We start from the raw sequence: 144,179 nt of genomic DNA on the forward strand, positions 1-144,179 counted from the left end.
GCATTGGTTTTTATTGGTTTTGGCTTTGAGGAATATTGTTGATCATACCAACTTGAACATCATCATTATCTTCATCATCGGTTACCTCTGCATTATTAGCTATTTCATCGTCATCACTTGATGATGACTCATAATAATTAGGAAAATCTTCATTATCAAGTGCATTCATCCTCTACACGAAAAGTAACATATTTTAAATACCAACATCATATATATATATATAATTTAATATCAAGGTGATGAACTTCTACCGTTGTTCATAGGCCTTTGTCATGGTGTGGAGAATGATCAGCTCCACCGAACTGAGAGGATTGACCAACATCCATATTTGGTACCACTGGCGAGTTTTGAGAATAGTTCCTTGTAACACCCCGTATCTTTTGTAACACCCCGTACCATTAACGCGGACCTTGAGCATGATCCTAGACCAAAAGAAACCAAAAGAAAACATGAGCCTAGACTAAGGCATCACTGCCCGACGCATCACTGCGAATCGCACGTTATGCATGCGAGTCGCGGGTGGTGTCGCATCCGGCGAGAGAAAGGGCCAAAGAAGACCATCGGGTGTGCACCACCGCGACACAAGATGCGATTCGCATGTGGTACATGCGAGTCGCGTATGATGTCGCGATGCTTTGCCGAATGACGATCCAAAATACAAAGCACTGCATGACAATTTGGTGCAACATGCGATTCGCATGTCGACATGCGACACCATGTGCGAATCGCATATGGTGTCGGGGTATTCTCGTCGGAAGTTTTCTCGGTTTTGGGCATCCTATAAATAGGTTTTCTAGGGTCCGGGACTCATTATTCAAAGACTAAACCATTGGTATTCCTTGTGGAGCTCATACAAGGTGGGATTAAACATCTCCTAGGGATTCCTTGCTTTTGGTATCTCCTCCACCCAACACTTTCTAAACCCTAACTAAACTGTTCAAGATTCAAGAATCAAGAATTTGGGGGAAACACTTTCAAAAAAAAACTCGTGTCTCTAACTCAAGTGTTGAAACAATTAAGGTATGTAGAACTTCCATCCACATGTGGGAATCTCTACGTTCTTCCCCATGCTTCGTTTCTTGATATTCATGAAATTCAAACCCTAGGGCATTAAACCCAACATATTGGTAGCCCGTAATTATGTATTTATGTATATGAATTTTGTATCCATATTCGTTATTGTATTCCTAATCTTCCATTACGGTTATTAGGAACCCCAGCTTAATCCATGAATCATGAATTATTCTCGCGTGTTCTTATCATGTTTTATGATTTTATGTAGCAAGTTACAAGCATGTTTTCAAGTCAAATTATATATCTATATATTTATGAACTATTGTTTCTACTCACGAATCAAGAACATGTTTGCAAGATTATGACAAGTTATCTCATGAAACCATATTACAAGTTATTTCGTGAAATCATGATTACAAGTTATTTACAAGTTATTTCACGAAACTCATGGGCTTCTTAGCCAACTATATCATGTTCATGTTTTGGGATTGCTTAGTTAACCGAGAAGGCTCGTATAGCTCGAAACTACGTTGCCACCGTAGGATAAGGGTTGTCGCAAGTAGCAACACCTTCATTATGCGGTTGGATCCTTACATGCTATTATTACTTAAATCTCATATCCCCCGGCAAGGTGTGAGTGTTCTCTCCGGTAGGCGCAAGTACCGGATCATGTTGTCGGTTACACTATAGCATTCCCCACGTTACAAGAAGTTTTATATACATGTATTTTCATTGAATTATCTTGTTTTCGGACTTTACTCACGTTTCATGCTCATGTTCAAGTTACATGCGGTTTCGGTTCATGTCCTATACCTACGTTGTGCCATGTTCTTCGTTTCACAGGTTTACATACTAGTACTATTCACCATGTACTAACGTCCCTTTTGCTCGGGCTCGCACTTCACGGTGCGATACCGATTTTCGAGCATACGCGCGCGTGAGGATCACCTCGATCGCCTTATCGCGAGCCCCACTCCTCTCGGGTTCCACATGGAGTCTATATATTTAGTATGCGGTATGGTAGTCCCGGCCATGTCCCGGTAGTTAGTATTCGACATGCTTTAGAGGTTTCATGAACGGCATTAGTTCACGAGTCGCTTATGCTTTCATGTTTGCGTACTATTACGTTTTCATGAATTTTCATGCTATGAGATAATTTCAAGACTTATTCCGCAAATTATATTTTCATGATTTATTTAAATTGCATCATATAGATATATTGTTTTGATGCCCATGTTGACAAGCAAGCCACGAGGTTCGCTCGGACACATGCAAGCAAGGCCCGAGTGCCGTGTTACGCCCAGGCCATGGTTCGGGGCGTGACATTCCTATAAAGATTTGAAAACTGGTTATTTACCAATTCATATAACAAACACGTGCTACTACACATAATAATACTATAAAAAATTCATATTTACCAATTTTCATTGTAAGCTTGATTAAATTGCTGGCTTAGATTTTCTAGCAAAGACTTGACCACTCAAAATGTCTCCATAAGAACTAAAGTCCCGTGTTACCATGAATAGGCCGGACTTGAGGGACTTCTTCTCGAGGTATCTTTTCAACATACATCTCAAGAACATTAATGAATACTAAATCACGATATTCTTCCGGCAATCCCAAATAATCACTCAAAGATTCATCATCGTTGATATTGTGCATGCCATAACACACTACACCGTTTGATATTGTTTGTGGATATCTCCGCGCTATTGAGATTCCAATCTCAGTGGGTGTAGTTTTCATTCTTTTGTGCATGTAACTGACTAGTGTTTCATAATTTAAAGTTGTTGGAAATTTAACATGGGATTTTGGTTTGATACTATAACGAATGGAGTAATTGTCCTCGATGATATCTCCATCCCAAAATAGTGAAACCTTAACAGTTGAAGCATTTTGAGACATTTTTTCGATGAAGTTTGATTTTTTTTTGAATGACTTGTCCTCAAACATGGAGTCGTCGAAGTGCAGATGTAGGCCACCCTGTAGATCACGAACCGGCCGCTCACCCTGTGGATCACGAACTGGTGGATGTGAAAATGAAGGCCAGGGCACATAATCTGAAAAAGGGTCCGGCGTATACAGAGGTGTCTATGAAGTCGACGACCGAGAATGAGAAGTCGATGGGATATCTGTAGTTGCCGACCGGTAAGAACTCGGCGGGATCTCTGAAGTCGACGGAGCCTCATCACCTCTCGCCCCCTTACCACCCTCGCGATCGCCACCGCACTCTCCCAAGAATCGCGACCACCTTACGCCTGTGTAGGGCACCGGAACACGCTCGTGAGGCGCTCAAAGTCATGTGCCTATCTCATACCGGTTTCGGCAAGCTCAATCATTCGTGCGCATACTCCGCCGTCTCGGGGGCCTCCGTACGGGCGAGGCTCTCATAGCGCATCGTCGAACGGTCCGTACCGCATATGTTTGCAAATATTAACAATTGCATAAATTTGTAAAAGTAGTACATAAGACGATGGTTTAAGTTTAAAACTAATAAAACTTACCGCCGTACGCTTTTGCGAGCTACATATCCGGTGCCATCCGGACGACGCCTAGTGGGTTGCCGACACGATGCGAGTGATCCGCATGTACCACTCCACGTACACACGGGATCGGAGTGTCAAGTCCACCACCGCTAGGCTCGCCATCTTCACATCCCAACTCGGACTCCGCGTCGCATACGGAGTCGCTACGCATCATCGACGCCCGCATTGTCACGACCCAACTAGGGGCCGCGACGAGTACCCGATACCTGTACCGGGCACCCCCTGTCATACGTCTTATTCTTATTACTAAGTGGGCCGTATGAACACTAGCATTTTTTTTTTCCATAACATCGCCGATAATAGCATACATATACACGAGTAGTGATAATCAATCGTGCTAACATATTACACGGCGACAAAGACAACTAGGCGTGAAACATCTAACCGTACATATCCGTCTACGAGCCTCTAAACACGATACATATAATTACAAGTAATCGACTTTCCGTGTCCAAATATATACACAAAAACAATTACTAAAATAGAAGCTCCGAACAATCGGAGCGCCTTCCAATGTACGGTACCGAAAAGCTCCTAGAGTCGAGCCCGTCAACCTGTCTACCTGCGTGGCATGAGACGCAGCCCCCAAGAAAAGGGGTCAGTACGAACAGTGTACCGAGTATGTAAGCCGTAGAAGTAATACAGCGAAGCATGTAACATATGAGCAACAACAACATGTGGGACCAAAGATCATATAACGAGATAAAAGGATAATCTGTACCTGTAAGTGCCTCTCAGGCGGATGTCATGCTTGCTTATTATATTTTTTTCAAAAACATTTCTTGTCATATACATGTGAAAATAAAACAAGTCATGTCGCCGAAATACGTCGGCTCGCCCACATGTGTCCCGCGTCCGGGCATCCCGCGTCCGGGATGGAATCACGCCACCGACTGGTGGCAATGCGTCTATAGCGCAACATGTATCCATTCCCCAAAATTTCCCCATTTTCATATACATATCATATACATGTCATGTACATATCATATAAGCAAGCATGCATAAGAACCCAAAGAAAGTCATGTGTCTATCGGGGTGACGTAAGGTCGGTAGCCCCGACTACTTTATGGAATAACCACGGTCGTTTCGTCTCACCTTGAAGGAACAATCATTATAAGGCGAGACCATCAATGAGTAGCAACACCATAAGAAAGCATAAAATAAGATTATAAAGTTCTTATGAAAGAAGTAATGGAACCCGATATGCACGTTTATCGAGACTCGGGTGACGAACATAAAAACACGGTCATCATGTACCATTGGGGTCATTCACGAAGGGTTCAAGGCATTTCAATTTCATTTCCAAAGGTTTCGGACGTTTGAACACTTCTTTCTTTAAAGCACAAGTTATGGATTCAATTCTATTGGATGAAAAATGAATAAATTTAGGTGTCGTTTCCGAGGGGTAGGACTTTTTCCGAGGGTCGGATTTCAACTCATACTAACTAGGACATGCCAAATGAAGGAGAGGTAGGCTTCACATACCTTTTACGCTTTGTTCACGTCTCCAAACTCAAGCTCCAAGTTCGCCACAATCTACAAATTGGCCATGTTTACCAAACATGATTAGTGCCTTTAGAATTGAATTCTTAAAATAATACTTGGCTACCGAAATTTCGGCGGTACCTCCCCCGTAAATATTCCATTCCTCCCGCCAACTTGGCCAATTTTTACTCAACAACAATCCGGAATTCAAACCCGCCAAACTATCAACCAACAATACCAACAAACCACTTGTATTTAATTCAACTCAATTCAATTCTTTTCAATGCAATTCAATTCAATTCCATACAATTCAATATAACTCAATACCATATAATTCACATAATATTCCAACAATACCATCAACATACTACTTACCCACATCTTCCAATTTATGCAACAACAACATTTTTTTCCTTCTTTCAAATTCAATCACAACAACCCAATTTTCATTCCTCTAAACCATTAAATCTTTATTCTAACACCATAGAACCTACCATAACAACAATTTCCATTCTAAATAAAATCAATTCATCACCTCTTTCCACTATCTTGAATTCGGCCAACACCCCTATATGCATACTTTTCATGGACTTCCATATTTTCCATACACTACAACATAAAATTAACTCACTTTTTCATGCAACACACAACACAACACAACATAACACATACACACCTACACACACACTCACGGCCACACACACTCACTTCCACAACACATGAATTTCATCCATTTTCATGCACACAACATACTCAAACATCCATAACACATAAGAATAGAATTAAACCTTACCTTTCCTCAACTCTTCACTTGACTCAAATCAACAACCTTATGAATATGAGTTCTTCTTGCCCACAAATCACTCCACTTCACTAAGAACCCTTCAAAAGATTGTTTGGCTATGAAGAAACAAGTTGGAAACTCTCTCTCTTTTTTTTTTTTTTTTTTTCGGTTTTCTCTTTTTTTTTTCACTAAGGCCGAATGGCCATTTCTTTTCTCCTCTCTCTTTCTTGCTTTCTTGCTTCTTGAAAACTCTAGGGAAAAATAAGATGACCAAGTCATCCTCTCCCATATATATACTTAGCCTCCTCCAATAACTATCAACCATATTGGCCCCCAACTTGGCTTGATTTAATTTGGCCATATATTGCAAGTGGGGTCCATGGCCAAGTGGCCCCCTTTTCTTGAAAATTCTAGCAAATTTCTTCTTTTTCATGAAAAATATTTTCCTTAGTTCCAAATTTGCCCCTAGCCTTTCTCCATATTTCCATGAGTCGTATTGCGAATTTACCTTTTTACCCCTGGCCTTTCTCAATATTCCAACTTTAACATTTCCCATAAGCAACTTGTGTCACTTGCCTCGACTTACCCGAGGGTACGAAATACGGAATGTAACACGCATGCTCGTCCCTCGCATAGTGGTCATGCTCCCAAACCGTAGCCGTGGGTATATTCTGTTAAATCAATCATTAACAAGTAATATTAGTTATGTAATCTTTTATCGAAAATTTTATTAAGGATTGTGGTGACCCATCTGTTTTACGTATTTTAAATAAATTATTAACAAGTAATATTAGTTATGTAATCTTTTATCGAAAATTATATTAAGGGTTTTCAATCCTAAGCTACCGGTTATGAATCCTAAACTAAGGATTTTCAATCCTAAAATATAAAGATTAAAAATTAATAAGTCAAATAATTAACAATTAGTTAGCATACAATTAGTATAAATAATTAATAAATGAACAATTAACTAACTAATCAAATAACGAACAAGTTATTATCATATATTTAATAAATAAACAATTAAGTAACTAATCAAAAAATTAATAAATTATTATCGTATATTTAACAAATAAACAATTAATTAACTAATGAAACAATTAAGAAATTATTAACAAATAAACAATTGGCTTAACAAAAACTAAATAAATAATTAGCCGCCTAACAATTGAAATAGCTAGTCTAACAATTAATAAATACTTAAGTCGCTAATCGAACAATTAACAAAAACTAAATAAACAAGCAATAAATAATTAACTAATTAACAATAGATAAACAAATTTAAAAAAAAAAAAAAAAAAACGAAAAAATGGGCAGTCCCAACAGTGCATACGGACTGCCCAAAAATGCACAAAAAAAAAATGCGCAAAACGGGAAATCCACCACAGTTACACAATGACCATGCTTAGGGTAATAATATATTTAGCAATGTAATAAAAAATTCGTAGTGAAATACCTAGATTGAAGGTTTTTTTGAATTTTCAAAATGACCTCTGTATTTCTATTCCAAAATCTAACCTTAGAAACTTGTTCTTCCACTTCAATATACCAAGAATATTGAGTTTTGGATTGAAAAACAACACGAAAATAGCGTTTGGGGGGGGGGGGGGGTTGGGGACCACCGAAACGAGCGTTAATGGCGGGGTTACGTGGTGGGGTTGAAAAGGGTCGGGTCGTAGTGGGGAAGGAGGGGTCGACTTTTTGTTGACCCCATTCAATCACGAAATTCGTGCGTGAAAGGCCCAAGTTGCATTTTTGCAGTTTGGTCCTTTTAGTGCGTGAAACCTACTAATGTTTTTTTTTTTTTTTTTTTTTTTTGTGCTAGTTTGGTTCAACTTTTTTTTTTTTTTTTTGTGCTACAAAAGTCGCGGACTCCCACTACTATATACCAAATAAAAGGAGGTCATAGTATATCTCAAAACTTCCAGTTTGCTTTGGTAATTTCTCTCATTTAAAGACTGGCCATTGATCATCCATATCATACGATAATATTTCAAATTCTAGCTTTGGCAAATGATGATAGAATTAAACACAGATTTCTACAGCAACTTTTTTTCACCATTTGCCAAAGCTAGAAGCTGAAATATCAATATATTGCATCATGGAGCTGAAATATTACCGGAAACAGCCTCTGTACCTTGGGAGCTAGGTAGAAGTCAGGTCTACGTACATTCTATCCTCCCCAGACCCACTCTGTGGGATTTCATTGGATATGTTGTTGTTGTTGGAGCTGAAATATGGATCATATCAAGGATTAATTAGCAGATTCTGTCACTGTGATGAGTGGTATAAATGCTCCTTTTTTCATTTTTTCTCTTAGCTAGGTGAGTGTAAATCGAGAAAATGACAAAAATAGTCCCTTATGTTTGGGGGTAGGTTCAAATGGTCCTTTTTTTTGTGGAACAAATGGTCCTTAAGTATGACTTAACATTTGGTTCTTCGTTTGCCAAAAGTTAACATTTTTAGTCCTTGTCAAATATTTAATAATTTATGTTTGTTAGATTTGACGGAATCAATGAAAAAAAAAGGGAAACCATATTTAACTGTCAGTGGTCCTTACAACAACAACATACCCAGTGAAATCCCATAGTGTGGGATCTGGGGAGGGTAAAATGTACGCAGACCTTACCTCCATCTCAGTGGTCCTTACAAGCACACATTTTGCACATAAGATAGGTGATGTACACAATTGATCTGTATTTATTATATGTCACAAATCCAACTTTTTAAGTGATCAAATTCAAAGGGGGGCCTGAAAATGAAGGTTTAAGTCATTGGAGGGGCAATTCAACCTCACAAGTCTTCTCTTATTTCACATGTCCATCAAAAAAAGAAAGGAAAAGAGACCTTATTTGTATGTGATCACGACCTCGCGAACAACAAGCTCCTTCTCCATATTGAGTTCGGAACCAATGGCAACTATAAGGGATGCTCTAAAAGCGTACAAGGGTAAAATAGCAATGTTAATAATTACTGTCAACCATAGTAGCAAGAAAAAGAATTGTCTGCGACTTTTTCCCTCTGTCCTCACATCAAACTAAGGTTTAGGCTATGTTATACGAGGTTCGTTCGACATAACATGAGGACCACCGCTGATTAGTAATTCCAATCGTGCTTCTGAACGATTTTTCATTTTTCATTTTTTTGGATAATTGTGGTGTTTGGGCCAGCTTGTGCTCACCTCGACTAATCCCATAAGATACCCGCCACCTCCCACTAACAACAAGTACCACGTAACTCTGTCCACCAAAAGCTAAGACAGATGGGAAGAAATCACCTACTAATATTTTTTGTATTTGCTGGAATTTGAACTGATACCTCATGGTTCTTAACCCACTTAATTGACCACTAGGCCACACCCTCCGGTGCACAATTTTTGATTATTATCAGAGGATTAACATAGAGATGATGATTATGCCTCTACGAGTTGAAATTTTATGAAAAGTTCGAAGTTAACTAATGACTGAATATGTCTAATGAAAGCTGTAAGAACGCTTGTTCTAGTAGTAAATAAAAGCTAACAAAAATGTCTTATGTACACCTCGACTAATGTATCAGGTACGTGCTACCTCCTATGAGCACATGCATCAGGTAACTTTGTATACCAAAACTTACACAAGTAAGAATTCACCTAGTGTCATTTCTGTGGAGAATTCGAACCTTGGTTCCCATGATACTCCCAACTCTTTTGACCGGGCCAACCCCTTGCGAGTTCTAATTTGAAGAGCACTAATATCCTTAAATCTCAACTTTATGCTATATTTACCAGTCCAAGAAGCAGGGAACAAGGGAATGGATGCGATCATGGCTCAGTGCATTGACAAGATCCCACCACCGTGAAGTTGACCTTAACAGCACCAAGTTTCGTGTAGTAACAACGCACATTTAAATAGGGAGACAGACAAAATATAAACATCTTCATACAACTTCAGAAAGTAAAAACGATAGGGGTGTTACATAATCTTAAACACTGCGATCAGATTTTTTCTTGTGCCTCTGTTTCCTTTCGTAACTATGTTGGCTGCTCTATAGTCGTCCTACGTTGGTCGCCTTGTGAAATAACGGGTTGAGCTATCAAAACTGAGGTCGTTGATGCCAAAATGTAGTTAAGTTTCGTGTAATGACAATGCAAAGTTAAATAGGGAGACAAACAAATAGTATAAACATCTTCATACAACTTTAGAAAGTAAAAACGATAGGTGTGTTACAAAATCTTAAACATTGCAATCAGATTTTTCTTGTGCCTCTTTTTCTTTTGTAACTATGTTGGCTGCTCTATAGTCACTAATAGTCGTCCTACATAGGTCGGACTTGTGAAATAACGGGTTGAGAGATCAAAACTGAAATCATCGATGCCAAAATGTAGATGCAAATCAACATCTAAGTCCTTCAAAACTGCGAAAATCAAACAGTTGGTACATTTTCTCAGTGACGACTACGATCACCATCGATCTCCACAAGAACATTCACCACCCTTAAAGTAATGGTAACGGATACGGTCCCTAATGATGATCTCTCTTTGGTATAACTTCGAGACTAGTTTCATGAAAGAATGACAGTCCTCACAAGACCTTAAGTTCTTCACTATCCTAATCACAGTTCCCGGATTAGTTTTGATAAGTCCAAACGACAATGCGAGTTTCTCACTGTGGTGGAGAAGCTGTGATGCTTTCTCGTCATTATCTATTTCAAGTAACACCTCCGAAACTTTGGGATCGTAACCTTCTCTTCTAACATTCTGTTCTAATTCATCCAATTTCGCGTATATATTATCTGCTTCAACATGTCTCGAGTCTCCAGCTGTAAATTCATGGATCAGCCCATCAATCTCAATTCTGCTAGTCCCCGGTGTCTTCACTAACCCTCTTTGATTCATCAACTCTCTCATCTTCGCTTTCTCCTTCCAATTCCCGTTGGCTGCATAGACATTCCCAAGAAGTACATAACTCCCACAATCACGAGTGTCCATTTTCAAAAGCTCAACGTCCTTCACTAAACGTTCGCTCCTTTCAACATCTCCGTGAATTTTACAACCCCATAACAACGTTCTCCATAACACAACATCCGGATCAATAGGCATCTTCTTAATAAACTGCTCGGCTTCCTCTAACTGGCCAGCACGCACAAACATGTCTACTATACATCCATAATGCTGAATCGTCGGTCTTAACTTATACTTCTTCATAGTACTCCTTAAATGATACAGCCCTTTACCAATCCAACCAGCATTCCTACAAGCCGACAAAACAGCAGTCATCGTTCTTTCATCGGGCTTTACACCACAACTCTTCATCTCCTCAAAATGTTCCATAGCCTCTTCTGATAACCCGTGACTTGCAAGACCTGATATCATCGCGGTCCAAGCATAAACATCCTTATCCATCGTCTCATTAAACACTCGTCGCGCATTATCTATGCACCCACATTTCGCGTACATGTCAATAAGCGCAGTCCCCACATTCGCCTTCATACTAAGTTCCCTCTCCTTAACAAATTCATCAACATTTTTCCCGATACTCAACGCTCCGGTATCAGCACAACCACGTAAAACCGAAACAAGAGTTGCTTCATTCGGGTCAACCCCACTCTCCATCATAACCTCAAACAACTTAATAGCTTCAATGGGTCGATTATTATCGACAAAACCATCAATAACCGAAGTCCAAGAAACAACATCTCTCTCAGGCATTTCATCAAACACCTTATAAGCATGACCCGAATCACCACAACCCGAATACATATGAATAAGTGCATTGTTCACATAACGATCCAATATAAAACCCGACTTCAAAATCAACCCATGCATCGTTTTACCTAACTTTACATCCCTTAATTTACAACAACCTTTGAGTACAAACGGGTAAGTAAACTTGTCGGGTCGGGGCACAACCGGGTCATCTTTACAATGCATGGTGAGGAAGAGTGTAATGGATCGGGTCGGGTCGGGTGAATCCGAATATGCACGGATTAGGGTGTTGTAGTAATATGAATTTGGGGTTTTAAGAGTTGTTAAGATATTGTGAGCATATGTGAGGTTACCTGAAGGTGAAAGAGCTGTGAAAGTGAAGAGTTTGCTGAGATTTTGGGTTTGGGTTTGGTTGGATTCGGGTCGACCCGATTTGAGTAAATGGGCATGGAGTTGCATGGCTTGTGACATTGTTGATATTTCCATGGTGAAATGACATTGTGAGGAAGAGAAGATGTGAGAATAGAGTATATAACTAGGCTATCTCTTGTAATTTGGCTATCCTCATAGTCCTCTAATGTCCGTAAGCTAGTTTGGTATAAGGGATAAGGATAATAATTTCGGAATTATATTTGAGATGATTTTATTTCACATTTGGTTGGGATAAAATCGTGATATAACTAATCCCGAAATTAGTTATCTCGGGATTATAGTGTTATTTTATTCCTGTGGGAGGATGAAATAACTAATCTCGGAATAACTTGTTTCAAACCAAAAGGTGGGATATCCCAGCACTAACTTTGGCATTAATTTTGTAACATATTTGGTAGAAAGTATAAATTTATCCTCCTTATACCAAACAAAGTATAAAATGAAGCTCAAACTTAAAAGATTGATATCCCACTTTATCTCATTAACCTTGGGATTATATTATCCTACCTCCTAGATGAGATAAATTTGTCCTAAGATTATAATCCTGTGATAATTTAGTTCGCGCACCAAACGATCCCTTATCCCGATATTATAATCTTGGGACTAATTTATCCCATCTAAAAGGTGGGATAAAATAATTCCAAGGTTAATGGGATAAGGTGGGATATCCCATCTTTAAATATGGCCTTCATTGTATACTTTGTTTGGTAGAAGATATAAATTTATCCTGGGATAATTTTATACCGTCTACCAAACATGGTACAAAATTAATTCCAAAGTTAGTGCTAGGACATCCACCTTATACCGTGTACCAAACTAGGATTGTTTAGCTTGCAGACTAAATTATCTCAGGATTATAGTCTTGGGATTATAACCCTTGGACTAATTTATCATACATGGAAGGTGGGATAAAATAATTTCAAGTTTAATGGAACATGTAGGATTAATTTTTGGGATTAAATTTATATTGTGTTTGATTGACGGTATAAATTTACCGTAAATCAAACACAGCATAAAGATGAATTTATACCGTCAACCAAACACACTTAATCCCGAGTTATCCACCTTATTCCGCATCCAAACGACCCTTATCTTTTCCTGATTTTTGAATTATTTTCATCATTTTGAATAGAACAAAATAAAATAAAGGCAGAATACATAGATGGTCTTTTAAATTTGTTACTCCGTCCGTCTTAATTTAAGGGTCTTACCTCTTTTTTTTGGTGTCTGTTCCAAAAGGAGTGTTTTTTTTTCTTTCTATATTTAATAGGTTGATAATTTACACATCTTATGTGACAAGTTTATAACCACAAATTTTAAATCACATTTTAGTGCTATATCTCTTTCCCTACTCGGTATGTCATAACTTAGAGCAACCTTTGAGTACAAAGGGGTAAGTAAACTTGTTGGGTGGGGGCACAACCGGGTCATCTTCTTTTTGCATAGTGAGGAAAAGGGTTATGGATCGGGTCGGGTCGGGTGAATCCAAGTAAGCACGAATTAGGGAGTTGTAAGGGTGTTCAAAATTCACCTTGAGGTTCCATGTTCAAATCCCAGTCACTACATTTTTATTTTTGGAACCCCCTCGGTGAAAATTCTAGATTCGCCACTGGTTATGGTAATATGAATTTGAGGTTTTAAGTGTGGTTAAGATATTGTGGGCATAAGTGAGGTTACCTGAAGGGGAAAGAGCTGTGATAGTGAAGAGTTTGCTGAGGTTTAGGGAATGGGTTTGATCGGTTTAGGGTCGACCCGATTTGAGTAAATGGGCTTGGAGTGGCATGGCTTGAGACATTGTTGATATTTCCATGGCGAAATGAAACTGTGAGAATAGAGTACATTACTATCTCTAGATAATTTGGTTATCCTCATAGTCCTCTAATGACCATAACACCCTAAGGGGTTGTTTGGTTCGCAGACTAAATTATTCCGGGATTATAGTCTTGTGATTTAAATTATTTGATTAATTTATTGCACCTGGGAGGTGGGATAAAATAATTCTAAGTTTTGATGGGTTAAGGTAGATATTCAGAATTAAGACTGCGATAAATTTATAATGTGTTTGGTTGACGGTATAAATTTACCGTCAATCAAAGACAGTATAAAATCAAATTTATACCGTCAACTAAACACAATATAAATTTAATTTCAGACTTAGTCTTGAGTTATTCCACCTTATCCCGCATCGAAACGACCCCTTATTGTTTCATGATTTTTGAATTTTTTCGAAAACTTTAAGTAGAATAAAATAAAATAAATGTAGATTACATAGGCAGTCCCTTAAATTTGTTAATTTTCTTTAGTTGAATACATTAACTTAATGTGTGACTTACTGAACACCAGATAATAACGTACAATAGGTAACATCGTTAGTTAACATATTTAAATGACATTTTTTGACAAACTTGAGGAGTTGTTTATATATTTTGTCAGAAGACGGTAAAAGTAAGTCTATGTAAGGAATCGACTGAGTACAAAGATAATAATGGATAATAATCATGGGATATTCTTATGATTATTTTATCTCGCGTTTGATTAAATTTTTAAAATTCTTATATAAGTTATTACTATGAATATTACTGTATTATTTATACCATATTGGTATTATTTTTACACCATATGGGATAATAATTGAAATCACTAATCATCGAGATAAAATAATAAAATGACATTAATGAAGTGAATTTTTCAAAAACATGGTCAGAAAAGTGAGAAAAATGAAGTTTTTGAAAAGAAAAATAAATTCATTTTATCATTTAGGCGAATAGATCCCCTTTGCATATTTCTGCTCCCAAAGTTCTTTAAGAAAGGCTACTTCCTATTTCATGGGCACTTATACCCTTATTAGTTTGTGTTGGTTTTCAATTTTTGTCCTCATAACAAACAACTTTTTTACGGGAATAAGTTAATATTTTCACGTCATAATATGCACAAGTTATCAATGCAAGACTTTTGCCTTTAAAGACCTTATGCCTACTAGGCATAAATCCGATTGCTAAAGAGCAAAAATTAAAGACCACACATTTGAAGGGAGATTCATGCAATTTCTTCATTTTTGCGTAATACTTAAAAAGTTACAAAATTTTGAATAGGGCCAAAACATTTTTTTTTTTTTGCACGGATTGTCCTTCAAAGGCGCTGGTCTTTAATTTTTGCCCTTCGCTTAAAAAGTGGTTGAAAATATCCCGAGGTTCTGGGTTCGAAATCACGCTCAGTAAAAAAAAAAAAAAATTGCAAGGCAAGGCTTCACAAAAAGTCTGCCTTAAGGAATTTTTTTTTTTTACTCTACTTGAATTCTACAAAAGTTAGGTCTTAGGAAATTTTGCCTGAGTAGGCCTAATTTTGCTATGAAACTCTGCCTTGTGATTTTTTTTTTTTTAATTGAGCCGAGGTTCAAACCCAAAGCCTCGGGGTATTTTAGATGAAGGGCAAAATTAAAGACCAGCAATTTGAGGGGAAAAAAATTAAAGACCACCCCCGAATAAGGGCAATTGGGCAAATTGTCCAGTGGCCAAAAATGTATAAACAACGTCCAATAACTACTTTTTGGACTTGTCTTTATGAAATAGTCACTATTATGGTATTTTTGGCCTTGTCTTTATGAAATAGTCATTGTTATGGAGTTTCAAATTTTAAAGGTAAAATTTCGTGAAAATAATGTCCTGCAATTTCACATGTAAAATTTGAAACTCCATGATGGCTATTTTTCAATTAAAGAAATTGAAACGTGTCTATTTGTGAATTTTACCCACCAAAGAAGTGCTATGCCCACACCATTTCTACCCACTTCTTATCACGGCCCGTTACATTTGTGACCACCTCAAAGTCATTTTTTTGCGCTGATTGCCCTTCTTTTGGGTTGGTCTTTAAATTTTCCCAAATATTTGTCAAGAAGAAATTATGTCAAATATTCTTTGGTCTTTAATTTTTGCCCTTCGCATTGCAACCCTGAGCGTTCACGCAGAAATCATGAGGTTCTGGGTTCGAACCCCCGCTCAAGCATAAATTTTTAAAAAAAAAAATTGCAAGGCAAGGTTTGGGTCGCGTGTATGCCGGACCCGGCATACACTTGTTAAGGGATTACCAAAGTTATCTTTGGATCCGCATACGCGTAAGTATGCTTTCCGCATAACTTTGAAGACTAATGTCCTAACACCTCGTATCTTAGAACTCATGTTAGGCTCGTAACGTTAGAGTTTTAGAGAAAAATTTGAAAGTTTGTACGTATTACGAAAGTGGTTGACCAGCCTACTTCGGGCACCCGTAACTCATTGATTAGTTGATAATTTGAGAAAACTTAAAACATGAAAGTTGTAGCCCTTTGGAATAGCTTTCCAACGGTATCTTATGGAGCTCAAACGGAGCTCTTTGCTAAGAGTTATGCCTATTTTACTATCACTGGTCGGAGCAGAATTTTCAGATTTTGGGTTACGTTTTTAGCCTTTTCCTACTCGAATTGGGACTCCTTATTTTATAATTGTATGAAATAAAAACGTCCCTAACACTATTCTAAACCCTAAGAGACTATTCTTTTTCTCTCTACCTCCATCCCTAAAGAACCTAGACACTTCAATCTTGCAAGAAACTCATTCTTGCAATCAAGAAAAAATCAAGAAACTTTCAAGAATTTAGTTTGGCAATCTAGTTTCCTAAGGTTTCCTCCAAGGTAAATATTTTAATCAAGAACCTTTGTATTCTACAAGATTTATCATTTATAAAGACTAGAATAAATCCATCCATCCCGTTACCCTATAAAAATCAAGAGTTGTAAAAAGTTGGAGAAAACTCTAGTATTTTTCTGTTGAGTTTCATTCCGACCAGCCATATTAATTTGGTGTTTCCCGATAATCTAACCGTTGGATCAAGCCCAAATTTTAACTGAGTGTTCATAACACATAAGTCTAAAATATGAACGGTGGAGATTGGATTTGGAGGTCCGGAGAAGTACCCTTTGAGCCATGAACAGTAGCTACGAAAATCAGTGAAAATCCTCTCAAGGTTTCCAAATTCAAAGCTTTTGGAATTCTTCTTCAAAGATTCAGACTTTTCTTCAAGTTTTGGAGCGATTAAGGTATGTAGAGTTACTATCTACGTGTGGGAACATCATTGTTCTTCCCCACGCCTCATAATCCATAAATTATGACTCTTTACAAAACTAGGGTTTCTATACCATGCTCATGATAACCCTAGGTCCATGTCTATGATTATATTATGTATGAATTGTTATAATTCCATCATTGTGTTCTTAATATTTCTTTATGATTATTAAGAATCCGTCCGTAATCTATGAAAAACCCATATATCTCATTCCATGGGTTCTTACGCATGCTATGTTTATGATAAATTATGATATTTTTTTTAAGCAAAATACTAACTTTTACAAGTTTTACAAGTTATGGTTCATGAAAACCATATATACAAGCAAGTTATAATTCATGTATAAGCAAGTTATATCATGAAAACCATGTACAAGCAAGTTATGTTCATGATATACTATGGGCAGAAGTGCCACTTATTTTACATGTTCATGTTTTTGGGAGTTGCTTTAATTACCGAGAAGGCTTCGGATAGCGTGAAACTACGTAGCCACCGTAGGATGAATTAATCCACTCCGTATTCGTAGGATGATTCTCATAATAGTTTGGATCCTTTCATATTTTATTAAATCTCATGTTCCCCGGCAAGGGGGAGTGTTCCTGGCGGCGGGGACGCAAGCACCGGACCATGGATCGGTTATAAGTTATTGCTCTCCCTACTTATGATATTTTTACTCATGTTTATATATTATATATATATATATATATATATATATATATTCATATATATATGTTCATATCCGGTTTCGGTTTCACGTTCGGTTCTTCATCTTTATTCCTTTATGTCCCATGTTATTTCTTTCAGTTGTTTTACATACCAGTATATTCAATGTGCTGACGTCCTCTTTCTATTACCGGGGGCTGCATTTCACGATGCGGTATTGATTGACACACATCGAGATTTGCTCGTTAGGACATTGCTCGTATCGGCTTTTGGTGAGCCCCATCTCATTCGGGGTTGTGTCTTTACTTATTTATGTCGATTATGCATTTAAGGTATGCCGAGGGCCTTGTCCCGGTGAACGTTTAGCATGTTCGATTCGCGTGTAGGTTTCATAGACTAGTCAGTTGTCATGTTCAGTTGAGTTGGCCTTAATGGCTACATTACCATAATTCCGCATTCATAATATAATAATAATAATATTTTGACTTATGATTATTGAACTCCATGTTTTCACAATTCATGCATGTTTACTTTATATTCCGCGTCGTTCATGTCCCATGTAGACTCGAAGCAGTCATGTGGTTCGCTCGGTCACGTACGAGAAGGCACCGAGTGCCGTGTTACGCCCGTGCCATAGTTCGGGGCGTGACAAAGCTTGGTATCAGAGCCTAGGTTCAAGTGTCTTAGGGAGTCTATGAAACCGTGTCCAGTGGGGTCACTTTTATATGTGTGTGCGCGCCACACATATAAATAGTTGACCACCAAGACATCTAGGATTGTCTCACTTCTTTCAACTCTAGATCGTGCAATAGAGCTATGTTATCAGAAATCAATTGAACTCGTGCATTGTTTCCCATTCTACCGAATACGCCTTGTCTCAACGGATGAGGGAGATGTAAATCTAATCATTATCGATATGTTGCTTTCAGATGGAGTCATCAGGAATTATTCTAACTCGTGCCATGAAGCTTAGAGCAGTAAGTGACATTCTTTTTCTATCGAATTCGGACGTATCGAATGCGTAAGCGATGAAGAAGGAAATTTAAGACCAAGACTCGCCAAATGGGCTTTAATAGTGTGTTTAACAAGTTTCGGTATGTAATACCATTTTTTTTTTTGACAAGTTTCGGTATGGTAGTACATGTAGGCTATTTACCTTACATAGTAAGTTTATTTGGGTTCTTTGACCATGGAGCTATAGTATAAGGATGATATTATATATATATATATATATAGATATATATATATATATATATATATATTCCGTATGATCTATACAACTAGGTAACATGTTATGAAGTTAACCACGAGCAGATGATATTAAATTTCTAGGGATAGTTTTAGATTATTTAAGCTTATTCAAATCAGACCTAGAGAGTATGACGTTAGTAAGTTACTACAAGAAGCAAATATTACTATGAGATAAAAAGATATGACAGTTCCCTCTTAGGGTTATATTATTAAGTATTTTATCCCTGATGTGTATAGTATGGTATAATTTTGAAAGTGGGGGTCAGTTGTTCCAATTTCTCGTTTGAGACAGATGAAATTTCCCTGAGTGTGATCTATGTCTATAGTTCAGAAAGATAGTATACAATCCAAGAATAAAGTCAGATGAGGAGGAAAAGTTAGAAATAACCTTATGTTTCACTTTAGTACTCAGAGAAGAATTAGAGAATGTGATACTAGCAAGTGGTAACGAAAGCTTAGTAAGTAAGTTTGAGTAGATACGGTGAATTAGAAATTTTCGGCGAGTTAGTAGAAGTATGATTTGAGTTACTTAGTCAAGTTAATACTAGTGAGTGGGCAACCGTCTAAATACACCGAAGGCGCGTTAGAACCCAAAGGGTTTAAGTTAAATTCGAGGTATAGACATGGGTGAAAAAAAGAAAACCATCTAAGCAGTAAGAGAGCAAGCTATAGAAGAAGAGCCTTTAAGAATTATCAGAAAAGAGTTTTCCCCAAGACTGACAAAGCCAGGTTATGCCGATTATGTACATTAGAAACCCATTCATTTAAGTAATCCAATTTTCCTACTAAGTAAGACTTGCTTGAAGTAAGCTAAATAAATGAGTCGTCAGTATTTTAGAGGAAATTAGCGGAACCACTAGATGACCACTTATCGCTAACTTAAGGGATCCACGGGCTTTAGACGTCTGCTTTTGAACTAAGGGGGAGATAATATGATAAGGTGTCGATATAGATGTTGTGTTTCGTAAGTTGATAGGTGTCAGAGGATAATGTCAGAGGATCACAGTTTCATGTAGCTAAGATAAAGTGTGTGGAATTCGTCTTTTGTCATGTCGCTGAGATCACGTTTTAGGGCGAATAAAAGGTTTAAGAGTGTAACATTTCCAATTCCAGAATAATTCATGCACTATGTAGTACCAATGCCCAAACGTACTCTACACATGCCTAGCATACCTATCTTATGCCCTTGTTAAAGCTTTACACTCCATGTTTAAGATACAAAATTAAGACTCCATACGATAGTAAGCTATGCAAGGGAATGTTCTTTCATGTTTCTCACATCAGGTTGTACTCATGTCCAAGGTTAAAGACCGCATTCATGTCTCACGTATCTATCGTGCTTTTATACCCATGACCACGTTCTAGCTTCTAAGTGCTTTCCGAATATGATGTTGATTTTGATAATGATTGAGGAGAAGGTAACACAATAGTTTAAAGACTAAGAATCCTATGGAATGCCCACCGGTCCTTGAACAAGGGAAAAATGCCTTAGGTAAATGATTTATTTCAACTCCAAAGATATGCTACCTACGTTCTCACGTACTCGTGCCCACGACCGACTTCTTTGAGCATCCACATATAGAAATAGCATAACAGTGGGGTTGGTAGGTAATGATAAGAGTAAGTCAAGATGGATGTCCTACCCACGATTCTACGTAACTCATGCTTATGTTCCTCTGAGCTACTTGTTTTAAAGCGACTCGTAGCTTGGCACAAAGATGCCATTTTCTTTTCCGAAGTACCTATGCCCTGTTTAAGTTCAAGGTGACTTTCTACTTATGCCTTAGGTGCTTGACGAACGAAGCATTCATGCCTATGATCCTTTCCTTCATGAGCCTTATTTTATAATGAGGGTGTCGACTTACAGTAATAAGAGTAAACTATGTTGAACCATGTCCCATTATGTAAGTATAGCTAAGTTCCAAAAGTGATATCTTATCCATCCCTATGTCTCTAAGTACTCAAGAGTGAAGTCTACAACTTATACTCCATTTAAGTCACACTTATGTCTTATTCACACTTCAATATTCATGACCTAATGTCCAAATGTCAGGGTATGTAGCTTTAAAGTACTTATGTAAACGTCGTGTCTCTCATGCCCCATGCCATGCTACTCATGTATTCATGTCTTATGCCATATTAGTCCCATTTCCATGTATACATGTTCCATGTTATGTTCTTCAGTCTGATGTACCCATGCCACGTCTATCTTCGAAGATAAAGTGTCTGATTCGTATGAATGATCCCTTTCTCTCACTCCTTAATGATCCGCTTACAATAATAAGCAAGGTAAGCCAAGATATTCATATCTATGTTTCAGAGCGAACAAGGTAAGGTTCGAAGTAAGGTATGTTCCAAGTTCATAGTGAGATCCCTTCAGGTATTCTATGGTACTTATCTCAAAAGTATTCTACTCATATTTGATGTATCATGTCATGCCTACGCTAGAGCTTTATGAATACCTATGTTAGAATCATATTCCTAGTATATGACTCAACTCTATCTCATTCGCACGGAGTTGCACTTACATTCAGAGCCTAAGTCGTACTCTTATCTCGTATGTCTATCGTGGTAACACATGAACATCTATGATTAAGTCTCTAAGTGTTCAGATCCTACCTACGCTCAATATTCAACCCTCATATTGTAATAATCATGTTTTTGACATTCAGATCTCATGTTGATGTCCATGTTTACACGTGTTTGTATCTTATAAAAGTTTAGCACTCATGTTTTCATGCCAGCCAGTCTTCATGTATTTATGTCCCACGTCATGCTCCTCATGTCCGGTAATCATGTCATGTTCGTGCCTATTTTCCAAAGACTCATGTCATTCATGCCTATAAATTCTCTTCCAAACCCCATGTATAGTAATCATGTAATCATTCAGCCAATAATCATGTGTTCAAAGCCAGCCCAGTATTCATGTTAGCCACATTCAAGATTTAGTAATTAAGATTATGCCACATCATACGTATTAAGATACCCTGTGAGGTTTATGTTGATACTTTAGTTAGTTGATAGGCGTTTGAGAAATGTCATGAGAGTCCGAATTACGAAGGAAGTCCTGCCATAATTTTCGTAAATTCTAGAGTTAGTAGTAACTCTTAATCATTATTTATGAATCGAGGACAATGGTTTCATGATTCTAGTTCATGTAGGTGCTACTCAGTTTCATGTTCCCATGTACATGTTTATATGTAATCACGTATTCGAGTTCTCATGATCCATGACCATGTTTTCATGTAATCATGTCAAGCTCTTATGTTTCATGTCATTTTCATCACGTTCATGTATTCATGCCATGTCCGGTCCATACCTAACCAAGACCCATCATTCGAGGACGAATGATCCCAAGGGGGAGATATTGTAACACCTCGTATCTTAGAACTCATGTTAGGCTCGTAACGTTAGAGTTTTAGAGAAAAATTTGAAAGTTTGTACGTATTACGAAAGTGGTTGACCAGCCTACTTCGGGCACCCGTAACTCATTGATTAGTTGATAATTTGAGAAAACTTAAAACATGAAAGTTGTAGCCCTTTGGAATAGCTTTCCAACGGTATCTTATGGAGCTCAAACAGAGCTCTGTGCTAAGAGTTATGCCTGTTTTACTATCACTGGTCGGAGCAGAATTTTCAGATTTTGGGTTACGTTTTTAGCCTTTTCCTACTCGAATTGGGACTCCTTATTTTATTATTGTATGAAGTAAAAACGTCCCTAACACTATTCTAAACCCTAAGAGACTATTCTCTTCTCTCTACCTCCATCCCTAAAGAACCTAGACACTTCAATCTTGCAAGAAACTCATTCTTGCAATCAAGAAAAATCAAGAAACTTTTAAGAATTTGGTTTGGCAATCTAGTTTCCTAAGGTTTCCTCCAAGGTAAATATTTTAATCAAGAACCTTTGTATTCTACAAGATTTATCATTTATAAAGACTAGAATAAATCCATCCATCCCGTTACCCTATAAAAATCAAGAGTTGTAAAAAGTTGGAGAAAACTCTAGTATTTTTCTGTTGAGTTTCATTCCGACCAGCCATATTAATTTGGTGTTTCCTGATAATCTAACCGTTGGATCAAGCCCAAATTTTAACTGAGTGTTCATAACACATAAGTCTAAAATATGAACGGTGGAGATTGGATTTGGAGGTCCGGAACAGTACCCTTTGAGCCACGAACAGTAGCTACGAAAATCAGTGAAAATCCTCTCAAGGTTTCCAAATTCAAAGCTTTTGGAATTCTTCTTCAAAGATTCAGACTTTTCTTCAAGTTTTGGAGCGATTAAGGTATGTAGAGTTACTATCTACGTGTGGGAACATCATTGTTCTTCCCCACGCCTCATAATCCATAAATTATGACTCTCCATACAAAACTAGGGTTTTTACGCCATGCTCATGATAACCCTAGGTCCATGTCTATGATTATATTATGTATGAATTGTTATAATTCCATCATTGTGTTCTTAATATTTCTTTATGATTATTAAGAATCCGTCCGTAATCTATGAAAACCCATATATCTCATTCCATGGGTTCTTACATGCATGTTTTTATGATATATGATATTTTTTTTAGCAAAATACTAATTACTTTCATGCCATGACAAGTTTTAAATACAAGTTATTTCATGAAAACCATGCAAGCAAGTTATGATTCATGATAACCATGTACAAGCAAGTTATGATTCATGAAAACCATGTATTACAAGTTATTTACAATTTATTTCACGAAAATCATGGGCTTCTTAGCCAACTATATTATGTTCATTTTTTTGGGAGTTGCATGAATTACCGAGAAGGCTCAGATAGCCCGAAACTACGTAGCCACCGTAGGACAAGGATCGCTCTCATGTTCCGGATGATTCTCATAATTTTACACCGAATGGATCCTTTCATATTTTATTAAATCTCATGTTCCCAGCAAGGTATGGGGGTGTTCCCAAGCCGATCCACGGACGCAACGTGGTGATATCACATGGATTGGTTATAAATGCTCTCCCTACTTATGATATTTTTATATCATGTTATATATATATATATATATATATATATATATATATATATATGTATTCATGTTCATGTCCAGGTTTTCACTTTCGGTTCTTATCATGTTATTCCATATCCCATGTTATTTCTTTCAGTTGCTTTACATACCAGTACAATGTGCTGACGTCCCCTTTTTATTGCCCGGGGGCCTGCATTTCACGATGCAGGTATTGATTGACAGGACGACAGATTTGCTCGTTAGGACATTGCTCGTATCAGCTTTTGGTGAGCCCCATCTCATTTGGGCTTGTGTCTTTACTTCTATTTATGTCAGTTATGCATTTAAGGTATGCCGAGGGCCTTGTCCCGTGAACAGTTAGCGTATTCGTGTCGAGGTTTCATAGACTAGTCAGTTGTCATGTTCAGTTGAGTTGGCCTTAATGGCTACATTACCATAATTCCGCATTCATGATAATAATAATAATATTTTCGGACTTATGATTATTGAACTCCATGTTTTCACAATTCATGCATGTTTACTTTATATTCCGCTTTAAACATAACTAACTAGGAAAAGACTTTTTAGTTAAGACTTAACTAAAAGTTTTTGCGTGTCCGGTTACCGAGCTTGTGAAGGAATTAAAAGTTATCACTGAACCCATGAGTTTTATGTCGGGTTCGGCAAAACTTTAGTAATTCCTTAACAAGTGTATGCGGTGGGGGCATAAAAATTTAAAGAATATTTAAAAAATTTTTTGGTAATTGGGATTCGAATGCGAGTTTTAGTGAAGAGCGACAAAATTTAAAGATTTCGAAATATGAGGAATGATTTAAGACCCAAAGAAGAAGGGCAATTTGCGATGAAGAAAGCCCAATTACACATGAAGTAAAAAGAGAACCAATATTATATCATTTCTTTTGTAAAATACAAATAATAATACAGTATGGATTCACAAAGAAAACAACGCAAAATCAACTAATATAGTCTAGCTTGTCCATTGTAGTCATGTTAAATGACATATATATCACTAACACAAGGGCGAATAATATTAGTTATTTTTTTTGGGCTCCTTTCCGTTGAATCAGGCTATTTGTTCTTTCTATACTTAATTTCAATTGAAACTATTTTTTATTGCTATTCCTCTAAATGTAAATTTCACATAAGAGAAAAAGATATCGCAATGTAGAAAGTCGTATCTCCCAAAATAAAAAGGAAAAAGAAAAAGAAAAAAGAAAGAAAGAACGATAACAGTGAACATGCTACCGCGAAACCTAATAGTTTTATAATCTTGACTTTTGGAGATTGATTTATATGAAGTAGAGTTTTAGATGTGTCTTAGCTTGACTAAATACGAAATTCAAGGGAAGTAAATAAAACTTCTAAATCTTGAAGTTTTAAGCAAAAAAACTAAAAAAGGTCCAAAAATACTCCTAACGTTTGGCAAATGATTACAAATACTCTTCTTTCACCTTTTGGTCAACTCTCAACCTTTGTTTTTGATTCAAGGATACCCCTCCTTCCACCTTTTGATCCAAAAATACCGTCCCCTTTGTTTTTAGCTCAAACTAAGCCTTAAATCTAGGTTAATTTGGCTCTTTAAAATAGCCACGTGACCTATTATAACTTGCCACATTTTTAATTCATAATTAAATGAAAACTCACCCGAGCTCCTAATAATCCTGACCCGTTTCTTTTAACCCTTGAAAGAAGGGAGAAAAACATAAGTAGACAAAAATATAATAATATTTACATACTCTTAGCAGGTAAATAAAATTAACATTCCATGACAGGTTAAGAATTTTATAGTAAAATAAGTTGCTTTGTACTGCTCCCTATATTTCAGTGGGACTCTATATCCTCGATAATCAAATTCTTTTACCACATTTTCATTTTTCACACTTTTTCCATAGGTTCCAAACATTTTCTCCCTGCACAGTATTTCCATTATGTAATCTTTGGCCTTTCTGTTTTGATTTCAAGGGTTTTTTCCCCCCCCTTTCAGGGGTCAATAACATTAGCGTCATGACAAAATAAAAGATCACTTATACTATTAATTTAACATACAAAGTATTTCTCAAGAAAATATTATACCAAACATATTATATTATACCTCAATACTATTAAAATATATTTGAATTATACTATGTATAGTAACATATTATTATACATATTATACCTTTGAAAATGAAATATACTAGGTATAATGTGTATTTAAAGAGAATAAATTAAAAATACGTGTTATATATATTGTATAATAATGGTATAATGTAAATTTTGTATTTAAATTAAAACATAAATTAAAAATACATCCATTAGCGATATCCAAATTATTCATCATCACCTTACAATTATACATTTTCTTTAGAAATTTTGAGTGCGAGAATTGAAATATATGCCTCCTTTTTCTATACGTCCTAATCGAGAAAATAATGGTGGTTTATTGGTTGAAGAAGAGAGCGGTGAGGAAATTAGGAGTGTGTTAGTTAAAGAAAAGAGAAATAAGGAAAATGTGGATGAATCCATGATTTAGGGAGATCTTTTTTCTTATACATATTTTCTTGAATATGTCAAAAATGTAATAAAACTTGTTCTTTTTTAAGATATGCTAATTACGTGCTTAATTTTAAAATTGTGACCAGCGGTGTAATTTTCTCTTGAAAGAACCTATGAACTCCTTGAGAAGAAAAAATAGTTGGTGCAATTAGAAATGCTATTACAAAATAAGACAGAATTAATCAACATGCACTCTAATTTTTGTCTTTAGCCAGAACTATGATCATATATGTGGCAGAAAGAGAAGGGATGAGGTTTGGAGACCCTGTTGCGGGGTAGAGGGCAGGACAAGGCAGTTAAGGGTGTCCAATTATTATTTGGTTAAAACAGCAATTATCAACTATTCAAGTTGGCTAAAAATGATATACTACTAGTTAATTTTGCTTTTTGCTTAGTTTCTGTTACGACATTCTAAGATCTTGGTTATTCAGTTTGTTTGCAAAGTAAAATCCTATGCAAGTGATAAAAATCATAGTCAAAATTTTGAGGAAGTTTCATAAATACTAGTAAATCAGTTAAAACTTTCATAATCTACAACCAATTTCATTATTACATTTAGTACAACACTTAAGTTATGATATACGAAAAAGGAACCTATTCTCTCACTAATAAAAACGGGTAATTTGCAGAGGTTGAAAGTTGCAATTCCAGGGGGTTTTAACCTCCGCAAATTACTCATTTTTTTGTAGTGACGTACTCTTCCGAAATCAAGTTCATATTATAATAAAATCCCTAAATTTAAGCTTTTCAAATAATTATATCTTTATTAGTCATAGTAAAAGCCATTACTAAGTTAGAAAATTATCACACAAGCGGATCTAGAAAACGTAGTCATTTGTCAGGTGAAATATGAAGAATCCTTAACCCAAAAATAAAAAAAAGGTATTGTTTCATATATGAATAATATTTTTCATGTAAGATGATATATTACAATGACCACTAACAGCAATTTTGTGCTAAAAATCATATTTGGTAGTCTTTTTAAGAATGATATATTAATGGTAGATGCTTGATATAAACATATACAATACATATATAATATACAGTTACAATAATATATCGTATAAATATAGTTTATACATACAGTATAGTATACCTAACATACATATAATTAATATCACTTTTGCATCTGCACTAATAAGTATACTTATACCATATATCATCCATATATGCTCATCATATATAATTTACACTTACAATAATATATCGTATATATATAATTTATACATACAACATAGTATACTTAACATGCATATATAATTAAATAATCACTTTTGCATTTTCACTAATATACCAAATATACTATTTTAACCAAAAAAATATTAATTGTTTTTTTTATGTATGCCATATTTTCATATACCATATCTTTCCATGTACTTTTTTTAATATTAATATATTCAAATAATTTCTTTTAGTCACAAAAAAAAATAAAAATAATTGCATCAGTCATCAAGTGAAAATAAAAAAAAGAATAATAAAGAGGAGGAAACGAAAGAAAAAAAGTCTTTTTAAAACTGTTGATGGAATATGGGATTTTAAGTTGATTTTATTTTGTTTATTCGGAAAATTACATTCTGTCTCATGCCCTTTGCATAGATTTTCAGGGGAATGATTTTGAAAGAAAGAGAAAGTAAAAAGTGGATATGCATTAATGGTCGTAACTCCTAAAATTAAGTAGTATTGATATATTAGGAATGTAAAAGGTTGTATTTTTGTAATTAAAAAGGTAAAATTTCGAATAAGTTGTATTTATGTAATTTTTAGAAAGTATTTGTAATCTTTTCAATTACCATTTTAAAAAGTTGTATTTATTTGAATTTCCCTAAAATATTTGTGCATGTTACCGAAACAGATAACTGTGTATCAGTAGCGGATCCAGGATTTTACACAAGTGAGTTCAAACAATGAACATAAATTGGTTATGATAGCTAATATTGTTAGCAACGCTGAGCATTAAAATCTAAATTTGCACATGCTCTTTTATTTGTTATTTTTTTTTGTTAATAATGTAACCTAAAAATAGAGTTATTTTAAATTCCACTCTTTTATATTTAATAAAGTCGACAATTTTTTTTTACAAAGAACCTATATACATTTAATTTAAAAATTATCTAGCTATTTTAAAAAGTTTACTTCAACAAGCATTGAAAAAATTATTAGCTCTATGGAAGTAACAATTTTTTATTTTTTTAATTACCAATATTATCTACGAACAAAAGACAATGCCAAGAGTCTAAGACTAAAACTAAAAAAAAAAAATTAACTAAATTAATAATCTAACAAACTATATATAATTTCAACAAATAGAATTGCATGTTTCAGCAAAAAACTATGAAAGAGAGTACCAAAATTCAATTTATAAAGGGTTTAGTATTTTTTGGAGGTAAAATAGATTTCAGAATATTTTTATTGAATTGAGTAAGAAGATAAAATATATAAAAGCAGAAATAGAAAAAAAAAATGACAATATAAACATAACAAAAGTTACTAGCTGACAGTTCAGTACTTCATACTGACCAAAAAGCAACAAACAACGACACTTCAGGGATTCAACCTCGGGTTCTCAAGGCAACTTGAACCCACTGCTCTCGCGCTCAATCTTGTTTCTAAGTGGATTCAAATGCTTGTACACATCAGAATATATCAATAATTTCTTTATATAAAAAGTACATTTACGGACAAAGTGGTTCAATTGAACCCAGTTGGAACCACGTGGGTCCGCCCCTGAGCATTGATGCGGATAAGAAGTTTCAGTATGTCAAGTCGATTGTTCACATCAAAGAGGTATTCATCATTTCTACTCTTCGTATGTCTTGTGTTGAGTCAAGTGAATTTTCTTATTTTCATATATCGATTTTTTGTAGATTGAAAACTTCTGTATATCTCGTTATACGTTGTTCTTTGCTTGATAATGTTCTAGCTTTCTACAAAAGTTTTTCTTCCTTTGTTGTATTACAGGCTCTGTTTCTTTCGGGGTGTTAGATTATGTGTTGCTACTGCTTAATCTGAAAGAGACGTGATTTTGATAAGTGATTTCATATGTTTCTATATGAAGGCTGCAAAACTTTGTAGATGATCCAAAATGGGTCTTTTTTGAATTTTTGATTGATACATAAACTTACATAAAACTCACGCTAGTTAGTGATTTGTATTAATGGTATCCTACATAGTTATAGAGTTTTGGATTGGGCATAAGTTGGCTTATATTTGTTTTAGCTTTTTTGAGTGTTTAATCATTGGCTTGTTTAAAGTCATTTTGTGCTTAAAATAAACTCAAAAAATAATTGGACCATTTAACTTAGTTTATCTAAAGCAGCTTTATAAAAGTGAAACAACTTATAAGCCAAAAAAAATAAGTTGGACTACCCCAACTTATTTTTTTCAGCTTATAAGCTGCAAACAGCTTTAAGCTATAAGCCAATCCAAACGGGCTCATAGGGTGCCATCATGGTTAAATATAATAAAATATAGATGGAGAGTTTCAAGGTGAAACAACACAAAATACCCCTTTTAACCTAAATAATTACCCGTTCTTGCCTCTTCCATAATTAATAACATAACTACCCGTTCGGCTATAAATAATTACCCGTGTGCCACTTCTTAATTCTATGCCCAAAATGATTGATGTTCCCATTCGGTGCCAATTGTGTTGTCTTCAGGTGCTTTTGTAGCTAATTTTTTTTGTGTCTTTTTCTCATTTGCTTTTTTGTCCTTTTCTTAATTTAGTTTTTTCTCTTTTTTTTTTTTTGGTTTCTTTATTTTTATTTTTAAAGATAAAAACAAGATACAAAGATAAAAATATAAGTTAACATTTATAGATTAATAAAGGATAAAAAATAATTAGACTATAACAAGAAATAATTAAAAAAATACTAAAGTCACTAACTTATTTATTAAAATTTAAAATAATAAAAATTATATTTTAATTATTTTTCTTTTATAGATGAAAACAAAACTTATATTTAATTAATATAAAAATTAATGTATCAAAATCAAGCTTAAACTCTATTTGTTGTATTTTTTTTTATAAAATAAAGGTTTCTTTTGAAGGAATGAACCCGTCCTTTATGATACCCCAACAATATATGATATATTCTATGTGAGTATCATAAATGATTGATTTGTTTTTTTCGAACAGATAATGAACCAATCTCTCGCGATCACCCCATCATAGATATATATACCATCGAGTATCATGTGATAAAGCTCTTTTTTTGAAGAATGATATATCATGTGTGGGTCATTCATTCATGATACCCTTTTGGTATATGATGCTATGTAGCTATTATAGAGAATTGAGTTGTGTTTTTCTTGAAGGAATAAACCAACCCTCTATTCAAAAAGAGTCCTCTATGATGCTATCATGATATATAAATTTACGCAGATGGTATCATGGAGGATTGAGAAATGTCATTGAAGGAATGAAGCTGTTACACCTTGGAAAATTTTCCGTTAGCGTACAGTGAATAGACTAACGAAGTGTACGACGTATACGATGTTTTGATAAGTAAGAAATAGTATTTGATGGTCCTAATTAAGATTTCCAAAGACATTCGAGATAAGAGAAGAAAGTTGCTAAGGAAAGCAAGTCATATGTTGTGCGTCGGACAAGAATTACGAGTATCGAGTTAATGACGTTCTAATGATGCTTTGGGAAAGAGTTATAACGTCCCTTAGAATGGTAATGAGGTGTTGAACAAGTGTTAAGAAGGTTCCATAAGGATCGGAGATCAAACGAGTCGACGAGAACAAGTCTCGGTAGTCAAGCTAACATACGCTACGCATATACCGGCTATAAAAATTCACTTCGACCGTATGTCCAATCGTAGATTCAGCCCAAGATATATACTTCACCGGACCAAACATACGGTACAAGTGAAAATATACGGGCCGTATGTTGTCCGTATTTCCTGGTCGGTCCGAACTTAAATGATATAAGGGACCTCTCCTTCATTTTAATTCATTTCATCTTTCATCTCCACAACTCAAGAAGCCTCTAGAATATTCTCTACACTTCATCCACAATAACACAAAGGAAATTGATGATCAACTTCATCAAACCAACAAGAATCAAGAGTGTGAAACCCATTAAAGTCATCCAAGTCAAGAAATCCCAAGAAAGTCAACAGTGTTTTGGTGCTAGAAGAGTATTTCCACTTAAGACTTGTTTCTACGCTATCTAAGGTAAGTTTCATGGTATTTTCAAGGATGTTCAAGTATTAATAAGTTGAAACACTTGGATTGTAGAAGAGTATAGAAAATGGGTCATAAATGGGTGAATAGTGTCATTATTGAGTGGTAGTTTGGATTGAATTGTCACACCCCGACCTTACTAGGGTGTGATGGGAACCCGACCCTTATTTAGGGCCGAGCGAACCCTCAGACTCTTACCACACATAAGATCACGCCAAACTTTTTAAACCAAATAAGACAAAAATACATAGCAAAATATGTCAGAAATTTTCTTTTGCATAGCCTTCGAATCGAACAAATTGTAATCATACAAAATTTCATTACATCATATGTACCGATCGAACCACATTACACCCACGACGTCGTCCGCAAAGTCTCTAACATGACCCGTAAATCATAACGAACACACTCGACTCGCAGCCCCCCTGAGAATGAGTTTGCCATCTCTCTGGGACTTCTTCTATAATAACTCTACTGTCAATTTAGTACCAAGTGGCATGAAAACGCACTTGATGATGTGGGGTCGCATTTTTAATACGCATCGAGTATGTAAAGCCGAAATAGTGTAACAAAATCATAAACCAAATCTAAATGTGTGAATGCAACTAACAAATCCTAATCGAAATCAAACGTAAGGAGTATATTTACAGCCTTATTATGATCGAGGTGAGATTGGTATACGTAATCGTGGGTGAGTCGAAGCATGTAGTACGTATCTTATCCAGAGTATCAAAACGCTTGCCTTCAGATCATAAATAGTGCAAATCAAAAGCATCCATAGGGCACAAAAATATGTCGATGAACCATAATCGACTCGTAAGTATAAGACTATAAAGCAGCATGTAACCTTAATCGTAATCTGTAAGTACGTTTAACTATTTAACCGTAAATGCGAATCGAGGCTGTATGTATACCATTTAAATCAATCGAAGTACCGAGATATATCTACAGATCCATAATCGGAGTCGGACGCATGTATGTGTACCGGCATGAACCGAAGTCGGAGTCGTGTGCGTAACAAATTAATACTAACACAGTCATATTACACATGCCAACCTCATATATCACATCAAAATACCGGGGGGACAGACACCACAAGACCGGTCACTTATCCACGATACTCGAGGCGGACGTATACCACGGCACTCCGATACCTCGGGGGGCGGGACATATACCACGCCTCCCCGGTTACATATCATGGCATAATCACAAGACTCCTGAGGCGGACAGATACCACAAAGACTCCGGTCGCATATCGCGGTGCTCGGGGGGACATATACCACAAGACCCCGGTCGCGTGTCGTAGCACGGGGCGGACATATACCACAAGACCCCGGCCACACAAGATCATATAACCACGGTACCCGGAGGCGGATACCCACAAAGACTTCGAGTCTTATTGACATACACATAAATCATAACATCACACACATACAAATCATTTCTTAATACTCGGGAACTCAAAGAACCAAATTCGTATTCCAGTAACAAACAATCATTAGCAAAATAATCATCATATCATATACCTTTCGGAATGTTTATATCAGATTACTTATGTCAGAATACTTACATCAAGGCACTGTTATCATAATATTTATAGTAAAGTACTTTTGCCAAATATTTACATTAAATTACTTATAACTGATTTCTTATTTCGAACCGCATATCCATATCAGAATATTCACATCGAATACTTGTATCAAATATTCGTATCGGGCTACTCGTGTCGATATTTATGTCGAATATTTGTGCCGGACCATTCATATCGTAGTAGGCCTACGAATCATATCCAAATAATCTTTCTAGATCGTTTTATACTTCAAACTATGTCATAAGAATCAAGGGATAATCAAGACACTTATCGTTATTTATTGAGGGAGTATCTAAAAGTTCCCTTTAATTATTGCTCAAAACAAATTAGTAACACAATAGGAGTAGATTCGGAATTTACGGGCCCACCTCGGGTCAAGTCGAGGTGGCGTACAGAATTTTTACGAATATTAGACCCTATGGGAGCATCTGTGAAAGTTTCAAAGCAATCCGGGTTCGTTTGGGAAAGTTACGGAAGTTTAAACATTTGTCCAACAAAATGTAAGAAAATAATTCAATTATGCTGAATGAATAGTAACCAAAATTAAACTCGAATTCCGATGCACAGAACCTTTCCCGAGGCTCAGACTTCAACCTAATTTAGCTAAGACATGCCATAAGAAGGAAAGGAAGGACTTTACATACCTTTTCCGCTTTCTACACGTCTCCAAAATCAAGCCTCAAATCCGCCAAAATCTACAATTTGGTTACAATTACCAAATGTTAATCGTAAGACTTTAAGATTTCAATTTCAACCAATACTTGTCCATAACAATTGGGCAAAGATCTCCCCCATACATATGGCATCCCCGGGATTCGACTCGGCTCAAAACAACCAACAACAACCCAACAACAACGTCAATAACACTAACAATCACAACATAACACAATATAATACACAACTAGTCTTCTTGCCGACATAACGCAATGGCTTCATTCCGACTTCAAATTTTCAAATCAACACCATCATACCCATATTCCTTACTAGTAAAAGTCATTGCCATACCGTTCGGAAGCGTTTCATAACAGTTCTACAATATATATACACAAGATATACACATGATACACCAACTATACAACTTTCCACCAAAGTCATAATTCATTCAAATCTTCTAATCTTTAACATACATGTTCATAACATGCATCCATCTTCTAAGTTCATCAACGATCATTATAATTTACACCTTAACAACTTAATTGTCATAATGTCATAAAATCATAAGAAAACAACATAGGTTCCTACATTCCATTTCAATGCAAACTTACATCATTTTACCTCCATTTACATTGCAAGGATCACACTAGCACAATTAACATACTAAACAAACTTAATTCATTTCCATCCTACCAACACCATACCACACGGCCACCTCCCATATTCCCACTTCATCACATTTTAATCCATCTTTCGCTTCCACTACAAATTTCACAATAGCCACAACTATAATACAACATAAAATTCAACATAATCACACTATACACTATCGCATACGCACGGCCACTTGTACGCATTTACTTCCACCATGCAAACTTCCATATTTCTATATTTTCTTCTCATTTGCATATACTACAACGCAAACAAACCTTCATAACATAATTAGAAGGGATGAATTCTCACCTTCCTCTTCAAGTTTCTTCACTTCACCAATTCATCCAAACGACGAAACCAATGGGTTATCTTCCGAAATAATTGCACCACGTTGTGTAGGACCTTGAATTGGTATAAATACCACAAGAAAATAATTTTAGAGGCAAGATTTTGATGGGGTAAAATGGAGGGGGCTGGCCGAATGCCCCTCCTCTTGTTCTTGAAGTTTCTTCTTGCTTTCTCCTTCTTTCTCATGTCTTGAAATTTCTAGAAAATTAATGAACCTTTGCCCCTTATAAATTAATTTGTCACATGACCTTGTCACATGGCATGGATTTAAATTAAATTTTCCATGCCATGGCCGGCCACCCTTCTTGTTGGGCCAAATTTTCCATTTTTTTTTTTTTTGTCAATTTCCAAGCCCAATTTCCTTAGCCCATACTTGGTAATTCCGAAACTAATTTCCAAAATTCCAATTTTGCCCTTAGACTTTTCCAATATTTCCACATCTAAATTTTCCATAACCAACTTATGAACCAAACAAGATCAATGCATTTCATCGTTTTTTAACTTATCTCGAAAATTCCGAGATTCCCAAAGGTGAAAGATACGGGTTATAACATGAATCATGAGTATGGATATATTGTGACTATGAATACATTATAAATGACATTTAGAACATGGAATAAATATTGTATAAGAAAGAATGCGATAGTGAACCTTGATCATGATTATGGAGAGTTTGGAGTGAAATTGTGAAATGTGGGCAATGCAATTGAATGATGATTGTTAATTATGATATTATGAATGATGTTATGAATGCTTGGGGAGTTTATAAGGAATATGGAGGGAGTCGTATAAACAAAGGAAATGCTGCCCAATTTTTTCTAGCTTTAGTAGCACGTTTTTATGATTGTTTAGCTAATGTCGATACGAATTATCTTGAAGGTAGAACGTGTGCATTAAAGGAGAACAAGCAAGCGATAGATTAGTTAAACGACAAAGGTATGTGAGGCTAGTCCTTTCTTTCTAAGGCATGAATGTTATGGCATGAATTTCCTCCTTTCTCATGAATGTCCGATCTTCAAGAAAACTAAGAGTTCTTGTTCATAAATAGTCATATGAGATAAGAGATACGTTATGAGTAAGATAATGATGATGATAAGCTAAAGTCTAAAGATTCTAGAGCCATGACATGATGTTCCTATAAAGCTAATGATGCCATCTATAATTTATTGATGTTGATTATTGTATACACTCACCTTATATGCTAATTCCTTCAAGGCGAGGCGACGCTTATAAATGCTCCATAATGGAATCGGGGGTTCACGACCTTATGTCACCCCGATAAGATATAGTTGTCCATGAGTTCCATGCATGCATTATGATGAGTATATTATGATGAGCATATGATGATGAGAATACACCGCGCCTATATGGCGGGCACGTCACCGCCCAGGGTAAATATACACCATGGCCGGGGACGGACATGGCGGCACCTTCACTAGTGGGCGGTACGAGATGATACCCGGACGCGGAGGCCTGGACGTTGTGCTAATGTTATTGATTATCACACCGTACCTATATGGTCGGGCAAATTATACTTATATGCATATATGAGATGATGATGATTATGGAGAGTAAGCAAAGACGATTATTTCTTTTATGATTCGGTACGGCTTACTGTGTCGCTCCTCATTTGATGCTTCCTTATTTCATTGATGTCTTATTATTGTTTATGCCTTACATACTCAGTACAATGTTCGTATTGACGTCCTTTTCTTTGGACGCTGTGTTCATGCCCACAGGTAGACAGGAGACGGTGCATCCTTGAGCTATCGCCAGATTTTACGAGCCCTCCTTGTTCTCGGAGGTGCTATTTTGAGACAGTATTTTTGTGTACATATATTTTGGGCACGACGGGGTCCTGTCCCGTCTATATGTCTAGTACTCTAGTAGAGGCTTGTAGATGCGCAGTGTGGGTAGTATGGTCTCATAGTCTTTCATGTATATGCATGTATATATATTATTTTGATAGCCTAAGGGCTTATGTTTATAAAAGTAAATATGTTTCAAATGATAATAGTTTTCCATAAATATGAGCATAAGAATATTAATGATAGCAGATGAGAAGTAGAATGAGTGGTGCTCGGTGGTTAGCCCCGGTGTTCGCTACGGCCCTAGTCGGGTCGTGGATGTATGCTCTCCATGATACTATCTCACAGAGATTTATATACCATGATGGTATCATAAAGGACTCTCTTTGAATGACTGAAGCAGTCCTTCATGATACCATCTCTGTATATGGTATATACTCTGATGGTATCATGCAAGACTACTGACACATGTGAAGGACTCAAAAAGTCCTCCATGATACCATCATAGTATATTTTTATACCATGATACCATCATAGTATATTTTTATACCATGATGGTATCAAGCGAGATCGGGGGCGATTATGACTTCAACATCCTTCATGATACCATCTCGAGTATATGGTATATATCATGACGGTATCACGTAGGGTTGTTGAAGAGTGTCTCATTGAAGGAATATACTGCGATGGTATCATGTAGTAGTATATATCAGGATGATATGATAGAGGACTGAGTGTTGTTCTTGAAGGAATGAACTGCCAATCCTCTATGATACCTGTCAGTATATGATATACCATGTAGGTATCATAGAGGATTGAGTAATAGTTTTTGAAGGAATGAATCAACCTATACCCTGTCAGTATATGATATATACTTTTTGGACAAAATCACACTTTTTTTGGGCAAAGGTGTGGACATCACCGCAGTAGCCCTCCATGATACCATCTCAAGATATTATTATACCAAGTGATGGTATCATGGAGGATGTCAAGAGTGTTTTCGTTGATGGACTGTAGCAATCCTTCATGATACCATCTCAGTATATTTTTATACCATTGTAGTATCATGTAGGACTGGGGACTGTTTTATTCAAGGACTTTAGCAGTACTTCATGATACGATCATGGTAATACAATCTCACTATATGCTAGAATAATTATTTTTTGAGATATAGAAAAAAAAAGAATAAATTAAAAAGATAAAATATCAGTTATCCTTTTTATTGATATTAAAAAATGAAAGAAAAGGAGCCAAAAGGTGTGTAGAATTAGATTATGAAAAAGAACAGGAAATAAAGAAAAAAATAATTTTAAAAAATTGAAATTAAAAAAGGAGAAAAAGATAAATGAAAATCACAAGAAATTTAAAAATAAGAATAAATAAAAATAGCAAAAAATGTGAATGAAATTAGATTATGAAAAAAAAGAAAAAGAAAAAGAAAAAAAAAGGATAAATGAAACTAAAAAAGGAATGAGAAATAAAGAAATAAAATTAAAAAAAAAAAACAGAAAAAAGCGAAAAGAAATTAGCTAGAATTAAATATGGAATCATATTATGGTGAAAATAAAAATAAAAAATAGTATGATTTGGGAAAAAAAATAAATGAACAAGAAATTAAAAAAAATCGAAAAGAAATGAGCTAGAATTAAATATGGAATCATATTATGGTGAAAAAGAAAATAAAAAATAGTATGATTTGGTAAAAAAAAAAAAAATGAACAACAAAGGAGAAAAAAGAATTAAAAAAACGAGAAATTAAAAGAAAAGAAGAAAAGAAAGAAAAGGAGTAAAGAAATAAAACAGAAAAGAAGAAAAAGAGACAATTACCTACAAAAGTTACAATGGGTAGAAAGGGTAAATAGTTATGGGGGTATGAAAGTAAAGGGGGCATGAAAGGTAATTATTTTGTGTGTAGAGGGCATTAGTGTTCTTTCCCCTATATTTTATGATCTAAATTACGATATTGAGAGACGAGAGTCCATTAATTTGAAATCTGGGCCTAATCCTAGTCCCTAATAATGTGTACCTCTAATTAAACAACAAACTTGGAAGATGGCATGTTGGGCAATTTGCACTATTGCCCTTATTCGGGGGTGCTCTTTAATGTTTGCCCTTCGCCTAAAAATCCATGGGTTTCGGGTTCGAACCCTTGCTCAGTCAAAAATTTTAAAAAAAATTCGCAAGGCAGAATTTGCCTGTAAAACTCTACCTTAAGGCAACGCAGAGTTTGCCTTTAGGCATAAGGCAAACTCTACCTTATCCAAAACTCTGCCATGCGATATTTTTTTTTTTTTTTTTAAAATTTTTGACTGAGAGGGGTTCGAACCCGAAATCCATGAATTTTTAGGCGAAGGGCAAAAATTAAAGACCAACAATTTGAGGGGCAAAAATTAAAGACAAGTAACTTTGAAGGGAAATCCGCGCAAAAAAATGTGGTATGTTTACTCACATTCCATCAAGAAAGTTAGTGTGGCTTTACCTAGAATCAGAATTTTTCAAATCAAGATGGCTAATAAGAAATAGGCTTGCTATCAAAAAAAAAAAAAAAAAAAAAAAAAAGAAAACAAAAAAAGAAATGAGAATATGAAAAAGATCATGAATGTTGTGGTGGGCACTAACTAGTAACTACCTCTGCATTCTTAATTAGAAATTTCGGGTTCGAGTTCTGAGAATGAGATAGTCTTTGCTAAGGAACGTTTTAGCTTCAAAAATGAAATTTTCCGATACGAATTCGAAGAAATGAGGCTCAAAACCGATATCACACCAAATGAGAAACCAAAAAATATGTGGAAGCTAGGAAGGAGCAAGTGTTGTGGACTAAACTTCCAGGAAGCAACGAAACATGAAACCTAATTATTTTATAATTTTTGGTTTTTGGAGAGTCATTTATGTGATGTAGAGACGATAGAGTGTGTATATTCAATTTTATAAATTCTAAAGAGGGAAAAAATAATAAGCATGCAAGCCATAGACTAAGTAGTAGCATAGTGTATTTAATTTGCAGCTCGCGGGTCTTCTGTTTTTTTGTTATTCAAACTTGAAACATGCTTCATCTAGCATTGCTTTGCTCTTAAGAGTTTGTTTAATTATAATTAGCGTATACGCAATAAAGCTAAAACGAAAATCAACTTTTTTACATAATTACTCTACTAGCTACCTAAATCATGAGCTGTCTTGGTAGGCTTCTTCAATTCATTCTTCACCACGTGGATCATTATGTAAATCTTGCATCTCTCTTTTTTTTAAATTTATTTTTTAACTTTTATATTTCACACATGATATTCAATATTTACTTTGAGATTTCGATTATCTCAAATTTGCACCGTATTTAAAAGGGAACCTAACAAGAAGTTTTCATTTTCAAGATTTGTACTCGAGACCACTAATTTTTTTTTCTTCAAATTTGAGGAGAGTCAAGGGTCGCAAAGGTCCTGGATAAGCTATGAGTTCTTTCGGATTCAACAAATTTGATTCAAATTTTACGTGTTAATTTAATTTTATTAAATAAGTACAAATGATATAGTTTAAGACATCAAAACAATGAGTTATACTAAAATTCTGAACTCTAATCTATAATGCTCAAATATTCTCCATTTTTTGGGGGAAACGACGTAACGTCCTCGGCATACTTTGAGGTGTTTGAAGAATTCACTTTTCACTTTAGTCTTTTCAGAATAATGGCTTCTTGTGGATTAAAGATGATTATTGTTTCTCTTGGGGTCCGGAAAGAATTTCTTGATATTCTACAATGTTAAAAGTGAAGAAATTTCTTTTCTAACGATCTGAAAATAAAGGAAAAAGTACAACTTGTTGTATTTGAAGTATTCTGGAAGTTAAGAGTCCATCTTCTTGACAGCATCTCTCAACTGTGAATAAGTTTGTGTACATGGAAAGATATAGCTCGACACTTTGCATGATGGGAATGGAACTCGTGGCAGTTGGAGGTGAAACATTAGTCGTTTCATTTAGTAGGAATGAGAGGCCCCGGGTAAACCCGGAGCAAACCTTCTGAGGGAGTTGTCTCGGGTCATTAATGGAAGATTGACATTATATGACCGGTCCAAATTCGTAGCAAACGTTATACTTTAGAATTAAAGTAGCATTTATTGTCTTTTATTACTTATTATTAGAATTAATCTGCAACTCAATGTTGATGATTGCAACTATAAAAGGAGCCTAATAGCTCATTGTAAAGAGCATTGAAATACACATTCTTACACTAATTTATACAATTCAGTCCGTATAATTTGCATAGTTTTACTATTCTTTTGCTTCGGATCAACACCTGTTTATCAAAGGCTAAAGCGTGAAAGTGCTCCACCGGAGGAAAACTTATCAAAGAATTCTCTTTGAGGATCATAAAAGCCCAGGCTCAATTATTTCATTTATGCTTTATATTGACTTATTGGCTTGATTTTCTTACTTGTTATCAGCTATTTGTTCATTATTTATAACAAATCAATTCATGTATTTTTTAACCCACAAATAAATTTAACTCTACTCTTTTTAGGGTAAACAAAGTTGATGTTTTATAATAATGATATTTGAGTAAATTCGTACGTACTTAATTATTTTACTGAGTGCCTGCTATTTTTTTATTAGGTCGTATGTTGAGAAATTTTAGTCATCAAATCAAGCTTTACATTAAAAGAATGGTTTGGGCATCTCCGCACATTACAATTTAATATTTGTTTTCGTTTTTTGTGTATCTTATTTGAGCCGAGGTTTATCGGAAACAATCTCTCTATCTCTACAACACATCCTCTTCAGATCCACTTCTGAAATTACGCTGGATATGTTGTTATGTTTTTTGTGTGTTTTACATAAATATACGTGGTTTGTTTTTCGGGTAAGACAAAACGTATTAGCCCTTACAATATAAGCCAGTACATTTTACAACTAAGCAGATAGATGTGCAATCTGTTATGATTAGTGAGTAATCCAACATGACAGTTTGGTTGCATGCATATTGCATGAAATTATACTAGTTTGTCATGCGTTTTTTCATTTGTTTGTAGCTTTGAAAAATGGTGGTCCAACATAATTTGTAAATAATCCAACGGTATAGATAGGTTGAATTTAAGATGAAGCCGTACAAGTCTGTCATGACTAGCAGTCTTGCATGCCATTGTTCTAAAATGTATTTCTTTCCTCTTATTTGTTCGTAGCTTTAAAATCATGACTTATGAGTAATTCAACAGGATAACTTGATTGAAGATAACATGAAATCATGCCGGTCAATCATAATTTGTATGCGACAATGATAATCAGTTTTTATTTTGGTTGTCGGCGTCCCTTTATCGTCTCTATTGGCCAATAACAACAACAACAATAATAACATACCAAATGTAATCTTGCAGGTGGGTCTGGGAAGGGTAGAATGTACGTACACAGATCTTACTCCTGCCTCGTGGAGATAGAAAGACTGTTTCCTAAAGACCCTCGGCTCGAGTCTCTGCCAGCCAGTATAAGAATATTTTAGTCCAAAACTTTTTCACTAAACTTAAAAACCTGTGAAGTTAAATACTGACCCCAGAATATATTTTTAGTGCAAATAACTCAAACTTAGGTGGATGAAAAAAATGTCCTAACTTTTTTTCATACCATACCAAGATAAAAGTGGGATTCCGTTATCATACAGAGTAGTTTTCTAACACATTGAGTTGCCTATGGTGACAATTGTAATTCTCTTTTGGCTGCGTAATAAATTGGGCACTTTGGCTTTTGCTACTTTAACTAATAACATAATAATGATGGTGAAGATCGAATACGAATCAGTTGAATGCATTATAGTGCTAGTTCTTTTGCTTTCGTCAATTAACTACCATGACCGTTTTTCTTGAAAGTCTTGCTTTTGAAATCTTTAAGGTATTAGTCTCCTCTCTACCATAGACTACTATATTTGAAAAAAAAAAAAATCTTCTTGATCTTTCACATTTTCAAAGTAAATTACTGATTGCAAATTTCTAGAACAATCAACACACTCTTCATGTAGTGATGGCTTCAAGTCTTGCTTTTGAAATCTTTAAGGTATTAGTCTCCTCTCTACCACAGACTACTATATTTGAAAAAAAAAAAAAAAAATTCTTCTTGATCTTTCACATTTTCAAAGTAAATTACTTCTTGCAAATTTCTAGAACAATCAACACACTCTTCATGCAGTGATGGCTTAAAGTTTGGTTAGATAATTTTTTTATTCACATTACTTAAAAACACTTGTGTCACTTATTAATGTCGTACACTTGCTATTTTATGCTGGTTACATATTTTTAAAGACTGGGAAGAGATTTTGCACCATCAGGTTAAGCGCCTGATAATAGTAATCCCAATAATTTTACCTAAAAAAATAATACAATAACTGATATGCTTTAACACGATTTGTAAATGGTCGATATATATAATTAAAATAAATAAATTGCAATGGATAACTTTACTAGTTTTCAAATATTGATGAGGAAATTACCAAAGGTTGTGGTGGGTGATAAGTACCCCTCACCAATATCGTACAAGTTTTGTAAATGGTCGATATATATAATATATTTTTTTTTAAAAAAAAAAATTGCAATGGATAACTTTACTAGTTTTCAAATATTGATGAGGATATTACCAAAGGTTGTAGTGGGTGATAAGTACCCCTCCATTCTTAATCAGAAATATCGGGTTCAATGTTTGCAAATAGGTCGTCTTTGATAGGAAACAATTTATTCAATAAAGTGAGACTTCCAAATTCAGATTAATCAGACCCTAAACAGAAACCAAATGCTGGATCATGGTGTAAGCGGCCACATTGGCTAGTCATACAATGGCCATACATAAATTCTTGGACCCTATATATGTCTAGTGAATCAGCAACAGAAACGATTCATTCAACAGATTTGATTCTCTTCATCCCATTCAGACCAATTTTTGAGTACATTATTCTTTAATACTAATTTTTTTCCAGTGCATTATATTCTTGTTGTTCATGGTGGTAGGACATAGTAGCTTTGAACTGACAATTTGGGGTACATGTTTACCCTACAAAATAATAGAGAATACCCTATCTTTTGAGTACCCAAAACAAAATACTATTAGACCCCTTGTTCATCTTATATGCTATTAGTTCGCTCTAGTTGTTCTTTATCAGGCAAAGGATCAAATTTGTTCTTGAATTATATATGCGAAATGAGATAGATTTGCCATCTTTTAATAGTTGGGGTCAATTATGCCCTCGTCGTTACTTGTTAGGGTCAAATTTTCTTTTGAACTATGCGAAATGGAACAAATTTGCCCTTATTTTTAGATAGTAAAAGCTTAGAGCATCCGATGATGTCAACATGTCATGCAATTAAGATTTTTTTTTTTTAATTTTAAAAATGGAGGATAAATTTGAACCTTTCTCGTGAGACATTCGCTTTTCCGCGCGCCGCCGATGGGTTCAACTCGTTTCACAAGAAATACGAAAGTAATTATGATTAGAATCTAATGATAGGCTTAAAAGATTCATCATGACAACATGCGTTTTACCCAGGGGCGAATCTAGGTATAAAAAATGGGTCACGTGAACACATGGTCACCCAACTAAACTCGGTATATTATGTATATAATCCGTAAAATATATCTAATATTAACTAAATGAACACATGCTCAAACTAGATCAAATGGAGCACTGGCTAAGTGCTACCTTTAATCCCTTAGGGCTCGTTTGGTTAGAAAACAAGTTATCCCGGGATTTTATTCCAACCAAACGTGAGATAAGGCGGCACTAATTTTTTATCCCAAGACTATTTTTGCTTATCCATCATACCAAACGAGCCCTTAAAGTTGTGGGATAAATGCACTTTTGCATTTTTTATTTTTTTTAAAAATTTCTATGGATTCGCCCAGGTTTTACCTCAAGTTTATTTTTTGAAACATGACTAATGCCTTTTCTTTTCCTTTTCCGATTCTTTCTTTTACCTTTATGCGCTTTTATCATTACAAATCTTGCTTCTTTCTTAAACTACGCAGCTTTTTACCTTATTGTATCCCTCTATTAACTTTCCCTTTTAACTTTCTTTTTTTCTTTTGTGATATTCAGCAAAACTGTAACTTCTTTTTCAAGTCCTTGTTGTTTTGAGCTGCTATTATTATTAACTTTTTTAAAAATAAACTATAAGTAGTATTTTTGTGGCTAAATAATTATTCGCACGGGGTTTACACCAAATACTCAACTTACTATGGTTAGGTGAAATAATTACTAAAATATGCATGAATTAATTATGATTAAGTGATAGAAGTGTATGCACAAACACATTTGATGCATCTATTTGTTTGATATAAACATTAGGGGCGGTTTTTACTTTTTACCTTCATTTTTGCCTTTAGTTATTTTCTTTCGAGTAACAGGTCAAAATACCTCTAGACTATGAGAAATAGAACAATTTTACTTCTCATGTAAAATTTGTCTCGTTCCTGCCCATGTTGTTGTTGTTGTTAGCCTGTAAGGGCAAACCCGACCCTTTTTGGTCATGATAGGGGTAGGAATGAGCCACTTTTTAAACAAAGGGAAAAATTATTTAATTTCGCATAATATAAGGACGTTTCTTACTTTTATGGAACCCTGGGAGTGATATGAAAGGACTCATTTATCTAAAATTTAATAGACTCATGGGGGTTACAAAAAAATTTAATGTTCTTTCTCCTACCTGCAACAGTGCTATAAATTTATACTTACCGACATACAAAGGATCACTTATTGCAATTAAATTCTCAGTATATTAACATAATAATGAAAGAAAAAAAAATGTAAAATCTGCAGAAATATAAAAGAATATTAAAAAGGGAAAAGAAAAAGAAAAATATTCAAACTGATGGTTGGTCGACAGGAGTCTGGTTTTAATTTGTAGGACCAGTTCCACTATATCCTTAATTCTTTTCGTCCACACATTAACCTTCTTCCCACTATAAGATAAAAAATAGGTCGGTTAAAATTTAATGCATTCACAATATATTACTCCCTCATAAAAAAATTGTATTCTTCCTTTAAAAATGTACCCAAAAAAGATTGTCCCCTTTCTATATTTAGAAACAATTTAATTTTATTAGATGATTTACAACCATACAAATATCTAAGGCTTATTTTGAACCACACATTTCAAAAGTCTTCCTTTATTTCTTAAACTTTGTGCCTAGTTAAAAGAGGATAATCTTTTTGGGACGGAGGGAGTATATAATTAAGTCATTAATAAGGTCATTACAATTTTTTTTATAAATATTAGTTGATAACATAATAAAAATGATAACTTTATTTACATACTACTATCATAAGTTAAGATACATTGACAATGTAAAAAATATTTAAAATGTCAGTTGTAAAAGAAAATAAATCTTCCACCCCTTTTAAAAAGATCTTCATTTCTTTTTAAAATTTTGTAGTCAAATAATTTACATAAATTGGGACGAAAATAACGATTGCTAATATGGTAAAGATGATACTAATTACTACTGTTACGCGTTAAAATTCATGATAATGTAAAAAGAATCTAGATACAGTAGTGTAGTACTTATAACTTTTTCCTATTCTATATTCCTACATAGTTAAACTTCAAAGAGACTGACCAGGGGTCGTTTGGTGCACAGTATAAAGTGGGATATTCCATCACTAATTTAGAGATTAATTTTGTATCATATTTGATAAAAGGTATAAATTTATCCTGAGATTAATTTATACCTTCTACATAAATTTATACCTTTTACCAAACAGAGTGTAAAATGAAGTCAAATTTAATGATGGGATATTATAAGTCATACCTTCGGATTATAATTCCGGAATAATTCAGTCCGCGTACCAAATGACTAATTCAATGTCTATGAATTATATCTTAGTTTATTATCGTCAATTCCAAGTCTAGAAGAAACTGAATAAAATAGTAACTATGCTACTAAATTGCATTTTCTACATACTTCCATCTTAATTCTACTTGGTCAAACTTCATTAACAATGTTGTAATATAATACTCCAGGTCAAACTTCATTAACAATGTTTGTTGTTATATAATAGTCCCCCGTCTCAATTTATATGACACTTTTTCCTTATTAGTCAGTTCTAAAAAGAATCACACATCCTATATTCAGTAACAATTCAACTTTAAATTTACTTTTTTATCCTTAATGAATAATTTCTAGGCACACAATTTTTTATGGTTTATTTTAGATCACAAATTTTATTTCTTAAACTTCATGCACAGTCAAACACCCTCATATAAAATGAGACGGAGAGAGTATATAGTTACGAATCTCATATACTATAAATTAAAGAATCCCCTACTGTAGTAGTATCTCAGATGAACTGGCAGAGAGACTAAATTAAGGAAAAAAGAACTTCTTAGCATTCTTCCATTCTTTTCCTTTCTCCCTTCTCATGAGTTTGCAAAATTTAAGGTGAGAGAGAAAGAGAATAAAAAAACAAATTGTACTATTTAATACCTTTACATGGGCTTGTCAGAGAAATGAATTTTATAGTTTTATACTTCATTTTCCTCTGAAATTTCCCATTTAGAATAATTCCAAAACAAAAAAAGAAACTCCTTTCATTTTCTTCTAAGTTCCCATTTTTTTTTTTTCAAGAATGAGGGATTTTGCTTCTTGTTTTAGTGAATATGCAGTGCAAGTAGTATCTGAAACTACTTCTTGTTCTAGTTATTCAAACACTTCTTGTTTCCCTCAAAATTCTTCAACTCCTTCAACACAAAACAGTGTCACTAATTTGTACAAGGTCAGTTTGTCCAATAAAAAACAGTTGTTGATCACAGTTTCATGGTCCAAAACAAATGTGTCACAAAGTTTGTACATACAATTTGGTGATGACCCTTCAAATTCATTCAAACTTAGCACGAATTCGCGTACTTTCAAGAAGAAAAAAGGGAGTAAAGCATTTGAATTATTTGATCATACAAAGGTTGAAGTTTTCTGGGATTTGTGTGAAACTAGGTACAACATGTCTGGTGGTCCTGAACCAATTGATAAGTACTATGTTGTTGTCACATTTGATTCAGAAATTGGCCTAATTCTTGGTGACATTTCTGAAGAAAAAAAGTTCAAGAATTGCAACCCCATGGCCAAATTTACATTAATTTCAAGACAAGAACATTTTTCAGGCAACACCCTTTATTCAACAAAGGCACAATTTTGTGACAATGGGTCAAAACATGACATTTTGATAAGTTGTAGTGGTGAAAATGAAGGACAAAATCATCATCATCATCATCATAATCATAATCATCCAGTTTTATCAGTTTGTATTGATAAGAAGATGGTGATTAGGGTGAAGAGGCTACAATGGAATTTTAGGGGAAATCAGAGTATTTTCTTGGATGGTTTGTTTGTGGATCTTATGTGGGATGTTCATGATTGGTTCTTTAATCCAACCTCAGGTTCTGCTGTTTTCATGTTTAGGACAAGAAGTGGATTGGAGAGCAGATTGTGGCTAGAAGATAAAGACAAGTTGATGCACAAGAATCAAGATAAAGTTGAGTTCTCATTGATGATCTATGCCAGTAAGAGCACATGATTTTTCTGATTTTCTATCCGGTGTCTGGTATCTAATTTTGCGTTACCAACTAATTCGAATTCACACCTTCCCTGCAAAGATTTTCTTCTATTACTTCTGGTCCTACTGCAATTTTTAGTGGTGTAAGAGCACATAATTGAAAGGTGTTTAATTTCTTCTCTTTCATTCTTTTCCTTAGAAAATTTCTGTTGTTTTTTCCTCTTAACCCAATTTTTTTTTTTTTTTTTGGTTTAGATTTCTCATTTTAACTTGTAGAGTTCTCTGGATTTACACTTCATCTCTCATGAAAAGAAAAAAAAAGATTGTAGAAGTTAAAGGAGAAAGACTTATTATTTTGATTGATCTTGTTAGAATGAAAGCAGCTTGAAGATTTTTGAAATATTTGTTGTATATTTTGTCTGACTAATTATAAGAATCTAATGGATTGTTTTTCTTTTTATGACTATTATGAGCACTACACCCTTTTCTTGAGTTTGTTGAAGTGGATGTGCAGATAAAAAAATGATATCTTCGTACAATAATTGGTCGAATTCATTATTTATTTCTCTTAACCGGTATACATAGATTATACATTAATTATATAGATCACACATAAATTATATATATATAATAATTGGTCGAATTCATTATTTATTTCTCTTAACCGGTATACATAGATTATACATTAATTATATAGATCACACATAAATTATATATATATATATATATATATATATATATATATATATATATATATATATATAAGTCTGCATTAGGTAGGCAGTTATTTAAGTTAATTCTTCATTCAAAAAAGAAAAAAAGAAAGAAAAAGAGAAAAAAAAGGCATCTTATGCCTATAGTATAAAGATTTGAATGTAAGATTTTTGTTTGTGCTTTTGGCCTTTGGGGTGTTCTAATTGATTTGAAGTGCTATCAGCTTTAGGAAGACAAGTAGGGTTTTTAGAATCTCTTGATAATGATCTTCCTCCAAAATATTTCCTATTGTATTTTCAATTGGAAAATTACAATATTATATTTCTCCAAATAGACTTGCAAAAAGGTTCAAGGAAAAAAATAAAAATGATTTGCTTTAGATATATGCTTTTTAATTAGGTGAAAACAGAGAGTTTCTTCCCTAGCCATAAGGCAACCAAATGAGATTGCCAGATAGATCTAAACAGATTATATGTTGTCACCTTGGCTATCTTTATTTATCTCTAGGACCACTTTCCAATAGGCCCTTTTAATCAACCTGTTGTTACAGGTTACTAATTAATAGTTTTAAATAAATTCATCTACAATTATGTTTAAAATATCTAATTGTGTAAATATTTTTTATACCGTTAGCACATACGTACAACTTTAAATTCTTACTTTTTTATGCTCTTTAGGCACTTAGAACATGACTAATTCAAAGTATGCACATTTCCACACCATCTTGTCTTATGTGTTGCTGCATACAAGTAGAAAAAGGGAATGTGGGGCGGAGGTGATTATGGGTTTTGATTTTTAGAAAAATAGTTTATTGGGTTCTGAATAAATAGTTTATACATTTTAGGTAATTTTTCTAAACACAAATCAAATTTGAGCCAAAGCTATTACATTATGTTGTATCTGTAAGCAAACCTATAGCTCCGCCCTTGGGTGCGAAGGGGAAATTCGACATTGACCATATGTTGGGAAAACATTTTGATTGAAATGAACACCAATAAAACATAATTCTGGGAGACTAGGATTCAAATTCCACTAAATTTAGAAAATTATTGGGTAAGAATAAATCAGTACTCGTTCGATTAGTCGAGATAGTTACTTGACACAGTCACCAATTTTTTTTAAAAATAGTTCAAGCATACATCAAGAGATACCATGGTCAGGAGCGGATCTAGGGGCACAAGGGAGTCTTCTAAATTTTCTTCGCCGGAAAGAAATTCTTGACTCCGCCAGCGCTCATAATTACCAAAAGCAAGGTACATGGGACTGTGGGAAGGGATAGTAAGCTATGGAACAGCTTAAAAGTGTCTTGTTCTGGAAATACCATGACTATATTAAATTATGTGTACACTAGAATTTAATATGCAAAAAAAAAAAAAAAAAAAAAAAAAAAAAAAAAAAAAAAGTGGTACTGTATCCAGCAGCCCTAATAATGAAGGATCACAAGTTTTTTGTAGTTTACTCTGAACAATACTGACTATAGTTTCACTGTTGAATTAGTACACAACGACTTGAGACACAAGGAGGGGAGGTGGACCATGTCTAAAATGGGACTCTTCCTTCGTTAATTACAACTTGTAATTATACATCAGACAGTCTGTTCTTGATAAGAAAAGTTCAGCAACAATGCATTGTTTTCATGAACCCATATTCAACATTGGTACCCTGGACAACAACTGATAGACATCTCAAGTTTAAACAAGTCGAAGTCTGCTATGTGACGCCCATGACAGAGGGAAGACTGGCGAGGGTTGGTCAAAAGAGAAGAACTGGCGGGCTACTGAAAAAAAGGTGCATATGATGCCTTAGGCTAATCCCACGTTGGAATGAAAGAGGAGATGAAGAGATTTATAAGGTATAATACAAGTTCACACGATACCCGTGCTCTTGATTTAGATGATGACGTAGTTCGAGGGACAAACTGTGAGGCCTACTAGGCCAAGCGGAAAATTTGTTTGATTCAATTTTGTTCAACTTTTTTTTATTTATAAAACCAAACTAAATCTCATATTTATTTCCTTCAAATTCACATTAAATTTTCATTAAGTGAATCAACACATCAATTTATCAAAGTTGGTTCGAATCCATATTCCATTTTGTGCAATTACTATCATACCATGGGCCACCAAGACAGTTTTCTTGTGAGTCCTCTTATCTTTATGTTGTTTCACCTTCAATACTGCTGGATTAATTGTCCTGCTGAAATTTCTCATTTTCACACCATTTCATCATGTACATGCTGCCTTAGAATACTATGGGCTAATTAATAATAATTAGTTACTATCAGTTAGTAACATCAACTGCTATATTTGGATGCTGCAGTTTTTTGGACTATCAAAATCAAACAGCACTAGACAGTTAATTCCATGCATTATTGGATTGTGCCTGTGAATCCCCTAACAAAAACAACTCATCACCAGTGGTACAATAGATAGGATTCCTCTATCATTAGTTAGAGGTCTCGAGTTCGAGCTCGAGCTCTGGTAATAAAAAATATATAGGACGCATTTCCCCTTTTAATAATTAACATGCGGCATGAATCTGAATTAGTCAGGGTCCATAAACGGGTATCGGACATTGGGGTGGGGAAAATAACTTGTTCGCACCCAATACTTACATCAATTGAGATAATTAATTATGAGATTTACAAATTAAAGTTGGCATATAGATTACCTAATTATGGTTACATATCATAGCTAATTTTATAAATTTATATGCAAGATACATATCCAAAACACCAAGACATCCCCCTCTCTCCCAAGAGCAAAAATAAAAAAGAACCACCAACTCATATTAAAGAGGAGAAGGAACATAACAAAAGTGGGAGAAGAAAAGGAAAAGATGAAATTGAATTCCTAATACTAAAGACAGAAATAAAACCACCTTTGTCTTCATCAAATTGAATTCCTAATACTAAAGACAGAAATAAAACCACCTTTGTCTTCATTAAATTGAATTCCTAATATTAAAGACAGAAATAAAACCACCTTTGTCTTCATTAAATTTAATTCCTAATACTAAAGACCGAAATAAACCACATTTGTCTTCACTAAATTAAATCCTAATACTAAAGACACAAATAAAACCACCTTTGTCTTCATTAAATGATCAATCAAGAAATGATAATAACATAATGTTACAGGGACGAAAATATCGATTGCTAATATGGTAAAGATGATACTAATTACTACTGTTACATGTTAAAATTCATGATAATGTAAAAAGAATCTAGATACAGTAGTAGTACATATAACTTCTTCCTATCTATATTCCTACACAGTTAACTTCTAAGAGAGTGAAAATTCAATGTCTATGAATTGTATCTTAATTAATTGTCGTCAATCATCAATTCCAAGTCTACAAGAAACTGAATAAAATAGTAACTGTACTACTAAATTGCAATTTGTACATACTTCCATCTTAATTCTACTCGGTCAAACTTCTTTAACAATAGTGTAATATAATACTCCTTCCGTCCCAATTTATATGACACTTTTTTTTGTTTTAAGTCAGTTCAACTGTAATATAATACTCCTTCCGTCCCAATTTATATGACACTTTTTTGTTTTAAGTCAGTTCAAAAAAGAATGAGACTTTCTATATTTAGTAACAATTCAACTTAAATTTATCTTTTTACCCTTAATAAAATTTTAGCCACACAAATTTCTATGATTTGTTTATATCACAAGTTTCAAAAGTCTTCATTTATTTCTTAAGCTTCATGCGCAGTCAAACACCCTCATATAAAATGGAACGGAGAGAGTAATATAGTTATGAATCTCACCTACAACAACAACATATCCAGTGAAATCCCACAATGTGGGGTATGGGGAGGGTAAAGTGTACGCAGACCTTACCCCTATCTCAGAAGATAGGGAGGCTGTTTCCGGAAGACCCTCGGCTCAAGAGAAAACATAATAAAAGGTCAGATAAGCACAAGCAATTCAAAACAAAATGAAAATGAAACTAAAGAAAGCGAACAAGTCATGATAGAGCGATGCGAGAAAAGACGATGCTACCACGGATAAATAAGATAATTGAAGTACAAGAAACAACACATAGTAGCAAGCATCAAATGACAATAGACTACATATCAAAGCGTGACTACCCCTACTAGCCTATGCGAGTCCTCACGCAACCTCTTATATAAGGTCGTGTCCTTGGTAGTGGAGCTAGCGCCATGTCTGTCTAAGCACCTCTCTCCAATACTTCTTCGGCTGCCCTCTACCACCTCTTAGAAACTATCCATAGCTAACCTCTCACACCTCCGTCTTTGAGGCATACGTGTCTCTCCTTCTCCACATGCCCAAACCATCTCGACCTCGCTTCCCTCGTCTTGTCCCCCGCCGATGCCACTCCCGCCTTATCTCGGATATCTTCGTTCCTAATCTTATCTACTTTGGTGTGCCCGCACATCCGTATGACATTCTCGTTTTTGCAACTTTCATCTTTTGGACGTGAGAGTTCTTGACTGACCAACACTCTGCCCCGTACAACATAATCGGTCTCACAACCACTTTGTAGAACCTGCCTTTAAGTTTTGGTGGCACCTTCTTGTCACAAAGCACTCCTGAAGCGAGCTTCCATTTCATCCACCACCACCAATACGATGTGAGACATCACCGTCAATATCTCCATTTCCTTGTATGATAGACCCAAAATATTTGAAACTTCCTTTCTTTTGGATGGCCTGGGTACTAAGCGTCACTTCCACGCCAGCCTCATTGGTCACGTCACTGAACTTACACTCCATGCACTCTGTCTTGGTCCTACTCAACTTGAACCCTTTAGACTCCAGAGTTTGTCTCCAAACCTCCAGCTTAGAGTTCGCTCCATTTGCGTGTCTCGTCAATCAAGACTATATCATCCGCGAATAACATACACCATGGCACCTCACCTTGGATTTGCCGCGTCAAACAATCCATCATTAAGGCAAATAAAAATAGGCTAAGAGCTGATCTCTGGTGCAACCCTATCTCCACTGGGAAGTGCTTCGAGTCACCTCATGTCCTTACCACAGTCTTGGCTCCCTCATACATGTCCTTGATCGCCCTAATGTACGCTACAGGTACACCTCTAGCCTCCAAGCATCTCCATAAAACCTCTCTAGGCACTTTGTCGTAGGCCTTTTCTAGGTCGATGAAAACTATGTGCAAGTCCTTCTTCCTCTCCCTATAATGCTCCACCAGTCTCCTCACAAGATGAATGGCTACTGTAGTCGAGCGCCCCGACATGAATCTAAACTGGTTCTACAAATGGACACGCTTCTTCTCACCGTCATCTCCGCACCACCGCCCACACCTTCGTGGTGTGGCTTAGCGACTTGATCCTGCTTATGGTTGTTGCAACTTTGAATATCACCCTTGTTCTTGTACAAAGGAACCATCATACCCCATCTCCATTCCTCGAGCATCTTCGTTGTCTTAAAAATAACATTAAACAACCCGGTCAACCACTCCAAACACATTACCCATGCCGCTCTTCCAAAACTCCCCGGGGATCTCGTCGGGCCGGTGGCTCTTCTCTGCGCATCCTACGAACAACACCCTTAACCTCCTTCCCTTTATCTCTGCACATACCCAAAATCGCGACGCCTCTCAGAGTACTCCAAATCCCCCAACACAATGTATCTGTCACCTTTCTCGTTCAAGAGTTTATGGAAGTAGGACTGCCACCTCCGTCTAATGAGAGCTTCCTCCACCAATACTTTGCCATCCTCGTCCGTGATGCACTTTACTTGATCCTGGTCTCGTGCCTTTCTCTCCCTCGCCTTGGCTAGCCCGAACAACTTCTTATCCCCGCCTTTTTCCTCTAGTTCTGCATATAGGCGTTCAAAAGTTGCCGTTTTTGCCGCTGAAACTGCCAACTTTGCTTCCTTTCTCGCAATCTTATACCTTTCCCTATTCGCCTGCTTCTTCTCATCATCTTTGCTGTCTACCAACTTCGCGTACGCCACCTTCTTTGCTTCCACCTTCCCTTGGACTTCTCCATTCCACTACCAATCCCACCATGCCATGCCGGCGACCTCTCGGGACTCCCCGAACATCTCTAAGTTGCTTGCCTTTATGCGACTCGCCGTCTATCCCCATGCCTTTGCTCGCGTCCCCCCTACTTTCCCAAGCCCCCATAGCCATCAACTTCTCCCTCATCTCCTGGGCACTCGACAAAGTCAAACTTCCCACCTGATCCTTTGCCGATCATCCACGACCCTCCTTTTCTTCTTCCTCATAATCTCCAAATCCATCACCAAAAGCTTATGCTGGGTCGTAAGATTCTCACTCGGAATGACCTTGCAGTCTTTACAAAGACCTTCATATACTATAAATTAAAGAATCCCATACTGTAATAGTATCTCAGATGAACTGGCAGAGAGACCAAATTAAGGAAATAGAGAATTTCTCAGCATTCTTCCAGTCTTTTCCTTTCTCCCTTCTCATAAGTTGCACAATTTAAGGTGAGGGAGAAAGAGAATAAAAAAAAAAATACTTTCTCCTTTTCATTTTATGTGAACTTATTTCCTTTTAGTCCGTGTAAAAGAAAATGATATCTTTCCATGTTCAAAAACGATTTATCTTTGTGCAATGACTTCTAGCCACATAAAATATATGTGACTCATTTTACATCACTAGTTTAATTTTTTTTAAACTACGTGCCCAATTAAATAGGTTTACATAAATTGAGACGGAGGAAGTTTATATTTAACACCTTTACATGGGCTTGGCAGAGAAGTGAATTTTATAGTTTTATACTTCATCTTCCTCTGAAATTTCCCATTTAGAATAATTCCAAAACAAAAAAGAAACTCTCTTTCATTTTCTTCTAAGTTCCAAAACGAAAAAGAATAACTTGTAGGAATATAAATAGGAAGAAGTTATATGTACTACTACTATCACGCCCCGATTTCCAAGGGACGTGATGGGCACCCGACCCCACATCCGGAGCCGAGCGAACCCACAGACTCCTATGACGCACATAAATTTTTTTTCAAATCTATAAATCGAATAATCATGAAATACATAATGAAGCTTTTAAATTTGACAAAATCTGTAATTATACAAAATTTATTACATAACACACATCGACATGTCGGGCCGATGGAGCGTATGACCGACATATCATACCCACAACGCGTACGCAAAGTCTCTAACACGAGTTCCGGAAAAAATCCAAATCGACGGACTCGACTCGGCGATACTCGGGAAAGTGGAGTTTGCCATCTCCCGTGGAACATCTTCTATAATCACTTCCGCTCGTACGGGAGTACTGCGCGGCATGAAACGCGACCCCCGAAGAAAGGGGTCGATGCGAATATGTCTTACCGAATACGTAAGGCATGCAATACAAATAAACAAAACTATAAATCGAAACGAGACGGAACTATCAAGTAAGTATATATATATATAACTTTCAAGTACCGGACACGTACCTTTCGGACACAATTCATACATACCCTTCATAAGCCAAAAGTGTACGAAAAATAAAGGATCAGCAAAATACCTAAAATGCTTAATTTGCATTCACGGACCGCGTGTCCGAAGAGGTGCGAGAAGATACGAAGCGCCGGTAATGTCACACGTCAGACGGAGCACAGAACGTACAGAACATTTAGATGAGATCATATATCGAACGGAATATCAAACGTACAGAATGTTCAGATGATGTCGTATATCAGACAGAATACAGAACGTACGGACTGCCCAGATGATATCATATAACGGACGAAATACGAACATACAAATCGTACGATACTTGACATACATCGGACGAGTACGAACGTACGAGAAGGCTCGGAAGATGACATATGTCGGACGAGATACGAGAATGCATGTCAAAATCATAAATCTCATATGTGTTTGACGTGTCCCGCTATTCGATGAGGGACTCGGTGAATAGGATCATGTATAAACGAGAAGATGTCATATATGCAAACAACGTGTCCGGCCCTTTATTAAGGGACTCGGTAGATAAAATCATGCATACCGAAATCATATGTACATAACGTGTCCCGGCCCCCTCTTGCGGGTCTCGGTGAATAATAATCATGCGCCATCACGGCCACCATCCCCACAACATCTCATCATAATCACATACGGATAACGTGTCCCGGCCGCAGTACGAGGGACTCGGTGAATAATGCAGAAAGTGCGCACGAGAACATGTCCTGGCCCGGGACTCAGTGAATCAGAATCGTATCGTGACGTACACACGAGATCATAACATGCCCTGGCCCGGGACTCAGTGAAAGATACATTGAGTCGCGCACGAGCAGAGTAGTGCAGAAACATATGCATATGAAATCAGACTCGATGAATACATACGCTTATTATCATACGAAGATTGAACAAGTCTCGGGTTCTTCGGGTTAGCATCGGAGAGTTATAAGCATTTAACATACGAAAATCTCTTCGGACTTTCCAAGCGATCCGAGGTCGTGTATGGAGAACATTAAGACTTACAGAGAGTATTCATATCAACTTACTTATATCCAATGCTTATAAATCACTCTTATGTTTGCATACTTATATCGGATTTTCTATTTTCAGAACATTTACGACGGACTGCTTATATCAGAATATTCATATCAAACTTACTCTTATCGGAGCGTCTATATCAGAATAGTCTAATCAGAATACCCATATCGGGGTTCTGGATACTTATAGCAAACTCGGAATCATTAGTCCAAAATTTCCATTGTTTAACGAACGGAATTAAGACGAATAGTACTATACACTTAGGTCTTGAGGGGGTGTAGTCCCACCTCGAGTCAAGTCGGATAACGGACCTAAAACGTGGTCATTATGTCTATTAGGTCATCCTTGAAGATTTCAAAACATTCCACTTTCGTTTCCAAAGGTTACGGACGCTTACCCATTCTTGCACTAAAGTGTAAACTAATTAGTTCAATTCTATTGAATGAATAGTAACTAAATTCAACCTCGGATTTCTAGATTTAGAGTGGCCCCAGAGGCACACGTTCAAGCCTATGACGTCTAAGACATGCCGGAGAGAAGGAAGGGAAAGCCTTACATGCCTTTTCGCCGCTTACGCTACCCAAATTCCGGTCCCAAGTTCGCCAAAAAATCTGCGCAATTTGGTCATATTTACAGATTACTATTCATGAGGCTTGAAATTCCAATCTTGAATTTGTTCTCGTCTGCGAAATTTCGGCGACAAAGACCTCCCCCCGTAAATGCACCGTCCCGAGAATATGGCTCGGCCCAAATCAACATCAACAATCCAAGGAATTCAACCGGCCAAACTATCAACAACAATACCAACAACAACATCAATAAGCAATTACGATATATTCTAACATAAGAAATTTCCATTTCTACATATCATCTCAACCTTGAACCCAACTTCCACTAAACGATCTTCACTCATTTCCTTCCTTCCAAATTCATAACTTACATTAATACTTCATACACTAGTCATACCATTTCCCAACAATACAAAAAGTCCATATTCAAATCACATTAGCCTTTAAGCAATTTTCCAACAATTCACAACTTTACCCAATTCATCTATTTTCATTTGCATTATAGAATACATATTAATACAACCAATTTACCATATGAACATTGGTTCATATTTGTTTCCACATCACACACACAAACACACGGCCACCTCCATAATGCCAACTTCCATCAAAATTATTAATCTTTTATTATCAATGTGGAATCCACAACCACTACAATTAGAACATCACATAAAATCAACTTATTTTTGCCTTCACAACACATGCACATACACGGCTATATATTACTTCATACAACCATCATTCAACTTCCATATTTTTTTGTGATTTCTACTCATCCCTATATTTCATAACATAAACAAAATCTTTATAACCTATAAAAGAGGTTGAAATCATACCTTTCTCTCCAAGTTTCTTCACTCCACCAAATTATCCAAACGACGAAACGAACGGCTTATCTTGAAATAATTATACCACGTTGAAGAGAACCCTTGAATTAGTAGGAATACATCAAGAAAATAATTTTTAGGAACAAATTTCAAAGGTCCTTCTTCTTCCTCCATGGCCGAATGGCCATCTTCTTTCCTTTCTCTCATCCGTTTTTTTTTTCTTTCCTTTCTTCAACACTCCAAATGGTAAGTTGAATATATAATTTGGTCCTCTCATGGTATTTATTTTTAAGTCCCTCAAGAAGGAAAAATTATGAGCACATGGTCCTTATTCTTTTTCTCAAAACTTCTAGAATTTTTTTTTTTTTGAAGATGACTTTGTCATCTTTTCCATCTCTTTTTCCCCCAAATTTCTTTTGAAATTTCTCAAATCTCCAAAGATGAATAATTGTCTTGCCTTGTCATTTTCTTTCCACAAATGTGTTTTGGCCACAAATACATAAAGTGATCACATGTGTTATTGCATGGCTTGCAACAAATGGCCAATGCACAAGTGGGGCCCACGGCCACAATAGCTTCTCATAAATCATGAATTAATAGAAATTTTCAAATTCCAAATTTGCCCCTAATCTCCCAAGTCGATAATATTATAAGCGACTTGCGCATCCAAACAAGACCAGAAAATATAACCTCGTCCTTAACGTCCCGTCATTGACTCGGAATATTCAAACGTACAAAGTACGGGCTATAACATCTACTGTGTATAGATTCTTTTTACATTATCATGGATTATAACATGTAACAGTAGTAATTAGTATCATCTTTACCATATTAGCAATCGTTATTTTCGTCCCTGTAACATTATTTGACCACAAACTTTCTCCAATTAGACTTACAAGTGATTTTGTTTGTGCTTTTGGCCTTTTGGGTGTTCTAATTGATTTGAAGTGCTATCAGCTTTAGGAAGACAAGTAGGGTTTTTTAGAATCTCTTGATAATGATCTTCCGCCTAAATATTTCCTATAATATTTTCAATTGTAAAATTACAATATTATCTTTCTCCAATTAGACTTACAAAAGAGTTCAAGGAAATTATAAAATGATTTGCTTTGGATATATATGCTTTTTGGTTAGGTGAAAACACAGAGTTTCTTCCCTAGCCATAAGGCAACCAAATGAGATTGCCAGATAGATCTAAACACATTATATGTTGGCACCTTGGCTATCTTTATTTATCTCTAGGACCACTTTCCAATAGCCCTTTTAATTTACCTGTTATTACAGGTTACTAATCAATATCATTAAATAAATTTATCCATAGTTATGTCTAAGATGATCTAATTGTGTATATTTTTTATACCATTAGCACATACATACAAGTTTAGATTCTTACTTTTTTATGCTCTTTAGGCATTTGGAACGTGACTAATTTAAAGTATGCAAAATTTCACACCATCTTATCTTATGTGTTACTGTATACAAGTCAAAAAAGGAAATGTGGGGCGGAGCTAGAATTTTATGATTATGAGTTTTGGTTTTTTAAAAAGATAGCTTATCGGTTCTGAATAAATAGTTTATACGATATTAGGTAATTTTTCTAATCCTAAAAGGGATAGTCGAGATAGCTACTTGACACAGTCATCAATTTTTTTTTTAAGAAATAGTTCAAGCATACATCAAGAGATACCCATGGTCAGGAGCAAAGCTAGGAGCACAAGGGGTTCTTCTAAATTTTCTTCGCAGGAAAGAAAATTCTGACTCCGCCATCGCTCATAATTACCAAAAGCAAGGTGCATGGGAGTGTGGGAAGGGATAGTAAGCTAAGGAACAGCTTAAAAGAGTCTTGTTTTGAAAATACCACGACTATATTAAAGTATGTGTACACTAGAATTTGATATGCAAAAACAAAATTAAAAAAAATAAAGTGGTACTGCGCCAGCAGCCGTAATGATGAAGGATCACAAGTTTTTTGTAGTTTACTCTGAACAATACTGACTATAGTTTCACTGGTGAATTAGTACACAACTACTTGAGACTCAAGGAGGGGAGGTGGACCATGTCTAAAATGGGACTCTTCCTTCATTAATTATAACTTGTAATTATACATCAGGCAGTCTGTACTTGATAATAAAAGTTCAGCAACAATGCATTGTTTTCATGAACCCATATTCAAAATTTGGTACCCTGGACAACAACTGATAGACATCTTAAATTTAAACAAGTCGAAGTCTGCTATGTGACGCCCATGACAGAGGGAAGACTAGCGAGGGTTGGTCAAAAGAGAAGAACTGGTGGGCTACCGAAAAAAAGGTGCATATGATGCCTTAGGTGAATCCCACGTTGGAATGAAAGAGGAGGTGAAGAGTTTTATAAGGTATAATACAAGTTCACATGATACGCGTGCTCTTGGTTTAGATGATGACGTAGTTCGAGGGACAAATCTGTGAGGCCTACTGGGCTAAGCGGACAATATATATGTTTGATTCAATTTCGTTCAACTTTTTTTTATTTATACAACCAAACTAAATCCTATATTTATTTCCTTCGAAAAACATAATTGAGTATCAGTGTTAAGTTTGCTGTGTTGCACATCTATAGTTGTCTGTTGTCTGTCTTATCTTTCTACTTTTCTGCAAATCTATTGTAGTTGACTGTTCATATGTTCTTTGGAAGTGACAATAAATTAGAATTTAATCCTTTTGACTTTTGATTGTCTGGTACACGCTTGAAGCTCCTGTATGTGTTGTTTACTTTTATGGGAAAATATTTAATAATTTTTGATAAGTATTTTTGTGAGGAACTGTTTGAAAGCTTCAGGTAGTTGTCTAGACAGGGTAATGTCTACTTTGACCAATCATCAGCATGTTGGTTGTCAATCTTGTATGATTTGTACATACTCCTTCTGTCCCAATTTAAAGGAAACTTTTCCTTTTTAGTTTGTCCCAAAAAAAATGTCACCTTTCTGTGTTTAGAAATAATTTAACTTTATGAGATGATTTACAGCCACACAAATATTTTAAGGCTTGTTTTGGACCTCATATTTCAAAAATGATCCTTTCATTCTTAAACTCTTAAACTCTGTGCCTAATTAAATGATGCCACATAAATTAGGACGGAGGGAGTAATTGCTAAGCTGTCTGTTTGGGTCCCTTTGTAATAAAGTAAGATGCAGTGCTTGTGCTGATTACACGTATTTACTCCATTCCATTTTATATAAAACTCTTTTCTTTTTGGTCTGTTCCAAAAGATTAACACCTTTCTATATTCGGGAACTCTTTAATTCTAACATTACCATTTTATCTTTAATAATAAGCTATAGAAATAGAAATGACAAACTAAAAGTTACAAGATATTAAAGGTACTTTTGGTATGTTATACAATTTTTTGAATAAGCTAAATACTTTTATTGATATGATATTTTTTTCTCCCGTATATAAGTGGTATACCAAAAGGTAGAGAATCTAATCGCTTTTGGTATGTCATACATATTTAGATTTTATGTCAAAGTCTTTCTTTCATTCTTAACTGCGTGTATGAGAGTAAATCCTTGTGAACTAAGAATAGACATACGGGTGTATGATTTTGTACTATGCAATTGTGATTTTGTACTATGCATTTGCTTTTCTAACAATTGATGCAACAATGACGGGGGAGTTGATCCATCTGTTGGTATATCAGAAATTAGGAAAGCCTATAGAAAAGCTGCGCTCAAGCATCACCCTGATAAGGTTCTGTTGGTAAAACTGTGTTCAGAACTGTAGGAAATAGAAACCAAAAACTGGAAAAACTAGAAACTAAAAGAAAACAGAAACTGTGTTAATTTGGAAAAAATTTCAGAAACAAAGAAATATCCAAGACCACAGAATTCACTGTGTGTCCTTAAGGAATTTAATCCCCTCACTGTACCTGAGGTTATGGATTACTTCCTCCGAGGATAAAATGGATATACCTGTCGCAGGAGTAACGGTACCTCAAACGCCTACGACTTAGACGAACTCAAATTAGGCAACGAACCACACAAAGACTCGATAGTTTTATTTCAGGAAAAAAAATGCAGAATTTGCTATGCAGAAAAATTTTCAGTAGTTGAAAAATGAGGCATTGCCTCAGTTTATATAGCCGCGAAACATAACTGTTCAGAAAAAATAAGAACGCTGGGATTTAAATTCAGAAAATGAAGATTGAAGTTAAATAAATTTGGTCAAAAAAGATTATCAATCAATCAAATCATTTGACCAAATTCAAATCTTCCAAATCTGAAGCCGAGCTGAGTGACAACAACGGCACGAGGGGAATCTCTCTTCTCAACCCTTTAAGAGCTAGAAGAAGTGGTTTCATTTATAAGCACATAACTTTCCCTTTCTACCACCAATGTGGTACAAAGCTCCTTTTCAAAGGAACTTTGCTTTAAACTTCATTTTCCTTCCATTGTCTTTTTCCCTCCATTTCTCATTCACACCAACTTAGCTAGCTTCAATCATTAACTAGCTTTAACAGGTTCTTTGAAGACCTTTGCCACTTCACAACATCACTTATGGTGACTTTAGCTAAACGTTGTTTTGTCGATAGGCTGGGCAATCACTGGCTACAAATGACAATGCGGATGATGGACTGTGGAAAGAAATAGCAGAAGAAGTCCATAAAGATGCTGACAGGCTCTGTAAAGTGATAGGAGAGGCCTATGCAGTGCTTTCAGACTCTGCAGAGGTATGTTTTGGTTGATGCTCTACTGTGATTCATGGTTGTTTGCCTGAGAGTAATTTATGACAAGATCAAAGAATGTGTGATTGCTATAGGGCGTAAAATAACCAATTTGTTGCTAGCCTTTCTCTCGGTCTTGTGTACTCGTGGATCTTCACCTAGGGTGCTTGTAGCAGGTTTATGTAGCAAACCTGCTTGATAGCGCGTATTAATTTCAGATTATAATATATAGCCAAAGATATCTTTTGTATTCCTTGCCTTAATGTCGTTCCCATGTATCTGGTTCCTGGTTTCGGGGAGATTGTCACTGTGGAGCCTATGAAATTTAGATGTCCATTTTCCCTTGACTTGAAGTTTCTCTATTGTTGGAGTCTTCCATCTTATTTGACTGTTGTTCCAAGGAGCTTTTCAGGAAAAGCATCTACTGTAGTTAGACCAACCTAGAACTTTCACCTTATTAAACCTGCGTTGCATTCATTATTAGATCACTAGGAGCCAAATCCCCTTGTATCCTGTTGCTAACAGTCAGGTTATGCAGTAGTCTTTCATTTGTTGCTTCTCTTATGGCTCTAACCCACTGCCTATAATCTTTCTGCTTCACTTAAACCGAATTATGGAACTCTTTAATTTTCATACCTGAGTAAAAATCCACACACTTAGAATCAAATGTCAAATTAGAAGCAAAGAAATGAGAGGAAAACACTGATCAGGAGACTTAAAATCTGGGTGGTGTAGGGAAAAACAATTCTCTGGAAATTGCAGAACTTGTTTGTTTGGCAAAGAAACAAAAATTCCTGTTAAATCAAAACATCTCCAGAACAAAGAACGGCCTGAGATTTATTTTTTAAACTGACCAGTATGTCTTCTATAAAATAACTACTCAAACTCAAGCAGTTTTCTCAGAACATGTTGCGTGAAGAACTTTTCCTGAATAACTGTCCAGGCACCAATGGATGCATATTACATTTCTTTTTCTTTTCCCCCCAACTGAACCCACTCTCTGAGTGGAGCAACCGTTAGTGTAGGATGCACATCGGAGTTAAACGTGTTTAACCTTGGTTCTCAATTTATTTGGTACCCCTGGATGTGCTTGGTTTCCTTCCTTATCTTCTTTGCTTAGTTGTCCTTTGATTGCTTAACATGGATGTGCTTGCTTCCCTTCCTTCTTTCTCTTCTTTACTTAAGTGCATTTCCTTCTAAAAATTGCTTGTTTTGTTGAAATTTGGATCTTTACTGAGTTACGGCTTCTTTCTTGAAGTGCTCACGTTATGACCTTGAAGAAGAGATGAGAAATAGTCAAAGCAGAGGCAATGAGAGCAGCACATTTAGAACGCACACGGAGTTTAATACTTCTCACTTTGAGAGAAGTGGAAGTACAGGCCACTGGGAAGATGTTTGGAGAGCATATAAGAGTACCCAGTCCAGAGAATCAGACAGAAATAGAGCAAACTGGTAGTTGTGATGAACTTGCGGTACTTTGAGCTTCATACAATTTGATGCACCTTGTGTTCAGCATTCTGCTTGCGTGTATAGTCTGTAGTCACTGCCTTACATGGAAGAAATGACTTGCAGAACTTAAAAGAACAGTCATGAAATTTGTGGATGAAGTATTCAACATACTGACACCTTGACCTTGGCCTTCCATATTTTGCACTTCCTGACTAGTCATTCGAGCAGGTGCACGAAAAAAAACTGTTGCATAAACCTTGTTTGAGGATTCTCAACAGTGGGTTTTTGAAGCTTGGAGAGAGATTAGCATCAAGCCGAACTCATGAATACAGATATGTTTAGGCAACAAACAAGGAAGGCCTTCATGATTGCTGTTGTATAGTTATCGAACGTGTATTAGTACAGAAGCTGTTCATGGCCCTGGAAACCTTGCTAGTTTTGGTGCTAGCAGAGACCAACTCAATAGTTTGAGGAGGATGCTGTGGATGACTAATTTTGCTGAGTCAAATATCTATCATTTGCTATTCTAATGTAGTTCTATACCTGTAATATCGTTTGTGTACAGAAGTGTGTGTGTGTGTGTATTTGAAAAGTCCTAAAAATGATAAAGAGTGAGGTTACTTTTCTTTTTTGATCTTTCTTCTTTTTCATTATCTTGATTGTGGGTGGGGTTTTCTGTTATTGTAATACACTAAAGTCAATTATTTTTTGATCAATGTGATAATTATTTGACTTGTTTTTGGCCAATGAAACATCTTTCTTGAAAACTTCATTTGACAAACTTGATGTTGATTTACTAGACATTTTGTTTTTCTTTGTCTACCTCTGCTTAAATTTGAGTCACATTGTATTACTTGAAGAAAACACTAAATACCACGTGACGAAAACATTACAACAAAATTAATCAACATAGTACTGCTTTAATATGTATTATTATCAACTATGTCTTACATTGTCATTCAACGACTTCTCTTATAGAATTTACTCCAGGTGCGCAAAAGAACATAATTAGGGGAAAGAAAAGGAAAGGGAAACAATTAAATGAGATCTCATTGCTTTATTTGCACTTCTAATGGTAAGGAGAACATGAAAAAATTTATCTTCAAGGCGAGGGTGCATATAGGCTCCACACTCAACGCCTGAAACGGAAAAAGAAAATGAGTTTAAATACCATGCACTAACGATGTAAAATATATTTACACAATCATATTACTTGAAAGACGACTAACTAGTCAATTGTAACACATATTGATGACCTAGAAGTGTTAAGCAACCTTCCACAACCAGATAAAGTGCAGTAATAGTGTGAATTCTTTCATACCATTAGTATATAAAACTTAAATCCAAGGGAGAAGGAGATTAAAAAAAGTAGAAAAGAACTCAAAGTTGAAGGCAGTCTACTTTCGCATACTTGTGAAATGCCAAAGGTACATATTATAAGCCACATGAAACTAACGCATACTTACTCGATCTGTCAAATCTCCGTACTAAATGTATAAACAAATAAATCCCAAAATCGAACTCTTGAAGATTTGTTCTACCATCCATGAAGCCCTAAGAAGAAGAAAGAGGAGATTATAAAGTTATTATAAAGTTAAGTAGCACATTGGACGAGAGAATGCGAAAATATACATATTTGTCCCTGGCAAGCTCTGCAGAAGAACTTTCCTTGCTTCAACTGCAATTCCGTCAAGCTGCAAGGAAAGCCCAAAAAATGTTTATGACAAAAGAGAAGGTGCGTTGCTATAGAAAGCAATGCAAGGAAAGTTTTATGAAATAGTATGGAAACATCTTCTCATACTCATTATTTTTTAAGATGAAAAGTACATCGGGAGAATGGAAGTTTTGAATGCTAAATTACAATAACATACTAAATTCTATGTGTTTATGCTATCTCCTATCATTCCCAGAAAGACAAATATGTAGATAAAGCAAAACAGCGGCCACACAGTTGGTAGATGAGTAGCTTCACCAGATGTATGTTTGTCTCAGGCCCCAATATAGCTTAACCATGCCGAGCAAAGCTGCACCAAAGATTTATGATGATAAAAGGCAATAATCATACTGCACCAAAGATTTATGATGATAAAAGGCAATAATCATACTTAATAGAAACGTCGATGCGGTAAATTAGACAAGATATTTTGTAATCATCTTCACATTTATCAAGATGAATTATTTCAAGAAATACTAAAGGGAAGGATATCTGAGGAAAGGAAACACAAATATTTTTTTCGAGCAAACATCTTGCATCGTAGTCTTGGTTGCTGCTGTTTGTCAAGGAAAAAGTGCTGCTTACTTGGCTTTGAACATAATCAATGGAAGAAACATGGATTCTTAACAGAGAGAAAGGCATAATTTTCTGAACATATTTTTCAACAGTTAGAAATAAGATAACAGCATTTTACTAATATTAAACAGAAAGGCCAAACATATTCCTGTCTACCGAAATAGTGTGAATTTGATTAAACTAGAAGGGCACGAGCACGGGCCCAACATATTACATTTAAAAATGACATTAATTTTTTGATGCTTTGCATAGCATAAAAGATATACATTACCACAAATATACACATTTGCAGATATATTAATGCAAAAGTGTGTCCAATAAGTACTTCGTTTAGCAGTCTACACTGGAAAATGCCTTCGGAATAGGCATTTCAGGTATCAAAAACAAATTAACACCAGAAACGACTAATAAAGCTGCTCAGTTAATCCTCAGTTCTTAGACCAGGCTAATCCGAGAATTGAACTCATAGTGACACTCGGGCCAGGTTTTGTGAGGACTATATCAGAAACACTATGAGGGAAGCATCTGTTGCATCTGCAACAACTATTCCAGCTTCAGCTTTCTTTTAAAACAGGTGCATCGTTCACCAGTGATGCAATATCTATGCTTTCTATCTACTTGTAAATGTCTCACAATTTCATATCGTGGTCTGCATGCCAATTAATTTATGGGTCAAGAGGAGAAATGCAAGACTACATATTAAACAAAAATGTTAAGAAACTACGAAAGACTGCAGAAAGGATACTTTAAAAGCCTGCTAGCCTAAATATTGCATTCATCGGTATCTAGAAATTATTACCACTTAAAATTAATCCAAATTAATATCCACCTAACATTTAAACTGAAGGAAAAGGAAGAAGAATATTAATCATCGAATTATCTAGAGAATAAAACCTTACCCCGAAAAAACACCAGCAAAACCACCTGCTTTTTCAATCAGTTTATCAACGGTTCTTATAATATCACTGACACATAAGCCAGATAATACCAAAAAGAATGCAGAACAATGTGATGTATCAACTGAGCAAAGGCAGGTGAGTCTTCCCTTCATTGTAGCCTCATTTATACTGCGTCAAACATCAACCTGAAACTGACAATGGTTAAATGAAACTGACGTCTTATGTATTGCTCAATAGCTCTTCAATGATTTTGGAAAATTTCACCCAATTGAGCACGTATAGCATATTTTTTCACAGTAGCAGGATCACTATAACTGATGACATTGAGTTCACTGCCGTAGAACTCAACAGTTAAACCTACTTGTTCAACACCATACTTCGATTCTGCCCTTCTAAAAGGAACATTGTCTCTAACAATTCCATCGCCGTCTACCAAAATGACCGGAAATGTTTCAAAAAAGGTAGAAATATGACGTACAAAAAGTTCACGCCCTTCTTTATCTCTAAAGAAAGGGTGTCCTAACCATCGAACCGCTACACCTATAACATTTGTTTTCTCAGCAGACAGGCACATGTGTTCGCATGCATGCACACACGCACACAGAGATAGCGCCTTCATTTCAACTGTTTAGTATCTAAAGTCGAGATATGAACATTGCAGAAAAAGCAAAAAACAACGCAAAATTTTGAGCTGTTCATTTCCAAAATAGCAGCAGAAATAAATCATCTTACTTGTTGTGCAAAGTATGTACTCATGGTCTCTGGAGAGTTCTATGATAGATCCCCAGTGTACTTAAATTTTATCTTTAAACTGGAAAGTAAACGTGCAGACTGCAGTTGCAAAAGGCATTTCAGGCTATAAAAGAGTTGAAAGGACGCATAAACCAAGGATTGAGAAACAATAAAGCTCCATTTTGAAATAATATCTTGTGTTAACTTGTTAGCAGCTCAATAACACTATTCACGAAAAAATGTGTTGTATGTGAAGTTGACAGATAATTGACCACAGTTAGGCAAAAGAGTCCAGTAATGTTCAAGACTGTGATATTGCAAAGCATTAAATTTAAAAGGTAACTTGGCGGGCTTGTTGTTATCCCAAGGAGACGTTTCGGATACCTTCAAGAAGCAAGTAAGCACCACTCAACTAAAAGAAAATGCAATTGAGAGGAAAGCGAAAAATAAATATCAGTGAGTTATAAAGTAGAAGGTACATATATAGCATTTCAGTTGGTTTGGTTTGGTTTGTGATTCAGCTAATTTAATGTATCATATGTTTTGCTCCAACATATACAGATATGACTACCATCTTGCAGGGTGCACACACTAAATATGCCATCAAATGATGCAGTAATGAATATGTTTAGGTAGAACAAGGCTGTCTGAGTATTCTTTGGTATTTGTTACTTTGTTTTTGTTGTAGGAAACTGGAAATACTCTCTATGAATTAGAATACGCTTATGAGTATTGTTTTTGCTTGTGGTACAAACGTCCACATACAGTATATGTATTCTTTCATATACATCTGCATTTCCAGCCCGTTGAGAAAGCATCCCAGTTTTGGTTTGGTGTCTTTTAATTTTTCTCATTAGTAGCAATCACATGACTATTTCTCTGACGGCCTAAAGTAGTAATGAAAAGCGACCCGAATCCCTCCCAGCCCAAGTCAACTTGATCTTTTCAATGTTGATTATTAACAACAGTCACCAGCCAAAATGAGAACCATACAATAAATATCACGTGACCTTAAAGAAAAATACTCAAACCTTTAAGCAAAAGACCAATATAACAAGTTCTGGAACCAAAAAGAAACGATATTATTCAGAATGTTAACCTGTCCTTTGTCACTTCATGCAACACGTACCTAGAGGCATAGGAAGTGAGAACCATTCCGCAACTATTGAAATTAACGGTTTAAATGTAAGAACTGAAGTGAAAATTGCTACTCAAAAGTTAAAGGAAACTGCAAAATACATATTTGGGGGGGTGGTACATGTGAATACCTTCATTGACTAAAAACCCACTTTCCTTGTCTACTGGTGAGATTTTCGATCTAGTCGGTACATTTTTTGGCAAACATTTTCTCCAACAGATAAGAAAGTATGAGATACAGTTTCCAAACTATTTGTACTTGAATCAAATGAAAGCAAAAAAACCTTCATCTCTAACACGGAAGCATGACTCAATTGGATTTAATTAGCAAATTCTAAAGGTATAAATAGATGAAACTTAAAAATATAACAAATTGAACAAATCAAAATAATCACCAAGTAAATATAAACAAACGCTAATATACAAATGTACTATAAATGATAAAGTATGCATAATTATTTTTTAATATATCGTCATATCAAAGGCATCAAGGAATTTTTTCTGGATGATAAATCTAAAAAAATCCTTACCTCCTCTGCATCAAGTATGGTAGTATCTCAGACAACATCATACACAAGAAGCCCCGTGAACATGTGGTGTTATCAGTTAACTCCCTTCTGCAAAGATTCTCTTGTCATAACTGTAGAGAAACCAAATAAAGGCGGAGTTATATACTTGATAAAATTCTTCTTGAAACAGTACAATCAACTCTTTAAGTTCACATATTTTTAGCAATTTTTTTTATCTTACCACTGAAATCATGGGTTGGTAAATTATGACATGCATGTAAAATATCCATCACAAAATCATTCAAAAGAATAAGCAAACAAAGATATACCAACCAGATCCTCACTACTAATCGGAAAGTGAAAGAACTAAGGAGTAAGGAAAAAGCATATCCATTTTGGGAAAAATCAAGGAGTGGAAGCCTGATAGAGTTTCGAGACTGTAGCAGCAACATTACAACATTGGAAATCAAAAAATGAATTTAACTCCAGCCAATTGAGAAAAGGCTACCTGAGGAACCATTAGTGAGAAAAATTCCATTTTCTTTAGTTCTAACTTTTCGGCCAAGACTTCCGCAGTTCTCATAATGGTTAGATGAAAGAGATTGACACCCCTCTTTGCCTTTGGTAACAGAAGGGACACGTGCTTTATCAGGAAAATAAATTCAGTTGAAATACCAAAATTGTCCCTGTTCATCCCAAGTTGATATTACACCTTACGTTGCTTTTTGTACAAGTTTTTAAAGCTGTGTTCGTCCCATCAACTGCCATTTCTATATAAGTAGAAATGATAAAGAGAGGAAAAACTACAGAGAAGATACTACATATGCCCATATGAGAATGACAGCTGGAAAGGAAAAGTGAGGAAGTGTATCTATGAACTGTTTTACAATTAGAGCATACAGCTTTTTTTCATTCGTTTTCTTGGTAAAAACTGGAAAAGAAATTTAAAACTACTTCTGTAAGTACCTGCACAGTGATGGTGTCTGAAGGGGAGAAACATTTAGATTAGATGCTCTTAAGGGAGAAAAAATGTTTTAAGGAAAGATAAAAAACTACAACTATTCAATAGTGTATTGCAACAGTTATTTAGTATCCTTACCTTATTTATTAAGCACCGGTGTTAAATGAAGAAGAACTGATTCTATTAAGTAAAGCTTGCACATTCATATGCATGCGTGCTTTTGTGCGAGCACAAAGAACTTTGAGAAACTTATGCAGATACCACGTCAAATTTCTGCTGCAAAATAAGAAAACGTCTGTATCAGATAATAAGACAATGCCTTGCAAGCGCTTGCACCTGATTAACAACAAAATTGGCAGAAGTCACAATATTAATGATGCCTAATTGGAAGTGCTTTAAATAGCATGTAAGAGCTTTTTTTTTTTTTTTTTTTTTTTTTTTTGGCGGATAAGTAATGTGAAGACCAAAATCATTTCAGCCAAGTTAGTTAAACGCATAAAGATACCTAATTGTATGAGGAAGTCGATAAAAATTCACCTTTGCTGAAGTAAAAGAAAATCAAGGAAAGAGATTAGAAGTAACGGGGAAAAAAAATCAAAATTTCAGGGAAATAAAGATATGAATTTAAAGAGGGAAATCATTTCCTTCAAAGTTACTCATGTAAAAGAGCTGTTTATTATGAGAAATTGATGGCAAATACACTTCCTGGCTTCAAGAAAATTAAGTGAAAGAAATAACAGAGGAGTCAAGAAAACCATGAAAGCAACAAATTGGCAGGATAGTAGATTTTCACAAAAAAAAGCATGTGAACTACCTTTGGTTTTTTACTTTCGGTGGAATTGGCAAGCATGAGAAGCCGAAAGTGATTGACAGAAGAAGATTAGATCGTGAAAAGCCTGTATGAAATATTCTCCATAAGTTGATATGGTGATGCAACATGGCTCTTGTCCTATACCGTGTCTCAGCCTTGTCAGGATTTCAGAAAACGGGAAAGCAGAAACTGATCACAGAAGGAAAAGTAATCAATGTAAAAGTACTTGAATTTGCCATTAGAAGCATTGGCAAAAGTGCAGCTCCAACACTGTATCAGTTGCACTGTATTTTAATTAGATGAAACGTTAGAAACCATGGGACCTTTATGTATGGCGCAGGAACACCTGCTTTGCTTAGAGATTCGACATAAATGCACATGTTAACAAACTCTTTTTTTTTTTTTGGTTCAGAATTTCGGCCCTGCCTTATCAACAGTGGACACTCCTAAATACCTTAAGAGACCAAAACTAATACAAATGAACTTGGAAAGGGAAAAAGTAACAGTAAGGAAAACTAACTTCAAACATAGGTAATTCCATTGTAGATTATCATTTCAATCTGTAGGTTCCTAGGACATGTTTAATACGCCAGAAAGAAGGCCTACGACACACAAAGAACCGACGATTCATATATGTAAGCAGTGATACCTGTTTGACTAAGGTAAAACGACAGTGGTACAAAAAACAGTGGTACAAAAAATGTGTAGGCTATAACTTCGAGAAGAAAAGGCACAAATAGACCAGGAAAAACGAAAATGGATTCAGATAACTATAATCCAGCAGAACTACTACAATATATATATCAGTGTAACAGAAGGTAAAAGTTACCTTCCATTGGCTGAGGACCTTCAACAGCAAAATCTGAATTAGGAACAAGCATCTCGTCTTTTTTTGGCTGCCCAAAGAAAAAAAAAAAAAAAAAAAACAACTTAAGTAAGATATTCGATCTAACAATACCTTGCGCTTCTGATTAACCTAATCCCTAGAATTTCACCATTGCGACATTTAAGTCAAGACGTTTACATAAAACCTCACACCGCCATTGCTTGTGAATGAAAATTCATCACTTATCCAACCCAATAAATATAAAAACTCTACCAAACTATACGGAGATCGTTTTCAAAGTTAAAACCAAACATCCACAAGAAAGTGAATTTGCCCTGTAAGAACTAAGAAGTGCACTACACGCGGGTGAGAGTAAATACAGCATTCTCCAGGCTCATCCTCAACCTGCGGGCACTCCACGTGAACAATGAAAAGGCTAAGATGTTACTCAAGCCTGACAAGTCGGTCGTCACAGAGCCTCGCCACATCTGGCCTTCACATACAGATGACCAATGGATGAAGGTTGAGGTAGCGCTTAGAGATCTCATTCTCTCAGACTATGCAAAAAAGAACAGTGTCAATACATCAGCATTGACACAGTCTGAGATCCGTGACATTATACTTGAAGCTGAGATAACTCCTCCATCGCAGCAGCGCCAACAGAAAGGTGAGATTGAGAAACAGGTCAAGGAAGGAAGTCAACTGACTGCTGTTACCACAAAGACCACTAATGTCCATGGTGATGAGTTGATTGTTACTACAAAAAGTCCCTATGAGCAAGCTGCCTTTGGCTCTAAAACAGATTGGCGTGTCAGAGCAATTTCTGCCACAAATCTCTATCTCCGTGAGAACCACATATATGTAAATTCAGAGGACATAAAGGAGACTGGATATACTTACAACATGCCGAAAATTTTTCTGAAGAAGTTCATCTGCACTGCTGATCTGCGAACACAAACTGCTGGTTACTTGTATGCCGTAAGTCCACCAGATAATCCCCAGGTGAAAGAAATCCGATGTATTGCAGTGCCTCCACAGTGGGGGACACATCAACAAAGCTATGTTGCTCGGACTCTTCACTTTCGGTGCCGCACCCGTGTCGACACGACATGGGTGTGGGTGTGGGTGTGGGATCCGTACCCGATCTGGTCAACCAATTTTGGGTACTTTGACCAAAATCGAGGGAGAAATTCCGGACAGATTCAATGATTTATGTAATCAAAACAAAAGGCTATGGTGAAATTGAAGAAAATGGAATAACTTGTATTATAGAAAATTTCTATGTCACTCCTTTTCCTTTTATCTCCTTCCGAGATTCTCCTCTTGATCAATATTTTCTCCTCAAGCTTTCCACATAATATCTCGAAATTTAGGTTTTATAACTCTATTTTTAGATTTTGAATTATTTTTTGCCGAATCCCGCACCCGTATCCGTACCAGGATCCGTACCCTCGTATCTTAAAATTTAGATCGTGACGAATCCGACCTCTAGATCCGTACCCGTATCCGACACCCGCACCCGAGTCCGAGCAACATAGTCAACAGGTGCATCTACCTTCAGGTCTTCCATGATTTTCTCACTGACTTGGAGCCTTTGGGATGGATGCATACACAACCAAATGAGCTTTCTCAGTTATCGCCACAGGATGTTACTTCACATGCTCGGATCCTGGAGAATAACAAACACTGGGATGGAGACAAGTGCATTTTAATGACATGCAGTTTCACACCGGGGTCTTGTTCGTTAACTGCATATAAGTTGAGCTCAGTCTGGTAGAGAATGGGGACGTGGTGATGAAGCAACAGTCATGGTTACCTGCCGACTCATTACGAGAAGGTCCAGATGCTCTTGAGTGACCGATTCCTTGGCTTTTACATGACACCTGATAATTGCCCATGGAATTACAACTTCTTGGGAGTGAAACACACTGTTAGCATGAAGTACGGAGTGGAGTTAGGTACACCTCAGGAGTACTACAATGAGGATCACAGACCAACACATTTCCTGGAATACAGCAATATGGAGGAAGGCGACACTGTTGAGGCAGATCGGGAGGATACATTTACATAATATACTGCTATTACTACTATATAGAAGAGCTACACTGTATCTTGATGCTTCTCAATGGGCTTTTTTTTTTTCCGATTATGTAGCTTTCCTGTGAAATTTTCTACATCTTTAACTATAACTTTTCACAGCATCACCATTTTCTCTTTCTCTTTTGCAGTTTTTGTTGGTAATGGGAGTTTGATAGATATTTTCCTATTTTCTAACTCGTAATCCTTATTTACTTGCTAGAAATTTTGACATGGATATTGTTACATTTTTTAACTATCAATCTGTAAGTGATTGAAAGCAGGAGCTTAGTGCACCGGGCTGCCCTTTTTATTTAATCTGCAGTAATGTGGCATTTTTAACTCTTGGCATTCTTTATTTGAACATCTCATCCAAACAGCTATGAGATTTACTACTTTGGCTAATGCAGGTCTGAGATTAGAAGTTTGTTCCTACAAATACAATTGGCGTGCTGGTTCTATGCTCTAATTTTTTCTCCTAAAAGGTTGTATCAGTGTTTTTTGCTTCTTGCTTAGGGATATTGCTTAAATTATCTTGCAGAGTTCGGCGGTAGATGCTTAAAATGATTTGAAAGTTTTTATGGAACATCATATTGGCTTATCTTGACGAAGCGCAAGGTTCTCTCCTCTTTATTTGTCAAGCTACAAATTTGATCCATTGTTGGTACTTAATCAGATTACTAGATTATTTATTTTGTTGAAAAAGCATAGATAACCAGAAACTGCACTAAAACTATTAGATACCCATATAAATTACAAATTCTCTTATATTAACATGTAAAAGAGTACTTCTAACATGTTATTCTAATAGCATGTTGTTTGAATATCAGGAAGCAAAGTATAAATATTCAAGTACATATAAGAGTTACCCTTATCATGTCCACTAGAAGTAAAGAAAACAAAGGAAAAGGAAGGCGCAAGAAATGAGAGGGGTAACATTTATATTTGGATAGTTGGCACTTTTAGATGGCTAGGGAAAATGCTTAAGATTTTGATGGGGTCTGGAATGCAGCATAAATTTACCTAACACTTTCATGCTTTGGTTGGTATTTTTCAAAGGCAGATGTACTGTCCAGAATAACGATATGGCTTTTGTTTTACATTGTTGCAGCGCAGCTAACAAATCTAGTGGTAGAAAGAGAAGAATTGTGGCACATTCAGTGAATTGTATGATGCTCGCACATCAAACCTGACTATTATTTTCTGCTGAACAACTTGGTTTTGACCTACTTCTCTCAGAGAAAGAAAGCTCGCTTTCACCAAGCCATGGTCACATTCATCTCGGACCAAGTATTTTGAACTTCTGTCATTATATATATATATATATATATATACAATTCGCAGTGTTAGCAATCAATAATTATGGACACAAGCCAAACAGTTTGGATGGATTTATATTTACTGGCGGAAGCACTTTCGGCTGACAAGACCAAGCTCTTTGGCAATATAATTAGACTAAGAAAATAATCCTAATTGTATAAATATCCTACTGTAAACTTTGCACATTTTTTTACAGTGTTTATTTTTGTAAACTGTTATCACGTTTCATTTTTATTGCTTCATTATTTTCTTCAATAGTTCTTGAATCCTGACTAAGTTTACTGATGACTTGATTCAGTGTTTGTTCTTGATAATGTGAAACAGGATAAATGTTGAGTAAGAATAGTGAATGGATCTGCTTTAGAAGGAGATTTTTTCTGTTGCCTTCTTAATTTGTGTGTGAGAAGTTTCACTTTGTGTTCTTATTTTCTGCGTGATAAGCTTTAACTGTGGATACTAAACTCTTGACTGTTCGATCAACTTGTTGTTGAGGTGCTGTTTAGAAAAAAGAAACATTTGACCAGCTTGCTATTGAACTGTTGTTGTTGTTGTTGTTTTTATATATATATATATATATATATACTTCAATTGCTCTTCATTTATAACAGTCATTTCATCTTTTCCATTCCTTCAATTCATTTAAACTTCGAAATTTCTTGTGTTGTGCAAAGCACCACTTGTAGAAGAATGATGATTTTATTGAGAATTAAGTGTAATAAAATGAATCAGATAGACCACCACTGTTCTAACATGTATAAGTTATTCAAGCTCACTACTCTGGTTGGCTTGAGAATATAAATATGTAAGTTTGCATACCGATTTTAGGTAACAGCAGGAAAAATTCTCCTTTGACCCCTCGTAAGAAACTATATGCCAATCTTGTGATGTTTCACCAGTAATCTGCACACGAACAGGACCCATATTGAAAACTATGGAACCGATTGACATCTCTTACAACTATCACTCTCATGGTGACCTTCGAGATAAGCTTCAAAGCAGAATGGCAATCATCACATATTCTGAGATTCTTAATAATATGAATTGGCGCTTGGGAAGGTGTTTTCATGAGAGCATATGCTACAGCCAGCTTTTCGCTGTGGTAACTAAGATAACCCTCTTGTTGTTCTTGCTCAACGTCATGCAGGACAGAAGCCGTGTCTGGAACATAACCCAATGGTTTTATTTCAGCCAACAATTTTCTCACCTTCTCATGGATTTGAGCGGTCTCTGGGTGTTGAGTGTCATCCGAAACGAACACATGAGTTTCATTTCTTATTTCAGTCCAGCTCAATCCAGGTTCTTTTTTTATGTTCCTTTCTCTTAATAACTTCCGTATCTTTGCTACACCATCCCACCTTTTCACCTTGGCATGCATATTGGACAACAAGATATAGGTTCCCACATCGTTGGGGTTCAATTGCAACAAATGGTCTGCCACTCTCTTTCCTAAATCATAATTGCGGTGGACGTTGCAAGCATTAAGCAAAGTACGCCACGCAATAACATCCCATGTGATTGGCGTTGACCTCATGAAACTCTCAGCCTCATAAAGTTTTCCAGCTTTACCTAAGAGCCCTACAACACAGGTATAGTGCTCTAACCCAGGTTCAAGGCCAATCTCCCTCATTAGATGCTGCAAGTAGTAAAATCCTTCTTCTATCCTACCCAAATGTCCACAAGCCAAAAGAACCCCGATAAAGGTGACATAGTTTGGTTGCTTTTTGGCAGCTAACATGTCCTGAAACACATACAATGCATCCTCACCAAGCCCATGATGAGAGAAACCTGTTATTATCAAATTCCAAGTAACAGTATCTCGACATATCATGTTTGAAAATAAAGCCCTGGCGGCTTCAATTTGGCCACTCCTAAAATACATATTGATCAAAGCATTCCCAACTACAACAAAAGCTCTATGTCCTGTCTTCTCAACACGTGCATGTAATGTTTTCCCGCACCCAAGTGCTGAGAGACCCGCACAGGAATTCAACAACACTGCAAAAGTGTATCCATTTGGCTCAACATCCTGAAGTTCCATTTGTAAGAACAGTTTCAGGGCTTCCTCAAAACACTCATTTTGGAAATTTGCAGCCAAAATTGTCGTCCAAGACACCACATTATGGTCAGGATAAGAATAAAAAATATATCTTGCACTTAAAATTTCACCACACTTTCCATACATGTCCATGATTGCACTACTTAAGAACACATCAAGCTGAAGACCAGACTTCAGCATTCTGCAGTGAACTTGCTGACCCAATTTCAAATCCTTGAGACGAGCACAAAGACCAAATACATTCACATAACTAATGCTGTCTCCCACTGAGCCCTCAGCCAACATCCTTGAGAAGACATCCAATGCTTCATTTGTATACCCATGATCCAAGAGCCCCTTCAGAACAGAATTATAAGTAATGTTGTCTAATCCAGGAATAAACTTCAAGATTTCCAGAACCCCTTCCATATCTGAAGACACTGTATACAAGGATAGAAGAGCATTCTTCACATATTGATGAAACACCAGTCCTGATTTCAACACTAATGCATGACACTGCCGCCCTTCGTGTAGCAAACCACCGCTGGAACAAGAAGAAAGTACGGTAGACAAGACATACTCATTTGGGAATAAATTATCCAGTGAAATCATGTCTTTGAACAATTTGGGTACTTCCCAAGTTAACCCATTGTGCAAATACCCTGCCATTAAAATGCTCCAAGAAACTACATTTCGTTGCTGCAATCTGTTGAATACCTGACGAGCAACAGCAAGTTGTCCACACCTTGAGTAGAGATTAATGAGACAATTATTTTGAATTACGTGGTCTTCTGAGGCATGATTAGACACAATAAGAAGCGCATGAACAACTTTTCCCAATTTCAAGTTGCCATCATCAGCTAACTTTTTCAACAACTTTACAGCGTACTCTATGGAAAAGAGACTCTGGGAGTTCAGTTGGGATAGAGAAGACGCACTAACATGCAGAAGAGCGCGCTGGACATTGCTCGTCAAAAACATAGTCAGGTCTCACTATAGTTTTGTTTGTAGAGTAATACAGCTCCAGGCACTTAAAGGGTATGTTCACGGGACAAAAAGAATGCTAGATCTGAAAACATAAGAAAAGGCATGCTTAAGTTAAGATGTACTGTTTAAAATTATATAGAAAAACATGTATTCAAGTTACTTTGTCATGCATTTGAAACCAAGACTCTTCTCGTATATCAGTTACATAGTGCAGTACGAGTTTCTTCTTTCTTCAACCCCCCCCCCCGCCCCCCGCCCCACCCAAAACACAAAACACAAAATCCTCGGACACAGGACACTCATAGCTTTTCATTCAACAATAACTAGACCTCAATCCCAAGTAAGTTAGTGTTTATGGACTATCAAAAGGAAAGGTTTGATTAGCGAACTTGAAGAAAACTTCAATGCACAAAGAAGATGATAATTTTTTCTGTCATTCCATTAAATGATAAGAGCAATACTAGTTTCCATCAGAGTCCAATCAGACACTCATATTAATAAACTCTTGCCACGTTTCAGAATTAACAGCCAGAGACCAATGAACAACTTCAAGATTTGAAGTTTTCAAGTCAATTTGTAACTAAAAAGTTTAAAAATTCAATTTAGAGTCTAAAGACAGAACATTTGATGTTTTTTGTAACAATAGATTATGTAATTTCAATCTCTTTCCAAATGCACAACCAAGAAAGAGGGCTCTAGCGTCATGAAAGCCACTATAGCGATAAAGGGCAGCTCGGTGCACTAAGCTCCCGCTATGCGAGGGGCCTAGGGAAGTGCCGGACCTCAAGGGTCTATTGTATGCAGCCTTACCCTGCATTTCTGCAGAAGGCTGTTTCCACGGCTAGAACTCATGACCTCCTGGTCACATGACTGATAATAACTTTACCAGTTATGCCAAGTCCCCCTTCTAAAAATAAGAACAAGAATCATATAGCTCAGAGTCAATCAGCGGCTCATCGCATTACCCACTCCATTCAGACAGAATCAGCAGGGTGGGAGCAGGATTGCATATCAGTAATTAGTAAAATGCAAGTGAAAGACCAGGTATGGTATACAGTGACCAGTGGCGGAGCCAGGAAGTGGCTAGGGGGTTCACCTGAACCCTTCGGCGAAAAATTACCCTGTATACAAGGTTAAAATTATTTTTTATCTACATATAGTAGATGTTGAACCCCTTGGCTTCTTCATTTGTTTACTCCTTTATATTTTTGAATCCCCTTAGTGAAAATCCTGACTCCGCCCGTATACACCGACTTTTTCCCTCCTCCTCTACTAACAAATGATCACCTAGTGCACCGGTCTAGATATATTTTATGACCGAAAAATGGATAATGTGTCCGCCACTCTACCCTTCTCATGGTGCAGGGCTCGAACCTGTGACCTAAGTCACAAGTCCCTCAACATAAACTAAGCTCTGGGAGCTAAGCTAGAATTTCAAATCTTATACTTGTTAAAGGAAAAAAAAAAAACTTAGTATACCCATGACAAACTTGAGCATGGAAAGAAAATAGGAACAAGTGTAATAAACTCGTAAACATGACAAGAAAAATAATATCACACAGCATTATAACCCAAGTTACTAAAATTTGAGCTTAACCCATTAAGTAACATCACAAAAAGGGAAAAGGGTCTTGGTTAGAAGCAAAAAGTAGAGATTTGAAGAGATGGAATGGCATACCTTGTAGAAAATTTATCTCTGTTTCAGATGTCTTCAACATTGTTTAGCAGGAACATAAACGAGTGATGGACTTGCCTCAGTTGGGAAGGGCTTAATTCTTCCTATTTCAATTTTCATGGTGCCATAAAAGGTAAATATAGGAACAAGTTAGGGGTTTAACACGTATTATATATATAAAATAAAATAATTTTAAATTTAAAAATATATTATAATTTTTTGCTGAGGGGGTTCGAATCCCTGGATATAAGCTGGCTCCGCCCCTGCTGGGAAGAAGAGAGTTTAAAGAGAAGAAGAAATTAAATATGGGTACATACATACATATATATTGGGATTGTTTGGAGAGGAGAAGATGGGTTCTGAGGGGGAAGATGAGAAAATAAGTTGGGCTGGTTTTAGACATTTCGGGTTGAAAGACAAAAACGCCCCTCCATTTAATGAGATGGCAATAGATAGTAATGGCATTTTGGTGAAATAATATGTGGGTACATTGCAATCTTACAACTTTTATGTTGTATGTAATATTAAAATAATAATAATAATGGACAAGACTTGAATATGTCATCCAACTATCGGAAATAGCACATTTATGCCACTCATCAATAGTTTGGCTCATTTATGCCATCGAACTATAGGAAATGGCTCGTTTATGCCGCGTCGAACTTTAGGAAATGGCTCGTTTTATGCCATAATCAATATTTTTGACTCGTTTATGCCATCGCTTGAATTGCTAAAATGACTCATCCATGTCATTTTTTATTAACGCCGATTTTATAATACCAGATATGATACGTAGCCTCCAATTAGAGGTTTACGTCGTTTAATTAAACCAACCCAATTTTAAATATCAAATTAATAAAAAAAATCGATACACCTTACCCACCCACAACCATAATCTAGTTGGAGGCCACCTGTCATATATGGTATTGTAAAACCAGCTTTAATGAAATATGGCATGGATGAGTCATTTTTATTAACGGACGATGGCATAAATGAATCAAACTATTGATGAGTGGCATAAATGAGCCATTTCCTATAGTTCGATGGCATAAATGAGTCATTTCATATAGTTCGATAGCATAAATGAGCCAAACTATTGACGAGTGGCATAAATGAGCCATTTTCGATAGTTGGATGGCATATTTGAGCCTTTTCCGGAATAGCAATCATAAAAAAAAAAAAAAAAAGCATTAAATTTTTGACAAATTCAAAAAAGGATATTCTACTTATAATAGTAATGAACCTAAATAAAAAATTTCAAACATCTAAGTTAGCAAATGAGTATTATATATAATATAAATAAGTATTAAATAGATGGCGGATTGATGAATGGTGGGATAAACAGGAGATCTGCACTATCAAATACTTGGTATAAGTTATCAACAATTGAATAGGTACTATGTAATTATACATTTGATTAATTAGGACTAAAGATTATAACAAGAAATATACACTATCGCAATATAATTAAATATTAGGCTTAATGCGTATACGTATACGAACTTGTCCCCTTTTTTTAACCATTTCTGCACCTCAACTAAGTGTTATTCCTATTGAACCCCCGAACTCGTCCTGTACGCGTGTCTATCAAACACAATCTGACTTACATAGTATTATATCTTCAATGTAGCAACATGCTAATATATATTCTAATTTAATTATGCCATTTTTTAGCTAAGATTAGTAGCAATTGAGAGGGAAAAAAGAGTAAGCTCTTAATTAAATTTGGCGGTGAAAGAAGCGTAACCAAGCTAGAACCGATACATTCATGACCTAAATAGCTTACCACACGTCTAAAATATTACTTTACCTTTCATTACCACAATTTATTTTTGCTTCTAATAAAAATCATATTTAGAGGGTTTGATAGACACACGGCGAGGACGAGTTCGGGGGTTCAATAGGAGCAATGATTAGTTGAGGTGTCAAAATGAAAAAAAAAAAAAAAAAAAACAAGTTTAGGGGGCTGCATATGCATTAAGCCTAAATATTATAATGCTTATAACATGATCAAGTGAACTTGGTAGACTATTTGGGGTTTGGGGTTTGGGCCCCAAAATTGAGAAAAAGAACAGAAAATAGACAAGATGAACCCAAGTAGAGAGGGTGCATTCAAGTATCTGTTGCTACTTTTAACTTCTTATATGACACTCCTGTTCGTGTACCACAACTATTATTTTGCTAAGAAAAATAAAAATAGACATATGTGACAGAATAGGTAATTTTAGTCATGGATTCTGGTCTTGACATTCTAGTTGAAGCTTTGATTTGGATTTTCTTTGTCCAGCTTCTTCCTGAATAATAATGCTTAAGAAACTTCTCAATGCTCATCAAACAAAATGAACTTAGTTACGCATCTTGTGATGAAATTAAAAGCTAAAAACTAATTGGTCTTTTTCAATTTGCCTCAGAGGGTGTTAGAACTTTTTTTTTTTTGCGCGGATTGCCCTTCATTTGGGGTGGTCTTTAATTTTTGCCCTTCAAATTGGTTTGCCCTTCGCCTAATACCTCGAGATTGTGGGTTCGAATCCAGCTTAATAAAAAAAAAAAAATCGCAAGATAGAAGGCAGAATTAAATTCTGCTTCGGGCAGAATTTTGCAAATCTATCCATGCAAATTCTGAAGTAGTGAAGTCATACTTTTATCTCGGGAAGCTTGAAGAGGCTGATAGTTTTCTGAAGAACCAAGAGAAATCGTTGTGTCTAATGGAAAGGTGGTTTCTGTATTGGGGAACATGTATTTATCCTCTTATACATGTAGGTGTTAGCTTTGCAGTAGTGGACTCAAGAATTTAGAAGCTATTGTTCCTCTTGCTGTAACAATACGTGAGCTCTTGTGCTTTAAGGTGAGTGCGCTTTCTGCTTTATGATCTTCCCTTTCTAAACAAGCACCTATCATTTGTTAAGTTGTTATAACAAGCTTATTCCTAGGTTATACATGTATTATACTTACCATTACAAAAAAAAAAAAAAAAAAAAAAAAAATGTTATACATGTATTTTCTATTAACTAAATGTAGCACCTATCAGTTGAACTATAGGCCATTATCTTTTTATGGAACTTGCAAAATGATATACCTATTGATATTTTTGAAAATCTTGTGGGATGAAATCTGAAAAGAAAATGAAATAGCAATAACTGACGAAGAAAACACAATTATGGTCTCTGACTGCATTAGCTAGTTAGTAGTCGTGGCCTGTGATAAATGAGAAAGATGGCAGGTATCACGCAAGGCGGAACTTTTATTTAAGGTTGTACCTTTGAGTCTGTAGGACCTTAAGTTTGCTAGGACTGCCGTGTCAATACTAAGTTGCACTATTTAAGGAGAGCCCGAGTTATGGTATGTGAAGTGACAACACACATGGCTCACTGCTTTAGCTTAGCCATTTTACAGGGCCAATTAGATCAAGCTTGGTCCAACTTGGTCTCCACTTAGATCTTGGGTAGTTGAGTTGGGATTTGGTGGCTCAACTGACTCATTCAGGCTCACAATATCCAAACACAACTTCAACTTCTAAATACCCTTTAACTTAACTTCAAATACTACTTTTTTTAATATTAACCAATTCATGTCCAAAGTCCTACTAGATATTGTCCTTGTTATCATTACTCTTTTTGAAGCTTCTTGAAGTGTTTTGGTTGGTCAGTCTTTGGTCAATCCTTCCTAGCAAAGTCCTTGTGTTTGTTGTTATTTTTATTTTTCATTTTGGAGAAAGGTGTTACTAGTTATTCTTGTGCAATATGAGATTTAAGCAAGCATGGTTTTTTTGGAGGTTTAGTCCTTTGCCCGACCCCTTGGAAGTAAATTTATTTAATGTCTTGACTTCTTTTGATAAGCTCCTAGTATGAGAAAGTTACTGCAGTTTTAGTAACCATTGTACCCTTCTGAAAAAGAAGATAAAAGATATGCAACAAAACTGTATACTGAGTAAGCGGATAATCGGATAATATTATTCCCGTTCTTGTGACTTTATGAGGTACAATTATCTGCATCTTCTGTTTGTGTTTATAGTGAAATTTTTTATGGGTTTTGGGAGTCTAATAATCTACTTTGAATTACTAATTCCTTAAGGTCTGATCCATCAGCCAAAAAGGAATTGTAAGGTTGCTCCATTATGATTGTAATGGTTTCATTTTGGGTCCTGCAAGCAGTGATATCCTCTAGATTCAAATAAGGTGCTAGGTCTAGTTTTCTCTAGGTTCTACCCCAAGGGGAACACAATTAGCTGAGTTTCTTCGGTCCAGTGTGATCTTGTAATGTGCATTTAGAACCAGTCTGGCTGCAATATGTGCTATTACCTATCGTGGAAATATTGTGAGGCCTCATCTCGGCATCTTACTAAGTTTGATTAAAGACATACGAGCTGAGCTGACTATGGTTCTTGTTTCTAGTTGTTTCAGACTGTGGTTTGCTCCTGTGTAGCCTCTGATTTGTTTGTTCAGCCATTAAGTTTAAATGCTTTTGTACCCCATCTCCACCTCCCTTGTTTGACTACTCATCTTCATTGCATTTTTCTGATTCCTGGTATATCTCTCGGCAAATAATGCAAAATTTTGTGCTGCCACCCTGAGAAAAAGTTGATGATAAAGAACATTTTGCTTTCCATTTCAAGATGTTCGCCCTTTACTATGCAGGCAGCTGGAAATGCAGCATTTCAATCAGGAAAGCATCCAGAAGCTGTTGAGCATTATACTGCCGCAGTATCATGTAATTTTGACGCGTCCTTTCACAGCAATCTGTTTCTGCAATCGCGCTGCTGCATACCCAGCTATGGGCCAAATTTCAGACGCCATTACAGATTGCAGCCTGGCAATTGCCCTTGATGGGAATTATGCGAAGGTATGGTTCCAAATTGATCTTTTGGTGCAGCTATTGAATGCAATTTCTCTCTTGGGCCTACTTTTTTTGTGGTAGTCCTTGGAGGGAGAACCTTTCAATTACCCATCTTTTGTCTTCTAACATAAGCACCCTCAAATGCTCAGAAGGAAACGAGAAAATGGTTTCCTTTGGTAGTTTATTATTCCATAGAAGTTGAAAGCTTGTACTGTTCAAAGTTGTTGATATGCTTTTGCCTTTTTCTCTCTTTTTTTTTTTTTTTTGATGAAATAAGTAGTTCCATTAAGATGCATCAAGGAGATGCTGAAATTACATATGGGAACACAAAAATAACGATATCTCCTGTACAAAAAGGCCTATTCTAAAGTCAGAGAGCTAACAAAGTCCAAAAGCTGCACGGAACTGTTTAAAATAGTAAGATTGTTGCAACAAAATAAATTAAGAAGACACTTAGCCTTTCGGGAATGTGTCAGAGTTGAGATTCCATCAAAACATCTGTGGTTTCTCCCAGTCCAAACAAACCAAAAAATACTTGCAGGGATCTTGATCCAGTTTTTCTTGATGGTCCTATCAACTATCCAATATCCATGAGCACCAACTTTTATAGGCATTTTTTACTCTAAATGGCGTGGCCCAGGTGAGTCCAAAAAGAGAGTAGAACATATTCCATAAGTCATTAGCAACTGGACAGCGGAGGAAGAGGTGACTAATACTTTCTGAATTGGTCGAGCACTTGTAGCACCTGTTCACAAGCTGAATACTTCTTCTGCTAAGGCCGTCTTGAGTTAAACATGCCCCATTCAGACCTGTACTGGCAAAACAAATGATCTTTGTTGGAAGCTTTGTATTCCAGATAAGTTTCCAGGACCAAGTCTCAATGATCTGATTTTGCACACAAAATTGAATGTAACCTGCTTTTACACAAAATTGACTGAATCACCCCAAAGTAGTCTGTCAACTGCTTCTTCTTCGGGGTGAAATTAGCAACCCTCCTCAGTAAATCTAGGAGATCCTGTCCCTGATGAAAGAATAAAAACAAATCTAACTCAAGATCTTCTCCCAATAAGAGGATTTATAATGTGTAGCGGGTGTTATCTATGTGAGAAGGAAGTAGAATCAACAAATCACATACTGATTAATTTCGTTTTTCCTGGCAATTCTGGACTATTGTGTCATGTTTATCTGGAGTGCACTGGGTGATGCCTAGAAGCAGAGTCTATTGTCAAGCTGGCGCACAGAAGATTGGATGTAGCAGAAAGAAAACGTGGAGAAAGGAAACAGATAACAGTTGTAAAGTATAATTGCTTAGAAAATCTATTTGATGGGTGTAAGAAGAGGACAGTAGAGCACTTATCAGAGATTTTAGACTTCTTCGATTCTTTGATATGAGTGTGTTTAACTGCTATATGGTGACCTCATGTACTGTTGTAATTTTGTATTTTGCAATACCATCTACTTGCCCTAATAATATTTTCTTATCTTATTAAAAAGAAAAAAGATATCCGAGAAGCTTGTCATTTCCCTGAATCTTCTTGTGCAGTTGTCTTTCATGCTCGTATCTACACGCATGGAAGTCACCCCCTATAACCTCCAACTCTTGGGGGGGTTATAACAGGTTCCCAGCTGACTAAGTAAAATTTCATTGCCCCATCGACTGTGTCCCATGGAAAGTTCCTGTGTATTCATTCCAGTTTCCCTGTAGAGACATGAATTAAGTGGGAATACCTGATCTGGTGCTCTTAATTAACACTTCTTTTCTCTCCCTTGTGACACACATCTTCTCCGCCAACCTGTAAGTCTTTTCTCTGCCCCTTCTGACGTTATGATGTGTCTTATTTTGATGAGCCAAACGACAAACCGCTATAAATTTTAAGTTTTTGGCAGAGCTTCAATCCTGCAATTGAGCACCTGTGCAAGACTATCAATATTGTCTACTTCACCCACAGGGTAATCTCACACTTCCTGAGATCGATTTTGAGATCGACACTACTTGAAACCAAATAAGCACGTCTCAAGGCTTTCTTCGGCATCAACAAAATATTAGTGTCATCCGTGAATAACAAGTGTATAGCTCTCACAATGTCTTGACCCCTAAAAGTTGCAGAGGAACTCCTCAGGTATTCACTAGTCACAACTCTATCCATCAATCTATTCTCATTCCATAACCAATATAAACAACATGGAAGTAATGGATCCCAGACCACTCGAGCTACCAAAAAATTCACAGGCTGCCTTTAGCTAGGATCGAGCATCTGACTGTGGTTATGCAGAATCTAATCCACTTACCTCTCATGTCCATGAAATTTCGAAAATCCCGATTGAGACATGATTGTACATTTTCTCGAGGTCTAGCCTGCATAATATACCAGGTTCTCCTAGTTTTTTTAAGATGATAAAGACGGTTATTTGTGTAAAATGAAGGGTTAGTTTTGTTTATATGGAGGCTTTTGTCTATAATAATTGTGAAGTTTGTACTTCTCTAGGACTTGTTTCAGATGATCTCTTCTCTCTATTTTTCCGGTTTGTACATTACTATGAAGAATAGCCATAAGTTGACCTTTATAAAAAAAATAGCCATAAGTTGGCCTTAAGTAGGATTTTTTTTCTCATTCGCTTCAGGAAGTTCGAGTTACTGCTTCAGGGATGGTAGTTTTATTGTTTCTCTCATATGCACTGGCTGGTTAATCACAATAGTTGTTCATACAGTATTAAATGTTACCCAATAACTTTGCATGACTACATTGAATTTTTTCTGTGATGTAGTACATTGAATTTTTCAGCTTGGCAGCGTTTTTCTAGTTAAGAAGTGCCCATAGCAATTTTGCAGAGTTAGTTACCTTATTTTAGGGTACAGTGTATCTTCGGTTAAATATTTTGCATGAAGTTTGAGAACAAAGGACTTTCGAAACTTTTGGTGTAAAATATTTCATAGACATTTGTGTGGCGATAAATCATCTCATTAAGAGTCAAAGTTGAAGTATGGTTTTTTCTCTAGGACGGACCAAACGTAAAGCATGACACATAAATTGGGATAGAGGGAGTATTATTTTTGAGTTTTCAACCTAAGTGAATCAATACATCAATTTATCAAAGTTGGTTTGAAGCCAAATTTCATTTTTTACAATTTTTTTAATTTTCCTTGAACACCCTAAATTACTATCATACCATGGGCCACCAAGACAGTTTTCTTGTGACTCATCTCATCTTTATGTTGTTTCACCTTCAATACTGCTGGATTAAATGTCCCACTGCTGACATTTCTCATTTTCACACCATTTCAACATGTACATGCTGCCTTAGAATACTAAAGGCAAATACATATATAATATAAAGTTAAGATGTAAACCGTCACAAGAATGCCTACATGATTAAATCGACATTTATCCTTTTTTTTTTTTTTGACATTTTCTCAATATATTTTGCATTTTTTGATTCAATTCTACTACTAAATAATGGATGAAGCGGCATAAAGCCCAACTAAATGGAGCAATCAAATGCAATTAAGTCCAATTAAATGTTAAGTCTAAATCATCCCACGTAGCAGCCCATTTTTCAGGTTTTTGCCTTTTGAACTCTCCCCTAATTAATATATTTCTAATAAAGTCTTGATAATTGAAAAAAAAATAAAAATGAAATAATCATCAAATCGGCGAGTCTCACTGCGTCTCTTCAACTACCGGTATAAGCTATAATCAATATTATATATTTATCATGTACCATTATTTCTTCTCCATATCCAAAACTCACAGAACCTAAAACCTTAAAAAATTATTTTCATGGCGGAATTAGTTTTGTCTTGATTTCGAGTGCTTTAAATTGTGTCTCCTGAATTAGAAGTTCAGACAATGATTGGTGAGTTTTTTTTTGCATTCACAAAAAGCTTCAGTCTTCGAAACTTTTTTCCTTCTCTTTTTCCTTTATTACTTGAGTTGTCTCCTCTCTCAAGTCTCAATGATGGAGGTTTTGAGATAGTAAAAGTAATTACCAGGAGGAAGAAACATATATTTTTTTGATGAAACGTTTATAGTAAAATTTGGAGAAGAAGATGAGAATGGACCACTGTGAAAAATTTAAATTATTCAACTACTTGGAAAATTTAAATTAATCAACGAGTACACATAATTGACCTTGAATGAAATTTAAATCAACATACCGGGGAAGGGAATGTCCCCAAAGCCATTCATATCATAGTCATCGTAAGGTGATAAGGATATGATATTGGTGAATAGCGCGCGGAAGAGACAAACAATTTGAGATGACTTTCCTTCGAAGGAACAATACAGGATGAATACTTCAGAATTAAAATTTAAGAGACCACATCAATTATTTTGCTGACAAAGAGATGATAATTATGTTGCTGAGTTTAGATGTCGTTAAGATCATTTTCTTATTATATTGAACATTCGCAAGTGAATCTGAAATGTTAAAATAGAGTACGATAAAAGATCACAAAAATATGATAATCATGAATATATATTTCATACTTAAATTCAAATGTTTCCACAATTCTTTTGTCACATAACTTTATAGAGGATGATAAACTACAAAAATATGGTAATGAGCAAAACTTGATTTTTTCCTTTTAAAAAGTTTGATATTGATATGCAATTATGTTTTTTTACAACTTCGCGAAGCGCGGACATGTATACTAATTAATAATAATTAGTTACTATCAGTTAGTACCCTCAACTACTATATTTGGAGGCTGCATTTCTTTTTGGACTATCAAAATCAAACGGCCTAGACAATCAATTCCATGCATTATTGGATTGTGCCTGTAAATCTCCCATGATAGGATTCCTCTATCATTAATTAGAGGTGCGAGTTCGAGCTTTGAAAATGAAAAAAAAAAATATAGGACACATTTCCTCTTTTAATTATCTCTATGCGGCGCAAATCTAAATTAGTCAGGACCCAAAAGCGGATATTGGACGTTGGGGTGGGGAAAAAGAACTTGTCGCACCCAATACTTACATCAAATTGGATAATTAATTATGAGATTTACAAATTAAAGTTAGCATATAGATTACCTAATTATGGTTACATATCATATCTAATTTTATAAAATTATATGCAAGATACATATCCAAAACACCAAGACATCCCCCTCTCCCACAAGAGCAAAATTAAAAAAGAACCACCAAGTCATATTAAAGAGGAGAAGGAACATTACAAAAGTGGGAGAAGAAAAGGAAAAAATGAAATTGAATTCCTAATACTAAAGACAGAAATAAAACCACCTTTAATTGTCTTCATTAAATTGAATTCCTAATACTAAAGACAAAAATAGAGCAACCTTTAATTGTCTTCATTAAATTAAAATTCCCAATACTAAAAACAGAAATAAAACCACCTTTGTCTTCATTAAATGAATCAAGAAATGATAATAACATAATTTGGCGGAATAACAAGCCAAGTTATTATTTTCCTCTTCAACCAAAGTACACGGTTCGCACTTTTAGTAAGCGGGCCCCGAATTTAAAGCTTTATGAGTTAAAATTTAAGGATACGACAACGGTATTATGTAGGTTACGTATTTAGTTTGTGTACGTAATAAATTTAATACGAAACAGTAAAATTGCGAGTTCAGACTCAGGCTAAATGCATCTGCTTTTAGCTTTGGCGCTGACTGCTAGAGAAGATATGGATATTTTAGCAATTTTTTTTATATGCTTATGTAATGATAAAATTATTGGAGAAGTGCCAAACTCAGAAAAGTGTGATTCAATCAGAAGTTGACGGTATCAAATTTTAGTCCATAGAAGCGTGATTTATCCAACTCTTTCAAACTTGAACGAGAATTGGGCTGGGAATAATTTCAAGTAAGGTCAATTTAGACGTGTTATTTATAGTAAAATTTTCTAAGCAGTACGCTTTTATTCTTTACTGACAATACTGCTACGTAATTGCACGTTTACATTCGTAGCTAGAGGATGCATATTTAATTGATAGATGCGATACGACTTAAATATAGGATAAATATAATATTGAAAATACGCCGAGAAAAATGAAAGTATTATATTTATGGAAACAAAAAATCTATTCAAATTTAAATTAAAATCGGTTTTTTATTGTTCGATTCACGCAAATATCCTCCCATTCCATATACGATCTCATATCTCATTCAAAACGGTAACAAATTTAAAAAAAATTGAATTCAAAAAGTACGTTCATATTTTTAACCAAAAAAAAAGTTCAAAAACTAGTTCATCAAAAAACTTTGAAAAATAACAATATCAAACCGATGGAGAACGAGCTCGTTTTAAACGACGAATATATATTTAATTCATCTGTTGAAATATCGAATTCAAATTGAGTTCATAATTGAGGTAACAACGTTTTCTTCGAAACTTTTTTTTACTTTTTTGATTTTTAAAAATTTTAAGAAAAATATAATCAAAATATATGAAAAATATATCTGAAATATAGTCAACAGAAACCAGAATAAGTAATATTGAACATAATAATCAAAAATACAATTAAAATATAGCCAAAATATAGTCATAATTGAGGTAACAACGTTTTGACTGCAACTTTTTTTATTTTTTTTATTTTTTTGAAATTTTCTAAATATAGTAAAAAAAATATGAAAAATATATCTGAAATATAGTCAACAGAAACCAAAATAATTAATATTGAACATAATAATCAAAATACAATTAAAAATATAGCCAAAATATATATGAAAAACAACTATTAAAATATCAATCCAAAACATTAGGAATTGAAAATTTGGGTTCTATACTGTCTAGTCATAATCGGATTAGAAAGCTTTCTTAGCCATTCCGCTTGAATCTAACAAAAAACAACCAAGAACAAACGGTGATAACTAATTATTTAGCGTTGCATTGCTGATTCAAACAAATATATATATATATATATATATATATATATATATATATAAATATAAGTTAAATACACGTTGAAATGTAAAAATCAGTATAGAGTCTTACCTTTTTGGGGAATGAGATTTGAATTATGAGTGAAATTAATGAGTAGTTAATTAGAGATAAACAAGGAAGTTGAACAATTGTAAAACTGATTTGGAATTGGAGGAAATTAAGGGATATTGGGCATAATGGAGTGTATTTAGGGGGATAGGAGAGAGGGACCTTTTTTTTGGCTTAAATTTAGGGGTGTGGGAAGTTATCAGATGAGTGGTAAAAAAGTGGTAGCTATAGAAAGTAAATATATTATATTTTAGCTACTAAATATAATTATTGTAAAACTTAGTTATGTTCCATAAATAGGTAATAATATAAGTTATGCCAAGTAAATTTTACTTATTTATAATAGGTGGTTATTTTTGTGGCCTTATATTTAGAAGTTGGCACTTTTTAGACCATTAGGTTGAATATAAATTTCGGAAAAAGGGCAAATATGTCGTGACTGACAGAAATATTTATTTATATAAACATCGATAGTTTGGCTCATTTATGCCATCGCCTATTACCAAAATGACTCATCCATGCCATTTTTCATTAACGCTGGTTTTATAATACCAGATATGACACGTGGTCTCTAATTAGAAGTCTACATCGTTTAATTAAACCAGCTCAATTTTAAATACCAAATTAATAAAAAAATCCGACCCATACACCCTATCCACCCAAAACCATAATCTAATTGGAGACCACGTCTCATATCTGGTATTGTTAAACTGGCGTTAATGAAAAATGACATGGATGAGTCATTTTGATTGCGAGCAAATAAATAAATGGTATTTATTGATGAGTGGCGTATAAATAGATCATTCAAATATGTTCGGTGGCGTAAATAAGTATTATTGATGAGTGACATAAATGACTCATTTTCGATAGTTCAAATGACATATTTGAGCCTTTTCCATATTAGTTTTGAGTTTTAAATTTCAGATTTAGTAGTTACTTTTAACATTATTGGCGTTGGTCTAAGAAACTGGCTGGCTTCTAAATATATGGCCACAAAAGCAATTTTTTCTGTAAATCAGTCAGACTTGTTATTTCCACCAAATTGATTCACACGAAAACTTTAGATAATCCAAACAGACCCAGAGAAATTTTTTTGTCAGACAACATATAAGAGTTTTTCTCTATGATTATATGCTATTATTTTTGGTTGGCTTTAATTAATCAAATTGTAAGCACACAAACCAACAAATAAAAAAGAAATGGTTCCAGTTGGATGAGTTGGATATTGACCCATTGCTTGGCTCAATTTGAAAACCCATGACAATTGCCACTACTTATGGACCCAAACCTTAGATGATACATCCATAACTCAGAACTAGTCTTGAAACGTGTTAGGTCATGATTCATTCATTAACTTAAGGGCAATTCGCACGATAGTCCTATCAAACTAGAGATATTTAATTTCTGTCTTTCGCTTAAAAAAGTGACCGAAAATATTATTAAATTTTGGATTCGAACCTCAGCTCAGTAAAAAAAAAAAAAAACGCAAGGTAAATTCTGCTTTAAAAGTTCTGCCTTATAAGGCAAAATTTGCCTTAAAGTATTAACTAAATTCTGCCTAACAAGACGGAACTTTTGCAAAGCCTTCACACAATTTTTTTTTTTTTCTTGCGGGGATTGTTTGAGAATGTCGAGATATTTTTGGCCACTTTTTTTAAGCGAAGGAGAAAATTATAGAGAGAGGCAAAAATTAAAGACCAGCGCCTTTGACGGACAATCCGTGCAAAAATATGTTAACTTAATCCATTTTAACTTGTTCAATTTGCCTCAAAAAGCCCATTTAACAGCCATAAATTCACAAGGTGCTTGACCAAAAACCTAGTGATTTTGGTATTTAGCTATACGATCGAATATATACATAACGGCCAACCCCGTCATTTATGATAACATTTCATTACATGGATCAAGTTTTTTTGAAATCTGCTAGATTTATGTTCAGCAGAAAGAGGTTTCTCTATTGATTCCGTGCCTAGGGAATATATGTCTTTCTCCAGACTTTCTATGACGATATCTGAGTGGGAAGAAAGTCATTATCAGATTGGTAATATTTATATGTTCTACATATGACGTTTATTTATAAACTTGGATAAAATATTTACGCAACTACACAATCCTAGGTGGGAAGAAAGTCATCGTCAGCTAAAGTTACAACAGCATTTCGCTATAGCAGCAAAAAATCTCCCAGCTTACCATGATCTCCGGATGGGAAGAAAGTCATTGTCAGCTCATGTTATATTATACATTCTCTATAATAACATTTCACTATAACAATTAAAATATTCGGACAAATGACATCATTAAAAAGAGGTTTGACAGTACTTTTTCTATTTCCTTCTATTCAACATGCTCCTGTAGTCCCGTTTCTGAATTGTCATCTTCAGACAGATTTTCTATCTTCTTTTCAGCCTGTCTTGTGTCTTTCTGTAATTTGCACCTAAGTTCTAAAAGAATCTTGAACCCCTTTAATCACTCAACTTAAACTTTCCTACTTTGTATCTCAATATCCAAGTATACCCCATTAAAAGTTTCAGTCGTTCTTTTCATTTACTTGATGCCCATCAAGATGTGAACTTGCAGACTATTTACTATTACAGTTGACTCTGCACATTGCCGCATCATGTTATTCTTAACTGTATTACATAGCGATTATCGATGTGGCGAAATTAAATTTTCTACAAGGAGTTCAAATTATAAAGAAGTAAACACATGAAGAAGCGAAAAAAATTCAACTGATTTTGACCGTATATACACAGAGTAATTTTAAGGCTAAGGGATTCGATGAACCCCTGACGCCCCTCTAGCTCCACCCCTGCCAACCACTTCAGCTCCACCCATGGCGACCACTTTGGTAAACCCCAGACTTGGAGGACAAAAACCATATCTTTAACTAATTACTTATCACTATTCCCCGCAAAATTCTGTTTCTTTCACTTTCTACCGCTCATTTTACGTATAATAGCAGGTTAGTTACTATTTTTATCAAGTTACAAATTCATACTTATTATACAGATTTACTTATTGTGTAAGTATTTTTACACGCCAGTATATAGAACTTTGTACATGTTTGCACTTTACCCCATCAAGCTGCAACATTACATTGTTTCAACAAAGCCAACAAACCAACCTCAGATTTCCAATTTCAAAAGCCAGGAAAGAGAAATTTACAGCACACACAAAACTTCAGAAACATATTACTCCTCAAAAAGAGGCTGCAATATGTTAAAGAACCAGTGCTAAACAAGAATACTTCATCATTTTTCCACTGTCTTGAACCAACGTATCCTTTGTTATTTGTCTCAGTAAGTTCTCTAGTTTTCAGCCTCTCAAGAAGACAATTCTATTATAATCACAATATTGGATACTGCAGTTTGGTTGTCTCATAATTGGTCCCTACCACATGCATATTTCTAGAAAAAATGTGGATTCATATAGCTTTGGACAAACTATAACATAACTTTACAGCATGATGAAAAGCTTAACTTGAACAATGCAATCACTAAAGGGCTGTAAATGTCCCTACTTGTTACATAAGTTGCTCAAGTAGTAAAGTTCTGCACATGCTCATACTTAAGTGGTTTATGCACCCCACCACTAATAATTTTCACTTCAGACATATATTGATAAAGTAGTATCTGGGAAATCTTCATCACACACTTTTTAGGTATGTTGCGCATGAGCTCTCTGAAAGCTACTGCACCTGTGTGGAATCTTCCAAAAATCCACTGCTTTTGGAGGATCTGACACACGCCCATCGACATTTTTGGAGAGTCCGAGTAAGATAAATTTTCATCACACTATTTCGCTATGTTGTGCGGACTGCATAAAGTCACACCCGTGTCGAATCCTCCAAAAATGCTACTTTTGGAGGTTTTGAGACACACCCGACAATATTTTTTGGAGAAGTCCGAACAACATAACTTTTTAGTACACAAATAAAAGCATAATTTCATAGAGTACAATTTACATCTTCAAAGATAGTCTTCATGACAAATTCTGATTCTTTGGCATAGCAAGTAAATACATCTCGATAGTCTTCATGACAAATTCTCATTCTTTGGCACAACAAGAAAGTAAAACACATCTTGTTCCTTAAAGAACAATCAAGAAAAGCAAAGATAAGAGCATAGTACCACTAAGTTTCTTGATTGCACCAGCAGAAACCTCCACCTCTGCAAAAAATCAACGTAAGAACCAAAAACACAATGATTTGATAGTTACAAAAACGAGAAATTAACTTAAATAGCTGCCCGCCCAAAAAGATAACCGACAGATATATAATATATGTACACTCAGTGTATAATATATGTATATTAGCTAGCGGCTCTAAATATTTTCGTGAACTTACTGCATCCAGTTACATGGCAAAGGCATCTCAATCCAACTCCACAATTACCATGAGGCTTTCTACACTCATCACAAGGATTTGGTACATGGTCAACTTCCCAAGATAGCCTTGTTCCTGACTCAAATTTCATAGTGTTCCCATCTTGAGAAGTGCTTTTATAAACTCTTCTATAATGTGAACAGTTCAATTCTTTAGGATGAAACTCATTTCCCAAATCTTGTACATCATCAACCATCACACAAGAAAAAGGAAAAGACCCTTTGTTTGTCACACCTTCTTTACACAAACTAAAAGAATCTTTTTCATTTTTCAAGTGAGGGCAACTTTGTAAGGCTGATGTATTTTTAGAATTTAAGCAGTTGAATAGGAGTAATGAGTTAGGCGTAGGGGGATTAGGAAATCCAGAAGATAAATCTTTAGGAGATACATAGTTGGATGAAGAAGAACAAGAACTATGAGAAATAGTTAACAGTTTGTTTTTATAATCAATTGAAGAAATTTGAAAAAGGCCAAGAGAAGTTTTAAAGTATAAAATCTCTGATCTACAAAGCACCATGTTCTTCAAGAATGATGAATTTTTTGAGTTTTGAGAAACAAAAGGCTCTTCAATCTTTATATTTCCACAGTAGCTTTGTGATTCTTGTGAAATGGTACTTCTTGAAAAATAAAGGTTCAAAAAAAAGATCAAAAAGGCTAGAAAATGAACTTTCTTGATCAAGATTTCCATGTTTTTTTGCTTGCACTTGATTTGATCTTTCTACTGTACTGTGAACTTATCAATAATGGAGTTTTGTGATGCAATGAGAACATGCAAAATAGATGAAAGGCTGTAAAAAAGAAGGAACAAAAGAATCTACTTTTCCTATTTGCAGGTTAAAAAATTCTAGGTTTTGTTAATGTATTATTCTTTGAGCACCATAAAACTTTGGAATAAAATATTATCACCTTTTTATCTGATATGTTTTGGGACCTCAAAGTCCTCTTGATGGTAATTCTTCCTTTTAACTTGCAAAACTTTCTACCTTTTCTCTTTCACATCCACATTTGACCATATTGTTCTTTTTACAAGATTTTTTTTTTTTTTTTTTTTTGAGATCTTTTAGATTTTGTTTTCTGATTAGCAACAAGAAAAGGAAGGGGAGATTTAGAGCAATGGTAAAGTTGCTTTTGAGCCGTGAAACTAGCCACTAATGTTTGTGTCGGAGTAGGATGCATATGTTACACTCCTTGGGTGTGGCCCTTCCCTGAGCCTCGTGTGAACACTAAATGCGCAACCCTTTTTATTAACAACAACAGAAGCCACATATAGCAGAGACATAGGTTATGAAAAGTCAAAAGTTAGATTTGTTTTGTAGTTAAATGATCTTTTGCTAATCAATTAGATTTGTTTTGTAGTTAAATGATCTTTTGCTAATCAACATTAGTCAAGTGATATTGAAAAAAAGACACAAGTTCTATTGAAATGTCCATTCATAAATAGATATCATACGGTGCAAAGATACTTCATACTGATATAATAGAATGTTCACAGACAAACACTTGAACCTCAATAGCCCAGAAACATTCTAAACAAATACACTCTACTGGCACATAGGCAAACAGATAACACTAGTTTTATTGTGCCATTGATCATATGATCAAGAATGAGCTTTGGGGTGTGGCCCTTCTCCTAGATCCTGTATGAACGCGAATGATTCGTGCACCGAGCTCCCCTTTAGTTAGCAACACCAAGATCCACATATAGCAGACATAGTTTATGAAAAGTCAATAGTTAGATTTGTTTGCTAGTCAAGTTATCTTTTTCTAATCAATATTTAGTCACAAGAAATTGAGAAAAGGACACAAGTTCTATTGAAATGTCCATTCAAGAATGGATATCATATATTGCAAGATCTTCATAATGATACATGTCTTAAAGACAACAATGTTCACATACAAACACTTGAAAACCTCCAAAAACATCATAACCAAAAACACCATATTTGAACATAGGCACACACATAACACTAGTTTTTTGTTGTGCCATTGATCATAAGTTCAAGAAGAAGCTTTGAAAGAAACAGCAGGGAAATTCAGTACCACAGCCTTGTCAATTACAGTGACAAAAAAAGCCGAAAATTCGACATCTTTTGGGTGACTAACATAAGTATTATAGTCTTCTTTGCTATTGAATGTCATTATAATAGCATGGGTATAACCTTGTGTAAGCATTTCATGGCTTTCAGTATCATTTCCCCTGTCAAAAAGTCAAAAGAACCATATTAATTTTACAAATTATCACACAAAAAAAAAAAAAAAAAAAAAAAAAAAAAAACTGTGTGACTATACATTAAAATGAACCTATTGAGAAAAATGTTACTTACCAAACAAAAGATTTGACAACATCAATTTCATGAGCAAGTTTTTCCAACTGTTTTAGAATGTCTTCCACTACAACATCTTCCTTGAACTTCACCAAAACCAAATGCTTGAATTCATCAGCCATGGCTACTAGTTATTACTAAACTAATGAATCAAAATGGCTTCCCAAAAGCCACCTATATATACACACACAAATAATTAAGTGGCCAAGGATTTATCGAGTTTTGAACCGTGCGCCATTTAGATTTCTCGATTATTAAAAAAACACCTATATATACATACAAACACACTTTTTTTTTTAAATGCTTATTTTAGAAAGTTAGGAGGTTTGACCAAATTTTTAGAAAAGAAATAAGTGTTTTTAAGCAAAAGAGGAGTAGGAGACTGTTTTTTTCGAAATTGAAGGAAGTAGCGTTTCTCCCCGGATCATTTTTGGAACCTTAGTCACACAACAATACCACTTTAATATTAACAAAAGTATTATTTTTAAAAAAAATTAATTATATAGACACAAACTGCTATTCTCCAAAAATATTTTTTTGATAAACACTTTAAAAAAAAAAAAAAAAACTACTTAAACTAAGCAATTCTTGAAAATTCAGCCAAACAGTAAATCTATCACTCATGAATCTCATATACAACATATGCCCCCACCCAAATAAAAAACAAAGAAGGAGCACGTGTTGGAGTGCTATTTCCAAGAAGCAACAAAACCAAGAAACCTAATTATTTTAGTCATATTTTACAATTTTGAGTTTTGGAGATTCGTCAGAGTGGGTTGATATGATTTTGTAATAAAAAATGGAAAGATTAAATGGATTAGCATTGCACATGAAAAAAGAGAATGCATTGCACATGTAATTGGCTGTTGAGATCTTCTTTGGGCCTACATATGTTTTGTCTAACTAATGCCTCCATTTTTTTTTTTCCCAAAATTTTATAAGCAGGTTTGGTTGTTTGTTTCAGGTAGTATAGTCAAGTTGGAATGATTTCTTTTTATTATTCAAACATAACAACTAGTTATGAAATCGAATTGATAGCATCCGCGCGTTTTAAGCTCGTCGGAGAGCTACATTTGCCTTAATATATTTGGTAGAGCAAGAAAATTCGCGAGGTACTTGCTACGATAATTGTAAGTTAAGATGTGTATAAGAAATCTCACTTTTTTAGAATGTTGTACAAATTTGTACAAGTTTGGGGAAGTATGTATTAAGCAAAAATGTGATACATTACATGAATTTTGGAAGCAAAAATGTTCACATACACACACTTGAAACCCAAACAACCAAAAATACTTCCTAAACAAATCAAACCACAATGAAACATAGACACATGTAGTATTAGTTTTTGTCTATTTTTTTCGTTTTATCTAATCATTCGGTATTTTAAATCCATTAGAGCCGGATTGACCAACAAAGGAGTAAAACCTCTCAATCAAAAAGTTCTACATTCTCATGATTCGAACCTGATACCTCCGATTAAGAGTAATGGAATCCCAACTATTCTATCACACTTCTTGACGAGACTCCATAGTGATACATCACATATCTTAACCATCCACAATTTTGAAGTAAGTATGTATTAAGCCTTTATTGCAATATACTTCAAAGTGATACATTACATGTTTTTAACCATCCACAACATTTTGGAAGCAAAGATAATAGAAATGTTCACATATACACACTTGAACCTCAAACAACCAAAAAAAAAAAAAAAAAAAGCAAATTGAACCGTATTAAAACATAGACACACACATCGTACTAGTTTTTTTTTTTTTTGTTTAATCATTTGGTATCTGGAACTTATTAGTGCCGGGCTAGCCCACTAAGGGAATGAAATGCTCTCTATTCAAAAATTTCTATATTCCCAGGGCTAGAGCTCGAACCTCTGGTTCAAAATGAAGGAATTCCAACTATACCATCATACTTCTTGGTGATACTCCATAGTGATATATTACGTGTCTTAGCCATCCACAATTATGGAGGAAGTATGTATTAAGCCTTTATTACAAAGATACATCATAGTGCTACATTACATGTCTTAAACCATCCACAATTTTGGAAGCAAAGATAATAGAAATGTTCACAACTTCACATAAACACACACTTGAACCTCAAACAAAACAAAAAAACTTCCTAAACAAATCAAACCATATTAAAACATAGACACACACATAATACTTAGTTCTTTTTTTCTTTTTCTTTTTGTGCCATTGATCATATGGTCATTTAGCAGGAGCTTTGACAGAGATAGCAGGGAAATCCAGCAGCACAGCCTTTTCAATCACAGTGGCGAAAGTGGCTGAAAATTCAACATGATTTGGGTGACTAGCAAAAGTATTATAGTCCTCTTTGCTATTGAATGTCATTATCATAGCATGAGTGAAACCTTGTGTAAGCATCTCATGGCTTTCACCATCTTTTCCCCTGCCAAAAGAACCATATTAATTTTTACTATCATAAAAAAAAAAAAAAAAGGTAGTTAGTTGATCCGCTATAGCAACCTATGTGGTTCGAATTCATTAAAAATGTCGACAGATGCCTATCAGATCCTCTAGAAGTAGTGCATTTTCGGACGATCCAACACGGATGGATGAAGCCGCATTTTTGGAGAATTGAAGCAACATAAAATTCGTAGCAATTGGACTTCCTGTTGATCGAGTACTCCGTCCTCTCAATTTATATGACACACTTTCGTTTTTGGTCTATCTCATTAAAAATGTTAGTATATTTTCTATATAGAAATAATTTAATTTTATGTATTATACCCTTCGTGAGATGATGGTTTATAGTCACACGAATCTCTAGAACTTGTTTACCACAAGTTTTGAAACTTTCGTTTTTTCTTTAACTGCGTACCCAATTAAATGTTGCCACATAAATTGGAAAGGATGGATTAATGTACTGACAACTATGTTGCTCCAACCATTCAAAATATGTCCCACTGTGTTGGATCTTTCAAAAATTGCATTTGGAGGATCCAATATACACCTGTCGGCATTTTTAAAGAACCGAGCAACATAGATTTACAGAGTACTAAAATGACTACGAGAAAATGTAATCAAGTGCTTACCAAACGAAAGACTTGACAACATCAATTTCATGAGCAAGCTTTTCCAACTGTTTTAGAATGTCCTCGACTACCACATCTTCCTTGAACTTAACCAACACCAAATGCTTGAATTCATCAGCCATGGCTACTAGTAATTATTATAACTAAACCAATGAAGCATAATGGTTCACCACAAGACACCTATATATACCTACACACGTACGCACATAATGTAAGTGTCAACTTCAACAGTGTCATCGCTATACACACGATTTTTGTACCATGAAGTCAAGTCTCTCTTTTACCAGACAATATCTGAAAAAGGTGCATTAGCTGCATGGGGCAATAGTCCCCACTAGCCTGTAATTTCATGGCTTCACTCTAATTGTCCTACCTTTGCTTTTCAAAAAGAAGTGGGGTCAATCTGAACATGCATTTTTTCTTGGAATTTGAGGACTAGTTTTCAAAATGCAACATAGTGAGAAATGATACTGTTTAGGTTTGGTGATTCCCCCTTGCCACTGAATCACGAACCTATTTATGGTGTAGGATTCTCAATTTGTTATTGGTCAAACCCATCGGTGGTCTCTTGTGTCCTCAAGATCTTTCATTTAGACATCTCAACTAAGTTTTGTTCCATTTAGACACATGAGGAAGGATTTGGATGTGCCATTTAGACACTTTTCGCTGAATCAGCCAAATATGTAATGCGTGTGTAATACACTCGCCGATGACATGGCAAAATGACAAATTAAATTATGACGTGTCATTTGATCCCATAATAATATAAAAAATAAATTTTGAGTAAAACTAATATTTCAAAAAAGATTTAAAAAATCTATTTTCTAAACCCTACACATTATTAACACAAAAATACACATTTACTCTCAAAATTAAATTTTTGAAATCATGTTCTTGGTGTTCTTCATAATTTTCATGTGTGTTCTTGTTCCAACCATGATTTTAATCCAAAATTTTAAGAAAAACTCCTCCAAATTTGTTATAACTTCAACTAAAGATTCCCCACGAAGACCCGAAGACAACTTCAATATTAATTTTTCAAAATTTCATCAAATAAAGTAACTCATTTAAAACCTTCAAGCTTTCTAAAGAACCTTTAATGGTGTTTCGATGAGTTCCTTTGATTATTTTTTTTCTTTTTACTAGGAGAGAAAGCAAGAAATTGAGTTGAATTAAAAATGTAACTGACTTTTTTCCCGGTAGTGATAGCGGCGACGGTAATGTCGATGATGGTAGAAAAAAGAATGAAGAAGAAGAAGAAGAAAAGGAAACTTTAAAAAAAAAAATTAAAAAAAAATTGGCCTTTCCACGTGCCTATTTGGTGTGAAATCCACACAACTTGTCAAGTCAGTGAAAAGTATTTAATGACACAGTAAGGGTCCACCTCAGATGTCTAAATGGAATAAGGTTTAGTTGAGCTATCTAAATGAAAGATCTTGACGACCAGAAGGGTCGTCGATGATTTGACCTTTATTATATGTACATATTAAGAAATTTCTTAACATGTATATAGAGTTAAGGTGTGCGTACACTCTAACCTCCTCAGATTTCACTTGTGAAATTATACTGGGTATGTTGTTATTGTTATTGTTGTATATATAGGATTTACCCATCTGGTAAATTGTGTAACCCCCCCCCCCCCCCGGTCGCCCCAGCCCCAATTTACGTGACAATATTCCATGAGCACAGAGTTTATTAAGAAGAAAAAGGAGCTTTTGAAACTTATGTTTAAAACATGTCATAGATATTTTTATGGCTATGAATTATTTCATTAAGGGTAGAATAAAAGATTAAAATTAAATTGGTACCTCCCCGTCCTAATTTATGTGGCACACTTTCTTTTTTTATTTGTCACAAAAATAATGATATGTTTATATATTTAGTTAGTCAAAATTAATCTTGAAAATTTTCATTAATATCTTACTGAGAGTTTCAACAATTAGAAGCTTCCTAGCTAAATGAGATATTTTCCTTTTTCTCAAAACATATTTTCAAAATATTGTTTGATTATGTATTAGAATGATTTTTTGGTTAGCTTTTTTAAGATGGGCTTTTAAAATTCGAAAACTTGTCAAAATCAGTTTTACAAGTGAATTTCTTTTTTTACTTACAAAACTTTAACTCTTTTTTTTTCCAAGTGAAATACATGTTCAAATACAATTTTAACTTTCAAGTTCTTAATTATTCTTTTTTTAATTTCAACTTCAAAACTCTTTTTGAATTTGTTTTTTTAATTTAAATCTATATCCAAACGCCTACTAGAAAAATGTGTTACATCAAATGAGTCCGAAGCAATATTATTTCTTCATGTGTGGGACTGAATTTGATTTAGACCTCAATTTTTTTTTATTTTTTATTTTTGCTTTAAGACTTCAAGTAGGGAATGCCATGTTCATGTTCTGGACTTTTCTCCATGTCCCCTTTCTATGTGCCATCTAATTTATGATTGAGTTTTGATATGAAAAATCATTGACATAACATCACCTAATTTAAGGAATATAACATTGAGGTTTTTCTTCCAAATAATTGGTATGTTTGTTGAATTCTAAAACGTTATACAATATAAAGATTTTTCATGCATTTCTTTATTATGTTAGAAATTAGATTTTCAGTATCATATGCTTGTATTCCACTATGTTATGGAGTAATAGTTAGTACAAGAAAGAATAAATTCATCGTATAATAAAAATAAATCTTGCTCTATTTAGATCACAATAATTTCACAGATAGTCATCGAACTAGATGACTATTGCAATAAAGTTATAAGTTATAACTAAATTAAGTAACCAACATAATTCAATAATGCATCAACTATCTCTATGTTTCACACAAGTATATGAAAATCGCAAATTCAACCCGGCACCAAAAATTACTACCTAAATGCGCGCAATTTGCAGGAATGCCGTTCGCTGGGGTGGTCTTTAATTTTTGGTCCTCAAATTAGTTGTCTTTAATTTTTGCCTTTTCGCTTGATACCTCTAGCTCCTGAGTTCGAATTCAGGCTCAGTAAAAAAAAAATATTTTTTTGCACGGATTGTCCTTCTTTTGGGGTGGCCTTTAAATTTTGCCCCTCATATTTGTGGTCTTTAAATTATGCCCCTCATATTGCTGGTCTTTAATTTTTGCCTTCGCATTTACAACTACGAGCGTTCACGCGAAATCATGAGGTTCTGAGTTCGAACCCTCGCTCATGCATAAATTAAAAAAAAATTGTAAGGCAAGGTTTGGGTCGCGTGTATGCCGGACCGCGCATACACTTGTTAAGGAATTACCAAATTTATACTTGGGACCGATACTTCATGCCTTATGGGCGGACTTGGCATAAGTATGCGGGTCCGCATAACTTTGGTAATTCCTTAACAAGTTTATCTTAGGTGGGGGCAAACTTTTAATGGGCAAACTTTTATGCGGACCGGCGTAAACTTGTGAAGGAATGACCAAAGTTATCTTGGGACCCGACATACTTATGCCAAGTCCGCCCATAAGGCATAAGTATGCTTACGGTCCGCTAACTTTGGTAATTCCTTCACAAGTGTATGCTTGGTGGGCATAGCGAAATTTAAACTCTGCCTTGCGAATTTTTTTTAAAATTTTGACTGTGTGGGGGTTCGAACCTGGAACCCATGGGTTTTAGCCGAAGGGCAAAATTTAAAGACCACCCCAAAAGAAGGGCAATTCGAAAAAAAATCACAAGGCATAAGTTGGGATTCGCAAGGCATAAGTTGGACCCCTTAAGGCAAATTTTTACCCAAAATTAGGATTTAAGGCAAACCTATGTTTTAAGGCCTAACTTTTTCCCAAAGTTAGGCAGAGGTTTGCAAAATTCCAGCAAAGTAATTTTTTTTTTGTTTAGCCTTAAGGCAGAGTTTGAAACCCAACTTATGCCTTAAACCCCAACTTATGCCTTGTGAATCCCAACTTATGCCTTGCGAATTTTTTTAAAATTTTTGATGGAGTGGGGGTTCTAACTAGAACCAAGTGGCTTTTAGCGAAAGGCAAAAATTAAAAACCACCAATTTGAGGGGGAAAAATTAAAGACCGGTCCTTTTGAAGGGCATTTCACGCAAAGAAAAACCTAAATGCCACGTATGATAAAACTGCCAAATAAGGATTGCCATGTCATCAATACATAGATAAGTAAATTCAACTTCTATATCTTATGTACTTTGTTGATAATCTTTTGCTTCGAGTCAAAAATAAGGGAAATAGGGATTAAAATGAGGGTGAGAAATTAGAGAAATAGGGAAACTCCTGGACATTATACTTGAGTTTAAAAATAAAAAATAAAAAAGTTCATATTATTATACGTACATAGTTATGACACCTATTTTAAAACTTATATATTTTATCATTGTTTCACTAATGGTATGTATTAAAACATTATCATTATTTCACTCATATACCTATTTCAAGTTTCATGAATTTTTTTTTTTTTTGAAATTTGAGCATTTATAAGTTCAAATTTCATGAATAGTTCCTAAAGTTTGTACCTTTATAAGTTCAAACTCTTAGATCGTTACTAGAGTTTCAAGCTCCCGAGACTTTTCAAACTTAGCCTACGGTGTGCTGATATTGTTCTATATTTTAGTTAGGAGATTTTTTCGAAATTATTATTTCCTTTCTTAAATTATTTTCTTACCAAATATATTTGGAACAACAGTTTTGCATCCCACCTAAATTTTTTTAAATATTGATAGTGGTCTATCAATTTTTTTTAAAAAAATCAAAAGAAAACAAAGGTAAAGTCAAAGAGACCCATGCCAAACAATTCGAATCTGTAGCCGACATAATAAACATTCACTCGTGCATATCCCACGTGCAATTCTGAATTTATAGTACAAAGTCCACTAACACTTGTAGCCCATTGGCCCAAAAAAGTTGCATCAGCCCACCTTGGATTCCACAATAGGCCCTGTCAATTCTGAGCCACAAAAAGATACAGGAAAAAAAGGGTAAAATGACAAATGAGTGAATGATGACAATGGAATGAAGACAAATGTACATGAAGAGTGAAGACCTCTGCACAGTTTCCTTGGTACTATATGTGGTAATTTCAATGAAGACCTCTGCATATATGGTAATTTCATTAAGGTGAATTTTGGCGTAACGGTAAAATTGTTGATAACATGTCCAAGTTCGAGTCGTAAAATCAGGCACTGATATTTGCATCAAAATAAAATATAAACATCACATTCACAGAACCTACATGAACGCGAAATGCTTCGCCCCTAGAGCTACTCTTTTATTCTTCTTTGAGTGAAATATATAGAAGAGGTCAAGAGGAGAGAAATGGTTATTTGACTCTTCACAAACTTTTTTAGTTTTATGACTCTTTTACAAGAGATTTTCATTTTTTATACATAAGAAATCTAAAAAAAAAACAAAAGACTTGAATAAGTCATTTTCTTCTATTCAAATTGTAATAGGCCAAGAGATCTTATTTCATCGGTCATGAGGGTGAAAAAGAATTTACTAATGTTTGTGTTTGTTTATTTAAGGATGGAGCCTTGTTTTCGGAATGATAACTTCCTCTAGATTTTTTTTTTTGAAAAAAAGTTCCTATAACCTCATGTCTAGTTAAAGTCTATCTTACTCACGAGTTCAAGTCGTGAAATCAACCACTGATACATCACATTCTTTAGGGTGAGATTCTTCACAGAATCTACGTGAACGCAAATGCTTCGTCCCTCGAACTATTCTTTTTACTCTTCTTTGATTGAAATAGATAGAAGAGGTCAACAGGGTGAAAATAATTTAGTTGTTTTTGTGTTTGTTTATTTAAGGATGGAGCCTTGTTTTCGGAATGACAACTTCCTCCAGATTAAAAAAAAAAAAAAAAAAAAAGTTCCCATCACCTCATGTCTAGTGAAAGTCTGTTTATCTTTATCGCGATGCTTGAAATAATTGAAGATATATCCATCGTCATGGAGTTTTAACTTCCACATGTGAAACTCGAACTGTGGTAATTCTCCTAATCATGGAAACCTATGAAATTTAGAATTTCATGACAATAGCTATTTCTCAAATACAGGAGCGAAAATGGCCAATGAATACTATTTCTACTTGAGAATTGATCGTTGTAGATAGCTCTAGTGGACCCAGAAGTTTTTTCCCAGATGATTAAGCTAAATAGCTAAGCTCAATCATAATTTGCACTTTCCTTTTGTTTTGGCTTATATTTGGTTTGGTTAATTCTTCGAGCTCTCTTGTAATTTAGATTTTCGATATTGTAGTAACACCATTCAATAAATATACTGTTAATTTAAACACTATAGGAAATGAGACATAAGATCTCTGAGACCCACCAAAGTACGAAAGCCAAGATCTTTCAAAAAACGAATTCCTATTCAAAGAGTACATAACTGCATTAACTCCATGGATAAGCTCACTCGTTCAAAATTTTCTTTGGGAGGTATTGGGAAGGATTTGTAATGAAATAATATTGATTCAAACAGAAGAAAAGGTTTTTATTGATTCAAACACTGTACCTACGGGATAAGGATTGAGGAAGGGGAAAGTCTTTAATCGGAAAGAGAAAAAGCTCGAAACCTTACCCCTTGCTTTGATGAGATAAAAATAGCTATGAACTAAATAAATGACATAGATTCTCCCAGAACGCTAGCTAAGCCCTCCCTTCTACATCGTAAAAGGGAAGTGTAAGTCTATATCTTTCTGCAACACTCTTCCAGGGAACGCCTTCTAAAGGACCTAACTCAAATCAAAAGAACAGAGAGAGGCCTTATTAGCGCGAAAAGAACAAAAGCAACCCCGGCAATGCAAAGAACTGTATTGTGCAAGACAATTATACATTAACATTCAAACTGACGGCAACTTAGAGAAACAGATATCTGAAGAGACTGTAAGCAAAATGAGGGCAACCGTTTTTGACAACTGAAACAAAAAGAATGGGTAAGATTTTTAACATGACAGGTAAAATGTAAAGAACTGTGCTATAAGCAGAGGAGGTATACATATATTTTGCTTCACAAGCACAAGCTTCCCGACTTCTTAAGCCGGGAAATTCGTTTTCGATGATGACGACCCTTTCGATGCTCTTCCCACTCATGCGCGCCTCTAAGGACCTTATTACCGCATGCCTGCTAGCAAGCAAACTGATAAGTATGTACATCGGGAAAACTGTTTAACTTACTGATAAAGGAAACTACGGTTTATCTTTCATTTTACTTACAACTCTTCTCTGTCTCCTTTCTATTACTTGAAGGGAGTCGGAAAAAGGGCGAGAAAGGAATATAGCAGCTGTTACTAACCTCACATACATATTGAGTCCAGAGATCCTTTTGCTTCAACTTCATTTCTTCAGAAGCATTGCCGCCATTTTCCGTACTGGATTCGCCAGTGAGAAAGGATTTTATTATTCCTACAGAGGGTTTGACCACTTCTACTGCCCATATATCATCAGCACCACCTGTTCGAAAAACGCAAATTAACTCAGAGCAATATCGACAAGAACAACCAAACCAGAATAGCATAAGTCAAATTTCATTTAAGTAGAAACCCGGGCACATACTTAATATGGACTTTGTGGCATCAACATAATGTATGTTCCATCCAAACAGCATCTGCAGCCGATTAAGCCTTCTCCGCTGACAACAACCAGACAATCAGGAATAGACATTTTAGAAAAAATGAAACTCAAAGAATCTCAGGATCAGTAACAGCTAGCGCACAGCAAGAAATTTTGCAAGTACTTCATAGTTCTTGTATTAAATGATGTAGTATACATTAATGCTTCTCTTACTAATAAGCCTGTTTGGCTAAGCCTCCAAAATATGGTTATTTAAAAGTGCTTTTTGGAAAGGTACTTTTAGAGAGTAGCAGTTCGTGTTTAGCTAATGAATTTGAAAAGCAATTTTGCCAATATTATAGCTTTGTGCTTGACCAAGAATCCAAAAGTGCTTCCGGGGAAAAACTACTCTTTTTAGCTTCTGCTACTGCTCAAAAGCACTTATTTTTTCTCTAAAAGCTTGGCCAAACACCTCATAATAAAGGAGAAGAGTAGTAGGAGTTCATGCTCTATCCCTTTATGAGGCTTTGATATGCTTTATAAAACGGCAGCAATTCGTTTCAAGAAATTTCTGTTCTAAACATATCAACCAATTTCTGCTGAGTAGTACTTACTTGACGTCGAACTAGTCTCCGTGTGTTCAATTTGACTTGTTCAATTGCTTCAGTTAGAAGAGCTTTCCATTCATTATCATCAGGAGAATCCACAATCTGCTGTATATTTTGCTTCAATGTCTGATCATTTAGTGTCTGCACATGAGATTCATCACAAGGTTTTTGATGTTCCGGTATGTAACGCCTAAGAAATGGCTCGAATTCCCTAACACCTATGGCCTGCCTCAAGCCTTTTGTATAGTCTGCATTCATAGTGTAGATGTCAAAAACTTCCTTCAATAGACCAGCATCAACCATGTGATCAACTCTTCTATCGACAAATGGATCCAAAGTGGTAAGAGATGCATTCACACATAAGAAGCAGAAATCATGTCTTGAATTATCAACTTGACCCCAGTTCTGCCCTGCCACAAGCAACAAAATAACATGAAGAGTGAGAGCGTCCTCAGTTTTCTCTTTTCATTTAACTGGTCTGCTCCGCATATCCCTAAAATATTAATCTAAACAACAATCTCATTTTTCTGTTTATCAACTGTAAAAAAAGGTATCTCTTTCGACCATTCTATCAATTTTGTACCGAATGCTCATATTTTCTCATACGAAACATGGCATTGCAACGACTTACAGTAGTATCGAAATACACAGATGGAAAAGATAAAAGCAAGAGCAGTGTAAGCTGATTAGCTGACAAAATTTTGAGCTTTAGCAAAGTGAAGGGAAAGTTCTATCAACCGCTTGAAAGAAGGTAAGATGCATATATAATAGGGCAGACCGGTGAACTAAGCTCCCGCTATGCGCGGGGTCCGGGGAAGGGCCGGACCACAAGGGTCTATATAGCCAAGGATAATTGAGTACTGTTTTTCTATAATAAGACTTCAATGCAAAGGGTCCTAAAGGAACAATTTGTTCCATCATGTTGTAGCTAAAAAACAATTACAACTATTTGCAAAATCCAGATCTTACTATCACTAGAAATCAATACAATTAACTTAATGGAAAATTAAATTTATAAAATGAATGAGTGAACAAGAATCACACACCTCTACAGTCCTCTCCTGAAGAAGTTTGCTTGGAATAACACCAAATCGTGCATGCAAATTCAGGTATTGGTTTATCTGCAGGTTATGGCAATTGGATACATCAATCAGAACCTCTGTACTATAGATAGGAATCACAAGTCTATACGAAGCATTTCCATGACAACTTTGAAGTCTAAACATATAGGTTCAGACACCAGAAATCACAAGAAATGCTCAAGGTACTTGCCAGAGAATGACAAAAATGGTCCCTTATCTTTGGTGGTAGGTTCAAAATAGTCCCTTAAGTATCAACTGAGCAGTTTTAGTACTTTAAATTGGTCTAAAGTGAGCACCTTTAGTCTCTGTCGAATATTTACCCAACGCTGATTGTTACTTAAACCAGAACTCCGGGGAAAATTTTTTAGCCAGAAACACTAAAAAATTCCGTCAAAATTTCAGAAACCGCAAAATAACAACTACACCAGATACAAAAAATAGACCAAAATAAACGTAAACTCAAAATTTGTACTTCCAAATGTGAGTTCCCATCGGCTATTAGCTATCTTCACAGTTTCGATTAAATTTAACAAACAGAGTGGTAAATATCTGACAAAAACTACTCAAGTTATACTTAAGGGACTATTTTGAACCTCCTACCAAAGATAAGGGATCATTTTTGTCATTTTCCCATACATTCCAGGACACAGAAGTCTTCAGGACAAATTAGCTCAGTCCTATGAATAAATTTAACACCAGATCCCACCTGGTGGGATTTTACTGGGTTGTTATTGTTCTATGAATAAATTTAACAATGTCAGACTACACATGAAGATGTTACGTATTAACATGTGGGTTTAGTAGCTTGCAACTTGAAGCAACGTGCAAAATCAAACCCAATTCATGTTAGATCAATGTCATTGTAGTTGTTACATCTTAGATTAAGAAGCCATTCCTGTTAGATAGTCAAGGTCAACGTGTCTGACAGAAAGGTTTCAGCTGATTGCATCATGCACATAAATTAGAGGTCATATGGAGCCAAACATCACCATACCTTTCTGTCATTATTTGGATGAATTCTGTTGGCTGCAACTGGATCAATATCTTTAAGACGGTTGTAAGCACAATCATAATCCTCGCTCATAAGTTCGACTTCAAGATCAGGTTGCTCATCTTCTGCAGAGAAAGAAAGATAATAGAACCTATAAATCTTCGATCCTGAGTAAATTAATTAAGACGAAAAACACAGACAGAAAGACTTGTTTACCTTGAGAGTCGCTTAAGCAATTAGCCTCTGCATCTTCAACAGAATCATCGAGAAGGAATGGACTCACAAGAGCCTGAATGCAAACAAATCAAATTGAGAAAACTATAACTAACACAAACACCTGGGAAGAATTTCAGGAAAGAAGAACAGCACAAATAAGTAAAATAGCAAAATGGAAAGACAAACCAAAAGATTTAGCTGCTCACCAACATACTTATAAACAGATAAAAAAAGAGTACACGCAAGGAGTCTATACTAGTTGCACTTCAAAGGAATGTGCGCCTCAAACCATGATGCACAAAGTAATTGAAACGAAAAGACGTCGATTATTTAAATCTCAACTTTGAGTTAGATTAATATTGACATTACTACATATTAGATACTGAAATTAGTCATTTTAATTACATTTTAGTTATCAATTATCATAGTACTAAATTCATATATGTATAAATATTTTAGAACTATCTACAAACTGTGCGCTTCACTTTAAAGAAGTGTGTGCCTCACTTCTCGCTTTTCGCTTCAAGCCTCATGGACCTTGTCGTACTTTTACGCTTATCATTTTAAAACACTGGCAGTTAAGGGGCAGCATCCAGCTAATCTAACTCTATAACTTCTTCTTTTTTCTATAACTAACTTTGTGAATCATTCAGGAGAAAAGTAAGTTTCTGAATAGTGCGAACTATTGAGGTAGACAACGTCTGCAATCCAGTGTCACTTTGATTCTAGTGTCTTTGGGAAATTCTATCATGATGGACTCATGGACACACAAGCAAGAAACTGGAGAGTGAAGAAGGCTTAAACGTGTACCTGAATATAATAATTTGTTCCTCCAACTATAACTGGCAACCTATTGCGGGACCATACCTCATTTATTATCTGAAAATACAAATAAAAAGAGAAATCACATTAGCACAAAAAGTAGAGAGATAAGACCACTAATGGATATATATGCTTCAAGACCTTTTCTTTTCACAGTATATTTTCCTAGAGAAGATAGCTGAAAGACAGAAATCAAATATACTATAAAAAAAAGATAGGCTAGTTATGTAGCCTAGCGAAAAAAAGCCACCAAAGTAAATTTTCTTTACTAACACCACTAATATTTGCTTGAAAAGCAAGACATACGCTCTAAAGTTCCGTTTTCTTTTGTTACATATATGCTCTAACGTTAGTGGTCATCAATAGGATGGGTTCGATTGTATCCATTCTTTTCACCAAATTTCAGGGATGAAAGGATAGACAACAAAAAGGTTCTGTAAATGCAAATAGATGTTAGATATTCCCTTCACACCCCATACACTAATTTTAGTGACTAGAAAGGAGATTCCTCTTTTTTCTTTTTTGAGAAAACAAAAGAGATTCCTCATTGTTTAATATTTAAACAAATGGAGATATACCCATACCATTCAAATTCACTTTGCACTGGAACGAATATGTCGAAAAAGTTTACGACTAGTTTTTCTACAATTAAATTAAAAAAAAGTGTGACCTTATCCAAAAAAAAAAAGTCAAAGTAAGTTATTTACAGAATGTTCATGAATTTTAAGTGGGCCAGCTTAACAGCTAGGACTCTGTCTGACCTGCTAACACTTTTCAATACTTAAAAGAGTATTACATAGCCCAACTATTATTACAGCATTTCTACCATAGAATCTGGACTTCCGGGTAATCTAAGAGGCTTTTATGAAGAATGTGGTACTTTTTCAATTGAACAAATAATGACTGATCATCCTAGTGCCTAGACTACAGGCTTCAAGAAGTTAACTAACCTTGGGAAAAATTTCATAGCACCAAGGCAGAGGCAACAACATATTTTCTCACTTGAAAAGCAAACAAAAGTTATTTGAGCCGATATTGAAGATGCAGTTTTGATGGTAATGGGCATTCAATAGTTTTGCATATAAGGAATACAGTCCTTATAAATACAAGAATTGAGATCGCCAAGAAAGAGGCCTCACAGAAATAGCTGAGTCACGGAAATCCCTGGCAGTAAATTCAACACTGGGGCTGATAGTACCAAGAAGATGATGAGGCACTCCTATCAGTGACACAACAACCCAAAAAACCAAACATCAGATACTCAGTAAAATTATGCAGATAAACAGTATTATGTTGCGAAGGGGAGCCTTGGCGTAACTGGTAAAGTTGCTGCCATGTGACCAGGAGGTCACGGGTTCGAGCCGTGGATCAGTCTTGCACAAAATGCAAGGTAAGGCTGCGTACAATAGACCCTTGTGGTCCGGCCCTTCCCCGGACCCCGCGCATAGCGGGAGCTTAGTGCACCGGGCTGCCCTTTTTAAACAGTATTATGTTGCATTTTATACAGCAGCTTCCTTTTTGGTCCATTCAAAAACACACTTGAAAACTCTTTAATATAGTAGTATTCTATTTTACCATTAATAACATGTTTTAATAGGAATTGAAATGGCAAGTTAAAAACCAAAGGATACTTTTGGTATATTATATATATTACACTTATGTGCCAAGAATCTCTCTTCCTTTCTTACTACTTTTTTGGATGGTTGTACGTTACTTTTAAATACAATATTTGTTTTGATTGTACCTTAAATTTTATTGTATCATACTTTCAAATCCGTTGTTATGTAACAATGAAAAGTGACATTGTATGTAACGATCGATATAGTGTGAACGCATTGTTACCTTATTTTTTACTCATCTTGCCCTTATTACTTAATAAATCCTATTTTATCCTTTATCCTATCTTTTTTATATAATAACTCTACCCCGTACCCTACTTTTTCTTTGTATATTGTAAGTTTATTCTTCCGATTGTTGGTGAGTGTCATTATGTAACTACGAGAAACAATACAATCTATCGAAATATTGTACTCATCAAAACAATATAGTCCAATACAAGAAGATATATTATTAGAGCCTGTTTGGATGGGCTTATGCCTATAAGCTGTTTGCAGCTTATAAGCTAAAAAAAATAAGTTGGGGTAGTCTAACTTATTTTTTTGGCTTATAAAAATTTGTTTTCAAATAAGCTGCTTTAGATAATAAGTATGGGCCCAATTATTTTTTTGAGCTTATTTTAAGCACAAAATGACTTTAAGCTAGCCAGCCAAACACTCAAAAAAGCTGAAAACAGCTTATAAGCAACTTATAAGCAACTTATAAGCCAATCCAAACGGGCTCTTAAACAAATGTAAGAACCAGCTGTTAAACTTACAGTCTAGAAACACCAGCAGATACAGTCAAACCTTTATACAGCAGTCGTCCTCTATAACAATATTTCACTATAACGGCCAAGTTTTCTTTGGAACCGATTTTTCATGTTATGTTATATTATGTGCTCTCTATAACGGCATTTCGCTATAACAACCAAAAAATATCCAGACAAATAAAGCTATTATAGAGGGGTTTGACTGTAAAGTTATACGGATTAATAATTCTGCTGTAAAAACAGAGCAAGAAAGCACCTTTTTGCTCTTGTGGAGTAACTTTATTGGTAATAACATCCAATCCTTGATAAACCTATCCAAGAAACAAAAAGGGTTACCAGTAAATGCAAAAAGATTCAAACTTTATGTGATTATACAAAGAGATAATAGTACCTGCATAGAATCAGCATTGATAATTTCAATAGGGAAGTGAGAAGCCAAATCAATAGCAAGTTTTGATTTGCCAGCACCTGTTGCTCCCATTATCAATACTACTTTTGGCTTTGAATTTGAAGTGGGGTTGAGTTTGATTTCATCTTTTGTTGTTTCATTGTTAGGGTTTTGTGTTTTTTCATCATGTTCTTGATCAGTTTCCATTGCTGATGTTCTTTTTGGGTTAATGTTTCAGTGACAAGAAGTTGGGGGAGGAAATTAAGAGGTAAATAAAGAGAAAGTGACAAATTTGGTCCTTATGTTTGAGGGTAGGTTCAACATGGTCCCTTAAGTATGCACTAAACAATTTTGATATTTTAAGTTTGTCAAAAGTGAACACTTTAGTGTCTGTCAAATATTTGCCAACTCTATCTGTTAGATTTGATGGGGACTATGGAAAGAAAGAAAATTAGCAGGAACTCATGTTCAAAGGTACAATTTTTGTAGTTTCGGCTATTTTTTATTTTAGAGTCTAGTGCAGCTTTTTGAGTTGTAATTTCAGCTATTTTTATATATATCCTTTTAGTATCTAGTGCAGGTTTTGTGTTGCATATTTAAAAATTTGATGAGATTGTCTTGGTGTTTATGGTTAAATCTCTTTTTGTCGTTGTTCCCCTCAAATATAACAAGCAGAGTTCATTAAATATTTAAAAGAGAATAAAAGTGTTAATTTTTTATAAACTTAAAGGACCAAAATTGTTCAGTGCATACTTAAGGAACTATTTTGAACCTATCCTCAAACATAAGGGATCATTTTTGTCATTTTCTCTACTAATAAAAAGTTTTGTCACTTTAGATTATTATCTTTAAGTAATTAATTGTTTAACATCTCAATGTTTTTACGGCGGCATAGAATCAGCATTGATGATTTCAATATGGAAGTAAGAAGCCAAATCAATAGCAAGTTTTGATTTGCCAGCACCTGTTGCTCCCAAAGTTACTACTACTTTTGGCTTTGAATTTGAAGTGGGGTTGAGTTTAATCTCATCTTTTGTTGTTCTATTGTTAGGGTTTTGTGTTTTTTGTTCATGTTCTTGATCAGTTCCCATTGCTTCTGTTCTTTTTGGGTTACTGTTTCAGTGAGAAGAAGTTGGGGGAGGAAATTAAGAAGTAAATAAGGAGAAAGTCAAAAAAATGGTCCTTATGTTTGAGGGTAGGTTCAAGATCGCCCGTTAAGTGTGCATGGAATAATTTTGGTCTTTGTCAAATATTTCCAACTCTATCTGTCAGGATTTATGAGAACTGTTCATCAAGCTCTCAAGGAAACATTTCAAATAACTCTTATTTTGATTCTCTTGATTTGAGTAATAATTGAGAAGACACTTTCTCAATGAAAAAAAGATTTGATGGGAACTGTGAAAAAGAAAAAGAGGAAATTAGCGGAACTCACATTTAGAGGTATAATTTTGTGGTTTCTACTATTTTTTATTTATTTCTAGAGTCTAGTGCAGCTTGTTGAGTTGTAATTTCAGCTATTTTTTATATATCCTTTTAGTGTCTAGTGCAGATTTTCGCATTGCGTATTTTAGGATTTGATGAGACCGTCTTGGTATTTATGGTTAAATTTTTTTGTTGTTGTTCCCCTCAAATCTAATAGGCAGAGTTACTTAAATATTTGAAAGACAATGGGCACCCGAAAGTCAATTGGTACCTTCTTAAAGCGCCTACCCGACTTTTACGTCACTTGCGAAAGGAACAAAGCTTAGGACTCAAAGAAGTCCTCTCATCCTGAAGTGAGGGTGGGATGCCTATCGAAATAAGAAAAAATGGAAAAAGCTATCTAAAGTGTTACTTAACTTTTAATAAAGGAACAAAATTATTCAATGCGTACTTAAGGGATTATTTTGAACCTATCCTTGAAGTCTCCATAACTACAGGGTTCATTTTTGTCATTTTCTCTAATAACAAAAGGTTTTGTCACTTTAGGTCATTATCTTTAGATAATTAATAGTTTAGCTCCTCAATGTTTTATGGCTGCTACTTCACTCTATTTTTCCTGAACGTATGTTTTCGTATTGTTAAATCTAATCATTTTGATTCCTTTAACCTAATTTTCGGAGTAGTTTGGAGTATACTACTAGTACAATAAAAAAAATCAATCAAGAGATAGTGGTTTGATTTTTTCCTAACCAAAGACTGAAAAAGATGAGTGATGATTGACCAAGGACCCCTTGGGCTTAATAAGAGAATAAATTGTCGCTAGGTATAAATAGGTCAGCACGAGTAGACAGGGTATAACGAAGTATGTGACATGTGAACCATATAATCATTGGGCCCCGAAACTTTGAAAAAAATTCTTTTGAAATTATTTTTTGAAAAATAAAAAGCCTTCAACTAAATTTAAATTTGTCTAAATTTTGGAGATACCTTCAACTAAAACACTTCAAAGAGTTTTGAGTGTTTCCTTAAGTGCAACAAGCTAAGAGCTTTGGGGTAAAAAGTATCTCCAAAGCACCTAATCGAATTCATTCAAGTAAGATACTAAACATTCAAGTATATTTGATCGTGAACCCGTTCCCTTGATCCAGGCGCGAACTAATCCTTTCTCTCTCAATCGTATGCCAAATTTTAGTCTAATCTTTTATCACCTTAAAAAACAATCTGGAATTCTATCTTGACATGATAAATAGTGATGCCCACCTGCAGAGCATAGTCCTCCTTGCAGCCTTGGAGTAGACTATTTCTCGAGTCTAATCTTAGGGGGCGAGAGCTAGTGGGCGTCATCCCAAGAACGTATATTTGGAGCTCAATATGAAATCATATTTTCTTACAAGACCTGCACGGATAAGGAAAACTCGAGAGATTGCTTTGAAATAAGATTCTCATGTAGACTTGTTTCATATCAGTTGGTATTTCTTCGAAATAAGATCCTTGCATAGAGTTCCTAATAGAATTGAATGGTAATTGGATTTTTCCAATAGTTCCGAACAAGTCCTGCACGGGCTTTTTGTCGAATTAGTTTGCATTCCTCAATCCAATCTTTAAACTTTCGACATCTAGAATAACATATTCGCAAAGATAATGAGAAGTTTAGTAAAGAAGAGGTAGCAAGTGTAATCAAGAAGGTGATTTTGCAAGAAGAAGGACAAGAATTGAGAAAGAAAGCAATGGCACAAGGTCAGAGAATGAAGAAACAAGTTGATGGAGAGATGGATTTGGTCATAAAGAAGCTTGTCCAGCTTGTGAAAGAGTAACAAATTTGCAGTCTTCTAGTAAAATGAAACTGATGAAGGCAAAATATATGTTTATGCATCGGTAAACTTTGTTGTTTTATTCAAATTTCAACATGTTGGCGAAAAGTTAAGTAACTAATGTCATGGCGAAGAAGCCCTACTACATGTATAGTGGATTAGGAACCGGTGAAATACCAAGCTACACAAAATTTCAGAGAACTATATATTAAAGCTATTAGCGTGATTGATCAAACAAACTCTCTGACTTTGGGGATTAGCTCTTGCAAATGAATAAAGCTATATTTTGTTCTTTCAGTTGAATTTGCTTTGATAGTCTCGTACATATCTTCAAATTGACTAGGAGTGATCTTCCATTCGCTTCAATTCAATTCTCAGCTCTTGCATTTTGTGCCTATTCATCTTTCATTTTCCATAGAACTCCGTAGTTTGGTATATATACTGAAAAGTTAAACTACTAATCATTCTTATTCATTGTTTTGCTAATTTTGTTAGTTTGTGGAACTAATTTTTCTAACGTGTTGACAGCTTGTAATACTATTGCAGTTTAATCAGAATCTATTGAGCTTCTCAAAAAGTCAGAGTTATTCTCTTTTTTTTCTTTTTTAATAACCAGTCAGATGTTATTCAAGAAAGGGAAGAGTACTCCAAATATGAATTTCATTTTTGCTTAAATCCTCAGCCATGAATGGTACTATATGTTACAAAAGTTGTGAATAGCATTTCAAAAGAAAGTGTCCCTCACTAATTAGAAAGAGCTCTCTTTTTCACCTAATAATTAGTGCTCTTTATTGGGTTTGTAAATAGATAGTAAAAGATATTGGGCTCATGCACGTGAGAAATAGGCCTGAAAGCAAAATTGGTGGACTACCTGAAGGAGACTCCTTTACATGTGAAATATCCTTAGGGACATGCTCAATTTTTGCTTATTGAATGATAACAGCATAATGACATGTGATGGAATGTCCAGAAAATAGTTGGCCATATACAAGAAGCACCAACTGTATATAACTATATCAAGAATCTTCAAGAAGTCTTATGTATACTATTGCAATGAATATGTCCTTTCTAGTTTGCTAGAAATGATCAAACACTAAAACATAGGCGGAAAAAACAGCTTAAACTGGTTGTACTTAAAGTTGCTAGAGTACGAATTGTAAGATATTTAACATGATAAATCCAAGATCGAACATGATAATAGGACATAAAATTAATAAAGATCAGTAGGATCGAACGGCGTACCTGTTTGAGCCATAATAGACAGTTGAACGACTAGACCTTTCTCTAGATAAATCCATTTACAACTGATCGGTTTATTACCTTGAGGCAATTCAACAATCTCCCAAACGTCGTTTATCATACATGGATTTTATTTCATCATTCATGGCATCTAGCCATTTATCTGATTCATGACTGTTAACAACTTGTGTATAAGTCACGGGATCCTCCACTTGACCAATATCATAATCAGCTTCACCAAGATATAGTTGATGACCTCCTATCTCTTTGTAATCTTCGGAGTGGAATCTTTGAAACTTCAGAAAGTGGTTCATCAGCTTGAACATTCTCATTTTCTACCGCCATGGGAACAATATCAGGTGCACTGCTACTACTTCCCCTAGCTCATTAGACCGAGAATTACTTCTTTCAGCAAAGTCTAACTCCAGAAACTTAGGCATGCGAGATTTAACAATTCTAGTCCCCCGAGAGAGGCAATAGAACCTATAGCCTTTCGAATGGTCTGGATATCCCATGAAATAACAACAAACATTCCTTGGATCAGTCTTCTTCTGCAGCGGATCAAAGATTTTAACTTCTGCAGGACAACCCAAACCCGAAAATCATTCAGACTTGGTTTCCTGCCAGTCCATAATTCAAATGGTGTTTTAGGAGCAGCCTTACCCAAAACCCGATTTAGAATACAAGCAGTAGTTTTTATGGCTTCACCCCAAAAAAACTAGGGCATATTGGTCCAACTCATCATACTTCTTTTCATGTCCATCAAAGTGTGGTTACGTCTTTCAGCCACACCATTCTGCTTAGGATCCGCAGGCATGGTAACTTGACCAATGATTTCATTTTCTTGAAGATATTTGGCAAAAGGCCCCAAGTGTTGACTAGTTTCAGTATATCTCAAATAATATTCACCTCTATGGTTAGATCTCACAATTTTGATAACTTTTCCCAATTGTTTTTCAACTTCAGCCCAAAAAATCTTGAAAACATCAAGAGAATCACACTTCTCCTTAATCAACTAAAGATAAAAAATAGCGAGAATAGTTATCAATAAATGTTATGAAGTATTTGTTGCCACACAAAGTAGTAGAATATGGCCCACTGATATCCGTATGAATAATCTCTAAAAGACCTTGACTTCGAGTTGCACCCTTTATCCTGGTCTTAGCCAACTTACTACAAGCACAATCATCATATAACCCGGCATTATCATGACTAAGAGGTGAACGAATATCGGTTTTCACTAATCTATCAATGTGTTCCTTAGAAATATGACCCAACCGTTTATGCCAAAGTGTTCTAGACTTCTCTTTAATTAAAGACCACTTAGAATTTCCGATCTCACTATGAAACGAGGAGTTAAGAGTCAGAGGCAATTTAAATAAATCATCAACTAAAGGACAAATACCAACATATTTGGAGTCATAGAATATTTCAGTTTTATTATTACCAAAAATCATAACATAACCAGCCTTGTCCAACAACTGAATAGAAACTATGTTTCTTCCAAAATTTGGAACATAAAACACATTATTCAATACAAGTTGAAATTCACTATCTAGCTCCAAATAGAATGTCCCAATAGCCACGACGTCAAGAAAAGTGCCTCCTCCAACTCTAAATTTTGCTTCCTTTAGACTTGGCTTAATCTGATCTTTTACCCCTGCAAAACAGTGCTGATATGAATAGTAGCACCACTATCTAACCACCAAGAATCTTTTGGTGAATCAGCTAAATTAGCTTCCAAACAAACATAAGCAAACTCACCTTGATTAGCCTTTTGCTTATCTTTGTAAGCCTTAAACTTGAAGCAGTCTCCTATCTTGTGACCCTTCTTGTCACAAAAATGACATTTCTCATCAAACATCTTTTTGACTGCCATTGTTGTTGGGTTTTCCACTTTTACCATTTCCTTTGAAAGCCTGAGTCTTTTTAGGACCTTGCCACTTTTTCTTTCCTTTGAACTTGTTACCTGAAGATTTTGCTAGAGAAACCATGTTAGCTGATTCTACCTTTTCATTAGTAGACGCCACTTTTTCTCTATTCACTTTTGCTTTCTCGGCATCACATTTAGTAATGAGCTTTAAAATTTCAGAATTTCTTATGGCCGAAATTAATTTTTGTGATTTTTCTAATTCCCAGAAGTAATAAATTAAAATAAATACTTCTAGACCTCACAAAATTGCCAAAATATACCAGAAAATCCAGAAAAATATGAGGAATCTACAGTTAAAATTTCAGAGGCAACTGACAATCGGAGATAGGCGCATGGGCCCCACTCTCCTTTGCCCAAAAATGGGCTTTGCCCTTGACAGCTGGGCTGCCATCTTCTCCAATTGAAAAAGGGTTAGGGTTGCAAAAAATGGGTATTTGCGACCCATTTTCAAATACCCATCTGATTATTCAGTTTTTGTTTTAATAAATACATGGAGGTTGATTAAAAATGTGTGTGGACATATTTGTGACAATTAAACACTCAAAAAACGCCCCAATAAATAGCATTTGAAGCTTTAAATTTCGCATTAATGGCTCTTAAAGAACCCAACTCTTGATTTTCCAAATCCTTCTTTTCAAGATAATAACAAAATCAACCGTTACAAATATATGAAAATCATTCCATGTATCTGTTTCCAACATTTAATTGCATTAAAACCTGATTTCATGAACCAAAATTATGGTTTTAATTTTGTTGAAACTTTTGAATTTTCTTCACTGGAAAAGATTAATTTTTCGGCCAAGTTAACTTCTTCGACGACTAAAAAATATCAGGTTTTTCCAGAATTTGATAAGCTACAAAATTCCTTAACCAATTTTATTCAAAAATCCAGCCAAAATTCAATTTTAGAAGACAATATTTTTGCCAAAAAAAGCTAGAAATAACCTTGAAGATATATCTTTTAAAAAAAATATGAAATTAAGCCATTCTTTGAGCAATTTCTTGGAATTGATTTGATACTTCAGACATCAACTATACCATAACAAAATCCATAACAAGATTTCAACCAATTCTATCAAAATTTCAAGATTTAAAACGAATTTCTAATGGATTTGTTCATATGAATCTTAAATCTTGAAGATACAATAACTCTAAGATGAGCTACCTATCAAATCGAAGGTCTCAACATGATGAAAAAAAATACCTAAGGTCCCGATGTTTTTTCAAAAATTTCAACATGAAATTACAACAACCAATTTCAGGTTACAAAACCCTAATCTCTACTACAACCAATTTCAGGTTACAAAACCCTAATCTCTACTAATCATAAAATTTTGATCCTAAATCATTCTTTTTAGGCTCTGATACCACATGTAAGATATTTAACATTATAAATCTAAGATCGAACATGATAATAGGACACAAAATTAATAAAGATCAGCAAGATCGAGCGGCTTACCTGTTTGAACCATAACGGACAGTTAAACGATTGGACCTTCCTCTCTATTACCCTTTCCGAAGATGGTGGCGTCAATGGGACAGCTACCACACACTTATCTGTCACTCTCTATATGTGATAATAGAGAAGACAAAAGTGTGCCTTATATAGGGTTAGAGAGGGGACCTAACTGCAATTACTGAAATCTTAATGGGCCCTCCCATTACAGGCCTCATTAGGTTGAGCCTGCACTTACCACCTCGCTAGACCCACTAAGCACATAAAATTCACAGCCCGATATCAATTATCACACTATAATTGAGCACACATTTATGGACTACCATACAACCCAGAATAGTTAAAATATAAAGAAAATATTTGTAAATAATGTAAGCCCATTTTTCTAACACGAATAACCTCTGAATATGAAATCACTGCTTATATACCTAGTATTGGCCATAATTCACAAGAACATATTGTAGTCTTGAGGAGGAATTGGATGATATGTTGATATTTACATATATCAAGAGTCAGATTTTGACATTAGACTTAATAAAGATCCAGTTGCATTTTCACAAGCTATAGAAAGCACTGAGTCTGACAAATGGATTGATGCCATGAAAGAAGATTTAAAATCCATGGAGTACAACAAAGTCTGGGATCTTATTGAATTGCCATAAAGTTCTAAACGAATCGGGTGTAGATGGGTCATCAAGACCAAGCGCGATTCAAATGGCAATATTGAATGATATAAAGCCAAACTTATTGCCAAGAGTTATACTCAGAAAGAAGGGCATTGATTATAAAGAGACCTTTTCACCGGTCTCAAACAAAAACTCTTTAAGAATTATTATGGCTTTACTGGCTCATTATGATTTAGAGTTACACGAAATGGATGTGAAAATTGCCTTTCTTAATGGAGACCTCGAGAAGAAAGTTTATATGGACCAACCAGAGGGTTCCGAAATTAAAGGAAAAACTCAGATGGTGTGTTAATGAAAGGAGTGAATATATGGGCGTAAATAAACCCCACGACCATGGTATATTAAGTTTAGTGATACTATATTATCCTTTGGATTTAAGAAATTATTGTTGATCGTAAATATACCAAAGGATCAGTGGGAGTAAGTTTACATTTTATTTACATATATTGATAATATAATAATTGCTGCTAATGATTTGATGATTTTGCATGAAAGTTTTCTCTCAAAGAATTTTTGAATGAAATATATAAATGAGACATCCTTTTGACATGAATAAAATATTCCATAATAAGTCATATTAACTAATGGATTGTCTCATAAATTGTCTCTGAATATTCTAAGGAGATGCATAGGTATTCACCTATGATTTATCCCTAAAAAGATGCATAAAGTGTTATGGTACCTAAAGGGAACAAGTGATAAATGTTTATGTAGATGATATCCGATATAATGAAAGTTGATTGGACACTCGGAGTGGGATTTTACCAAATAATTTGATAGTTAAAGTCCACACTGAATTTGTTCCTATTAAGTGAAGGAACAATGATGTGGAATAATGTTAAGTAAACTGTCATTATCTTATCAATTATGAAAGTGAAATTTGTGACATTATATTTGAAGTCACTGTTCACACTAATGATTGCAGAACTTTATTTCAGGATTTGGGGTTGTTGACGCCATTACCAAGCTGCTGAAACTTATGATGATTATTCTGCAGTAGTGTTCTTCTCTAAGAATGACAAATGCTCTAAAGGTTCCAAACTTATGAAATAAAAGTACTTTGTCAATGAAGCGAAGATTCAAAAACAAAGAGTGTCAACTAAACCGATCTCATGATTGTAGATGTATTAATGAAAGTTTGTGACCAAAGACATTTTAGGAATATGACATATAATGAGTCTTGGTTGTAATTATGATTGACATGTTTTGGGATGTTTCGACACTCTGAACTCAATTATGTGTTTCTGATATACATTAATGAATTTCCTGTTTCTCATAATGATGTACACATTATTGTCTTGAGATGTTGTACAATAAGTCTCAATGAGACATTATTGTGGACCATAATGTTAAATATTTTATAGCTTATGAACCTAGTATAATAAGTTGCTAATGTTGTAGTATATGGAAGGGAGTATGTAACACAAAATTATGTATAACCGCCATAACTCGCATTAGTTGTTTGTCATATTATGGTATGTATGATGGACATTATAGAAGAGATCTATTTTATGCGCAACTAATGTTTATGTCATTAATATTAGTGTTATGTGGTTATTGGACCAAGTCGGAGAATGTTAGAATTTTTGGCAATTTGCAGGAATGCCTTTCCTTTGGGATGGTCTTTAGTTTTTGCCCCTCAAAATGTTGGTCTTTAATTTTTGCGCTTCGCGATGCAATTCTGAGCTTCGCGTAGAAATCATGAGGTTCTAGGTTCGAACCCCCGCTTAGGCATAAATTTAAAAAAAAAAAAAAATATCGCAAAGCAAGGCTTGGGTCGCGTGTGTGCCGGACCCGGCATACACTTCTTAAGGAATAACTAAAGTTATGCTGGACCCGGCATAACTATAAGACTCGCCTTATAAGGCAAAGTTTATGCCTTAAGGAAAAGTTCCGCCTTAGGGGCATATTTTTAGTTATGCCTTAACTAAAGATCTGCCCCATAAGGCATAACCAAAAGTATACCCCATAAGGCGGAACTTTTCCTTAAGACATATCTAAAAATTTGTTAAGGTGATTTGTGTATCTACCCCAACGATACTATTGTTCCGTACCATTATGGAAGAAGATCCGGGCAAGATATGTACCTCTTCGAATGAAAAAAATCGATCTACTTTCATTTGGTATTTTGGCCTAAATTCCTTGACTCCTCGATACTCAATCAAATCCTCTTTTTTGATGACTGAATGCGTTTCTATAGTCCCATATTTAATAATGCCCGCCTTATAAGGCAAAGTCTATGTCTTAAGGAAAAGTTATCCCTTATGGCGTATACTTTTAGTTATGTCTTAACTAAAAGTCTGCCCTATAAGGCATAACTAAACTATATCTTAAGGAAAAGTTCTGTCTTATGGGCATATTTTTAGTTAAGGCTTAACTAAAAGTTTGCCCATAAGGCATAAGTATGTCGAGTCCGGCATAACTTTGGTTATTCCTTAACAAGTGCATGCCGGATCCGGCATACACGCTACCCAAGCCTTGCCTTGCATTTTTTTTTAATTTATACCTGAACGGGGATTCGAACCCAGACTCAGGTATAAGGCCATTTTTCAAGCGAAGGAAATTTAAAGACCACAAATATGAGGGGCAATATTTAAAGACCACCCCAAAAGAAGGGCAATCTGCGTAATTTTTTGATTATTCTTATATATGGCCCAATTAAAGTAAAGCCCATAACTAATATTTAATGAAGAACAAATCTCGTCCATTAGATTGGTTACTTGATGGACGTACCGTATTAAGTCTCAACCCTTATAAATTGGTCATCCCTCCACCCATTAGGGTTACCACAAAATCTCTACATCTTTTCCATCACTAACGGCTGTGGTAACATAAGGCTAGGGCAAGGAGGTAGAAACCAATTCTGACTAATGCTTCCGTTTCTATAATAATATCTTCCGCTTTAGGTATGCTCTCTAATGAATCAGATGTGAGATTATCGTGTTCAAGATCCTGATATGTTTATTAAATTTATGTGATAGCATGAACGTCTGTGCTTAAAGTTTATGTTTACAAGTGATGCATAACAGAAGGATGAATAATATGAGGAAAATTGAAAAATATCAGTTCAATATAGTGAAATTCGTGAATACAAATACACATCTCCACAATTTACATCTGAAAACTCAAAGAAATACCAACATCGTTGATCCTTTTAAGGATGTGAAATTAGACTTGACTTGTCAAACTCAAAACCAAAAAAAAAAAAAAAAAAAACCAGTGAGATTAAAAAAGTAACAAATATCAAAATGTAACAAACTAAAAGTCCAATGTGACGGTTTCTATTCTTGGTTATAAAGTAGAATTAGCGGAGGGATTCTAAATGCTTGCTCAGCTCCTCCAATTTCTTCATCCTCAGTGTTTCACTTTCACTTACCAACTGTCCATTGTTCACAAGAAAAAAAAAATGGAAATATATCAAAAATACAGAAACACAAAACATATAAACTTAGAAATATGATCACTACGGGAAAAAAAAATGAAATTCATCGTTGATATATTGCGAAATAGCGCGTATTGTTTTATTAATCCGTCGTGAAATAGGAACACCGATGAAATTTTACTGTCTAACGATAGAAGTAGTCGGTCACTAATTCTTATTTTTCTTGTAGTAGTGTTAGTTCAAAAAGACAAGAAGCAAAAAGCTTAATTACCTCCATTAATTTGGTAATCAGTTGAGCTTTTTCCTTGCTTTTTGCATTGAATGCATCAAGGGCTTCCTTGTATTCCTTTTCCTGAAATAAAAAAGCATTATAACTCCATGATTCAATAATTAATTCCATCTTGGTATTTCAGACCCCAACATCAACCCGTTTTCAAAAAAGAGAAATCGGATTTAGAACGGGTTATGTTAGTTCAGCTGAACAGATTGCTTTTGGCTCGAATTATATAATCATATGCAGAATAGAAAAGAATTAACCATATGTGTGTAAAGATCACAAGACTCTTTCTGAACCACTGACTTAAGATCTTGAAATCTCCTATGTACCCAATTATGTTGCTAGAGTCTCGAACTATTCAAAGATACCAACGGGTGCGTGTCGGATCTTCTAAAAATAAGGTATTTTTTTAAGACTCGATACGAATACTATATCATTTTTGGATAATCCGTGCAATATAGATGTCCAAGCAAAGCCTATATAGATGCTTCCACCCAACAGTGTTCTTCTCTGCTTATAATAATAACAACAATAATATTGGTGGTCCTACTCATCATAGTCTTGATTACTGTGTGTGAGGACAGAAAGTCTATGATTCCTGTTCGAATCCGAAGACATTTTAGAATACCAACTGCCATAAAACAAAAATGTCTTGTCTGTCTAACCCTGTCTTTTAATAAAGTAAGTATACATGTTAGTTAATATTCCTAAAGTAAAAAATAAAAATAAAAATAAATTAGTTTAATGTTTCACCTTTCTCTGGCAGCTCTGTCCCAACGGCTTTAATTCACGATTTACTAAGTCAATCTTCTTCCTCACAGTTGTAACTTCCTTCCCAGCTGGATCAACAAATGTTTCAAGCTTCTACTTGATTTTCCATTTCAACATCACAAGAAAAAAAAAAAAATCTCTTGTCAAGAATAAACTGATTGTAATACAGTACGACAAGAACTCTCTATAACAACATTTCATTATAATGGTCAAGTTTTTTTTTTTTTTGAACCGATTTTTAAGAGGTTTCACCGTACTAGTACTAATAATTAAAAGGAGAAAAAAATGCTACATTTTTCTGTTTAAGTTACTAAAATGTTACTAATAACTATTGTGACTGGACTCGGTGTTATAGAAGATGTAGCACTGGAATTTAGATCATTTGTTTGAGCTAAGAGGTATGCCAACTCGTAGAATGAGAAGTTATTCCCATTCCAATCGAGTATGTCCACCATCACAAATGCCAGAATCAGGAAAGATGGCTAGAGAGTAAACGGAAAAGGTAGTAAGGACTGACACAGCCACAAAAGCATTTATCTAAGAAAGCAGTAATAGAGCACGCAACGATAAAGGCAAGAGGAGTGTCCAGATGAATCATGTAGATGTACATACCTCGCGAATTTCAGCTAAACGCTTAGTTTCGTCCTCAACGCGTCCTAATTGAGCTTGAACCTTATCAGATACTTCTTTTCTCTTCCTCTCGATCTCCTCTTCCTTCGCGCGAAACGCGGTCAATGCTGATCGTGTCATCTCTTCATCCCTGTCATCGATCATCGGGCTCCCATTGTAGTTTAACATCCCTGAGTTTTTCACCTTTACAATTTGCTGCTGCTCCATTTGCTTAGGAGTAGTCATTTTGCCTAAGTCCTTTTTTTCTCTTTCTGTCCTCTTAGGCCTTTTTATGCTTTGGAATGGAAAACAAAAATGTTGGCTTCTGGCTTTTTCTGCTTTGCTTCTATTATCGTAAGATGCTTACCTAAAGTCCTAAACATCTTGCTTTCTTTATAACAAATCTTGATTGAAGAATTTACCACAATGCCCTCTAGAAGATTACTCTTTAAAGAAACATAAAAGATTTCACTAATTTTTCTTTTTCCACTCATGTTTTATCTTCATTATTGCGCAAAAAAAAACTTGTACTTTTTTGCACTTAGGAAATGCTTATAGTATTCTTCTTTCCGGGTTGTATAATATACAGAAGAGTCCAAATTTTATAGATCAGTATAAATAATTTTTATATCATTAGGTTATTTTCACTTGTTGTAGTAAGTAACATATTTTATTCTTAAGATGCAAACATATTTTATTCTTAAGATGCAAATCCCGCATTTTTAAGAAATTTATATCATTTAATGGCCTAATAATATAAAGAAATATTTATACGGACAGTGTATATTACTCTGTACAGAAATTCTTCATGGATGATCTTGCCTCCTAGACTTGTTTTGGTTAGGCTACTGTTTTCCATAGTTTGGTGCATTGGCAAATTCATGTAACTACTATAGTTATTCTCAAATAGAACATATTATACTGTTAAAATTCACTTCCAAATCAACTAAAACTATGCATTTTCAGAATTCCAAATATTCACTGTTTTTTGAGTCATGGACTTATGTGAGTTTGTGACAAACTTCACTTGTTTGGGAAATGGTAGAGATAAAAACGCTAAGTGATTTTTTTCATCTTTGTAAGTTTTGGTGGACAGAATTACTCAATATCGTACTGGTGGGAATTAACATGTACCTCGTAGAATTAATTTAGGTGCGCGTAAACTAGTCCGGACATCACCAGAAAGAAGTTAAAAGTAATCTGATCCAAATTCAATAATTTAGTGATAACGAGTATTGGTTGAAGGGTCTTGAAGAGTATTGGTGAAATATTCTTTTTCCTACAAAGATTTGGGTGCTTGGCCTACAAGATTTCTTGACAAATTGGATAGTAAGTCTTCACCTAATTTAATTAAAAACAAAACAAATATATTTGCATGAGAGCCTTAGGGTCCAAGACAGAGTAGGAGAGAAGTGTAATCTGCTGGCTGCCTTTTTCAGATATGATTGCTCCGACCTTTTTTCCTTACATATTTTTCAATTTCACACCTCATTCTTTTGACAGGTGTTTACTAAAGAAAAAGCAAAAACTGGGCCATTTTTCTCATAAGTTTGACTATACTTTTTCTCATTGTGTCGTGTGATGAGATGGAAATGAGCTCTCAAGAGATCTCAGGTTCGGGTTCGAGTTCGAGTTCTATAGATAAGAAGCTCTCCTGCTATTTAATGGGTTTTGATCTGCAAAATGAATCTAAATTAGACAGGTCGGTGTGATCTTTTCCTCCTTAATTAGAAGTCTCAAGTTCGAGTCATGAAAATGGAGAAATTTATGGTAAGTAACCCTCTTTTCAATGAATCTTATGCAACATGAATATAGAGTAGTCGAGCTAGTGTGCACTCTCCACTCTTAATCAAAGTTCTTCGATTCGAGCCCTATAAATGGAGAGATTCATGGTAAAAAGCGTTCTCGCCCTATAGCTTATGCAACACGAATCTAGATGGTCGAGCCAGTATGCTATTTTCACCCTAATCAGGGATCTTGAGTTCGAGCTCTAGAAATGGAGAAATCAATAGTAAGAGGTGCTACCGCCTTTCAATAGATTTTATGAAGCATGCATCTAGACTGGTGGAGCCAATGTGCTCTCTTCCCCTTAATTAGAGATCTCAGGTTCGAGCTCTAGAAATGGAGAAATTCATGATAAGAAGTGCTCCCGCCTTTTAGTTGGTCTTATGCCATACAAATCTAAGCTAGACGGACCAATAAATTTCAATTTTCAAATACTAGATGCTTAAACCAAAAAGAAAATACTATACTTTCTGAAATTTTGAAAGATCTTATACATTCCTTTTTCTTAACAATTCTTTTTGTCGTCTTAACAATTCTTTTTTTCTAAGTTAATTTTTAAAAGCTTTAATTTGCTATTTTGTTTAATTAATCTTCTTTTGACAATTAAACCATCATGATTAAGGTTAATGACAGCTTATTTTCTTGTTTGATTTTCCTTTCCTTTTAAGGTAGGGACCAAATGAATACTAAGATAACTCAAACTAGTTTTATTCTTTACGATGAATATGTTTCTAATTATGAACCATTGAGAGCCTTTTTTTAGCATAACGGTGAAAATGAAAATTCTTAAGGTGATGAAAAAAAAAAATTTATTTTGGCTAGGCCTAATGTAGGGCCACCTTTGATTTATCATTCAAAAATTTGAAATCCAGCAATACGTTCTAATCATTTGGGAGAGTTTTTCTTTTTCTTTTTTCAAATTCCCAATTATAATATATACCAAGACAGAGGCAGGATTGTACTGAATAAAAGTAATTAGTTTTCAATACAATAACATTTTTGCACTTACCTTTTTCGTTTGAAAGCGACAAAGAGCTGCTTATTCATCTTTTCTGTCCTTTTTTAAAATTTAAACTGCACAATTCAAATTTCAGAATTTATATAACTTTATTTGTATTTTTAGAAAAATTATTCCAATAGAATATTATCATTGTAACGAAGGAATAAACTCAAAAATAACGGCGAAAGTGAGATTAAGATGTACTTCAACCATGCTAATGGAGTTTGAACTATGAGAGTTTAAACTTCAGGATTTTTTTTTTCCTAAAACAGTTCAAACTTCAAAAGAAAATTCAACTTTTTGAAATTTAAACTTTTATCAGTTCTCGAAGGAGATAATTTAACTTGTATAAGTTCACACTCCAGAATACTGTAGCGGAAATGCACCCAAAGGTGTGGTCTAGTGGTCAATGAAATTAATTAAAACTTGATAAACTATGAGATCTCAGGTTCAAATCCCAGTAGAGACAAAAACAATATGTTATTTTTTCTCATCTGTCGTTTATAAATTAAACTTCGGGACATTAGATATCCAATCAACAATATCAAATGTTATTTTACTAAGTTATGGATTTAATTTTGTTAGATGTTTAATAATTTACTTAATTCTAATTTAGAAATACTAAATTGGAATTTTTACTCATTATAGCTTCTTTTAAGACCTAATTATTAATATTAACAACCCTTTTATTTAATTATATTTAGTAGCTAATTAACTTTTCTAAATGACAAATGGTAACTATATTAAAAATATATACCCAAACACATATATCTTTCTTTTTTTCCAATCACTACCCATTTCAGATTTTTCATTTCTCAAAACCCTAAAAAATCTCTCTCCCCTTCTCTCAACCACCACCACCATGGCCGCGCCGCCCCTCTCTCTCTTCTCCCTCTCCCTCTGTGCTCACCCCTCTCTCTCTCTCTCTCGCCCCTTTGTCTCTTCTCCCTCTCCCTTTGTGCTCACCCCTCTCTCTCTTTTCACTCTATCCGGTGAGGCGATGGCACAGATCCGGCCGTGTGTATTGTTGGTGGCGGCGGCGGCGATGGCACTGATTTTGAGATGGCGGCGAAGAAGATGACGTGGAGGTGGAGAGATTAGAGTTTTGTTGGTGGTGGAAAGGTTAGGGTTTTTTTATGGTGGTGGTGTCTCAGATTTGAGTTTTTGGTGGTGGTGGTGTCTCAGATTTGGGTTTTTGGTGGTGGTGGTAGTGTCTCAGATTAGGATTTTGGCGGTGGTGGAGAGATTAGGGCTTTTGGTAGTGGTAGTTTCTCAGATCTGACCGTGTGTATTTGTTAAAAGCCAAATACAAAATACATTCAAACATCTACATCTCACAAATACACTGTTTTTTAATATATTTGTCTTTGTATTTTTTGAGTGTATTTTGTTAATTTTTGTCTTTGTATCTGAATGTATTTGTTGAAATCCATTCAAATACACGAAAATTTGAATATATTTGGTTTCATATGTAGTTGGAATGTACACAGTGTATTTGAAATACATCAAAAAAAGCCATTGAAATACATAAAAAAAAATCAATAAAATACATAAAAAAAATCACTGAAATACATCAAAAAAAATAATCACTGAAATACATCAAAGCAAAAAAAATCACTAAAATACATCAAAAAAAATATATTAATATCTAATTTAATAGCTCCACCATTAAAGACTAAAATCAAAGATCCTATTTTTTTACCGTGTTCTCATGTATTTATTGGCAACAAATACACGCGAAAACATACACTATTTTGCTAAAATGTAGCTACAAATGGTAATATTTAAAAGGATAGCTACAAATGATAGGAAGTTACAATAAGATAGTCATTTGAGTAAGTTTGCCTACTAAATTTGATCGTGATAGATGGACTTCTAGCTCCGACCCTAAATATAATTGAAACTTTACAGGTAAAACTCAAATGAAATCTCGCTTGGGCAAGAAAAAGGCGAGAAGCCCACAACCTTTAATTTAGTCTCGCTTAGCGAGAGCATGCCAAGAAAGTACTAGAGCTACTTGTTTCCACGAAGACCTTGGGAACTTGACATTTTTTAACTTTTGAGTGCTCAAATGCTCTATTTTTTTCTTTTTCGATTTTTATTCGGTGTTTAATATTTGTATTGAAGCTCTAATTAATATTTTTTGGGCGGATTATCCTTCTTTTGGGGTGGTCTTTAAATTTTGCCCCTCGAATTGTTGGTCTTTAAGTTTTGTCTTTCGCTTGAAAAGGCCATGAAAATACCACCGGTATTCGCATTCGAACCCCGCTCAATTAGAAAAAAAAAATTGCAAGGCAAAGGCTTTGCAAAAAGTTATGCCTTATGCGGAATACTTTGCCTTAAGGCATAACTAAAAGTCTGCACCATACGGCAGAACTTTTCTTTAAGGCATAGACTGCACCTTATAAGGCAAACTTTTAGTTACGCCTTAAGGAAAAGTTCCGCCTTATAAGGCAAGACTTTTAGTTAAGGCATAACTAAAAGTCTGCCTCCTAAGACGGGACGGAACTTTTCCTTAAGGCATAAACTTTGCCTTATAAGACAAATTTTTAGTTATGCCTTAAGAAAAAGTTCCGCTTTATGGGGCAGACTTTTAGTTAAGGCATAACTAAAGTTTGCCTTATAGGGCAAAATTCTGCCCTCTCCGACAGACTTTTAGTTATGCCTTAAGGCAAAGTCTGCTGCATAAGGCAGAACTTTTTGCAAAGCCTTGCCTTGCGATTTTTTATTTTATTTTTATGACTAAGCCGGAGTTCGAACCTAGAACCTCGGAGTATTAGGCAAAGGACAAAAATTAAAGACCACAAGAATTTGAGGGGCAAACACTAAATACCACCCCCAACAAAGGGCAGTTGTGCAAATTGCCCTCCAATGAAATCGTGCCGCGTAAGGCCCATTTAAGTGGAAGCGCTCCATAAATAGAATTTTTCTATATTCAAGACTCGAACTCAAGACCTTTGGTGAAAGGTGAATGAGTTTTATCCATCCAATCATAGCCCTTGTTGGTCTCAAATGTTCACTATATCAATGCCCCCACAAATACATATTTATGGCCTCAGATGATAGCAAACGAATTAGGTGTTGCGCCTACTTTGTACTATGGTAGAGTTAATGAACAAATTTACAAACACTATTACATGCTCAAGAATATTCTTCATGGCGGAGCAACAGGTCAATAATAAGCTCAATAAAACTGTTGAATTCAATTTTTTAGTATGCGTTTGGACATGAATCGAATGATTTCTGGAAAAAAAATATTGAAGTTAAAGTTATATTTGGACATGTATTTTATATGAAAAAATATTGATGTTTTCTAAGGGAATTCTTTTTACTTCAAGAACTGGTTCAGCAAAACTTTTTCTTTTTTCAAGTTTGGAGTAAGAATTTGATACAATATATTACCAAAACGGTTCTTGAAAAAAGTAAAAGAAGTTTATATCCGAATGTTACTATTTTCTTAACACTTTGCTGCTTATCTTTAAGACATCTCAGGCCAGATCAGACCAGCATTGTGATTGTCTGTAACTCCATTATTTATATTGAGCTGGAGCATAAGATGAAGACAAAGAGCAAACAATTAAAATTACTCCTAAGACCTCCTAACAAGAAATAAAGTAAAAAGTCGATAACATTAGTACTTAGTAGTACAATAATTGTTATTTCAGTAATTATGTGTATCCAGCTTCTCAATCATTTAAGTACTGAATAAATTGTAACTAAAGCATGTCTCGACAAATTCATGTGTAATAACACTATTAAGGTCATTGCTCTAAATAAGTGTGTGTCATGTGCAAAAATTATGCCAGAACAATTTTGGAGCCTAACCCACTCCAACAAATGTACTTATGTCTTTATTTACACATGCGGATACAAGTAAGGTCATGGTTACCCAAAAAAAAAAAAAAAAAAAAAGGCAGAGCCACCATTATAGTCATTGGTTCGACAACAGTCAATAAGTTTGGCTCAAATTCTTGTGTTAAAAAAATATTTAATGCATATGTATAATTGATTTATTTAAAATCCAGTAAGCGAAAAGAATTATATTCTACAATCCATAAACTAAAAATATTGACTTCGCCTCGAACAGTACTGTAAATTTTCCTTGTACACAATTTTGAAATTTGCTATTCTACCTAGCAAATTAAAAAATAAAAATAAAAAATCTGGGAGGATAAAATATAAAGTATCTCTACCTATCAAGGTAGGGGTAAGGTCTGCGTATATTCTACCCTCTCCAGAGGCCATTTGTGGGATTACACTGATATGTCATTGTTGTTGTTGCTAAAATATAAAGTATCATACAAATTTTATTAAGATTTCCGATCCAAGACAATACAAAGTTCATCTATATAAAATATTCAACAACAGAATGTAATGATATTACACCACAATAGAGTGTAACGTATATACTCTATCCTAATGCAAGTATTCAAGTTGTGAATTTGTTACTGATGCTTGCATTAAGGTAGACTATCTATATTACAACCCTTGCATAGCAGCCTTTTCTTGGACCCGATATGAATGTGGGGTACTTCGTGCGTCAAGCTGTTTTTTTTAATTGATGTAATGATAAACTCACACAGTAACTGACTTTATATCCTAAATCCAGCTACAAAGCAATCTATTTCTTCACGGATGTAAAAATTTCATTCATTGACTAGTTCAACTTGTTGTTCTTGGTTTTGCTAAGTGATAAATAAGACTATCATTTTTGGTCCTGGATAATGATGACACAAACTATAGAGTAAATATTGGGTGGGCTAATCATTTTGTGGACCTATATTCAGAACTTAGCCATTATTTCAAAGGTAACTAAAAGATGGCCGCTTTTAATGCAAAATAAAATCTAAATGAAATACTCCTAATTAAAATATGAAGAAAAAAAATTTAGTATATTATGTTGTAGTCCGAAAATCCCTTCGTGTGAAAACTCCAACATAGTTGAACTTTTACATGTGAAACTCCAACACAATGTGATGGAGTTTCTAATTCAAAGGACAAAATTCTTGAGTTCTTAATTGTAGAATCATGAACTCCACAACTCTTTCCTTGAGTTCTCATTTATAGAACCACGAACTCCATGACATAATCTTTTTTCAGTTGTAGAACCACGAACTCTAGGACTCTTTCCTTGATTTTGAAAACTTCCTACGTGTGAAACTCCAACATATATGGGAGTTTAGAACTTACTCTTTCTTTGTTCAAGGAAACTCGTTCGCCTTATCTGTCCTCTTCCAGTTTCACCTATAGGAAATTTCGAACTCCAATATAGTGTGTAATGACGTTTCACTTGAAAAAAATTCCAAACTCTAACACATTATATTAAACTTTTCTATATTTTAGGCAGGTATCTTTGGCCAAATATTTTTTTTCTCATTAAAGAATTGCTAAGTATGTTTACTTTTGAGACAATGACTAGTTTTGTTTTATGGTGTAAAATCTGATGAATGAAAATTAAAAAAGGAAAGAATGAAATGAGAACTGGATAAAATTCATGTAGTAGAGAGTAAAGGGAAGTGAGGACACGACTTATAAAAAGGAATGGGTCATGCAAGTAATAAGACAATAATTGGGCTAAAAATGGTAATGCAGATGCCCGACTTGGTATCAGTGTACATGCCCGACTTGGTATCAGTGTACAATTACCTCTTGCATTTTTTTGCACGGATTGGCGTTCAAAGGCGCTGGTCTTTAATTTTTGGCCCTTAAATTATTGGTCTATTATTTTCGTCCTTCGCTTAAAAAAGTGGTTGAAATGTCCCGAGATTATGAGTTCGAAACCCCGCTCAGTAAAAAAAAAAAAAAAATCGAGAGTCAAAGCTTCCCGAAAAGTCTGCCTTAAGGCAAAAAATTCTTTTTTTCTTTTGCCTTCAGTTTTTTTTTTTTTTTTTTTAATTTTTTTTACTAGAATAAGGCCTATCTCTTGTTGTGTAAAAAATGGTTCCTTGCCCAATTCTCCTAAAGAAAGTTGGGTTGGACAGTTACCTAAATACAAAGCCAAATTTAACCATTTTTGTGCGCGGATTGCCTTTCATTTGGGGGTGGTCTTTAATTTTTGTCCTTCAAATTGGTGGTCTTTATGTTTTGTTCTTCGCCTAATACCCCGAGGTTGTGGATACGAACCCCAGCTCAGTAAAAAAAATAAAATTCGCAAGGCAGATGTTTGGATTCCCAAGGCAGAAATTCTGCCTTAAGGCAGAGTTTGCAAATCCAAACTCTACCTTTCGAATTTTTTAAATTTTTTTGACTGAATGAGGATTCGAACCGGAAATCAAGAAATTTTTAGTGAAGGACAAAAGTTAAAGACCACCAATTTGAGGGCCAAACATTAAAGACCACCCCCAGTAAAGGACAATCCTGCAAATTGCCCAAATTTAACTGAGCTCTTCGTTCATATCCTTTAACCCGGCCCATAACTGGACACATATCCAAATCAATGTTTCCTCTTTCCCATAAAAATCCGCCATTAACAATCTCTCAATTTAATAACGCTATTACAGAACGCATCCATAAGTTTCCAATTCGTTAACTTTGCACCAATCGTATCATCAAAAGAAGAGAAACAAATGGATTTTTCTCCATTTTTTCATCTAAAAAAGGTTTGAATTTGATAATATATATATATATCGCTTTTGAGGATTATTTGATCTGAAAGTGATCTTTTTGAATACCCTTTTATTTGAATCGAACATATTTTTATATGGAAAAGGGGAAGAGACTTGGCTGTAATTTTTAATTTATTTTAGGGTTAGGGTTAGGGTTAGGGTTTCATATGCTATAGAAATTTTGGTTGATTTAATTTGGAAATTGCTGAAGTTTGGGTTGATTTTTGTTGGAAATTGATGAAAATTTGGGATGATTTTTGTTGGAAACTGTTGAAGTTTGGGTTGATTAAATTTGGAGATTGCTGAAGTTTGGGTTGATTTTTGTGGGAAATTGCTGAAGTTTGGGTTGATTTAGGTTGGAAATTGTTGAAGGTGAGTCTTTTTTGTTATTACTGAAGTGTTGATAATGAGGGAGAGGAGGTTTGGAGGAGATGCTAGAGGTCCACCACCACGTTTACCGGAAAGGAGAAAGGATCGTGGTTACTCGCCTCGACAGAGGCCGACTAGGAACAGGGATTATTCGTCTCCACGGAGGGTTAGGGATGGGGATTACTCGCCTCGAAGGAGAATAAGGGGGGATAAGGACTACTCGTCTCCTCGGAGGATAAGGGGCTCGCCCCCAATGAGGATTCAAGAGCGGAGGAACTCGCCACCGAGGAGGTACCAGGGTCGTGAATACTCACCCGTGGCAGCAACTATTCGAAACCGGGATCGCGATCGCTCACCACCAGTAAGGAGTCGGAACCAGGAATACTCGCCACCAGGAAGGAACAGGAACAGAGAGATTTCGCCACCGGGAAGGACTAGGAACTGGGAGCAGCAGCACTCACCACGTGGACGGAGTAGGGAGCATCACCTGTCACCAAGTGGCCAGATGATTGGTGAACAGCGGGCTGAGTACTTTCACGAGCTTGAGAGGTCGAGAAAGATGGGAATTGATGGTGTTGGAGACTTTGGAGAGTTGCAGAATGCCCGACCCTTGAATTATGTTGGTGGAGATAGAGACTACGGGCCATCTCAGAGCTTGAGAATCCCTGATCGTGATAGAGGAAACACTGAGATGCTTGGTGAACATTCACAGAGGTTGCATGAGATAAAAGAGGGCTTAGGGAATGAGGACTCAACTTCTGTAAACTACCCATGGAGTCATTTGTTAGATAAGCCCAGAAAGGGCTCCAGAGACTATGGAATTAGTGGTAGTAGAGTAAGCAGCGAGAGAGACAACCGTGGAAGGCCCTATTCGGGTTTTGTGGATGGTAGCATATCTTCAGAAGCTGATAAGAGGATGTTGTACTCTTCATATGAGTCTCCTTTGCCTAATGTTGGTGTACAGCCAAGAATCCCTGGCGTTGGAAATAGTGGCAGCTACCCATTGCCATCACGTTATTTGGATGCTGATCACATCAAAGATGAGGAAATCCATTTACAAGACGGGTTCCATTCCCATAAAGCAGCAGGAGGAGGAGTGCCAGCATCAACGGACCCATACATGGAGGACCCCTTGAAGTCCACGCGATATTCAGAATTCAATCCTGATTACATGGTATCGTCGTCTCACCCTGACGCGTTGCCCTTGGTACCTGGAGTTATTAAGGATGATATTGCCAGTTCATATAGTAAAGAGGTCCAAATTCGATCTCATGGAAATAGACTGAATAGTGGAAACGCTATTGAGTCTATTGGCCATGACGGATATGATAAAATTCCCGGGACCATATCTTCTCTGAACCCTGAAAAGCAAGTAAGTGGATTCAGGAACTACTCGGAGTCATACTTTGATCGAGCAGGGGAAAGGCGTGAAACATACAGTTATTCTGACATTCAAAGAGGTGAAGTTGGTAGTCCCAATGCCCTGCCTAGTGAATTCTATGGGAAGAGGGTGGGTTCAGGAGAAGCGCATTTTCAAGATGTTCCAAGAACTAACATGGGATTGGGCAAATATGATGAATTTTCTCATCGGGAGACTTTAATTGAAGATAAGCCACGGGGATCTCTTTTTACTTCTCAAAGGCGGTCAACGCCAGATTATTTTGAGTCACGCAGAGCAGTAGACCCAAGAAAGCCAGATGTGGACATATTGGATTATGGGGCTAATCGCCTTCAGTATGAAAATGAAACACATCGAGGCTATGAAAGCTCCCGTAAAAGAGAGCTTCATAAGTATCAGATAGATGATGATCTTCTAGAAAGATCTGATGCCTTGTATAGAGAATATGACCCCCGTTTTGAGAAGAGAGAGGCACGTTCTCGTGAAAGATTTATTTCAAGGGACTTGCCTGGACCATCTAATCTCTCTCTTAGAGAAAAACATCGCTCAACGGACAATCGTGGTGCTGGAATTATGATTTCAAGTGATGTAAGGAGTGCACACAAAACCCATGACCGTGGAGATGCTGATGAAATGTGGATCAGTAGGGATATAGATTCTGTAGTTATGTCTAGAAAGCCAAATGTTCCCCGCTCCAAATATGTGAAGAGTGGTAGGCCATACAAAGCTGCTGCCACCACTAGTTCCACAAGAAACCTTTCAGTGTCCATGTCGAGTCGTATAAGCAAATTTAGTAAATCTGGTGGAAGAGATATAAAGAAGCGGTTGGGGCCTCGTTCCCAGAATCTTGATATTGAACACCCACTAGGAACAAAATATAAACCTTCACTGAAGAAGCGTTTGGGACCCCGTTTAGTGAAGAATCATGCTCCTCCACCATGGGTGAAAAAGGTCAATTCTCGCAAGTCCTCTAGAAATCAAGATGGTTTAGATGAAAGTGTTGCTGAACAAGGTGATGACAAACAAGGTATTATTACTCCAGCAAAAACTGAACCTCCAGAGAACTCTAAGGATTTTAAGCAGCTGGTCCAAAATGCCTTCTTCAGGTTCGTGAGGCACTTGAATGAGACTCCAGCTAAAAGAAGAAAATACAGTGAGCAAGCTGGTAGTTTAAAGTGCATCGTGTGTGGCAGGTAGGTTTGTCTTTTACATCATGAAATGTTTTCATAGATGGAGTAAACTCTTCCTCTTTTATTGAACTTATTCATAGATTTGTTGCTGCGATCAAGTAAATGTCAGTAATTCATATTACTGGTTTTATGAGGACTCATTTGGCTAAGTTAATAATGAGACTAGTTGGGCTTCCATTTGAATGAGGCTTTTTCATTCCATGCTGCTTCAACCTATGAGGTCTGTTGGAGTGAATTTTTTTCCTGCGCGGATGGTATGAAATGGCCCTGAATACAGCGGAATGGATATAAGGATATATAAGGATTTGTATAGTTGGCCCCAAGTAGTTTTGAGTTTGAGGATTACTTGAATTGATTGATGCATGGGAACTCTGGAGTTGGAAAAAGTTTAATTTTGTAGGTTGGATGTCTTATTGTCCAGGGAAATATTATAATCGGATGCTTGGGGGCATTTCCTCTCGATCTGTCTAGTTAGCACCATTGCCCGTATGGTGCTTATCAAGAAGAGCAAATATATTATTTGTGTTAGTGCCTTTGCCCTTATCTTGAAATGGTGCTTACTAAGAAGATCAAATACTTTGGTTGTTCAAACAACCATGACTTGAGGAAATGGAAGGGGGAGATGTTGAATGAGTTGCAAAAGAAAACCTCTTCTGCTATTTCCATCCAATGGGAAACTCAGATCTGACATTATACTGGATTTGACACACCATATGTTCATGTGGTGTGGTTGCTTGGGGAAGGGGCTATAGATGAAGCAGTTGGTCTGATAGTTAGGTTTAAACAGTAGCTATTGCAGCTTGTCTTTCTTATTTTCATAGTCTGATGATTAAAAGTGTCTCCAACTAACCATAGTCAATGGTTGAACCTACTGCATGATCAAATAGAAATTATTTTTTCATGTGTACAAGGCTATTTGCAATTTTAGTGACCTTCTTTAGACCTTATTGGCGGCCACTGCATGATCAAACAGAAATTATTTTTTCATGTGTACAAGGCTATTTGCAATTTTAGTGACCTTCTTTAGACCTGATTGGCGGCCATAGATTTTTAGCCTAGTCTTTGCACATCCAGGGGAGAAATTTTTCTTGAGCAGTCTTGGTTAAAGATAATCAGTCTCTTGTAGGGGCCACCTGAATGATGAACTTAAGTTTAGGCCTGCAGTTCTGTTGTCTTTTATGAAAATTACATTCATGTTAAGATGTGTTTTTGGTTGGTAAGTCAAGTAACGCTTCATTTGGCTGGAGTATCTAGCAAGTTATCTCTTGCCTTTTCCGTTCTAAATTCCAGCTATCCTTACTGTTACCTTTGAGAACTGTATAGCTTATTTTCTTCTCCTGAAGCTTTACATTGGCGTTGTTATGTTTCTCTAAACTTAATTGGACCTTTTCTTCATCAAGAACTTTACTGATCTTTTTTTTTTTTTTTTTATATATTAA

The 144,179-nt window shown here is 35.2% G+C and overlaps 8 protein-coding genes and 1 long non-coding RNA gene across 22 annotated transcripts in view; 2 read left to right on the forward strand and 7 right to left on the reverse strand.

Annotated features, from left to right (window-relative positions):
* Nucleotides 1-9,725: 9,725 nt before the first annotated feature.
* On the reverse strand, nt 9,726-12,073 carry LOC132065432 (pentatricopeptide repeat-containing protein At4g21065-like). Its single transcript, XM_059458832.1, has one exon. The coding sequence runs from the start codon at nt 11,999-12,001 to the stop codon at nt 10,271-10,273; it is 1,731 nt and encodes a 576-aa protein (XP_059314815.1). The 5' UTR covers nt 12,002-12,073; the 3' UTR covers nt 9,726-10,270.
* A 50,240-nt stretch (nt 12,074-62,313) lies between these two features.
* On the forward strand, nt 62,314-65,705 carry LOC132065433 (uncharacterized). Its single transcript, XR_009416741.1, has 3 exons — nt 62,314-62,562; nt 63,404-63,541; nt 64,794-65,705. It is a non-coding gene; the product is annotated as an uncharacterized LOC132065433 (long non-coding RNA).
* A 154-nt stretch (nt 65,706-65,859) lies between these two features.
* On the reverse strand, nt 65,860-81,336 carry LOC132065430 (pentatricopeptide repeat-containing protein At5g39680). Of its 13 annotated transcripts, XR_009416734.1 has the most exons (7): nt 72,327-72,500; nt 71,651-71,788; nt 70,573-70,682; nt 68,906-69,004; nt 68,174-68,358; nt 66,451-67,008; nt 65,860-66,123 (listed from the first exon to the last, which is right to left on the reverse strand). XR_009416734.1 is itself a non-coding variant. In XM_059458830.1 (2 exons), the coding sequence occupies exon 2, from the start codon at nt 79,559-79,561 to the stop codon at nt 77,435-77,437; it is 2,127 nt and encodes a 708-aa protein (XP_059314813.1). In that variant the 5' UTR covers nt 79,562-79,649; nt 81,246-81,336; the 3' UTR covers nt 77,119-77,434. The 13 variants fall into 13 exon arrangements, 1 of the variants encoding a protein (XP_059314813.1); XR_009416733.1 differs by lacking the exons at nt 71,651-71,788; nt 72,327-72,500 and adding an exon at nt 71,060-71,213; XR_009416737.1 differs by lacking the exons at nt 68,174-68,358; nt 68,906-69,004; nt 70,573-70,682; nt 71,651-71,788; nt 72,327-72,500 and adding an exon at nt 81,246-81,321 and having other exon boundaries at nt 66,451-66,538; nt 66,617-66,678; nt 66,957-67,008.
* A 15,159-nt stretch (nt 81,337-96,495) lies between these two features.
* LOC132065434 (uncharacterized) lies at nt 96,496-98,468 on the reverse strand. The gene is made up of 3 exons (XM_059458833.1): nt 97,374-98,468; nt 97,159-97,197; nt 96,496-96,765 (listed from the first exon to the last, which is right to left on the reverse strand). Exons 1-3 carry the CDS (start codon nt 98,098-98,100, stop codon nt 96,686-96,688), a joined length of 846 nt encoding a protein of 281 aa, XP_059314816.1. The 5' UTR covers nt 98,101-98,468; the 3' UTR covers nt 96,496-96,685.
* A 751-nt stretch (nt 98,469-99,219) lies between these two features.
* Nucleotides 99,220-99,957, reverse strand: LOC132065436 (stress-response A/B barrel domain-containing protein At5g22580-like). The gene is made up of 2 exons (XM_059458835.1): nt 99,737-99,957; nt 99,220-99,609 (listed from the first exon to the last, which is right to left on the reverse strand). Exons 1-2 carry the CDS (start codon nt 99,856-99,858, stop codon nt 99,411-99,413), a joined length of 321 nt encoding a protein of 106 aa, XP_059314818.1. The 5' UTR covers nt 99,859-99,957; the 3' UTR covers nt 99,220-99,410.
* A 1,730-nt stretch (nt 99,958-101,687) lies between these two features.
* LOC132065435 (stress-response A/B barrel domain-containing protein At5g22580-like) lies at nt 101,688-102,966 on the reverse strand. Its single transcript, XM_059458834.1, has 2 exons — nt 102,807-102,966; nt 101,688-102,160 (listed from the first exon to the last, which is right to left on the reverse strand). The coding sequence occupies exons 1-2, from the start codon at nt 102,926-102,928 to the stop codon at nt 101,959-101,961; spliced, it is 324 nt and encodes a 107-aa protein (XP_059314817.1). The 5' UTR covers nt 102,929-102,966; the 3' UTR covers nt 101,688-101,958.
* Nucleotides 102,967-109,229: 6,263 nt separating this feature from the next.
* Nucleotides 109,230-117,059, reverse strand: LOC132065437 (tRNA dimethylallyltransferase 2). 2 transcript variants are annotated; one of them, XR_009416742.1, is made up of 12 exons: nt 116,810-117,059; nt 116,675-116,729; nt 115,190-115,269; nt 114,039-114,107; nt 113,229-113,301; nt 113,016-113,137; nt 111,986-112,060; nt 110,946-111,344; nt 110,335-110,410; nt 110,075-110,232; nt 109,730-109,903; nt 109,230-109,590 (listed from the first exon to the last, which is right to left on the reverse strand). XR_009416742.1 is itself a non-coding variant. In XM_059458836.1 (11 exons), the coding sequence occupies exons 1-11, from the start codon at nt 117,011-117,013 to the stop codon at nt 109,790-109,792; spliced, it is 1,425 nt and encodes a 474-aa protein (XP_059314819.1). In that variant the 5' UTR covers nt 117,014-117,059; the 3' UTR covers nt 109,651-109,789. The 2 variants fall into 2 exon arrangements, 1 of the variants encoding a protein (XP_059314819.1); XM_059458836.1 differs by lacking the exon at nt 109,230-109,590 and having other exon boundaries at nt 109,651-109,903.
* Nucleotides 117,060-128,405: 11,346 nt separating this feature from the next.
* LOC132062921 (uncharacterized) lies at nt 128,406-130,767 on the reverse strand. The gene is made up of 4 exons (XM_059455388.1): nt 130,396-130,767; nt 129,766-129,876; nt 129,007-129,087; nt 128,406-128,732 (listed from the first exon to the last, which is right to left on the reverse strand). Exons 1-4 carry the CDS (start codon nt 130,636-130,638, stop codon nt 128,658-128,660), a joined length of 510 nt encoding a protein of 169 aa, XP_059311371.1. The 5' UTR covers nt 130,639-130,767; the 3' UTR covers nt 128,406-128,657.
* A 9,183-nt stretch (nt 130,768-139,950) lies between these two features.
* Nucleotides 139,951-144,179, forward strand: part of LOC132065439 (uncharacterized) — a 5,749-nt gene continuing 1,520 nt past the window's right edge. The window contains exon 1 of the mRNA XM_059458838.1: nt 139,951-142,743. Coding sequence (XP_059314821.1) covers nt 140,189-142,743 — 2,555 coding nt within the window. The 5' untranslated portion in view covers nt 139,951-140,188. The remainder of the gene's footprint in view (nt 142,744-144,179) is intronic.

Source organism: Lycium ferocissimum, chromosome 7 (genome assembly GCF_029784015.1).
Source record: "Lycium ferocissimum isolate CSIRO_LF1 chromosome 7, AGI_CSIRO_Lferr_CH_V1, whole genome shotgun sequence".
In the NCBI taxonomy this organism is placed as follows: domain Eukaryota; kingdom Viridiplantae; phylum Streptophyta; class Magnoliopsida; order Solanales; family Solanaceae; genus Lycium; species Lycium ferocissimum.

Excerpts from the sequence above, each read along its gene's own strand:
- LOC132065432 (XM_059458832.1), bottom strand. The coding sequence starts at position 12,001 with ATGGAAATATCAACAATGTCACAAGCCATGCAACTCCATGCCCATTTA.
- LOC132065430 (XM_059458830.1), bottom strand. The coding sequence starts at position 79,561 with ATGTTTTTGACGAGCAATGTCCAGCGCGCTCTTCTGCATGTTAGTGCG.
- LOC132065434 (XM_059458833.1), bottom strand. The coding sequence starts at position 98,100 with ATGGAAATCTTGATCAAGAAAGTTCATTTTCTAGCCTTTTTGATCTTT. Across the intron at positions 97,198-97,373 it reads TTGCCATGTAACTGGATGCA|AGGTGGAGGTTTCTGCTGGT; the intron begins GTAAGTTCACGA and ends GATTTTTTGCAG. Across the intron at positions 96,766-97,158 it reads TGCAATCAAGAAACTTAGTG|ATCCTCCAAAAGCAGTGGAT; the intron begins GTACTATGCTCT and ends GGCGTGTGTCAG.
- LOC132065436 (XM_059458835.1), bottom strand. The coding sequence starts at position 99,858 with ATGGCTGATGAATTCAAGCATTTGGTTTTGGTGAAGTTCAAGGAAGAT. Across the intron at positions 99,610-99,736 it reads GTTGTCAAATCTTTTGTTTG|GGGAAATGATACTGAAAGCC; the intron begins GTAAGTAACATT and ends ACTTTTTGACAG.
- LOC132065435 (XM_059458834.1), bottom strand. The coding sequence starts at position 102,928 with ATGGCTGATGAATTCAAGCATTTGGTGTTGGTTAAGTTCAAGGAAGAT. Across the intron at positions 102,161-102,806 it reads GTTGTCAAGTCTTTCGTTTG|GGGAAAAGATGGTGAAAGCC; the intron begins GTAAGCACTTGA and ends TTCTTTTGGCAG.
- LOC132065437 (XM_059458836.1), bottom strand. The coding sequence starts at position 117,013 with ATGGAAACTGATCAAGAACATGATGAAAAAACACAAAACCCTAACAAT. Across the intron at positions 115,270-116,674 it reads TACTCCACAAGAGCAAAAAG|GAGTGCCTCATCATCTTCTT; the intron begins GTGCTTTCTTGC and ends TGTCACTGATAG. Across the intron at positions 113,138-113,228 it reads TTGCTTAAGCGACTCTCAAG|AAGATGAGCAACCTGATCTT; the intron begins GTAAACAAGTCT and ends CTTTCTCTGCAG.
- LOC132062921 (XM_059455388.1), bottom strand. The coding sequence starts at position 130,638 with ATGACTACTCCTAAGCAAATGGAGCAGCAGCAAATTGTAAAGGTGAAA. Across the intron at positions 129,877-130,395 it reads GTTTAGCTGAAATTCGCGAG|AAGCTTGAAACATTTGTTGA; the intron begins GTATGTACATCT and ends AAAATCAAGTAG. Across the intron at positions 128,733-129,006 it reads TGATTACCAAATTAATGGAG|TTGGTAAGTGAAAGTGAAAC; the intron begins GTAATTAAGCTT and ends AACAATGGACAG.